Consider the following 144,179-nt stretch of genomic DNA (forward strand, 5'->3'; position numbering starts at 1 on the left):
AGTAAGGTGTTTGGCAGTGGACTAGATGTTATGACCTTAGTTGAGGAAGTCTGCTGTGTTGAAATTGCCTTCATAGTCTGACTCTTGCTGCCAAGGTACCCCTTATCATGGTTGTTTACCTTCCTCTCAGCCCTGATGCACTTTGATTGTCATCACATGTTTATATTTGACAGTGTCAGTATTTCTGTTTTAATCTGTGCACTTTGCTTGGATCCTTAACCTCAGCCTGATATATGTGGAGGATTTTTTTTGTTAATTAATCACTTATACTATTCCCCCTTGTTCCTTCACTTTGACTTGTTTTTCAAGTAAGATACACAGCACACCTGTTCACACATTTGTTGTTGTTTTTCCACTCATGACTAACTTTGTTTTATTTATTGATACCCCTTGGCTCTACGTTGTTGCTCTTATTCATGCTATTTCCCACTTCTTTTTTATTCCACAAACCTCAGCCTGATATATGTGGAGAGGATTTGTTTTATTAAACACTCAGCATCTCAAACACTAACCCCCAAAACTCCTGGCTCCAGCTTTACATGCTGCATCCTCCTTTGCAGCGTGCGGATGTTAGGCAGTAGAATCTGCATTTGCTGAAGGGTTTTATAACCAGTGGTGCCAGCGGTAAATCTTATTTGGTATTGTTTTTTTTTTAATTGTCTCCTTTCTCCACTGTATTCCTTTTTTCTGTACTTGTTCTTGTTGTGTCACTCATTGTTTAATAAAAAACAGACATATCAGAACGAATGCGTTTGGACAGGCTAATACAAAATGTAAATAAACTAAACAAGCCCTGTGACACGAAGGACAAAACAAGACAGTAGCCTAGTGCTACTCATGCTAACACGGACGTGAAGCTTTCCCTCCAAAACTTAAAAACGTATCTATACATAGCTTTCAGTTGTCACCCTACCACTCCAAATATAAAACTGGCATTTACAAATATGCAATAACAATCAAACAAGTACATGGGTATGTGTTTTTATTTATATTTACCATTAAATATAGCAATCGCTGCTGTCAGTCCCATAGTAGAACATGACAGCGCTGCGTGTGTTTGGAACTATACAGGCTTACATGAACCACGTGACCACCCCGCTAGCGAGATCAACGAGTGTCGCAACTCTTACTATCTCTATGGCTCTGGGTGCTACCGACAAGGGGATCTCCCATGATGCCTTTGTTTATGTTTTCAACCAATGGGAAGGCAGGTCCGTCACACATTACGCCTTATATGGGCATCCAAGCGAGAACAAATATATATAGTATAAAGTGGGAAAGATAGATCCCTCCAGGTCAGAGATCGTCTGTTACTGTTCTAAACCGTTCTACAGAGAAGAATGGCGTCACTGTTTTGAGATTGTTTGTCCTTTATATGAATTATAATGCTCATTATGTTTATTTTTGCACTGGATGACTCCAAATATGTAGGAGAACTGTTTTAGACAACACACATGCTTGTGTAGCATTGCTGTGGGTGTAATATCAATAAATATGACATTATTATTTTGATTATTGGCAAAAGCGTCTGGACTTTTTTTGAAACAATGTATGTATTTTGTCATCTGTATAAGTTATAAATACTATCGGTCGATTAATCGGTTATTGGCAAATACGGCCCAACCTAGCTATCGGTATCGGTAAAATCCACTATCGGTCAACCTCTACTTTAAAGTAAGAGTTACAAGTAATTTTTTATTACGGTAAATATCTTGTTTACACCAGTGTAAACATCGCAAACAACATCGAACAGTTATATCATCGTGCACTGAAGGTGATAGTGGAGTAAATGCACAGATAGCCAAAGGTCTGTTTATCTTTATCATTGTCTTTTTTAATATAGGTCATCTGAAATGCTGAGCAAAGAAGAAATTGCAGGCCTTCTACAAGCTCACAGTGAGAGAGTTATTACATTGGGAACAAGACCGATCTATATCAGTCGAGCCAATGTTTGGACCACAGCCTTACGTGTGTTTAAGAGACCCAGTTTTGCAGAAAGCTGTGACACGCTCTATGTCACATTTGCAAGCGATGAACATGATGCTGTGGAAGATGCTGCTGACCTTGGGGGTCCCAGACGAGAGTTTTTCCACTTACTGGTGAAGGCTATCTTCCAGGACAGTGGAGCTTATGAAGGTTTTTTATGAATATATATATATATATATATATATATATATATATATATATATTTTGTGGCTACCTTATCATAAATATTGGTTTGTAAATGCCAGAGAAAATAATACAGAATGTGCTGCTTAATTTATTTAATCTTTCAGGCACACCAAATGGATGCACACCAAGACTGAACATGCTCCACTTGCAAAATGGAGTGTATCGAACCATTGGCAGGATGATGTCTACAATAATAGTGCAAGGGGGTGAACCACCTGCATTCCTATCCCCGAGTGTAGTGGACTACATTGTGTCTGGGAACATCCTTCAAGCTCATGTGACACCTGATGATATAGGTGACCCTGATTTAAGGGAGAACCTCAATAAGGTAATGCACAATGTTCTGATCTGAAGACTATTGTAGTAAGCCTTTGCTTTTTTTGAATATTCCACAGCAGTACAGTTACTTTTATTTTGGTGGAATGCATTATCAAAATAATTTTGGTTTCATATTACCAAATAAATAACTAAAAATTCAAACTTTTCTTGTCATAGGTAAGTAACTATTAAGTGAAATGCACAGTCTACATAGTACTTCTGTAAATGTTGGTTAAATGCAGTAATTTGAGAAAATAACATTTGATCTGTAATATTTAGGTTTAACGTGCAACCTTGCAGGATGATTTGGAGAAAGCAGTCAGCTGCTGGGACACATGGCGATATCAAGTAAAGGGGCTTCCACTCGTAGTCACCATGGCCAACAGAGATGTGTTTGTAAAAAATTCAGTTCTATACCATACTGTTGTGCAACGGCAGAGCTGTCTTGATCAACTCATTGATGGCTTGTCCCACTATGGAGTAAGATTTACCTCACAGTTCTGTATCACCTTTGACTATCTTTATGGCCTTTCATTTATGGTGTTGAATTTCCCTCCAGGTTTTATCACTCCTGAGAGAGAACCCCAGCTTGCGTGTACTGCTTGACATACCTGGAGAGGACAAAGGTCAAGAAGCTGATTTTGTAGCTGGTATTTTCAAGCCAAGCTACTCCGTACTGGGGAGCAACAGAAGAGCTAAGGAGGAGTTGATGGTGGTCAAATTTAGGGAGTTTCTCCAATGTGTTGAAAGTAAGTGTGTATTTGTAATTCAGTATATTATACAATAAGGCAATCCAGGAAATTTACAGATTCATTTTATTCTTTACAACTCATGAAGCTGTGCCTATCTAATGTTTATGTACCACAAACAAGAATACAGTTGTTATCTGATTGCTTTTCAGAATAAAATTGCTTTTTCACCAAAATACCTATACACTAATCCATTAGTCACTCAATTATTCATTGATTCAGGCTTTCTTAAACCTGAGTATTTTCCAGTCTCCAAGTCAACACTGGTTTCCCTTTGCTTTTAGATAAAGACAGCATCTTTTGAACTTCATGCTGTCACCATAACCCATCCGGTACAACTAGTCATCATTGTTATCTACCGCCCACCAGGTCCCCTGGGAGAGTTTTTGGAGGAGCTGGATGTCCTTCAAACATCCCTGAAACTGGCCCTCCGCTGGTACTTCTGGGCGACTTCAACATCCAGACAGAGAAGTCAGCTGCCTTTTCTCACCTTCTCTTCTTTTGCCCTCTCACTCTCTCCTTCACCACCCACTCACAAAGCTGGCAACCACTTAGATCTCATATTCACCAGAAACTGCTCTACAGCCAACCTCACTGTTACTCCACTCCATACCTCAAACCATTTCTTCATCTCTTACTCTCTCCCGCTCTCCCAAGCTCACAACCATATCTCAAAAGACACCATACCTGTCCGCCGTAATATTCGTTCACTCTCTCCTTCTTCTCTGGCGGCATGTACTTTATCAACCCTACCTCCATCTGACTCTTTCTTACTCATGCCTCCCAACGCTGCCACAGACACTCTCCTCTCTACTCTATCCTCCTCTCTCGACTCTCTCTGCCCTCTTACTTCACGACAGGCTCGCAAATCCTCCCCAGCGCCGTGGTTATCTGACTCAGTACGTGCTGAAAGATCAACTATACGGGCAGCGGAAAGGAAATGGCAGAAATCTAAACACCCAGATGATCTGCTTACCTATCAGTCTCTTCTTTCCTCCTTCGCTGCCTCTATTTCTGCAGCCAAAAGCTCTTTTTATCAAACCAAAATTGAATCCTCTTTCTCGAACCCCAAAAAACTTTTTTCCATTTTCTCTAACCTCCTAGATTCCCCCAGTCCACCTCCTCCCTCCTACCAACCCACTTTGTCAACTACTTTGTAAAAAAGATAGATGACATACGCTCTTCATTCTCAGCCACACCTTCTAAAATCACCTTACCACCCATCACATCCAGTACTCTTTCCTCTTTCACCCCTTTATCTCCAAACCAAATTCTTACTTTGATTACCTCTGCCCGCCCAACCACCTGCCCCCTGGATCCTATCCCTTCTCACCTTCTCCAGTCCATTGCTCCGGACCTCCTTCCTTTCCTCACCCATCTCATTAACATCTCCTTGTCAACTGGCTGTTTCCCCGATGCTCTCAAAGAGGCAAGAGTGACCCCACTGCTCAAAAAACCAACACTCGACTCCTCTGATGTAAATAACTATAGACCCGTCTCCCTTCTTCCATTCCTATCTAAAACTCTTGAGCGTGCCATCTATAATCAACTCTCTACCTATCTCCACCAGAACAATCTTCTTGATCCCCACCAGTCTGGCTTCAAGGCTGGCCAGTCAACAGAAACTGCCCTCCTTGCTGTCACTGAGCAGCTTCACATCGCTAGAACAACCTCTCTCTCTTCCATTATCATCCTTCTGGATCTTTCTGCTGCCTTTGACACAGTGAACCACCAGATCCTCATTTCGACATTCCTCAGGCTCTGCGCTCTCATTGCTCACATCTTACCTGACAGACCTCAGAACCTTGCCCACTTAAAACTGGCGTTCCTCAGGGATCAGTCCTGGGTCCCCTCCTCTTCTCTCTGTACACCAACTCTCTCGGGTCTGTCATTCAGTCGCACTGCTTTTCTTATCACAGCTACGCAGATGACACCCAACTAATTCTCTCCTTTCCTGAGTCTGAAACTCAGGTAGCAGCACGTATCTCGGCCTGTCTGACTGACATCTCTTCTTGGATGTCTACACACCATCTGAAACTCAACCTCGACAAGACTGAGCTCCTTTTCCTTCCAGGGAAGGGCTCTCCTACCCAAGACCTGACTATAACAATTGACAACTCTATAGTAGTCCCCACCAAGACTGGTAGAAACCTGGGTGTAACACTTGATGACCAACTCTCCTTCACTGCTAACATCGCTGCAACTACCCGATCGTGTAGATACATGCTGCATAACATCAGAAGGATACGTCCCCTTCTAACGCAGAAGGCGGCTCAGGTTCTGGTTCAGGCTCTAGTCATCTCACGTCTAGACTACTGCAACTCCCTCCTGATTGGCCTGCCTGCATGTGCCATCCGACCCCTGCAGCTCATTCAGAATGCAGCGGCTCGACTTGTCTTCAACCTCCCCAAGTTCTCTCACACTACACCGCTCCTCCGCTCTCTTCACTGGTTACCAATTGCGGCCCGCATCCGCTTCAAGACACTAGTACTTACGTACAGGGCCACGAACAGATCAGCACCCGCTTACATCCAGGACATGGTCAAAGAATATACTCCAACCCGCCCACTTCGTTCTGCATCAGCCAAACTGCTGGTTGCCCCGTCACAGCGAGGGAGAACTAATTACTCAACGAAATCCCGACTGTTTACTGTCCTGGCTCCCAAATGGTGGAACGAGCTCCCCATCGATATCAGGATGGCCGAAAGCCTACACATCTTCCGCCGAAGGCTAAAAACACATATCTTCCGACTACACCTCGGATAAAAAAAAAAATTCTTGAACATGCAATTTCGAACCTGCACTTTCATATGTCTCTTTGTAGCTTTGCCTATTTAAAGCTACTGTATTTGCACTTACTACTTGTGGTCTGGAGTTTGAACCTTCACAGTTGAAAGCACTTAATTGTAAGTCGCTTTGGATAAAAGCGTCAGCTAAATGACATGTAATGTAATGTAATGTAAAGCTGAGAGAGACATATGGGGACAGGACTCTAACCAACGATGAGGAGGCATTCCTCAAGACTTTGAGCCCTGGTCACCTCCTGGCATTTGTTACAGGGAGCAGCAAAGTCCCAGCCATTGGTTTTCATCCAACTCCTAAATTAATATTTATTCATGATGACAAAAAACATCTTCCCATTGCGCACACTTGTGCAAATGAGCTTCACCTTTTTGTGAACGCAACAACAATGGCTGATGATGAATTTAACTACTGCTTCCTAGTAGCACTAATGAATGGATCTTTATTCAGCACCATTTAAACAACGAGATGTTTAACAGCTACCATTAAAAGTACAAGGCTTATTTTTTGCAAGCACAACCGGAGCATAAGTGTACTGTCCTAGTTTTGATTTTTACTGTAAATCTACTACTAATTTACTGAAATCAGTTAATTTGTAAAAGAACCCCTGCAGTGTAATACACCACTGTTTAGTGCAGGGCTCCCCATGTTTGTCAAACCAGGCTGCTGTGGTGTTCTGTGTACCCTTTGCCCCCCTCATGGTAACAACCCTAAAACTTTACACTATAGCCCAGTGGTTGATTGTGTCCATGTGTAAGTGTATTTCATAGAGGACATAGTTTGTCCATATTATAAAGCAGTGGTTTCAATTGCAGTACATAAGAAAGCTGAAAAATAAATACTTTAGCTTGTGTTTTCCCATCTTGCTCCACATTCTTTGCCCTGTTTTTTTTTTAATCTTGTCGTCAAATTTTCTGTTAAGAGCTTTGCAATACAAATGCAACATTGTGATGTACACATTATGTGAACACATCTATCACTTCCTGATTTCTGTAAATCACCAGCCAGCCATATGCAATCAGTATAGCCTAATGAAAAATTATTAAAAAAAAATAAAAAAAAAATTCAGTAGCTGTACTTGAACAAGAGTGTGCAACCGTAGCCCCTTTGAGTTCATTATAGTTTAAGGACTTAAGGTTGGCTGTACGTATTAGTATAAAAGGATCGATAGAGCTATCGGCTCTGGTTTCCATGTGGTTTTTGATTGTTAAAAACTCTATTCCTGTTTGTGGATGTTAATTATAAAAAGTGTTACCTCTGTGACTACTGTATCTGACGCTTCTTTATACTGTAAGATGTTGTACTGTATGATTGGAAGGATATGGAACCAGTCATCGGAGTAATAAATCACTAATGTAGTTACTTTAACCTTGTGATATGTGTTTTTTAACAATGATTGTTGATGAATTTAACTAAGTTTTTTTTACTGAAACAGTAGTGAAGGAATAAACTATGTACATTTACTCAAGTAAGGTACTTCCGTAGAAATTTGAAGTACTTTTCAGATTACAATTTTTAATTCCCCTCCTCACCATTGAAAGCCAGTATATTCAGATTTATTGATGTTAAATGTTTTGTGATAACTGAAAAATGTATTTGTTCATGTGTTGAAAAAATTCCTTCTCCTATTCCTACTCCTCAAGCACTTTACAAAACCTTTTGGATTAGTTGCAAAATGCATCATCACAAAGCTGAAAACAGTTTTTGTCTTACCTTATGAACAGCCATCTTCTCAGAGATACATAATAAAGATACAATAGTTATGTATGTAATGTATAAGATATAAAACACTGACAGGTATCATTTTACTTCACTGAGTAGTTTTACTTTGCATATTTAGGTACTTTAAAAATCAGGAACAATGTACTGCAATGTAGTGGAAGACAGTTATGTATCAATACATCTGTAGAGCCCTGAAAAGTATTTCACTGTTCTTTCACATAACAGGAGTCATCTTGTATTTATCCACAGTACCGTTGCTTTTGACTTGACAGAAAACAGATGCAAAAGTGCGTCTGTAGCCTTTTTAACACTGACATCAAGTATGTGCCATTATGTAATTTTCAAACATCTATATGCTGGCAAGAGGCTTTAAATCTTGCAGTTCAAGAAGCACAACAAAACATCAATATTTGTTTCACAGTGTACTTTTGAAAGTACAATAAGGCTAATGTTACCCAGTTGTCCATGTTATACTGAGATCACACATTTACAAGTTTATCAAAAATAAACTGTTGTGTTCTCTGAAACAATGTTTTGCCATTGTTGTTGTCATTTTGAAGAGGGTTAATGGCATCATTCAGTTCTTGCAAATCCCTGTCATTCAATGGGGAAAATCCTCTTTGAGAGTTTGGTGAGGAACAAAAAACTACCCCTGCTGTTGAGAGTTCTGGGTTGTGAAGATGAGGCAAATCATTGTCCAGAGTAAAAAGCTGAACTGGTGTTCTATTTCCTTCAGATGACATAGAGTGATTGTTAAATCCAGCTTTGAATTCTTCCAAAGTGGGTTGATTCTGGGTAGAAAGACATAATGTAGACAAAATAGGTCTGTTGCATTGTCTATGTCTAGAATACCTAGGGATTCCAGTTCATAAAAAATGGGTGCATAAATATGGCTGCAGTTTTTGTTCAAGTCTTGGTTAAAACGCTCGATCCTCTGGTTGTGTACAGAACTTCCTGTTAAGACAGAGCCTTCCCCCCTGCTCGCATGCATGTCCTCCCAAATCTGAACGTTCTCTCCTTCGTGATCAGTCCTGATGTGCAGTGGTCTGCCAAACTGTCCAACAGCTGCAGTAAAGAGGTCTCTTACAGTTTCAGCACGATTATTGTTGGAGCAATGAAGAAACATCAACATCCTACTGTAGCCATCTATGGCACCATGAACGACCAATTTCCACCTAATCAACTTATGATTTCTGTCTACATGCCATATGAAATTTGGATGCGGGACAGAGTATACTCGCCGAGCTATTGCTGTTCTTCTCCTGGCTAGGACACCAATTGGGTCCATCCTTCGCAGTGAATCTCTTACACGTTGTCTTTGAACCACAATGTTTTTGGAGCGGAGATGCCCCATAAGCATCACTTCTCCAACATTTGGGTGTTCAGTTTTTATTTGTGACACTTCAAGATCCAACTGTTGATCACTGATGCTCTTAAATTTTGACGTTGGGATATTATAGTCTTGCAGTAACTTGTAGAAAGTTGGCCTTGAGATTGAAAGAATAGATGCCGCTTCTGTAAAGGTGGTTTTCAGTGAAAGAACATGTTCAAGCTCCTCTTTGGAAATCTGATGTCTTCATTCTTCGTTCATTCTAGAACACAGCAAAGAATATTACATTTGGCATGTTTCTATAACAAACAAGGGTTATTCAAGAGAGAATTATAGACACTATAACAGATGAGCATTCACATCCACTCATCTTTCTGACTGAAGAGAATTATAGATTGTACTGTACATTTATTTAAGTAATGTTTAAATAAAATGGACAATCAAAAGATGAGAGGTTACTGAGAGGTAAATGAGAAATAAACAAATATGAACACGAATATTAATGAGTACTTACTGACAGACAGGTCACTGGAGTGAAGTTTGTTGCTGGTAAAGATATGGTAGCGCTGGTGCTGGAGCCCTGAGGAGCTTTAAAATATAAACAAAATACCAAAGACGTTGTTATCTTGTCACATGTTTGTGTTGTGTAAAATATGCCACCATGATTGGAACTAATGCTGAAACATTACACCACACAAATTAAAAAACCAACAAACAGCCAGCTAGGTTACATGAGTATGAAAGTATACCGAGCGGTATGATGTCCCAGTGGAGGTGGTGGGTGTGGCTGGCCCCGGTGTGTTATTGTAGGTGGTGGGAGCCTGAAGAGACATTAGCAAAATATTAGCAACATTATATTTCATGTGTGTTTAATGTTTATAGGCCCAGCAGTCAAAAACCAGGGTTGAGATTGGCAAAGGAAACAAAGAGAGATACATTTTATGCTTTTTTACAGTATGCACTCTGACTCTGGTACCTTATTCACATTAAATTAAATGTCTTTATCATTGTGACTGCCTCTGTCCTCCATCAGCATTACTCTCTCTCTAGCCAAGCAGAGAATGGTTTTATCTTGTGAGTAAAGGCCAGCAGGTAAGCCAAGGTGAGATGTCTGACTGAGGACAGAGGCAGATTTCCATTTGACCAACAATTTACAGTGTCATTTGTGGGCCTGAGGGGTGACAAGTAGCCTCCGTTAGCTGTAACGCTAAATTATATAATTCATGCTTTGCTGCTCAGAACATCTTCACATAATCTTGAACTCACATTTACTCATGAGTTTATCCCACTGCGTCACGGTTTATAGAAACAAATGTGCTACACATAAAGTGCATTGGTGCTAGTAGCAAATCTCTACTGGCTACCGTTAGCTAGTTTAGTTAAGTTAGCCTTGACAAGAATCCAATGCTACGTGATTTGGAAAACATACTTACCGAGGTGGCCTGTGGCTGTGGTGGCCCTGAGGCGGTTGCTGTCGCTGTTGAAAAATTTTGTATAGCCGCCAGGACGGCTCTGCCGATGTTCTCGGCTAAGGCCGATTCGTTGGACATTTTCGCAGAGCAACCATGACCGACAGTACCGTACCTGGTCAGGGGCGGGCGGGGAAAGGCTCTTGCTGGCCTTCATGCAAGCGAACATGACAGATCAGTCAAAGTGAGCCCCCTCGTGGCTGGCTATTATGGCTACACGTCATAAGTCCCGCACTCTTCATAAAAGTGACACTAAAAACTCAAAGTAGCCTACTCTTCAAATACAGTTTCTCCAAACGTGTTTATTATTTTAGGTAGTTATTATCACGATAATCCATGTCCAAGAGTCCATTTCCCCGGATGAGATGGTTTTTATTCGTTATTTGACACTATAAACACACTGACCTCCTCGAGCTTTTATTTTGGCACTTCCGGTTACCGGCATTTTGAATTTGCATATTAGTTAAATATTTAGTTTCACCCGAAACATTTAGATTCAACATTTAGATTTAGATTTAGATTTAACATTTAGATTCAACATTTAGATTTAGATTTAGATTTAACATTTAGATTCAGATTTAGATTTAATATTTAGATTTAACATTTAGATTTAGATTTAATATTTAGATTTAACATTTAGATTTAGATTTAGATTTATCATTTAGATTTAACATTTAGATTTAGATTTATCATTTAGATTTAACATTTAGATTTAACAATTAGATTTAGATTTAGCATTTAGATTTAACATTTAGATTTAACAATTAGATTTAGATTTAGCATTTAGATTTAGATTTAGATTTAATATTTAGATTTAACATTTAGATTTAACATTTAGATTTAGCATTTAGATTTAACGTTTAACATTTAGGTGTAACATTTAATATTTAGATTTAACAATTAGATTTAGATTTAGCATTTAGATTTAGATTTAGATTTAACATTTAGATTTAGATTTAATATTTAGATTTAACATTTAGATTTAGATTTAGATTTAACATTTAGATTTAGATTTAATATTTAGATTTAACATTTAGATTTAGATTTAGCATTTAGATTTAACATTTAACATTTAAGTGTAACATTTAATATTTAGATTTAACTATTTAAAATATCTCTAAGTTGACAAATATTGTTGTAAATGTGCTAAAAAGTGACCGTCAAAAATTCATCCCAGTTTTTTAAACATTGTTTGAAGCTAAATGTGACAAAATGTTGCTGTTATTTTCAGCGTGAGCCGCTTTACAAACGGCACCCCACCAAGTGGAATCAGGTATGCAGAGTCATTGTAAACAGGCACGCTATATCATACTGTTTAGCAAAAATGGTTATTGATTGCCTGATGTTATTCCAGATCTGCACTTTACAAGGCCTAGGTGAGCTTGGTGGGGTCAGGGTACTAATCCGTTTTTCGTTTTAAATCAAAAATGAAAAAACGAAAAAACGGGTTGATGTTTCGTTTTTTGTTTCAACCCAAAAACGGAAAAACCAAACTATGAGCTCCGTTTTCTCGTTTTTCCAATGTCTATACAAATTAAAAATGAACTGGAAAACTGCTCGTTTTTCAACTGTTGTTTTTTTGTTATTCATGTTTCTGTTTTAACCCAAGAGCGAGAATACGGGCTCATTTTTATAATGTGCATAATCATTGAAAATCTGATGGAACACAGGTCTCGTTTATAATGTTATTTTGGTCTTACGTGTTAAGTCAAAAGTTGCTCTGGACAGGAAGTAACATTAACGTGTCAAAATAAAAGTATGAGAGCTGTAATAACTGCCAGAAGAACGAGGCACTTTATGAAAACATTGTTTGCCTGTAGCTTGTCAGATTAGGCTAAAGTTAGCTATTTAGGGTTATATAAAGTATTTAATTATTTAATAATAATTTTAAAATCACATAAAATCTACATTCATCTATTATTAGCCTATGTGTGGCAGTTATTGACTAGTTACTCTAATCCAGGGGTGGCCAACCAGTTAGGTATAAAGAGTCACAAAAAAAAACGCACCATAGCAAAAAGTCACACAACACATGCACGTCCACACTACAACAGCAACAGTGTCTTCCAGATCTGATGACAGTCATAATACATAGCAGTTTTCATAGTTTTTTTTCTCACTTAGATTGACTCAGTGGGAAACCTGACAGACTTTGTTATCCACAATCCTTTTCAGGTCTTACTTGAACTCGGTTGTGGCCACTCGAAGCAACTCTCTCACTCATTTGTCACTAAAGGGGCTTTCAAACAATCGGATTCAGCAGTGAAAGGGTTAACGAGGAAGGTGATCTGTGGCCGCTGTTTTTCCTCAGGTTGCAGAATCTGTCCTCAACTCTGCTGCATTATTTTCCATTTTAAAATAACTGGCAAATGTATTGGCAGTATTGGCAGATGCATTCAAATGTGTTTTTTTTTTTTTTTTTACTTATCTGAAATATTGTATGTTTCAGAAAAGTTAAAAACAACAATCAACCAATGACACAGCCCCCAGCCACACAGTAGGAGCCTCACAGGAGCAGGCAAAGAGCCGCATGCGGCTCAAGAGCCACAGGTTCGCCACCCCTGCTCTAATCTTACACCAGCCAGTAAAAAGGCATCTAACACTTGTGTTGTCTTCGGGTTAAATGTGTCGTGTTTTCAAAGTTTCTTATAAGAAATATGTGTTTCTTTCTTTTTTAAGATTTTTTTAGGGGCATTTTAGGCCTTTATTTGTATAGGACAGCTTAGATTTGAAAGGGGAGAGAGAGACGGGGGAATGACATGCAGCAAAGGGCCACAAGTCGGAGTCGAACCCGCGGCCGCTGCGTCAACGAGTAAACCTCTATACATGGGCGCCCGCTCTACCAGTTGAGTTAACCAGGCGCCCAAAATATGGGTTTCTTTCAACCAAATTAACCAAAAATAACATGCATTGTTCCCTTCCATGCTCTTCGCAAGTAAATTAATATTCACAACTTTCATAAAATTTTGGGTGTTTTATTCAATTTTATAGCAGTTATGGTCTTTCTGGGCGAATTTTGACCTGGTAGTGCAATAGGGCACTATTGAGCTTTACAGAAGATGAACACACAGGATACACGTGCATATTTACAAGTATGTGCATACACACACACACACACACACACACACACCTACCAAGAGCCTGGGTCTGTCCAAGGTTTCTTCCTAAAAAAGGAGTTTTTCCTCACCACTGTCGCATTTACACATTTATGCTTGCTCTTGGGGGGAATCACTGGAATTGTTGGGTCTTTGTAAATTATAGAGTGTGGTCTAGACCTACTCTATCTGTAAAGTGTCCTGAGATAACTCTTGTTATGATTTGATACTATAAATAAAATTTAATTGAATATACCAGTCTGTTATAATCCAAAACAACTAATCGTATATCCTCATTTTACTTAGAAATTAGGTATAATTCATGTAAATGAGGTCTGTTGACCATGAATGCAAAAAATAAGTGTAAAACTAATGAGTGGAATGAAGTTGGATAAAAGGGGTAACCCAGAATTGAGTGATTAATTACTTCATGCTTTATGAAATGGTCAATTTTGTTATGCCAATAACATTTATAATGACCCAATTTATAAGACAACACAAGGGCTAAACCGCTTGACCACTTAAATGAAAAGGCTTCTTTTTATTGCAACTCTGCAGAATATTCATGTGACATGGTTGACCAACTTAACTGCCATTAGTTTTGAGTGTGATGAAGAACTCTTGCAGATACAACTGGGCCATATTGCAAACCTCTCATCATATTAGTGAGGAAGCTGCCATGTTGCTTCTCTCATCCTGGTCTCTTCAGGCTCTGCAGACTGGACCACACTTGTGGTTTACTGCTAGAATATTACAGTAGGTCACTTTTCTGATTCAGATTTGCCACTTGAGTCCACAGCACCATACAATACATGATAAACATGCACCAGCCTTTGTGGAAGTGTATGTTCTGAGAGAGAGAGAGAGAGAGAGAGAGAGAGAGAGAGAGAGAGAGAGAGAGAGAGAGAGAGAGAGAGATATCTCGGTTGTAACATTAAACGTTTGCATGATTCTGCGCCATCTGCTGCTGCTCCAACAATACAATGGCAGTACATATTTATATTGCTTACCAGGGTTCCAACCCAGTACCTTCTTGCTGTGAGGCCACAGTGCTTACCATTGACCATTCCTTATTGTAATTCAACCACACAATACCTATCATGTATTATATTTTATTATCCAATATTGGCCAACTACTGTTTCAAGGCCTTAGTATGAGCAGTGAACATCTAATGAGCTGGGTGATCCAGGCACAGGCCCAGCAGTGAGGAGGTCTACCATGCTCACCATGAACTCTGGTCCAGTCTGCCGGGCCTGAGGAGACCAGACCAGAATGAGAGACTCTCCAGTACACATTAACTTGTTAATTTATGTTCTTCATCACATTGACATGTTCATTGGCAGCTAATGTGGTCAACCATGTCACATACAATATTCTGCACAGCAATTTAAAAAAGCCCTTATATTTTTTGCCTTTTTTTACTGGCTGGTGTAAGATTAGAGTAAAAGTAGTCAATAACGCCACACATAATGCTACGGGAATACAGATTTTATTTAAAATGTAATTTAAAACTTATTATAATCCTATTTCTATTTTAAAACAATATCCATTCTTACTCCCTTTGTGGCTATTAATGAATGTTGCTCAATTAAATACTTTATATAACCCTAAATAATTAACTGTAGCTTAATCTGACAAGCTACAGGCAAAAGCTAAAGTACATTGTTCTTCTGGCAGTTATTACAGCTCTCATACTTTTATTTTAACACGTTATCAGCATCCACCACCTACAGCTGATGGTGTTATCACCCATAAGGATGCACCCCATGGATGTATTAAGAGAACGATGCACCCCCATTCCTAAAAGTGCCACCATAGGGTTACAAGTTAAAGCCAACAGATTGTCCATATGTGCCAACAAACCAGAACAGCTGCATCTCAACTGACTGTCTGTGCCTTTGTCACAGTCACACCTCATTGAAGAAGCAACAATATGCCAAAGTGCAGCACCTGAGTGGCATTCACTGAGGAAGGAGAGGGTGACTGCTTCCAATTTTAGGGAGGCTAGCCACGTTAGAGAGCCAAATGCTTCAGAAAACCTAACTGAGAGGATCATCAGAGGGACATGACAAACAGCACACATGAAGAGGGGACTGGATATGGAGGCAGGTGCAAAAGACTATGCAACTCTGAAAAACCTAAACTTAAGAAAATGTGAACTGGTGATTCATCCAGATGCACTTTGGCTGGGTGCGTCACCTGATGGACTATATATATGTGAGTATATGATCCACTTGACAGACCTTCATTTTGCTTGGTTAAAATAAAGGGGCAGTTGCTTATCACAGGTATGCAATGGTGTAACTTTGTTGTCTGTGCCCATGATGACATGTTTGTGCAGGGCATTTACAGAGACACTTCTGTGTTAAGCTCCCTGAAACAGAGGTGTGATTTGTTTTTCTTTTTTACATATCTGCCAAAATACCTCTCTGCACAACTGAAGAGGCACAGTGCTAAGGAAATGAATGTATGCATGATTTTAAAAACATGTAATTTTATTTTGTCAGGTCATATGATTAAATGATTGTTTTGGTGACTAGGAAGGACTGTATGTTTTGGCTGGTTTGTAAAAGGTTGTGGACACCAGGGGGCATCAGTTAAAATGCAAGATGTTCAGACAAGATGTTCATTTTGGGTATTAATTGAAATGAAGGTGTGTGTGGGGTTTTGGAACAGAGATACATGCAAATAATGAGTACAAGCTATACAGTATACATATTTCAACATATTGTTACATCCCTTACAGGTATACAGTGGAACAAATATATACTTAAGAGGCCAAATCAGTTCTGCTACACAAAACTTCAACGTAGTGTTATAAAAATGCTTAATACAATTCAAATACAAAACCAGAAATGAAATAACTAAAGCTATATTTCTCTAATCTCTGTTTAAATGTTGATTTGCTACACATAAATGCAACAATAAACATTGTGCTAAATCAGCTGAACATATAGTATTTGAGCTGCAGAAGTCTTCCTTAAAATCCTAGTGGAAGGCCCTAGGATTAGGCAATGGTTATGGTTAGGGTTAGGTTTGGGTTAAAACGCAACGCCCAGGATGGGCGCTGCGAGGGGCACGGGCACAAGAGGACCACTGGTGTGAATAAAACACTTAAAAATCTCCTTAAAAAAGCCGGGTTCAGTTATATATGCCTTGAAGTCGACGTTGGGGGCTTATGCACCATCAAGCATCCTTTCCCAAACTCCGGTCCCTGGGGCTGGAAGAGTGAATTTGTTCCAATGAAACAGCTCCATTCTTCAGACGTTTGTGTCCGGCCTACATTTTGTAATAACAACAAGCAAATTGAGGCACTTTGTTAAAATGCAGCGTTGTACACTGGTTAAACAATTAAACATGCTCTGCCATTATACAACAAACGAGCAGCAAAATGGTTTATCGGTGTTTTAAGCCCCCAACGTCTCTCCAGGCAGCGCTGCCTGGAAGGCACTAGGATTAGGCAATGGTTATGGTTAGGGTTAGGGTTAAGGTTAGGGTTAGGTGCCTTGAAGTCAACGGTCGCAGCGCTGCCTGGAAGGAGACGTTGGGGGCTTAAAACACCATCGAGCAGCAAAATGCCCAACAATATTACAGTGCAATAAACACAATGTAAACGTTATAAAGTACAACTAACAACAAATATTGGTATGACTTAGTCAGGTCGACCCTCGTCACAAGTATGTTTCAAAATTCTACATTTGACAATTTCATCTCAAATTATGTCTGACAGTGAATGATGTGAAGGGCTCATTCTAAGGTTAAAACGAAAATGATTGGTTTAAGGTGATTATAAGGTAATGAAAAATATGTATATAGATATTTCATTCCATTTGTCCCTGTCTAATTCTGTTTTAACAGCTTTAGTAATTGCTTTCCCAGACTTTACCTAAGGGCCCGTTTTGGTAGTTGACAAAGAGACAGGCTACAGTGTAAAGTTGATTGATGCTGCCTGTGAGTGAAAGAGGGATTACTGTACTGAATATCTTGTGCTCCTTCACCCTTTGAATGAGTCTTTCAACATGGACTCTCAGTCTTGCAATAGACTGTGTTTTCCTGACCTCTGGCTCAGACAGTTGTGCCCTCTTTGACAGGAAGGTAGGTATGTGGACTTTGCAGGGCACACAGTCTTCCACAAGAAAACCCTTATCATTATAGCCATTGTTGGTTTTAGAAGAGACACAATACCAGGCTGCTTTAGAATCTCTCTGTCACTGATGGCGCCTTCATAGAGAGATGACACAAAGGTTACAGCACCGTGAGGAGCCATCCCAATCAACCCTTTGAAAGTGCAGTGAGATGTGTAGGTAGAGAACACCTCGCTCTGGAGAAGAAGAGAGTTTGGTGTCTGGCAACGTAGTTTAGTACAGTCCAAAATTACTTGTGTATCAGAGTAATACTGAAAAAACATCTGGCACGTGAGCTTTGACAGTCTCTTCATCCAGCTAAATGCCCACAGCTCCAAGTACAGTATAGAGAAAGTTAGCCCATGTGTTGATGATGTGGCTTGGTTTGGTGAATTCTGAATCTGTGAGCCAGATCCTTCTGCATCAGACCCAATGACAGATATGTCATAAACAGAAAAAACTCGTCAATGGGTTGAAGAGACTGTGAAAATAAGAACATCTATTTCATTTATTACTATAACACAAACACCAAAACTGGCACAGTAAAATAAGGAAGGCACTAGGATTAGGCAGTGTTTAGGATTAAGGTTAGGGTCATGGCGTTAGGGTTAGGTGCCTTGAAGTAGACGGTCGCAGCGCTGCCTTGAAGTCGACGTTGGGGGCTTAAAGCACCATCAAGCACCCTTTCCCAAACTCCGGTCCCTGGGGCTGGAAGAGTGAATTTGTTCTTCAGACGTCTGTGTCCGGCTAGAGTTTGAGGTCTGTATTTTGGAAATGTCAGCTACACACTCTTGTCTGGTTTGTAACCGTAAAATAGTCTTGTCTTATATTAACTACCCACGTCTTCTGTATTTCCTTATCTTTGGGAAACGTGTGGAAACTAAGAAAAGTGTTAAAGGTGCCCTATAAGTTCCTGCATGGTCACTTCTGTTGACGTTCCAAGTAAATTCCAAACAAAACAGAGCAAGCTCGCCCCTCCCCCCATGTTTCCGTAACTGTCATGACTAATGCCGTTTTTCCATTACATGGTACCTGCTCCACTCGCCTCGACTCTACTCGCCTTTTTTGGTTTTCCATTACAAAAAAAAAGTCCCTGGTACCTGCTAATAGGTACTTTTTTTTTTAGTATGACCTCCGTCGAGGTTCCAAGCGAGCTGAGGCGATAACAAAAGGTGACGTGAAAACCTGCAGACTACTGATTGGTCGGAGAGAATCGTCCCTAATCACTGCGTCATCATTGCTAGCAACAGACGGGGGTGTCCTGAACAAACCCGCCATTTTTAAATAGTTTAGCCAGCGGTGTTTTTTTTGTGCTGCCTCCAGCTTCTTTTGAAACATTTTTTTTCTTGCAGAGAGTAAAAAACAACACACCTTCGACGTTCTGTGTGTGTGTCGCATTAGGTCACGGCAGTTTCCTGCGGCATCGCTGTGACGACCAGCCACGCTCGCCTCAGGCATGAGGCGGTACTAAATCTGCAATGGAAAATGGAGGACGGGACACCGCGGCCGAGTCAAGTCAAGCCGAGTAGAGTAGAGCTGGTACTAGCAGTGGGTAAGCGCCATAACTGAATAACTGTCACTAACCCCCACCCCCTCCCGCAACCATCTGGTCGGTGATTGACTGGAGTGGTTTGTTGTATTTTGGTGCACAGCCTGTCTCTGTAGTGTTTGTTTGACGTTGATTTCACCGGAAATGCATCATGCACCGCCGTGCATAGAGCCAAGAATGTAATATTATGACTGAATATTTGTAAATTGAATTCTAAATTTAAAAAAAAGAAACAAGAATGTAATATTATATTGTGAAAACAAAAACCAGACAGTACAGCGGATTGTCCTAAGAGAATTTGAACCTTTCAGAATTTAATTCAGGAAATATTGAGTATCTAAATGATAAATACTAAGAAAAGTGTTCATATGGTTGATATGCTTACAGGATTTTTTAGATCAATGTTTTAATGAATGCAATTTTCCCTCAAAATCGCCCTCAAAATTTAATTTGAAATACATAAAAGGTTAACAAAAAAAAAAACAGTTAAAATGCTAGATAAAATGTGAGTAATTGACACAAACGTTGTGGTTGTTGGGTATGTCCTGCAGGCGTCAGTGTGGAGAGGCTGTACATAGCTTTATCCAGTAGTCAAATGTTTGTTTACCATTGTTGTCCTAGTATGTCTATTTCTGTGTGCATTGAGAGCAAAACAATCCAGAGTAAAGTAGGCTACATAAAATAAATTATTTCCAGTATGTATTGTCAATAGAAACAGAACTTTGTACTGCATTATACTGTGAACAAAAAGTATAGGCTAATATTACCAAAGGCTTCTTAAAAAGTATTCAGATCACAACAGCAATTTAGCAGTGGTGAAAAGTAAGTTGGCCTACATTATTACAGTATTTCCATTTTCTGCTATACTCCACTACAATTTAGAGGCGAATAATGTACTTTTAAATAAATAAAACTGTAAGATATTTAAAAGAATGAGTTAATAAGGTAAATTCAGGACTTCTGGATTCACAGTAAAAATGAATCCCTCATTATGCAGAGGATGCTGTAAAAAGATTTAGCCCCGTTAACTAAAATCATTTAAGTGGAGCGTTCACTGCTTTTTGGTGCCAGCATCAATGTTATTGAATATAATGGACACATTTTAATTGAAAACTGAAGATAGTTAAGCTAACCAGTTAAAAAGGATGGAACATCATACTACTTATCTTAGGATACACGACATAAAAGACATCCACACCCCAAACTCTGGTGACATTTAAGAAAAGTGATATTTTATTAATTTCAAATTCAAAATAAAAGTATTCACACAAACACATATTGAGTAAATAGGCAAGAAAAAATCTTCACCCTTCAAAAAAAAGAAAAGAAAAAAAAAACTGTTGCATTGCCCGACGTGGTTACCAGGAAACATCCCATTCATCAAACTAATTGAATCATTTATAGAAAAAAGGAGGAATAAGCACACATTAATAGAACAGACTGAAAAACGACTCACAGTACTAATGGTGCTCCTAGAAGCAGTACTTGTTGGAGTACTAAGTAGTAGTTATCTGTTGAGCTGGAGGTTCCCTGGTGATGCTCAAATAAACTAAACAGCAGAAGTGTTACGAACCTGTAACACAGAGAGAGACAGAGAGACGGAGAACGACACCCCAGAGTCCAAAATAAACCTCCCAGTCACCTACCAGGGTGATAAATATCTGCTGAGAGTATTTAGATAATGATATAATTACACCACAATACTCGTTCTCAATACAATCGCACATGTGTCATGAGATCCTAACTACTCTTAAGTAGGCTACTATACTGGCATATTGTAGCTCATTTCAGACTTTGGTGACCACTCTCACGCCCTCTTTGCGTACCCACTAAATTGTAACTTGAACTGGGTTAAATGCATAAAACTGAAGGTAGAGGTAGATTTTCCTGACAAGTTGAAAGAGACAAGCGCCTTGTTTCAATTCTGAAGTAAACTTAAAGCCACATGAAGCCCACACACGCATCATACAGTATGCTTTCCTAAAATAATCACATTATTATTATCATCATTATCGCTGTATTAATAAATCTGCTTTAAATGCAATCTGTGTGTGCCAGGGTTGCTAAAGCATATCCAGAAAACAAAGCAAAGAAAAAGCAAAAACAATATGAACATGATATAATTCATAGCCCTAAAAAGACATATTTCAGAAATATTCTATTTAATGAATCTTAGTAATACATGTTAATTCATACAACAATTGTCACAGCAGAAGGCATCTTGTTATTTTCCTTGTCCATATCCCCCCTTGATGGAGGTAAAATCAGTGGTGAAGTTCAGTCAAAAGCCCCTAAACCCCACAGGCACCTTAACCCGTAAATGTTCCAGCAGAATTCCATGTTGGCAACATGTGGGAGCAGGAGTCATTGTCAATTTTCCATGCAAGACACTCTGGATCTAGTAATGTTTCAAGAGGTTATTTAGCTACGGCTCTGGTGGGAGTGAAAGCAGCAACATTTCAGTGTAAAACACCTAAAAGTTATGACATAGAGCGAGCAAGCCAACCACAAGAGACTCGGAGAGTTTGTGCTGATTGGGAGTCAGCCCCTGAAAAGCACTACATTTACTACCCATATTGTCGCGAAATCAAACTCAAAGACAAACAAAATGCATTCAGAACGTGATGAAAAAGTGTTTCCCCGGCAGCATGTGAACGCACCAAACAAGTTTGAAATCAACCCACACTTTTAAACTGCATTACCACACAACAATAATATAACTTTGACAAGAACTGCAGACACAACGTCTTGCGCGAGCATCGTCTAATCTAATGATGAAAACAAAGCAGCTACAGACATAAAAAGCAGCTGGTCGCATTCAGAAAGAAATCTGAAACAATCTGAACCAAAACCTGCTATAAACTCTTTTCAAAACTAAGAACAACTTCTGGTTTCATACTGAGTTAAGACTGATACAGTTTTCACTGCTACATTGCTCCAATGTTCTTTAAAATATTGAGGAACCTGCCTCACGGAGAGAAACAGACGGGGCAGAGACAGGATGATTGATTATTGATTGCTTACTGTTTTTAGTAACTAAATGAATTATGTAAGTGAATGCTTTTAACAGAGTTTGTTTTCAGTGGAGCCTTTTAAACATTTTTTTTTTTTTTTTTTTATCAGTGGAGCCTTTTAGTGTCCCATTATAATGATCTAAAGAGGCTTTGTCACCTTAACAAGACAAAAATACTGGAAACACTGGTAGGAAATGAAGACATGAACACTGAAAATATGTAATCTGTTAGCAGTAAATGTTCAGACTGAAGGACAGTGAATCTTTGCAGCCTTAGCTCAGACCTTTTTGTGTTTCCATTTGGGAAATCTGAAGTGATTCTGTGTCATGACAAAAACTTCCCACTGAGGGGAGCTCTTGGTAAAGATGAAGCTTGAACTGAACCCTCAACTATACTGACATCTCTGGTTCCCCTCGCAATAACCAAATAACTGAAATCAATAAGTGATATCTGATTGTCTGTGGTAATTACAATCTCTTTCATAGTCAATGTCTTCATGAACCAGCATTAACAACATTTTGATGTCTGTTGTGGCTGAAGCAAAACATTTTTTTTGCCAAAGCTTTATTAGTTCTTGGTAGAAACGGGGCTTGATTGTGGTTGAAGAGATGTCAGAGTGTTTGGAGGTATACTGTGTTGTCATAACATCGTCTGATTGTCGCTACCACGCAATTAAAACCAATCCCTGAAGATGCTGCCGTGCACATACTAAAAGAGAGCGAGAGCGAGAAAACAGTACCTCCACTGCTTAAATGCAAATATCTCACAGAGCCGGTCAATAGATATATACGGTAAACATGGATCCATTGAAGAGGGCAGGTGCTTGAATGTTTAGCTCAGGGGCCAAAAGGTCATAGGGTCAAATCTAAAAAAGCAATGCTGATCCTTTAGATCAGTATTGATTGAATTTTGATTGCAGCAGCCCTCCCCCACAAACTAATGCTTTCAGCCATGCATTTCTCTTGTTGATTGTCAGCCATTATCAGCAACTGTGACATCTGCTACTCAGAGAGAGAGAGAGAGAGAGAGAGAGAGAGAGAGAGAGAGAGAGAGAGAGAGAGAGAGAGAGAGAGAGAGAGAGAGAGAGAGAGAGAGAGAGAGAGAGAGAGACACACACACACATGGTGGGCTTTCTGAGTGCCACCGAACAGACTGAGTAAAAACCTCCTTTAACATTGTAGTTCATGAAATTTACAGCTGGTTGCACAGAGGAATCGAGCAGAAAGACAACCCTAAATGTAAAATGAATTTCTTTTTTTTACCCTAGGACTTTTTGTCATAGTTATGGCCTATATGGATTGGCATAGCACCATTACTGTAGAGACTATTCTGCCCTACAAAGGCAAAATATATAACTACATATTTGGTCAGAACTGAGTTAACCCCAGAATCAGACTTTTGGACATCATACTTTACCATAGAAATCGTTATACCATCAAATGTATATTTTTGGAGGGAAAAAAACATGGAAAATTCATAAAAACTGCTGAGATAGCCTCAGCTAAAGCTAGTTTAGCCACTTTTTTTCCTGTTTCCTGGAATTGAAAAATCTATTTTGATGCTCCAAAATCTAAGCAAGTTGTTATACCATATAAAAAGACAATAGCTATATCTTAAATATTAACGGAGAAGGAAAAGGAACACCAGATAAAACTAGTGCTGCTAAATGCTAACTAGCCTAGCTAGCAGAGCAGCAGTAACTGCCTTCTCTGCAGCATCCAACTCTTGTGGAATTTCAAATACTTTTATGTGGTTAGGCTACCTTTAAATCACATATTCAAAATGTATTTAATTAAAGAGGAATTTATTGAACTACCGTTCAAATGGACAAGATAGCCGAGGAAACAACATTTTGTTTGAGAATACTGAGTTTTCCCTTGCGATTGTTCAAACAGAGAGCGTAACATTCGTATTGTTGTATGTAAGGTCTATGAAAATGATTAATAATCAACATGATCAGCATTGTTTGAGTGAGTCAAAGATTGTTATGCCAAAACTACAACAATAAGACCCAGATTGCAATAAAAATATCAAAATTTCACTGAAATTTCAAATGGCCATTGTTCAATACTGTAAATGTAGCTATACTTCATAAAGCTTTGGTTAAAAGATGTCTATCATTATTGTGCATCTGTAAATGACTCTCAACACGACTCAACTGTCCACAGTGAGGACGCAGCCAGATTTATCTACATTCTTCACTGTAGAAATACACATTTCCTTCCTTTGTAACAAATCTACACCAAGAGCCTAATCAATAACCAAAAAGGGTAGGACACTTGTGCCACCTGCAGCCAACAACTGCAAGTTTGCAGCTGCAAAGTTCTGTATTTTGTGTTGAGTAACTATAAACTTGGAACCTATTGAAATTATTAATACTTATAGCTGAGTTTTGGTTTGTGTATTTAACAACCACTGAAGGTTAGTGAGACGCAATGATTTTCCATCATTATTTATGTACATAGTGTGATGGCCCCATCATCCTTTGCCTCGGTCCCGTGTAGTGTGTGTGCGTGTTTGTGTGTGTTGCAGGGTCGTGGTTGGGTGGAGCTAAGGTGCCATTGCGGACATCTGACCAGTTTTCCTAACAGTAGTTATTTTAGCCAACAGGTGGTACAAGTGTAAAAATGTAAAACCTCAAACACCCACAAAGAAAACAGCAACTATGAGCCATAAAGAGCCCCCTTGTGGAGAGTCAGCTGCCTGTTAAAATATTTGACAATAATTCCTCTTTCCTCACTATGGAAACACTGTGGTTTTCAGCTTCATTGAGATTTAACTCAACCAATGACATCCTGTCTCTGCTTTCAGTTCTGCCCATAGACTGTAGGCCTGTATAAAGATGGACGACGTCTCTCCACTTCCTCCCACTGTACAAAGTTAAAGCCAAAATATCCCAGAAATGGGCACTGCCATCTTGTAATTTTGGAGCCAGAGTCTGCGCACTAGTGATTGGGCAGTGGAGCTGCGGTATCGAAGTCCCGCCAATACACCCGCCCGACCAATCGTGAGTCAATCACAGCTGTCAATCATGACGTTTCACCCCGTTTTTATAGCATCAAATAACAAATAAAAACCAAACGTATCAGAAAAATGAACACTTGAACATACATTGAGTGATAAGAACTACCTTAAATGACAGAAACCATCTTAGGGAAAATGTGTTTGACGTGTGATTTTTTAGTTTGGCACATGTCCCAGCCACTAACATGGAGGGAGTGGGATTTATGACCTGTACTGCAGCCAGCCACCAGGGGCAGTCTAAATGTTTGGCTTCACCTTTACAGTCTATGCATCAACCCCCTGCCTGGTTCTGCCTCTGACAAACTAACTTAAAATCCAACTAAAGCTTCACTTTTCTTTTTGTAGGATGTATTAAAACAAGTGAGGCTGGACAGTTCACTTCTCACTATTTTATCAAACCTTTAAGAAGAGCATTTGATTATTGTGTGTGTCTTTGAATGAGAGATGGTAAAGTACCCTACTTTACAAAACTGAACAGTGTTTGTGTAGCAGCTGGTGGTGATTTCCCACCGAGAAGCGAGTCCAGAATCAAAGCCGCAGCGGCCATCTGGTGATATTTGACTGGAACAGTAAAAACTGATTAGACGGAGGTACTGCTGGCTCTCTGGTCATCTCATGCTGTGTTAAGGCCTCAAAACAGAACCCCACATACAAAGCCTGATTTACTTCCTAACGTCAGTAGGAATGAGGCTGCTTTGCGTCGGGGTGGGGTTGGGTGGGTAGAGTAGCAATTTTTAACAGTCCAGAGAGGTAACACAGGTTAAATTTCAAAAAGCTGATAAATTGATTGACTTCAAAATGCAGAAACACAACTACACATGAATGATATGGTATCGCCACTGTGGCCAATTTCACTTTTTATAAATCTAACTGCAGTGAGTGTTTGTACAAACAATAAGACGCAAGCAAGCGCTCAGCCGCAGCTATTACCTCTGAGATCACATTGTCAAAGTCCCCAATTAAGCAACATCTAAAAAAAATAGTCAGAGGATCGCAAGACATTCTCTGTTATATCCTTGACAGCCAGCCTCAAGGAGACCCGGTCCTTGTCACAACACAGGATAAGAAGCACTTGGATCAGAAGAAGCACTAAGTCATGTAAAACACAAAGCTGAAACAAAAAATAAAAGCATCTGTAATCTATAATACAAAACAACAACAACAAAACGTCCGATACAAGCTGAAATAACTGTCAAGTTTCTCAGAAGCTCAGATAGCGTCTCCTGACACCTGATTGTCCATGTGACTGTCTCCATAATGACAAGGATTTAGTGGATACACGACTCCTATGAATTTAAGACAGGAAATCACAGTTTTCCTGCCTCACTCCTGATCCCTGAAGGGCTTTATCTACAAATACAGACATGCATCTGACCTTAAGACAATCACTCCACTAGAAGGCCAAGTTAGAAAACAAATTAAAATTAAAAATTGATCTTTCCGCAGAGAAAGATGTTAAATACATTGCTCTGTCAAGAGATTGTACAAAGCGATGAGCTGACGGACACCTGAGAACAATCAGAAACGTGTATTATTCACATACGATCTGAAACCCAAACAGCAACAGTTGGTGTGGATGCCACAAGTCCAGCGTATTGAGATGCATCGAGCAGGAAAAAAAAAACCTCAAGAAAGGCTTTAATTCATTTTCCCCACCTGACCTTACTTAGAAAACAGCGATTTTGAACACTAACTTGACAAACTACCTGCAAGATTGGCACAGATATACATTAAACTGGCCTTATGTCAACAAGCAGGTAAGGATTTTAGATCAAAATGAGCCAACTGTCTCAGGAAGAAGACTGCTTGAATTCATCAGCTACATAGCACTCTAGCTAACTCGCTACTGACGAGACTCTGGTAGCAATAGATAATAGATAAAATGTGTGAAGAAGTGAACCAATATTCTTTTTTCCATTTGTGTTTCACTGGAGAATCTGTGGCATGCCGCAGACAGGCATCAGACTCTTCCAAATAGGGATCCAAAATGGCTGCCATGTGAATAAGGTTTTACACAAAATGAGGTCACAACGGTAAATTGTTATATGCTCTAACGAAACAACATATACCTTTAAAGCTTTTCTGATTTAAAATAGAGGCTATTCATATTTTCTTTTTATAGACTTCTAAATATATATATTTTTTTCCTGCAGTGAGGGGATTGGTAAAGATTTAAAAGATAAAACACAGTAAAGAGAATAACAATAAGGACAATGAAAAGGTAAAATAAAATAAACAAAATCTCTCCCCTAGAGGATAAAACATTGCTGTCAATCAGTAGCTGTGTTTGTGTGTGTAAACAGTGCATTAACCTTCCTAGTTATTACCTTCTCTTTTGTTCTCCAACAATCTGTACATTTAGCCAGAAATAAATAATTTACAGGTTGTGCATACATATTTGTTTAGCATATACTGGCTCTCAGTTGAGATATTCTTTTTTTTCCGAAATCATTTTGGCTATGAAGAACAAAAGAGGCGAGTTGGTGAGTGAAAACCTGAGATAGTGTACTTCAAGTGATCGGAGTTTCAGTTTGTGTCTTTCTGTACAGTTGATGGTTCTTCTCTTTTTGGCATAGATTATGTAGAAAATGAGGTTGATTTTTGGCTTTACTTAGCGTGGTAATTAAAAAAAAAGAAGGGGAAAGGCCAGTTAAGACAACAGGTTGCTGGAGGTTGAGGTTGAGGTTGAGGTTGAGGTAGGTGTGTTCTGCTGCTGCTGTGGAGCGATACGACTGCTGACCGTCTTGTTGGAGACGGACGATCCTGCTGCTGCCTGAGCAAAAAGAACGCCTGGATAGGAAAAAGATACAACAAATGCAAAAAAGGTTAGAGGTATTCTAAACTTAGAATAGAAAGTTTGCCTGTTTAATTTTGTTTAATTTTAAAATAAAGCTTAAAAGGACTAGTTAAAATTAGCTTTCTTTCCAAGATTGGTCAACACTTTGGGAAATGATTTACTTTCTTTCTGTGAGTTAGATGAAAAAAAAAGTTCTCTGTCCTCTGTGCACACGGTAATCACTGAAGGCGTTTTATGAACTCCTCGCTTGTCCTGTCGGACCCTAGTGTCTGGATAGTAAGAGGACAATGTTAAGAGGGATTTTCTTACGAAAATCAATATGAAACTAGAAAAGTGAGTGGGATACAAATTTTAAAAAGTGATCCCCAGTGGAAATTACCAAACCCGGTAGTCATACTGTGACAAAAAGGGATTTTTTTTTTTACAATATAGGTACTTTAAAGTACATATTTACTAAGAAGAAAGCTGGACTTCCTGTGCCACCTGACAGCGATACTCACCAGTGTACACCACTCCATTGAGCTCCACTGACATGCTGATGCTGCTTGTGCCGTTTGTGGTAAGGTTCAGGGCCGAGTCCTGCCTGCTGTCTATAAGAAAAACAAACCACAAAGTAGAGCCGTGTTAAATAAAACTGTAGTTTTATTCAGTTTAAAGACTACAAGATGTCTTTGTAACACCAGTCCAGAGTTGACTTCTCCCTTAACTATCTACGAACCAAAAGAGCAACTCAAGAACACAGTACTCGCTGACAGCATAACAATTGTGTGAATTTTCAAAAACATCCAATTCTACATTTCTCTGAAGTCACCTGTATTATCAATACTGAGAAACAGTTTGCGTGTTCAATCAGATAGACATCAACCAACACAGACTCTGCTATAAGATCTAAGTGTCTGATAGCAGAAGGGAATCCCAGCTCAGACAAACACACATGTACTGTATATATGTATGCATGCTGCTTCTATAAGCTAAACAGGTCAACACATAGGCCTGCTGTGGGTTACTTCCTCACTGTTGGGTACTGTGGTTTGTGGTAAAATGACAAGAGTGTATTGAGATACTAACTGCCAGGAAGAGGGAGAGTGTGTGAAATCCAGGGCATGCAAATTCTGGGGTAAAACAATGAAATGTAAAACCCAGAGCAGATGTGATGTGGTAATAATCAATTGTTTTGTTTTTTATTGCAGATTCTTATAACATTTTCTTCAGAGGTAGATCTCTCTGGAAGATCATACTTTGTGCTGACTGATTATTGTAATTCTTAAATGAATATTGATGTCTGTTGAACCAAATGACCCTGTTTCTATCTACTGCCTGGCACTCTGCTGGAAATAGATGGCCAAGTATGAACTTTCTTAAATTCAACAGCGATAAAAAAACTTTTATATTATCTTGTCAGACCAAAGTGATATCTACTTTAATCAGAACAAAAGTCATCGATCATAGATTTGGACATTACTGTTGAAGTTAACATCAGTGTGTTCTTCTGTCTGAAAAAGAACCTCTAAAGTTCAACCTTTTGAGCTCAGCAGATGTAAGAAAGCTTGTTCACACTTTTATCTTATGTTGATTTGATAGTGAAAGAATTTCCACAGGGGAGCACAGCACTTCTTCATCTGATGTGAAGAATCATGTCTGACTGGTTGTTTTGTTCTACTCATGTTAGCTGAATATATCAGAAACTGACGGTGTGTTCAGTACCTTGGTTATTGATGCGGATGTTCATGGGTATCTGAGCGGTCATGGCCAGCAGGTTGTGTTGCAGAGCTCTCTGCAGCAGTCGGTGGTGTTCCTCGGCCGACAGCGCCATCTTTTTCTCTGGTGGCTCGCCGGCCTCCAGTTTGTCCCTCAGCTGCTCCAGAGCTGCCATCTGAGCTGCCTGAGCTGCCGCTACCTGCACAGCAGCCACCGTGTGGCCCGCAAGGCCCGCTGGCAGACGAGCCACACCGAGCCCCGGCAGCGGCTGGCCTCCTTCCTCTTCTGGCCGGACACCACAGAGAGGAAGAGAGGGGGCAACTTCAACTCAAATATAACTGAATATGATGTGTTATCCAGGCAAAATATTAAATATGTTACTCCCAGACAACACTGACAGGAAAACAGCTAGTCTGAGATACTACTGTATGTTACTGTGAATTAAGACCTCTTAAAGCAGAGAGGACAGCAAATTAATTTCTATTAAATGGGAAAGATGAAGATTTGAGCTTCCTACTCAAAAATGTTCACCACATCTGCTTCCTAGCAGTAAATAAATTATATTGCTTTGAAACTCAAGGTTTGGTAACATCTGAATTTCACAGAGGAACTATCTCCAGTGATATTAAGGATTGATATTTTCATTTAAAAATGATACAGACAAGTTGGAATCATTTTTAACACATTTCTTATCACAATTTTGAGCAATGTAAAAAAAAGATTACAAAACCAAAATCAACAGTCAATCTCTCAAAATGAACTCTTTCCTGCTTTCCAGTCTTCAAACATCGACTCCAACAGTTAACCCATGTAATGTGTTGTGAGTGTATTCTCACCTTTCTTGATCTTCTGGATGTGGGTAAGCGAGGCCCCGTTGGTGCCAACCGTCAGACCCACACTGGCTGAGGGGAGCTTCGGTGAGGAGAGCATGGTGGGCGTCCCATTGGGCGAATAGGTAAAGAGGGAGCTGCCAAAGCTCTGTCGGCGGCCCTCCCGCCGATTACTGTCGATGGCTGCCTGGAGCTCATTGGGGTTGCTCAGACTCCTCTTATCACATTCGTATGGGTACAGGTACTTCATGTATCTGAAAGGAACACAGTGTATTTATGTTTCACTAAAGGCCTGTTAGCATAGGGATGTCCTGAGCTTTAACCTACTGGTGAAAATGTCAACTAGTTCCTAAAACTTGAATACACACAAAGCTTTAATTTAAAACTCTTGGGATGGTTGGGATGAACCTTTAGTCAACTTAAAGGGATATTTCGCTAATTTTACACATCAAGCTCAGTTTTCTATGCTACTCAGCACGTAGATACAGTTGTATTATGTCTTCTAAAAAATAACCCCTAATGATGTCTACACCACTTCTCCGCATCCTGCACTGGCGTCTCGAATCCAATTCAAGACACTGCTACTTGCCTACTGTGCTGTGAATGGCTCTGTCTATCCTACATCCAGGACATGGTCAAACCATACGCACCAGCCCGTCCATGTAAGGTTATGATTATTGTGAACGCTAGCAATAGCTGAGTGAACGTTAGCTGTGCTAAGTTTGGCAATAACGACACAGAAGCAAAGCAATGTAACGTAACTACTATGGACGACACGTTAGGCAGGGGTAACGTTAGACCAGCAACTCCCGTGTTCTGTGAGGTGAAATTAATGTTTTTGTCAATGGAGTCTGGTGGATTTTAAGAGAGCAATAACTGCTTCAGTTCCCCGTCAGAAAGGGCTGTCTGACGGCAAGGTAAAGCGGTGAAAATATTTGAAATATAGCATAAGCTTAAACTTATTTTGATGTTTTTAGGTGGTCTTTTTTTTAGATGGCTAAAATATGTTTTGCTAGTAACCCACTCCACAGTAGTACATATCGCTCTATTAAAAAAAACACCACACTTCTTTGACACCTTGCAGAACACCGGAGATGCTATCGCTGCCTTGATCAGTTAGCTAGTTAATTAGTGTTATTGTGTGACTTTGGTTTGTGTTATTGTGACTTTCCGATCCGACCTATCGTGGCGTCCAAAGCAGTATGGCATCCAAAGCATTGCTTAGCTTCCTGTCTGCTTCTCCAACAGTGTTGGGTGTAAGTTACAGTAACGTAACTACTTTTTCAGTTAAAAAGTAGTGTAACACACTACTACTGAAAATTTGGTAACAAAATGTAGTTCCTTTTTCAATTCGGCGCAACATTACTTTTCCCAGGGACAGATTTGATAGCGACACTGCCTTCTCAGCTGCGCGCTCACAAGCTCCACACGGGACGTGACAGAGGCTGGTAGCAGAGTAATCATGGCAAGCGAGAAGCAGCCAAAGCTAACTTTTGAGAGCGTTTTAAGCTTCGTGGCTTTTTGCTGCTCTGAGCCAGGCAGACACAAAGCTGACAATCTCACAGATGGATGCGGTGTAGATGGCCTCATACATACACGCAGCGGACCGCTGTGGACTTGTGTCGGTTGCACGGACACGCAAGGATTTCCAGAAAAGAGGCTACATGTGTCTATGACAATGCACGGACCATCGTGGCTGCGCGACCGGTACAAGTCGATACAGACATTACATAGTATACATTAACACCGTGTAACGCCGATGACCTGCTGATGTGCATTCAACCCGCACTGGACTCGTTCATAATGAATCAGCCGTCACTCTGTGAGTAGAGAATCCAGTCTGCAGTGTAGTTCAGACACTTCACTGATAAACCAGAGATTGGCTTTATTTGTATCATTAAGTTTAGTCTCTGCCAGAGATGCCTGCTTTTAAAAGTAACGTAAAAGTAGTGAGTAAAGTAAAAAGTTACTTTCCATAGGAGGTAACTAAGTAAAGTAATGGATTACTTTTTTAAGAAGTAACGAGTAACGAGCAAACACTACTTTTTAAAAGTAACTTCCCCAACACTGTTCTCCAAACATGGAGCTGTGCACAATAAAAAAGCAACTCTACTGGAAAGCCACACACAAAAATTCACTCGCCCTTTAATCATACAAGATATCTTTTTTTTTTTTTTTTATCTATTTTGAGTATCTACCGATACCGAGTCCCGATCCGATACTTCTATAATATATAAAAAAAGAATAAAGGAGAGCGAAAAAACAGATCCAGAATGTTCCTTATTTTTTATTTAATTCACCTTATTTTAACATTCATCAACTCTGTTAACAAACAGAGCACTTCTGTTACATATCTCACAGTTTGCTATGGCAATGTTGTTGTCATCAACTTTATAATACCTCCAGACCGCAGACATACTCGCGCTCTCCACTACAAGCTGCTTCCGTGTTCTACTTTGCCGGCATTTAACCAATAGCGTCTCTGCAACAAAGTGATGTCATGCCGCACGTGTTGCTGTTTCTGTGTGGAGTCAAAAGGGTCTAACTCTGTGCCACCGCATAACTATAGATTAAAGTGTTAAAAAATAATGAGAATATATATACATATATATCCGAGTCCTGATTGGGAGGTAAAGTCCGATTCCGATCGAGTCTGAAACCACGTGATCGGGCCCGATTTCCGATCACGTGATCGGATCTGGACATCCCTAGTTATTGATCTCTGAGCAAAGCAACCAAAACTGTCAAATAAAATAGCTACTTGTAACTTTTGTTTACAGACCCTTGTGGCTCGTAACTGAATCCAAACAAACCAAACACACCAATGTAACTGAGTAACATTTCAGCTACAGTACAAAGTGTGTGTGTGTGTGTGTGTGTGTGTGTGTGTGTGTGTGTGTGTGAACTGACTGTGTGCGGAGGGTGAAGGCTGCACTGGTGATTGAGGTAGGCAGGTTGAGTCCCTTGGTGATCTCCCTCCACAGTTTCTTGTTGATGACCTCCACCAGGCCGCCCTTCTCTGTCACCAGCATGTAGAGCATGTACAGATCCAGAACCTGCTTGGCCATGATGGGAATACGATTCACTGGGGTTCCTGTAATAACACAGACACAGAGTGGAAAGGTCATCCAGAAATAATAAAAAAAACACTGTCATGGCAGGAGACTTCTTTTCATGTTGACAGAAAAATGCTTCTTGCTGGGAATCTTTGGAGTTTGACACGTTTGAAAAGACCTTTCACCATTTTACCAGCCAGTTAGGACTGATGGTGAATTATGGTGCTGAGGTATAATAATTGTTTACTTACCACCCTGCATGCTTGACATTTATTTACCTAGGCCATGAATTGTTGTCCTTTAACGGACAAGTAGGCTGGAGGATCTTTTGATTTTCTTTTCTAACTTTGACAACACACACACTCACAGCAAGGAGCAGACCAGCGAGACCCTTCATTGTCTCCTGACCCATGTCAGATCAGACTTTAATGTGCTTCTGATGACTTGGGCACGTCCCTTCCTACCTGTCTAATCTCCTTAAACCTTATACTCGAATCAGGAGTCTCCGCTATCCGAATACATTGCTCCTGTCTATCCCCAGAGTTAAAAAAAAAAAAAATGTCAGCAGACTGCAGGGCCTTTAACTATCGGGCCCCCTTTCTCTAGGAATAACCTCCCTATGGACATCAGACCGTCTGTTTCTGTTGAGGCCTTTAAATCCAAACTCAAAACTCATTCTTTTTTTTTTCTTTCAATTAGTTGCTCATTCTTTCATTATTCAGCTTTATGCAACGCGAGAGTCGAAAAGGACAGAGGGTGTCGTATGCTGTACAGATTGTAAAGCCCCCTGAGGCAAATTTATGATTTGTGATATATATAAATAAAATTGACTTGACATGAGCTTCAGTCTATTACATTTAGTTTAATTTTAACTAATTCAATTTAGAATTTGTCTTGTTAATGTTACTCAACCTGACAAAGTTTTCTTGTCTTCAAACTAGAGATGACATGCTTGTTAGTTAATGAAAAAACAAGTATGAGACAAAATGCCTTGGGGCAAGATCTAATCAGTACATTCAATTGTGTATTAAGCTGTGACAAATGTCCTTTTTCAAAGGCAAATCAAAGGCTTTATCAATCTTTTAATAAAGTTATATCCATTTAAACACCAAGTGATCCCAAATCCAATCTTCAGTCCCACCTTTGACATGAAATATGATCAATCCTAGATTTGCATATTAGGGCAGATGCCTCAGTTATCGGTACAACCTGCAGATGGAGCTCTCAGATTCTCAGAGCGGACTTGGCAGATCCACCCTTTGCCGGTGGCTGACACTCGAACATTTAGTACTGTTTTTGTCAGTTGTGAGCACATGTCTGACGTCTCATGTCACGGCCTGCTGATCTGATTAATTCAGCCATAAATCAACTTGTCGAATTAACAAGGCTGTTCTGTATTTATGAGAGAAGGAAGATCTGTGTGTTTCCTACAATATTGTAGTTTCCTAAGTATGACAATGAGTTGTCCGGGTGAAGACAAAAACATTTTTTGGTGCAGTTTGCAGTTGCAGTTTTGATGTTGTGTGTGTCACCAATGTGAAAAGCCTGCATGGTGGCGCGCGTGTGTATGTGTGTTTGTGCAGGGCCGTGTGGACAAGCACCAGGATGGGAAGGTAAACCAATCCATTCCTATGCATTAATATGATGCGTCTCTTCTAGTTATAGCCTAGGAACGACATGAGGTTGCACAACCATTAAGCAATCGTCTCCGAAATGAATAACGACCCCACCCATATGAGTGAAAAATGAGTAGATGGTGCTGTGTCATATGTCAGAGAGAGAGAGGGGGGGGGGGAGGAGGTGGGGGTGGGTCATCCTTCTATATATCCAACTATTAAGAGTCTCTGTAAGACACTGGGTGGATATAAAGCGAGGAGATATAATATGGTAACATAAGAAACTGCATAAATGTAGGTGTACTTCAATGAGTAAGAGCCAATGTGGTGTACTGATGTACTGTGTTTATTTCACACACACACACACACACACACACACACACACACACACACTAACATACCTCTTTTTTGCATGAAGCTGAAGAGGTCATCCAGGAACTCTTTCCTCTTTGGGTCTCTATCCAGTTCATACAGCTGAGGAGAGGAAGAGGAGAAAGCAGATGAAGCAATAACTTATGGTTCTGTATCAAATGCAACAAATGTTTGAGATCTGACAGAAGAATACCAAAGAAGAAGAAGACCGGGGTATTCTGCAGTCACAAAAGCAAAATGTAATGACGCATCAGATAGCTGACATAAAATGTCCTCAATGCTCCCGCTGTAACTATGACAATATGTCACTTTTAAATGACGACATGGAGATTCATCTTTAAAGATCTGTCATGAGAAACCAATCAGTTGCCCTCTGATCATTAGAGGAGATGACAGAAAGAGAAATGCTGTGGGCCAGTTTGGCTTGATTAGAACCTGATGTGGGTCCAGCTGCTAGCGGGGCCCCGTGCTCTGGAAAAGTTTGGTGAAAGTTAGCAGTAAAAGTGGGGCGCCAACTCTGGGGAGTACAGTGAGGCCATTGAAGCCTGTGGTTGTTTTTCCAGCCTATAGTTTGCCAGTGTGATATATCTTGTTGGAGGTCTTTCTATTTATGTGTCACACACTTGATGCTAACAGTTACTCTCTTAATAGGTGAGTAAGCAGTGGTACAGCTTCAGTATTGCACTTGAGGCGTTCGCAGTTATATCTACAACTACATATCACACAGTATCTATGTGAGGTCATTGAGTTTCATAATCTGTTATTGAAAATAGCAGGTTGTGAAACACAGGCAGTGTATTGTTACTACACAGTCACAACAGTGAGCAGGCAAAGCCACACCTAACCCTGATGATGTACTGTACTCCAGTGAATTCCATATCACATCACTGGAAAGCATTAACGTCACAGTACATAACTTACAGAAGTTACCATTACATACTAGAGCTGAAGAAATGAATTGTTGGACAGAAAACTAATTGGCAACTGTTTCCATAACTGATTTAGACAAAATATTTTCTAGTCTGAGCCTCTCAATATTGTGAGGATTTACTGCTATATTTTGTCTAGCAATAATTTAATATCTTAGGGTTTTTGACTGTTGGTAGGACAGAACAAGCAACTTAAAGATGTGGGCTTTAGGAAATTGAGATGGCCGTTTTCCACTTTTTTCTGATATTTTATATAACAAATGTTCGTCCTATGTATAAATGACCAACACTAAAAAAACTGTTAAAATGTGCAGCTCAGCAGTCTGGCGTGCCCAGTTTGAATTTTCTTTTTCAGGGCTGCAACAGAAAGTCCGCTTATTTCCTTCATCCGCCAAGGAGGTTATGTTTTTGCTTGGTTTGTCTGTTTGTTTGTTTGTTTGTTTGTTTGTTTGCAGGATCACGGAAAAACTAACTAAAACTAACTAACTGCCCGATTTTCATTAAATTTGTTGGAAGGATGTAGCATGGGCCAAGCATGAACCCATTTAAATTTGGAGCGAATCTGAATCCCGGGGCAGATACACAAATTATTTTTCACGTTTGCTTATTCTTCATTCATGTGGTGTCGGAATAATCTGAAAAATAGTTCCTGACTGGGACAATTCACACTTCTCAGAGCCCAAGATCTTTAAATCTTGGGCTTGTCTTGTCCGACCAACAGTCCAAAACCCAAAGATGTTCAGTTTACAATCAGTAAGATAGATAGAAGAGTAGATAATAAAATAATAAAATAACAAAATATTTGCCTGTTAATTAGCTAATGTATTGATCAGCTTATTGTTGCAGCTCTATTAGTACTTTCCAATATTATCCTGTTACATGTATTGGCTGCATCACTGATAAAAATTGAATGAGCCTGTATGCGCTAAAACTCAAGGAGTCTAATAGAAGAAATGGAATGCTCATTTGACATTTGACTGAGATTTGCATACTGATATTGATTCTGACTTACTTGCTAACCACTAGCAGCTACTCTACCAGGTGAACGTGAATAAAACTAATTGCAATCAGTTACTGAAAGATTTCTGTGTTTGCTTTAAAACACTAAGCCAGAGAAAATGAAAGGCCTGTCAAGCTGAAGACTGGTATGATTGGTGACCGTAGTGGCCTCTTACCACTAACAGACTGCCCCTCGTTGTGGCGTTCAGCCCTCATTAGTGACACCAAGCTTCCATAAGATCTTATATTCTAGTGGGTAGGGGGGTGGGGACTGAAGAGGGTTGATGTGGGGGGATGCCGGCTAATATACAGGCCTGCAGGAGGCGAGGGGGAGTTTTAAGTACAGGATGCATGCATTTCGTGAAGTGCCGCACCATAAATCTTGTAATTTACCCCCCCCCCCAAACTCCCATCCCCCAAAGTAGCTTTATTTGCTCTCTACCACCCCCCCCCCCCTCTCTTTGTCCTGATCACACAAACAAATATTAGTGGTGTGGTAGGAGTGCTGTCCCGTAGAATCAAGGTGGCTAATGCTCAGATCGCAGTCACTCAAGATTTGGTAACATGGCATGAAAAAGGTTTCTGAAATAACAAAATGCCGTTCAACCACTTTTCTAAAATGACACCTGCATTACACAACTCTAAATTAACTATTAAAGCTGGAGATTTTCATGTAATGTTTGTTTAAAGATGTGTCTCTGCAGCATTACAGTGTTAACAAACAGAGCAGTGTGTTGATTAGTTTCACTGTTTCCCTGCCAACTGAAGGGGTTGTCAGTCGACAGTGAAGTTAACACATTCATAGTATTCCTCTTACTAATACATATCCAGTTTCAAGTCTCACTCGGCATTCGCTGTTAACACGGACATGGACACGGTATCCTGCTTTGTATTTATGAACATGTGACTAAAATCAAAATTCAAGGACTTTTCAAGGATTTTCCAGGCCCAATTCCCTCAAACTCAAGGACCCAACATGGCAGTTTAAGACACGGATCAAGGTTAATTACTGTTACAACACTGAGCATTGTTATATGAGAACTAGCAGGCTTTACAGAAGCTCACAAACAACAATTAAACAAAGAGAGACTTGAATGAGTGAACACTTCTCACAGCGCAGCAAAACAATTTATAGCCTATTTACTAACGTTGGGAACAAAAATATCGAAAGAAAACTTCTATTTCTATTCTTGCACAAAATATATAAATTCAAGCACTTTCATAAATGACAGTATTCGGGATACAGAGATGCCATTGCCTTGTGATGCGTCTGTCACATCAGCATATGGAAGCATTTTTTCGGCCAGGTTTCTGTAAGCAATGTGAAATTTTATCTACACAGCCTGTTACTAGATTAATTTACATAATGTTTACATGAACTGCAATATTCTTTAGTTATTTCAATAAATACTCCAAATAGGAAAGGCCTTTGAAGTTTACTTTTCTAATTACCTTACCTTATTTAAGTCCTGTTTACACCTCTATCAAATCCTGACTGTATCGCAATTTTCACACATACAGCAATCAACCTGCTAAATGATGCATGCTCTACCATTTAAATCTGCTAACACAAAGTATAGAATCAGAATCAGAAAGGGCTTTATTGCCAAGTAGTTTTTTGCACATACAAGGAATTTGTCGTGGTGTAGTTGGTGCATGTCACACATTCTCTAAATATAAGAAGAATAAAAAGAATATAAACAATATAAGCATAAACATATACACACAAAAGGAACGCTACAGCAGAGTAGGTACAGTGGCATGTAGAGCCAGAGGTGTAGTCTGGAGAGAGTTTAGCTAGAGTATAGCTGTAACAAGAACAGCTTGAAGCAAAGTATGTCTGACAACATTGGATAGAAGGTAAACCATGTTAGCACCATGACAGACAGGTTGGGTGTGGAGTTAAAAACTGGAAATAAACTGATGTTGTAACATGCTTTAGATGCTCAGCCATGCTCTGTAGTAGAACCAGTTTCATCCAAATATTGTCTAATTAAGAATTATGTCAGTAGTTGGATTAATGTGGTTCATGTAAATATAGTCACTGATAAAAGACTGACATCTTGATCAAACCCTATGATGTAAAAGAACAGGTGGAACATAACAGGAGTTGTGCTTTAAAAGAAGGAAAATCAAAAGAAAAATCACTAAACAGTGTAGTGGCTGCAAATGTACACATCATTCTTCATACAATACACTCACTTTAAATATGTCAACCTGCAGCTAGGACAGAAGCTGGTAATGGACCAGCTGCATTATGGAAAGCAATAGCTGTTATTGGTAAGGGGTTGGAGTCTGCAAATGTGACATCATCAGAGTACCTGGTTGACTGAAAGCAGCCAATCAGGATCCTGTCCAACCGGCATGACCATGTCACCACTTACTATATCTCTCCCGTCCGTCTATCTTTTTCTCTCTCTTCTCTGTTTTTACTTTGTCTTTTACAGTTTTCTATCTTTCTCTCTCAGTCTTCCCTATTATTCTGTTTGTCTGATCCGTCCGTCATCTCTACATGTATAACCCTTATGTCCCCTTTCACCACCCACTACACACATACATCCACGCACACAGGCACGCAGGACTATGGTTAACTGCTCATCAGATCTAAATCGAAATCTGTAAATCGAGACAGCTAGCTAGACGATCTGTCGAATCTGAGTTGTCTGTTGCACGACTAAAACAACCTTTGAACGTACACATGTTCCACCAAAACAAGTTCCTTCCTGAGGCTATTTTTCAGAGGCATTGTCGGACGCATAGACGATTGTGATTGGTTTAAAGAAATGTCAATAAACCAGAGCACGTTTTTTTCCCATCCCGGAATGCTGTGTGGACAAGCCAGATCCTCCTCCGCAGGGCTGTGGACAAATCTTCATTAGCGACACCAGCATTCACACCCAACTAGATAAACAACTAAAAACTAGGCCAACAGGTAATGCTTGGAGCCAGTTAACGCTCCTTTACCAAATCCCCTGCAACAAAAAAAAAGAGCTGACTAGAAGACTTCCAATTTCTAGATCATAGGCTACAGAGTTTGTAAAACTTTACAAAAACTCTGCATCTTCTTCCACACTTAAAACTAATAATAGGCCACAATTAGATTACACAGATCTTGTGTTATATCACTTAGAATTAGCATCAAATGCAAAAATTTGTTCTGGTGACAAATGGTGATAGTAGAAAGAGAACCAAATGCTGTATCGTGGTTAGCTGCTAAAATGACGAGACCTCAGACTTCGCAGCCACATTTGAACAGGTGTTTGTTTAGTGTTTGACTATTGTAGTTTCCCACCCTGGCTGTCTGCAGATAAATTAATAAAATAATAAAATAGGCCAGAAAACAAAGTGGTTTTATACTGCAAATAATCGGTAACCAAATAGCAGCCTGTTGCAGTTACCATCAAAGTGGTGGTGGTAGGTGATACTGTAAAGGGGGGCAGGGGGGAATGTATGTGTGAGGGGGAGGGGTTCCCCTCACTGTTAATGCAAATGGCAGTTAGGGAGCCAGCGGCACACAAGTGTCACATAGCACACAATACAGGCTTTGCAACCGAAAACCAAAACTGAGAGGAGACCAGGGTATCGTCTACATGCTCCTTCACACCTGCCAATCACCTTGAGGTCAGGCTGACACACACACACAAACATGTACACACAAACACACTCTGGGTCAAAAAAGTTTGAAAAGAAAAAGGTTATGACTAAAACTCAGCTTTTACTTTTTGTGCAATAGTCACCCTTACAATTCTAGGTTTGGGTGACTTCTCATTAGTTTATTCATTGCAATGTTTGGCCAAAATCCTGTTGCTTTGAAAGTCATTTTTCAGGTTGAACTGGCTTCTCAGAGGAAGCGTGATGCCTGCACGGCACACTGATGCACAAACATGTAGTCACTACATGCCAACGGCTGTGAAAGAAGTCTTTTGGCATGCAGATTGGAACATTTCAAAACTCTCTTGCGCACTTATTGCTATTGTGCCCTTGGTTGAGCTACCGCGTGCCAATGGTGGCACACGTGCCTAAGGATGCTGACCCCTGATGTAGTGGGTTACAAGTTCCTCTTTATACAGACTAATAGAGTGAAAATTAAATATTACAATCACCTAAATATGTTTACCGTAAAACCTCCAAATAAAAAGTGTGAATTCTCACAGAACCACACAGCACCATCACAGAGCAAACCATAAAAATGCAAACTATACTGTTTATACCGGCTAAGCCTCATTCTTTTAATCGCATCAGACTTAAAAACTCTTTCATACATCAATCTATCCTATTGTTAAACCAGCTACATTAAATCCAGTGCAATACTTATTTCAGGGATATACGTCTCTAAGACATTGTCTGTGTGTACGTTTATGTCATTTTCTGTTGTTATACATGTTATCTTTGTTTTTCCTATTTGGAAGTTTATGTCACTTGAGGTAATGTTTCATGTATGTCTGTTGTTGTTGTTGATCTCGTGTATGTTTGTATGTAAATGTATGTCCTCCTTTTTCTATGCAAGCCACCCAGGGATGCACAAAGAATTTCAGTCTTGGCTGACAATAAAGTTGTATCGTATCGTCGTATCGTATTAAGCAAGGTGCAGCAATAATATATCAGCCCGATATCATGAGCTTCAGCTTTTTATTTATTTCTTCGAATTAATTCCAATACAGTGGTTGCCTGTGCAGAAGTCAGAGATTATGCGAGGGTTCAACTACTTATTTAGGCTATTTATAGTTGATAATGCCTTTTGTTAAGTTTTTAATACTGAAATGAGTGGATCTGTTTGGTTGTGTTATTAGAGGTACCTACAGAACATACACGAGTTGAGCCCTTGAATGTGCTTATAACACTTTTAAGGACTGTCTTTCAGAGATGCAGAGTGATAACTTTAAGGGTGCATAATGTGTTTTATTTAATGGAGGTGTATTTGTCCTGTGGTTGTTACACAGAGCAGAAACCAGATTTACACTGAGTCTAAATCCCCTTTAACCCAATTATGGAGGACCAGTTTCACAACTTCATATTAATCCTTGAGTGTTTCTTCTCATGAAAGAGCTTAGTATGATTAGTACTTGTTTTCTACATGTCCTCTTGCCTAAATTTAAATGGAAAAATGCTGCTGACTCTTTTATGCAAGGTTGCAGCTTGTTACACTTTAAAAAAAAAGCTGTACTCAAAATACTGAAAACAAATTGCCTCCACACGGCTCTTACAGACAGTTCCCCCAATACGTGAGATAAACTATGTTTCTTTCCCAGCCACATTCACTAACATGAAGGCATGGCTGGACAGGCTATCAAAACAAAGAACAGAGAAGTCACAGACAGAGTGTGACTTCATTCTCTGCTCAGGACGCCTTTACTCTAATATATTTTTACATAGCAAATACGTGTTTGCTGCTATATTAATGTTCTGACTATCAAGTACAGCGCCTTTAAGTACAACTATATCAAATTAACAAAAAAAAGACAATGATGAATAGTGGACTCTCACAGAGCAGACTCACACACACACACACACACACACACACACACACACACACAATGTGTGACAGTGGGGGAAGGTATGTATAGGGAAAGTGGAGGGGGGGGTCTTGATACAGTTCATGAACACATGATCAGCCATTTCAAACACAGCATTGTTCCCTTTTATGAGTATCAGTACTCCCACAAAGAAAATAAAGTGTCATAGCTTGTACTTTAATCCCACTGCCATCCTGAGGGAATAGATAAACACAATTATCTTGAAGGACACTTAAAATCTCTATTTATTGTCTAGAAGGAAGAAATTGTAGGTAAAAGAGCTAATATATAGCAGAGATCTCCACTGTTTGTGAAAGTGGTTCATCAGCTTTTGGGTTCAGTTTGGCTTCAGTAAAAACAGTTTCTTCTGTGACAGAAGGAATTTCGGTGAGTGGGGTCAGCCCATAATTCAATTTTACTGCAAAGAAGGCAATACTCTGACTATTGAAGCTCTTATCTGATTACCTTCATCACAGTAAGGTCATAAACAGAGCAGGCAGTTAACACAGCCAAGGATTCTGCTGAAAAACTATTTTAGGCACAAAACACTGCAGTCACATTTTTTTTTCCCCCATCAAAAGATCCCAGTCAAAGTCACGAAGACACAGTAACACCCAATTTACAAAACACACGACATGTACTGCAGTGCAGGAGACAAGCGGAGAGCTGCCATATTTGTTCTTTTTTGGATCATTATATTGATAAAATTGGACTTTTATTTTATTGAAAATAGCCAACTTAAGCCGTTTTTACATATATACTCCGGACTATGTCCGAGGAATTAGGTCCCTATTAGATATTCATAGTTTTGGTCATAAACAACGGAGTCTCTTGCCGTTCCTTGAATTTTTTTGATGATTCCGGCGTCATCAACACGGCCACTCGCTTGCTGTGAATTTTCACACATTCGGCGCAATTGGAGTTTACACAGATTTTGTACTAGGGAGCTGGCAGGGTAAACACCGCTTGACGTCCAATTCGACGGATTTGGACATTTGCATTGTCACATACAGCTCAACCGGGTAATGGCTAGATGATTTCAGGTTTGCAGTGCATGTGTGAAAGCGGCTTTACAGGTTTTGCTGAGCATGATAAGCTAAGCATGACCGAGTCAGCCTCTAACTTGATAACTTGATACTGGCTGAAAAAACATTAAAATAACACAACTGACTTCTTAATCTGTCCGTTCTGCTTGACAACTTAATAAAAATGGATCAGATTCCTACAGTGACAAGCCCATGTTCTTGTTTTGCTGCTGTTTGCAGAGATCACGTTAATCAAACAATGTGAGCAGAGCTGTGACGTCTCCTTTCTTCCTTTGTGCTTTTTCTTTCTTTATCAAGTCATGTTGGCTATCACTGCTCATCACTAGACAATGAGTGGTAATGCCTAAAACGTAAAAAGCATTAGCACCTCAGAATCAAACAGTGGGGTTGCACTAAAGTAACCAGGTTATTCAGAGAAACCAGGTTATGGAGGTATTTGAAGAGAAAGGGATTATTTCTAGGAATGACATTTAGCACTCCATCGGTCATACAGGGAGACATCTAATGTAGAATATACAGAAAGATAGATACCCACATAATAGACAACTGACATGAATGTAATGCATCCACAAGACAAGTAAGCAAACAAACTCCTGCTGTTATACACATATCCTTCTTTGATCAAAACCAACAAATTTTCAGTTTTTTTCTCTAGAAGCTGCCAAAAGCCAATCTAGGAAAGCTAGAAAAACAACAACTCCTGGAACCTGTTCTGCTTGGCCGACTGCTGAGATCTAACATAAAAAGGGAAAAAAGAGATTGTAATGTAACACTTGTATTTCTATTTTCTTCATGTCTGCTGAACAGTTGAAATACAAATAGCCACCACTCTTTACTTTTCAGTACGTAAATTAAATTGCTTTCTTGGGCTTCTAATGTTCATCTGGAAAATAACTTAATCCAGTCAGTCGACAGAGCTGACAGCAATGTGACAACATGTCTCCGTAAACTGAGATCTACAATGAATACATCTTTGTTTCTTTTGCTCCCCATCCTGCTGTTCCCATCCCCCCCACATGCACACAATTAACAGCAACAATAGACCTGCCCGATTGCAGAGGCATTGAACAGTGTTTTATTGACAGGCAGGATCAAACACATCATAATCCTGACTGACCGGATGACCTTGTAAAATCAACTCTATTGACTGAGGATGAGGAGCTAACAGCCTGCTGAGACAAACAACACCACTGAATGACTGTATTGGACTTCACCTTATCTGCTACAGTCACATTTCCCCTAAAAATGAAAAAAGTGATAAGCAAGAACAAAAAGACACTGAGAACGACACACTCACACTAAAAAACTGCTGAATGAAACCACATATCTTAACGTGCCAACTGTAGCAAAAACAAAAAACAAACAGTATGTCCATGATCTGCAAGATCAACTCTATCCTGGTTTGTTAATGAAGTTTCTCAGTTTGGTTTTCACCCTAGTTGGACTATAAAACAACTAATGTGTACCTTTTCCTTTTATTTCCACACAATACAATATTCCTGTCACCAGAATACACCTCTGAGAATTCAATGATCTTTGAGGACATGGTTTCATTATGGTGTGAGAAGTTGTAAGTGAGGCTTTTGAGTATGCAGGGCTTTAGCAAATGTTTTTTATACTTGGCATATACAGTAGTCCCTGCTGACACGAGAAAAAGGTGAAAACCAGTTGATGAAGACATGAGATAAAACCAGAATGCACGCAATCCCCCGCTAACATGCTGCACTCTATTGCTGCCTGCTACCGTCAGCTGCCATGGCTTATAGTTTGGATAAGAATCAAAAATAGCAGGCAGCGTTCCCAGGGCCCTCAAGAGTATGATGTATGTAGCTGTGAACAATCTACTCTGACCGCAATGCTTATGAGTAGTATCACGATGATGGATGCCCAAACTGGGCAGGGCAAAGCTGAACCGACCGAAGGGGAAGTGGGTGTAACAGCAATTAAAGGTTATAAACCAGCATGTTGAAATAGAGCAACCAAATAACTGATACCACACTTAGCATCAGTTATTTGGTGCTCCTGGTACAATGTTATTTCCCTCACAAATATCTCTACATAAGATGTATATCTGTAAACAAGCCTTCCCCTCAGAATGGCAGAAAATCATAACCTAGATAATCATCTAATGAGAGTTAAAGCTGAAGGTATTTATTCAGCGCCAGTGCAGATGTAGTGATAACGTTTGCGTCTGGAAGCAGAAAGATGAAAACAGAGATGGAAGGGTAGCTGCAGTTTCAGAGGAAGGTCTGTCACAGTGCTTGTAAACAGGATGAAGACATGTAAGAGATATTTAATCTGGCTCGAGAAGGCTAAAAAAAGAGTATGGATGGAGCACCTTGCTGTACAGGGGGGTGGGCAGGACAGTCTAAGGGCCCTGACACACCAACCAGACGGGCCGACCGTCGGCAGAAAAGCCAGTCGGACTGATCAGTCGGGTTCCGAGGTCCAAAAAATGCCTCAGAACACACTGAGGCGACGCCGACTTGAGCGTACGATTGTGCTAACGATTGTGTCATAACCACGCGACTTACTGTCGCATAGTAGAGGAATTACCGTATAGTACAGGAGAAGCGTGCAGGCAGTTTCGTCTCACATTAGCTGTTTAAGTGTAATTACTAATGTTAACTAGCATTTTAGTTAGCAATAATTAGCCTGTGCCTATGTTATCTCCTTACATATACCTGCGCTCTCCGTCTCTGCTAGATTGAGAATGATTGAGATTTCTCTTGGCACAGCTACCAGAAGGCTTACAACTTTCAGACAGGTTGCTCACGTCACATTTACGTCGTCTCTTTCAGTTGGAGGCTGCGCAGTAACGCTCAGCGCTCACCGGAAAAGTGCTTCTAACGGCCTTCACTGGTCTCCGTCCAGAGCAACGGGATCTGTTGGAGGTCAGTTTAAAAGATTTTCGTCAGATTTTGAGCGGCTCATCCGCTCCCCATTTCCGGGTGAGTCCCGACTGCCCTGTCCCCGACTGAACATGTCGGGTCGGCCCAAATGAATGCCGACGGCTCCTCGGACGGCCGACGGCACAGGACACACGGAACAGACTCGAGTCACGGACCTCACCAGACGGCCCGACACCCGATTATCGGGCTGGTGTGTCTTCTCTCGAATGGTTGACAGTGGTGGCCTAAAAACATATGTGGCACACCCAGCTCCTTGGAGGGCAGATATCTGTCCACGTGGCTCATCAGGGACTGAGATGTCGTGGCCATGTTGCAAAGCCCACACAAATCAATAGGTGGAATGGCTGCAGTTTGATCAAGCTGGGTGTTCTCTACATGGAGCCTTTCATTTCTGCTCTGGGACACTTGGCAGCACAAACCCCCCAAACAAGCTATTTAAATGCAACTAAAATGTGCCCTGTGGAGTTTTTCTGTAAACAAAGTGAGATTCAGTGAGACTCACTGTTTCTCAGCAAAATGCATTGTGTGTATTCTTAGACCTACAGAAATAAATGTTTTCTCAGAAAACATTTGCAGAGTTAAATACATAGTTTACGTAAAGAGTGTACTGTAGATGCTTGTATACATCCTGTTGGTATACAAGCAGGGAAAAAAATCCATCTCCTTTCTCTGAACCGTTAGCTGGTTTTCCATCTCGATCGTTTTCTACAGTACAAATCTTGATCACCACCAACTGTCAATCAGTGAAATAGTGAAACAATCGGCAGAACTGTGTATCATATCATGTGCGAGAGATACAGGCCCCGTTCCGAGCTGGTTTTAAAATCCGATCTGAGTGATCGGATCTCAAGTGGACAGCTCTTGGTATGGGTCTTCCCACCTGTCTGTAGAATGTGTCTCCAAATGCATCCTTGAGTGACCACTTGTGATCGGATCTCACTTCCCTGCTCTATATGCAAATAAACACGTACATCATTTCCATTTGCATAGGCTGGTTTTGTGTGAGCGTGTGTTTATAAATGTCAGTTGTTACTCTCACATAAATCATGCATTAAAAATGTGTGATGACTTGAAAAAGGCTGCCCACAGTCTGTCTGTGTGCCAACATAATGACGGGCGGCGTGACCTGTGCAGGAGAGAAAAAGGTTTTTAAAAGTCTCTGGTGTCTCACACCTCTCAGTACGTTTGTAGCTTCTAACTGAATCCAATTCCAATGAACAGCGCTGCAGAGAGCTCCCAAGAACAGGCAGCACAGTAACAAAAACACCAACACATCACTAACAGTATGATAATAACATCCAAAAACACATGCATCACAAATTTTGTGGACGGATCCCAATGTGTCCTCAATGCGTCCTGATATTGTTTCCACCTGTACTGAGCTGTCCACTTGTGATCCGATCACTCAGATTGGATCTTAATACCAGGTGGAAACAGGGTGAAAGTATTAACACAAATGGGGACTCGCTAAATCAGGCCTAACTAGAGGACAAAAACTCCTAGTGATACATTTTAATCTGAAATATATCAGTTTTAAAATGTCAAATTAGTTGTAGAATTAGTAAATTAGTAAAAGAATAAAATTGTCTTGACACATTTTGTTAGTGTTTACTCCACTTGACTCAAACTGTATCTGTGTCTTTTTAAGATAATAGACCTTTGTCATATTACACATTTGAATCGTTACAGCGGGTAAAGCACATACACAATCAATAACATTAAGTATTGTCAATGAGTGAGCCCTGGAATTGGTATACATCTAAATGGTATGCAGTCATTAACAATGTTATTAGTTAAACATATGACTTTCTTGCTATGACATGTCAAAATATCTGCAGTGGAAAAGGTCTATTATTGGTTCATATTGATGTGAAATGGAGGTTAAGAATGACTTGTGACTATGTGAACAGAGCCATGCCCCCAATAACAGCTAGTATCATACAGACAAGACAGGGCAGCTAGACTGTTGTCTCAAGGGTCAAATGTGATGATGGATGGATGGTTAGGGTCTTTTATGATACAATGCCAGTAAAGTGTGCCCTGCTCTGCATAATGTCTAAGCTATTGACCGCATAGTCTAGATCGACGACAGTTAAATTATAGGATGATCGCCGGATGTTCCGCCGGATGTCCCTCGCCTTGCAAAACTTGGTTCATTTTGGGAAACCACAACAAACTTCGAGCTAGCAAGCTTTGCAACTTTTAAAGAAAATTTGGATTGTGGAACAAGGCAGACCTGCTTGGTTCTTTAGGTAAATGATTATAAAGATTTACAAAGAATTTATGGCATTTACTATCTAACTGGGACGTTTTGGGACCGATTGGCGGGGACAAAATACACACGGCCATACACTGGTAAGAGCAAATGCCGTTTATTTAAATAGCTCACGTTACTGTATTGTGTGAACAGTTAACCTCATTTAATAATGTACGTGGCGTATTCTTCTTGCGGGATGCAAATGTTCCACCCAAACTAGTTTCTTCCCGAGAACATTTTGCAGATCCACCGTCGCTGCGTCTGGAGCCCAAGACGATTGTGATTAGTTTAAAAATAATGCAAACAACCCAGAGCGTTTTTTTCTCCTATCCAGGAATGTATGTGTGGAGGGGCCAGACCTTACTTCACAGCGCTGTGGAGTAAGATCTGGCATTGCGAGACTATTGACTGCACAGCTGGGATTCAGACCTTGAGATTTTTTTGAGAATGAAAGCTTTCAACACATGCTACCTTTTCAAAAGCATTCTAAAAGGCAACAGCACACATGCACTGCTTTTGTTCAAATGAATGCCTTCTACTGTGTCACTTAAGCTGTATGCCACTTAAGAGTTTTGTTTGTTTACAACTCCAACCATTCAGTGCAGTTGATTCCTGAGCTTATATTATGACACAAGACTACAGCAGAGTTCATTGTGCAGGAACAAAAAGTGGAAAGAATGAGATGCACCAGCACTCACATATGTCCTTTATAAAAGAAGAAAAATAGAAGAGAGGAATTAAAAATAAGATTCACACACACAATAGTGGCAAAGACAAAACATTTGTGCGAGTGTCCCCTGCTCAAAATAATCCAGGAGCGTGACAAAATAAAATCTATACTATACAACATAACACAACACAACGGCCAAAGAAAAAGACAGGGCGAAGGAGCTAGCTTCAGCCTTTATGCAATCTTTGTTTACATTCCTGCTCTAACCTCCCTTTCCTCCTCCATATTGAACGCCTGCCAATTTCCAGAATCCCTATGGCTGTACAGTTTCTGACATCAGCTCTGTGCTGCATGCTGCATGTTGGGACATGATTATAATGCTCTGTAGAAGCAGTCAAAACCACGCTCGACTTGGCAGCGGTTCAAAGCCCAATGCAACTGACTGTTTTTTTTCATGCTCTCTCAGTCACACCTTTTCCCATCCTGTGCTGTTCCTACTTCACTCAACAGGAAGACTTTCAGGGGTCTTCCAATGCTGCCTCGACCTTTGTTTTTGGCCTTTTATTCTCATGACATGAACAGGGCCCATTAACCTCTTGTGGTTGAACACAGAGGCTTCTGCAGGCACAACATAATAAATTAAATCAAAACTCCCCTGTGCTGATTAATTCAACCCCTGCAGACTCCAGTTCAGGAAAACAGCTCCAGATGACCAAATAGTGTGATGGTCTGGAGTTAATGTACTCTGAAATAATGAGTTAAATCAAAGCAAATTGACTGGAGAAAACATAAGAGTAATGTGTGAAACGTTGCTTGAGTAAGTACCAAGCAGTGCAAAGACAGCTTTACAATTTAAACATTGTTTGACATTAGTTATTCATTAACAGCAACAAGGCCAGCCAGTGGATTTGAGGATGGAGGACAACAAGCTGTCAATTAAATGGAAAAAAATTAATTCATTGCATGATTTTGTCAACCTGTCAACACGAGTTTGTAGAGAAATTGTTACGAGAGACATTTAGAAAGTTCATATATTTTAATTCTATAATTCAAAGCAGCTCTCAGCAGATTTCAGTTAGGCCTTTCCAGTGATTTTTGACTAAACAAATCTACAGCTGTGAAAATGCACAAGTTCATATAAAATGCAAAAACATCATGGTCTGTCCTATTCATACAACCCTAAGGTAGCTCAAAATGCCTGGACAGAACTATAGAGGAATATAAACCCAACGAGCACTTATCAGACAGCTGTATCAGCAGAAACCTGACGGGTAATCCCAATAAGTGTCGCTCCCAATTGGCTCTCATTCGAGCTACACTTCCTGTAGTCACTAACAGCCCCCTCCCCCCACTCCCAATGAGTGTGTGTGTGTGTGTGTGTGTGTGTGTGTGTGTGTGTGTGTGTGTGTGTGAGAGAGCAATTTAATGTTTAATGCCAACTCCCCTCCATTCGCCCTGATCATGGTGAGTGCCATGAATTTTTAAAGACATCCCTACTTTACTGTCCATCTGGGCTCCATCTGCCCAGCTGCTGGTGTTTAAAGCAGACAGAGACACAGGAGAGGAGACTTCAAAGGCTCTGCACAGCCTTTGGAAGAATTCTGGCCTGAAGAGGATATTGTTTATAAAACAGGGGGCAAGGGAGTTGGGCAGTTATATAAATGTATACCATAGCATTGATTACACATTAATAAAAGCCGATGTAATTGTACATTCACAAATATTTTGTGGCGCCAAAGAACAAAGAAATGGGGGAAGTGAACAGAAACATAATTTGTCAGGACTTTTCTCATTCCTTCATCTCTCACATTTATATTGAGTCCAGCAGCTAGCCAACTAGTTTATCTAGACATATTTTAGTTAACTGTTAACAGGACAAGTTTAACAAAGGTTAGGCTGACTAGCAAACATTGCTAACATAGCTAACGTAGCTCATGTAGCGGAGCGTATCTATGTTCCCAGGGTCCTATGTTCCCCCGCTCTCCTCTTAATATGACACATTCAGGAGACCTTTCAAGGGGTTTCATGTTCTCAGCAATGCTTTTTCCCCTAGGTCAAATGTTCAATGTATGTTTCCCTGGGTCAGTTATGTTGAAATCACCCACCTATAACTTTTAGCCTACTGATGTTATACTCATTGAAACCTACACCCTCAAATTTGCCAGCAAGACAGTTTTCTTGACTTTAGACATTGATATGTCCACAGTGACTGAATGGATTTTTACCATACAAACTGCATTTGAAAGTCCAGCTTCCTTTGTTCTTTTGCTGTTTGAACTGCAGAGATAGCCCTTACCAATCTCTTACAACGATGACCCTGGGTACATAGGGATGACCCCTCATGTAGCTAACTTACGTAACATAGTTAAGGTAAAATGTCTGGATTTTTAGTTCTTATTAAAATGAAGACAATACAAATTGTAGTTCTTCTTAAGACTATGAACTATGAATTACTTTGTGTATTTAAAGCCTGTGTTGCCCTGTGCGAACTTAACGTGCAAAGCCCAGCTCATTACACCGTGATGCACGCGCAAGAATCACTGTCAACCTGCACGGGGACTGCCGTTATTCAGACAGCTATATAGTCATATTCGTGTGTGTGTGTGTGTGTGTGTGTGTGTGTGTGTTCTCGTGTGACTTGTTGTGTGTGCATGTGTTAAATGTGGACGTACGTCCTCTGTCCATGTTGCTGAAATACATGCCAAAATAGATAGGATGAAAGGCATTGCCACAGAGATAGTTGTATTTGTATTTTGGTGTTAAGAGAGATAACGGACTATTTAGCTGTCAGAAAAATAGGCTGTCTGACCTACGGCATGGCAGCTCAGCTGTATGTCACTTTATATTCTTTATATAGCTTTATATAGCGACTTATCATACTGCATGCTGGATAAAATGAAAGTCACTTTCCTTGCCTTCTTGCCCACAAACTCAGCAATAAAGTCTTTGTAAGTCCAGCGTTTGCGAAATTGGTCGCGCCCTTGTGTATCTGACATTGTTTCTCCCGTCTCCTTCCTCGCTCGCACTCTCGCAGGATACACTAATGTAACCATGGTAACGGCGTAACATCATAAATGTAAAAATTATTTTTTGATTTTATGACAAACTGGAATTTCATTTGAGATCACATCTAGTCGAGAACAGGCATAGAAATATATTGAATGTAAAAAAATGAAAAGAAAAAAGAGAGAGAAAAAACTGCAGGATTTTAAACCAGGCAGGCGCGAGGCCAGTGCGAGGCCAGCGCGAGGCCCTGTGCGGTCACACAGTTGGCACAACCCATGTGACGGATCGCATTCAAGACTATATTATATTTTCCTATATTTTATTGTGTTTTAGTAATTCATACCTCGCTTGTCATTATTTCTGTATCAATTCTACTTTTATTTATTATTTATCTGGTAATTTCCTTCTGCAAGCATTTTGTAACTTGTTTTTGAAAGGTGCTATAAATAAAGTTAATATTAGCATTGGCTGTAGGATAGCACATGTACCATTAACTTTAAAAGGAGTGCAAACATTTTCCTGGAAATTAAAATGCATTGCAAAGAGTGATATTTATATGGATATTGATAGTGGCAGATGTATTGGGGTGTGTGTGCAGTGGTATCACTGAAATAACTCTGCTGAATTTGCGCTCCACCAGCAATGCAAATCAGTTTCAATTACAAAATAATCCAACAATGCTGGCATAATTTGATATCTGCATACATCGTTGTCCTTTATTTAATATTACTGCACCCTGCCACAGTCAGATATGACACCGCTCGCAAAGTGCCTTGAATATTTTGATGAATTCACTTAAAAACCACAGCGTAATCAAACATCCAAACAGACAGCACCTCCTGGCTTGATTTAGTCTGACCTTTCAGCTGAGAGTGGGGAGAGAGGAAGGTGGCCGGCTGATCCACCAGGAATGCAGGTTGGGTCTTGGCGGATATATCTTAGCCACACAGTTTTTGGGGCAAACTTAACTTAAAAGTGGGGTTTGTGTGCATGTTTCCTCGCCTACAGTAAATGGCACTTTAGATCTAGGTGTGAAGAACTGATATCCAAATACTTTCACTGAACCTATTTTATTGTGACACACTAATTTCACTGATCTACTTAAAGTGGGTTCACTACATTAGTACAGGACCTGTTAAACGCCTGTTAGATTACAATCCAGTTGCTTTATTTTGCATTTCTCCTAAATGTTACAACTTTCTGTTCACTTTTCTAATTGACATTGTTCCCACCCACAGTATTATTGAATCATCAATAATGTGAGGCCGGAGGGTCTCTCTTTTGAATTTTCTCTCCTAATGTTTTTCAAATTCTTCCTACGCTAAATTTTTTATAGGGAGGTTTACCTTGGACTGGGTCATGAACCATCACTGTAATGCCCTAGAGACACTGTATTGTGATATTGGGACTTAACAAACGTGACTTAACAGAGAAAAGGACAGTTCTCCGGTTGGAAGAGCTCCAACTGCTGCTGACTGATAGAGGCACGCACGGTTTCTGCTGAGGATCTGGGGTTCCCAGTGGCCACATTATCACCCTCCCTCAGGCACATTCCGGCAGCCTCCACCCACCTGCCTAAAATAAACTGTACAGCTTTAACCCCTTCCTCCCCACCCAGTGTGATTGAATCTTCACACAATTTAACACCAGAACACATGAAAGTAAGTAAGTGTAAGTTATAATAAGTGTAAGTTATAGGGTTTTACAATGCTGGTCAAAATGAGAATCACATTTGGTTTTTTTTTCACTCAGACTTGAGATCACGACTTTCTCCCATGGTTCTTAAAAACATAATCTTCTGAAGTGAAAAAAATAGTATAATAAATGATCTGTCATTACATTTGATCTTACATCCTTTTGTCATTTTATCTTATTTTGGTCATTTTATTTGATCTTTTATGGCTAGTGCTCTTATTGTAGCGAGTCACAACCAGTGCTTTTATTGCTGAGCTGACCCCTGATCTCTTGTCATATACATTCCATTGTAACGTTGACTCTGTGTTAACCTACATATGACGAATAAAATTGTAAAGTTGAATTCATATGCAACTGCATGGAATGCTAAATTAATGAATAAACAACTACATATCTTGTCTGTTCTTTAAAATACCTTTGAACTAATGTTTTAGAGAAAGATACAAAATGATGACTGAAATGCACACCTCACCTATAGCCAGATGTATCCCATGCCCCAAACACTGAGGCTTATTCTGTGATTAAGGGGTGCTGCTTTTACAATGTTTGATTTGAATTCAGTCTTTAGTCACAGACTTTCATGATAAAAATGGACTGCCATGAAGAGCCATGTCTTTGGCTAACTTAAGTCAAGTATGTTGAGAACCTATGAGAACTTGTTGGGTATCACAATGAACTGTATAAAGCTTCAATTATGAGTATTTGTGTGGTCGGGTGAGGGGGTTTAAGGGTGAAGTTTTCCTAGCCTTGATAGTTGCATCATATAGATTTTTTGGTGATGTTTTAGGTGGCTGCACATTTGCTTGCGTGCAGTCCAAGTACGTTTTGACATTTTGCTTTGGGCTTTTATGACTCACCACACTACCACATATATCACAATATAATTTCAACATTCTGCATTTCTTAACCTTCTTATCAAGTTTGCACTGAAAATGCATTCAAAAACTGTTGTCTGTAGATTTAACTTGTGTCCTTTTCACGTGTCAAGAAGAAACCACAAATGGTGGTTTCAGATGAAAAAGAAGAAGCAGAAGAGAAATGGCACCCACTAAATATAAATTAAGGCTGAAATCACTGAGTTTGATTTGCATTGGGTTAGAATTATCAGGGGACAGACTGTCTTTGTCATAACAGGTTGGCCATTTTTGCTTTACACAGCACATTTACAGAGCATTGTAATAACAGGCTAAAGCTGCAATTATTACTAATCACCGTAATCATCCAGGGGCCAAATGGGTGCTGTGTGAATAACATGCAAGACTAAAATCCTGGATTCACAATATTATAAACTATCAGCAGTAAGGAGGGTAAGAGCCACGATTCCCTGCAAACAGATGTGACCGTTGTTGCTTTATTCCTTATATCATGTTAAAATGCAGGTTTTAAATGACAGCATGCAGTTTGGTCTTCCCCTCTGCTCTGTCCCCCTATAGTAGTAGGAGTACGACATTTTGTAGGCTTGTCGTTTTAATCAACAATGGATTGCGTAACACTATCTTAACAGCCAATATACTGGCTGTTTTGATTATATAACCACCAGTGACACTGACATGTCATGATAAAAATGTTCTGTGTTTCCTACCTGACGTATGAAAAACACCATATGAGGCTCTACTGAGGGAGGGGTGGACTATTCAGAGAAGCAGAGTGTAGGTTTTAGAGGAGCTATATTCCATACGCTGTAATTACAAGAAATAGGCCTTAAATTACAGAATATATGGTTAGGTTTAAAAATGAAGTACATGTTTGGGTTGAAGCTTGTTTACCTCAAACATACTGAAGGCATCAATATGAAAATCTTCTCCTAAACAATTCCCAAACCAGTTTTCTCTTTTAAAAGAGGTTAGTAAAGTCTGCTTAGATAAAAAAAAAGGCTGCTGCTTACTACATACTGTCAAATATGTTTTACGGCTTGAGATATTGCTACTGATGAGTGTGAGTGTGTTTGAATTTCAATAGTGGCTTTTGTAAGGTCATATAACTGCCTTTCCATAAAATGGTGGCTTAGTAATATACCACACTTTATTTCCCAGTAAAGTAGCCTTAGTTTTTCCAGCAAGTTTAAAAGGTTTCAACGTTGTCAGAAAAGGTCATTCTTTTTCTCAAAGGCTTGTATCCCACTTGTTAGATGAAAAGTTTACTGTAATGATCCAATTTCCCCAAAATGGAGCATTGTCATCACATTTCATTCTGTACTAATGCTGAGTGGCAATCTAATTTTTTAGAATTGTCCATGCACACTATGGGATGGCGTTACTTTGTGGGGCAAATATGGCAGAAAATGCAAAGAAATTAAGGAATAAATAAACAAGTAATTTGCTATTATCAGTGAGTGGATTTTACATCGTTCCATCGTCTCTCAGTCTTTTTTTTTATCAGCAGCAGCCCTCCAACTAAACTTAGCTGTTGACAGACTTAAATCTCTTCATGTAAACAGCCTGTCTTATTCCACAGGGGCCTCCCTCATAATATCCAGCCCACTAGCATGTTTACAGTAAACGCCAGCATGGTAAAGCTGTTAAAATGCACTAAACTCCCCCCGTACCCTCTCTCTGCCCTCAGTTTCTTTGCCTCAGCAAAGCAGTCCTATTCAATTCACTCTTAGGCTGCAGGCATTGACTCAGATTACTTCAGCTGGGAAAGTGACATGATATGAGGGATGTGAAGGCCAGATGTGGCTCACTGGTCAACAACTAACAGTTTAGCTTTATGTAGATGCTCAGAGTGCTACAGCAGCTGACTTCAAGATATTTTAGGAATGTAGCTGATATGGTTCTCCACACTGACAACATGACTGCAAGAGTCAAAGCTGCAGACTTTGACATGCCTGAATCTCCAGTAGCAATGTTTATTTGCATGTAATTGTACATTAAAATGAGTGCAACAGAAGAACACACCAAGCAGAGGAGCAGGAGGTATACGAAGAAATACAAAGACATCCTACCTGTCTGAACTGCTCCTCGTAGGTCCACTCTCCGTGGTCCTGCCCGCCCAGATGGCTGTGCGTGGCGTGGGGAGGCAGGATGGCTACGCGGGTCTCCTGGTCGACACTGGGACGGGCCTTCAGCAGCTGGGAGTGGGGGTGGAGTTGACGGTGGGGCAGCAGGAAGATGCCCTTCCCGGGAGCCACCGTGTCATGGCCGGTTGGCAGACCCTCCTCCGCCAGGTCATCGTCAAAGTCTTCTTCCATCTCGCCTTCAAAGTCTTCCTCGTCCCATTTCTGTTTGCTGTGTGTATTTAAAAACAGAATATTGTTAAAAAGACATGCACCAATGAAGGGAACCACTGAAACAGATTGCATGTTTCAGAGCAACTTGACCAGACATTCACTACTCACATCTGCTCCTCCTCATCTGACCCCATCATGTCCTTGTAATGCTCCTCCCCGTCTTCATTGTCATCCTCATCACCTTCGTCCTCGCCGCCACTGCTGCGATCTGACATGGGGCTGTCCGTCACCCTCTGCAGCCCGGCCGCTGCGGCACGCATGGCAGCCAGTGCTGCCATCTGGGCCTGCTCTGCCTCAGGGGTCGGGCTCCCCATCGGCTCATCCCCTCCACCAACAATTGTGCGGACCTGATTGTGTTGGGCGGCGGCCTGCTGCTGTAGCTGCTGCTCCATAAGCAGCTTGGCCCTCTGCTGCCTGTGCAGGTTCTCCATGACAGCCTGCAGCTTCATCTCCGGGGAAAGCTGCACGGCGTTCAGCTGCCTTCCTTCCCCTCCCTCCCCCACTGAAGGCGCACCAGTCCGCGACCGGTCGGGGGACGATGGTTGATCCTTCTGCCCAGGAATAGCGATTGCCAACCGTGTCTGTGGCAAAGCAGCTAGCAACTGGCTGGAGGTTTGCAGGTTATGGTTATGGAGTGGAAAGAAGGAGGAGGCGGGGGGTCAGTCAAAGTTCTGAGAAAGGTTGGCTGCAGTTCTGGAGACAGAGGCCTCTCTCTTGTCTCAGTGGTTTTTCCTGCAGTCGGGGGGAAACCAAAGCCGGCAGCAGAGCTGAGTTGTACAGCATTCAGTGAGGCACAAGTAGCGGAAGCGAAGGTAGGAAGACAAGAGTATGTTGACAGACTACAAAGACCTGAGGGAGAGAAAGAATAACAGAGTGTCAGACTTCTACTTCCCCACTGTCTGTTAACATCAGTACCTTCAGTTGAAGCTTTTTGTTGTGGCAGCGCAAAAACTGTTTAGCAACGTTCCCCAAAGCATCTGATGTCTCTGTTTTTAAAACTTTCCATTTGTTGGCCTTTCACTAAAGTGGACATTATCTCTCGCTCCTCTGATTTGATTCCGTTCGGATAAAACTAAAACTACAGTCTACTACTTATTTTGTGTATCTATAATTGAATGTGTTGATATTGCATTTGGCTTTGTTTCCCTGTTTTGCAAACTCCTATTAAATAAAGGAAAAAGTCCAACATATTATTTGAGAAACTTGATCAATTACTTTTAGATTTAAGTTTGTTCTTTTTAGTTGCAATTTTAGTTGCAGAATAGTGAGAAAAGTACTGCGAAGACCACAGAGCCGCCCTGTCAACTCAAATCATGACTTAAGTCAAATTTGATAGAGAAGAAAATACCCAATTTCACACACAAAAATGCTCATTTCAGTCTGAAGTCCATGTGTAGCATAAATACGCAGTCCCTAATTGTCAGTTGTGCAGCATGTGCAGGATTACTCACACAAACAGATTAGACAAGCCGCTCACACAGTAGGACAGTGTTTTAGCCTCAACAATAAGAGGAAGTGAAATCATAGAAAGAACTGTCACGTTCTTCACCTGGTTGGCTCAAAGCTAAGAATAAATTCAGCCCACCACTCAACGCTGTCTCACCTACACACAATTAATATTCAGTGGTATGCCTTGGCTCAGGTACGACTGGTGGGTTTTTCCCCTCATTAAAAAGTTGTATTGGAAGTGTAGAGACACAGTGGGGAGGTTTTTTTTTGCAACTTCTGTAGGTGGTAATGCTTCTCCTACATACCTGTTCCCAAAAGTGCTTAGATATGCAAAGCAGTGTCTGTTAAAAGCAAAGAGCTTCAACATTCTGGTATCAATAATGTCTGTTCCCTTTAGTCAATTGTTATAACACAACAGTGATCCCACCTATAGCCCAGAGTGATACTGAAGGGAGAGTAATTGTGTGTCCTGCCCACTCTCTGTTTACTCAGAAAGTGTTCACAATGTTAAGAAGTCTGGGTTTGTGGCTCAGACCAGCCACGCAGAGATAAGAGCTGAACAGCAAGTCAACAGCATGTGGGGAAATTAATTTCAAGTGCAGGTGCTGGATATGCTGAAGTGCCAGTCATGACAGGAGGCGGCAGTGACTGTACGCCACCACTCATCTCAGCTACGCTGACTAATACATGACCAGACAGACCTGCCACCACCTGCCCTGATCATGTACTTTCAGAAACTGTTGATTTTGCATTGCACTTTTATATTGAGTACACTCTGGATGAAAACTTGAATGAGTTACAGTTACATTTGAATTGTTAAAGAAAACTCAGGAGCAGCACAACTCATTTCACATAACGTGAAGAAGGTTCGGGAGACCTTGATGAATCCCACAGAAGCATTTAATGAACACTCAATTGAGGAGACAATCAAGCAGGCAGTACAGTACAACCACGATATGTTATTGTGCAGTGTAGTCCCAACTCTCTGAGGTCCTGTGCATTTTCCTGATGCTTATATCCCTAGCCCCAACTATCAAGTACATGATATCTCAAGATATCGATGGCGTCAAAGAAAAGATGGTCACCTTGAGCATAGTTCTGGGATGCATGAGAACCTATGTCTGGCCCTGTTACACTGCTCCCACTGACCTCCAAAAGGAGATAGTCCTGAAACAAAACATTCCCTTATCATGCAACTGTCTACATAGGCTCCCTGATTGAGACAGGGAGGCAAGGACAGAACAGGAAGGAACAAGAAAGCGGAAGGAAACGGAAAATACGTGCATCCGGCAGAATTTCCTGCGGCACCGGAGCAATCCTGGAAGTGTAACGTCTGATAGTTTGGTATTAGGTTGCTCAAAGACAAAACACTGCACAGATATTCAGTACCACTTAAATAGTGATATACTGTTAAAGTATAATGTGACAAGACTCCACCAAAAAGGTTCTTTCTTCCCTTGTTCCCTCTATCACACGTCTTTCATATGTCATTTTGTCACTGTTTTGTCTTTTTTTTTTTTGCACTGATAGCTCATATTTGTCATTATTATAACGAAGCATCATAAAGACATTAAAAATTAAAAGGCATTTAGTGTTTCCACCACATTTTTATTAATGTCAGAGTGCAAAAAGCCTCTGAAACAGCATTATCAGACTTATGCAACCCTATAAAACATCCCTCCAGTAGAACAAGGTTTCACAAATTATTTTTGAGTCAGCAGCTCCTTGAGGCAAAATGGAGACCACACCATATGGGGAAACTCTGGGACACCAGTTACTTCTATATAAATTCCGGCGTGCTAACCTGGTCTAAAAAGTAGCCACCGCAGCAATCCTTGGCCACATGACACCTCATCATCACACTGCAATGATGATATAACCAGAAGGGATACTTTTGTCTTGGGAGGCTATAGGGAAAGAGGGTTGTTTTTTTTCCTGCATGTAGATCACTGGAATTATACAGAAAGTCATACCAGCATTTCATGGGTATGGTAGTGCAATTACCATGTAGGCACATTCTCAACCCCCGAGAAGGATAAACAGTAGATTTGCATGTAAAGTCCAAGGTCTCTCCATAAGCGGAGTGAAATTAAGTCCTGTTTCTATTTACAGGAAAATGGATTTGGATTTCCATATCTTATATTTACATAGTCAGGAATACAGGATGAGAAGAGAGACAACACCCACAATCATCCTGTTTATCACTACAGTTACTCTGTAAGCAGATGTTTCAGCCGAGACATTGTTACAATAAGAAATCCACAGGTCTGACTCGAGATCAGCCAATATTTGCACAATATTAGTAATCTCACAAGGAGTGCGTCAAATGCGTTAATGCACCTTTCCCGATAGAAGAAAGCAATTACATTACAAATATATTGTCATTCAGCTGTTGTCTGCACACTTTAAAACAATAAATTATTTTGCAGGAAGCCTTAAAGAAAAGCTGAGAAACCTCTTAGAATGTGTAACAATGACCACACTTTGTGTGTCTCAGGAAGAATCAAACATAAGCATAAATGGAGATGTCATGAACTGGCTGAACAGCAATAGCAAGTTTGAAAAAAAAAAAACAAGAACATTTCAAATGCCCTCAGTCCCATATAAACACTCAACCAGCAGCAATCAGCATACAGTTGACACCCTGCAGCTCTTCAATTTTAGCTCAACTGGTCAGATGCCTGAGCCACAACATGTACTTCAAGAGTTCTGCCACTACAGCAAAAGTCTTAAATGGTCTTCAATAAAATGCAACACATCAACAAAATCTTACGTCAACAGTTGATACAGAACCACTGCATGCACATAAAGAAATATTTCAGTCACCCTGTACTATATGTTAGAGAAATGTTGCGCAAGGAAACAAGAGCTGTGTAACTTGTGTTTCTTCAGAGGGTGAAGGAAATGACAACTGACGGAGCAGATGCAGCGAGGCAGCCAACAGATATTCAATATTGATTCATTACATTCTTTAAGGGCGATAGAGGCACAACCAAACTCCTGCAGTTGTCAGATGGAGAATAGGACCAGTGTAAGCAGGATTTAAACATCTTACCTAACTGGACCTGGTTTAACGGAGACAACTTGTCTCTGTTCTACTTACTGACACATGACAAAGGGCTCAGAGTCTCTCTTTCTCTCTCTCTCTCTTTCTTTCTCATAGGTAATTTTAAAGACAGAAGTGATTACAACAAAGCTGTTCTGTTGACTCTTCCTGTGCAGGGGGAAGCAGGAGTGGTCGCTTTGTTTCATGCTACTGTTCATCACAGGCATCACAATTTCCTACATGCTAGATAGTGCACATTATATTGCACCACAACACATGCCCCCCCCAAAAAAAAACACACTTCCCCAAATGAGAAGGCAGGTTTGATGCTTATAAAACCTTTTATATATGACAGCAATAATCAACAAGAATAGATGAAAACACAGAGCAAGATGAACTGTAAAGAAGACTATGAGCCAAAGACAGAAGTCAAATGTTTTCTACATGTGTGCAAAGATACTGATTTACACACAAAAAAACAATGCTTTAGGAAGAAGGAAGAGCTACGATAACCCTTACTGGGTGCAACTCTGCTGTGCAACATGTGTGGTGGTTTCCCTTGGTATCTCATTGTCACACATGAATAACCAGACTTTGGCTAGAGTGATAAGGCATTTAATAAAACAGCTCAGCACAAAAACTAAGCAGTCTCAGTGGTCCAGGGATGAATCCCCTTCAAAAACCCTGCTGGGGGCGCCCAGATAGCCCAGTTGGTAGAGCGGGCGCTATAGAGGTTTACTCCTCGACGAAGCAGGCCCGGGTTCGACTCCGACCTGCGGCCCTTTGCTTATGTCATTCCCCCCTCTCTCCCCTTTCATGTCTTCAGCTGTCCTGTCAAAATAAAGGCCGAAAATGCCCCAAAAAAATAATCTTTAAAAAAAACCTGCTGGGTCTCTTTTAGGCTATACTCTATCCAGGGTGGGAAATCAACACTGCACTTAGGGTAATTTTTTTTACCTTATCAACGCCTTGGAACAGTGACCTGCTATTATATGAAAATCCCGATTTGTTGGAAAGCATAATGAATTATGAGTAAGTTGCTAATCAAAATACTTTGGAAACTTAATCATAGCAACCAACTTGCTTCATGGTTTTTGATCCATCACTCTAACATTTGCCATATCTGAGTAGCTGTGGTCAAAGGCCATTTGCCAGTTAAGGAAATATTTAGACTAATAGAGGATTTCCTCCACAACGTTATTGCCAGATCTTTTTGAAGGACTTCTAAATGCAATAGTCTGCCTCCAAATCAATACGACTACTTGGCATCTTGTGTTAACCAAAGACCAAAGGCCAAATGTATATCCTGCTGTGATGGCTGATATATGGGGATTCTTTTTTCATGTCTCTCTCTCACTTCCCTTCATTTACATTTTAAGGCTTGTATTTGCATTTTACGACAGCCTTTGCAGGGGCAGTAGGGTAGAAAGGTGAACTTGAACTGGGAGAATCAGATTCAAGCATCCACCCTGCTTGCACCACTGTCTTTGAGGAATAACCTAAAGCCCAACCAGCATTCAGGACTCCTGCTCTGTACACAACAGTGACCTCTGACCTCTTGGAGAGGGCATGTGGGGCAAGAGGACAGGCCATTCAACCTCAGGAGATATTGATTGGCTAAAGGGAGACTGGTAGAGGGCACCCCATGTGGGGGAAGGGTGGACAGACACGGGACATAAACTTTAACAGTTGGCTGAATGAAGGATAAGTAGAAACGATGACAGCTAATGGGTTAATCCTCTTCTTTTTTTTCTCCAAAACCCTCATTCGAGAGGTAGAAGATTGCAAGGTCTGAGCAAACAGTACAGAGTGATAAGAGCGAGAGCTAAGGGTCTAATTCCAATGAGATAAAGAGACCTACACCACCTTACATGCACATGTATAGGCACATATTTACATACAAGATTGGCTGCTGGCATAGACACATAGCCTGTCCAATGTACTCTAAAAAGAGCACCAAAGTCTTCTAATACTACAATCCTTTGTACAGTGAATGTGCAGGAATTCATCTTTGTGTCTTTTTAATTCATGGTCATGGCCGTAGCCAGCTATGAGGTCACAGAGGTCCGGATCTTGGTAATTATTTCCTAAAAAAAACACTATCTCTGCAGTCTGAATGACGTAAAACTGCATGAAAAATGACAACTATCTGTGTGGGAGAGACTGACCGGGCCACACCGCCTGAGCCGTGTGTGCATCGCAGAACTTTTTGTTTTTCATTTCGGCGCCCATGTTAGAGCAGCCAAACAAAACACACACACACACACACACACACACACACACACACACACACACACAGTGACAGTAAATTGTGGTGGAAGAAGTACTCGGTTCTTTTAGCCTACTTAAGTAAAAGCAGCCTACTAATACGTTTATGTAAAAATACTTCATTACAAGTTAAAGTCCTGAATTCAGAATGTTACTAAAGTAAAAGTACAGAGTAAATTGTGCAGCTTTAATAAAAGCATTTTTGCCAACAGGTCCCTCTAAACGTATTTAAATATAGATTAGGAGTTTGTGTGTATTGTATAGCTTGGGTTTTGTTTGTAGGTGTCATGGTGGTATGGATTCTGCTTGTCCAGAAACGCAGTAATTGGGCTCCAATAAAAGAAGAAATTCTGGACCTCAATAATTTCCTAACCCTGGCTACAGCCCTGCACATGGTGCTTGCAACATATGTGCTACAAACTAGTTTTAAAGTTCTCATAGAGCAACACAGACATTAATGCCAGGGTTTTTTCTTCAGTAGGTAGTTTTGTTTTCATGTGCCAGTGCAGATGCATATCTTGCATTTCAACATTTGAAATAAAAGTTAATTTCCTTTTATGTACTGAAAGAAAAAAACATTGTCTGTTAAAGCAGTGAGGTTATTCTGAGATTAACTGGTTGTGAGACTTAAAACTGGCTATTAAAATGAACATCTCTCTGTTCTGCTTGACTAGAAATTCAGAGTGACTGTGATTCTTCAAGTGGTAATCCACATTGTTGTTTTGTCTCTATCTCTGGTGCTATAAGCGCTCTTCACTTCCTAAAGATCACATGTCATTTAATGTATGTGGGTGGTAATATACAGTATGTCCTTGGAATTTCTGTTGATGTACTTGTTGGCAGGTTTTATCAGCACTCAGCACTTGCATGTAGCATTTGTCAGTGTGTACTATACCGCTAGAGAAACAGGCTTTGTACTGATGTTATCAACACATAAACTCCTGGACAAATATGATACTTCTCTGTTGGTTTCTGAGCAACATGGCTCCAGAAAGCCTGTTGTCTTCCAATCCTGAAACCTGACTATATCAGTGTAATACATCACAATGCAGTTTGCAGCAGAACACACTACTTAACTGTAAAAAGATTAGGGGTGGGACAAATACCAGCACAGCAATATATCGTTGTCCTTCTTCGTGCAATACGATAATTGATACACTGGCGCCAAATATTGATATATTAATTAATAAAATATGGCGCTCTAAATAGATTTCCCTGCTCCCAGTCTCGCTACTTCAAGGCTCCTCGAGGTGGCATTCAACACATGAATGAGGGAAATTTGAACATAAGTTAACTAGCCGAAGAGGAAGAGGTTTTCAACAGGATGGCGGACAGCACTTTGAGGAAAAGAAACTGATGCCCCAGCCATGTTTAAGTCCAAAGTCTGGACCCTTAGATGCTCTATAGTTCTGTAATTTTAATTTACAGACTGAAAAACTTGTGCTGCAGAATTGTGCAAGTTTGGACTTGCAGTGAATAAAGAGAGCACCTAACCTTTTCACAGGCATTTTGTATCCATAGTTGTATTCATAGGCCGACATCATGATGTATCAGTATAGGATTGTAAATTGATTATCGCATAATTGCTGTATTGTGATATTATCTGTATCGTGAGGTGCCCTGTGATTCCCACCGCTAAGAATGATCATACCTACAAAGTTAGTTGAAAAACTTCAAATAAAATTTAAATTTGCCACAATGCACTTCAGAGGGTTTTTATCTTTTTTTTTAAAGATTATTTTTTTGGGGCTTTTCCCTTTATTATAGTGACAGTGGATAGACACAAAAGGGGGAGAGAGATGGGGGATGACATGCAGCAAAGGGCAGCAGGTCGGACTCGAACCCGCGCCGCTGCAGGGCCCAGCCAAGATGGGGCGAACGCTCCCACTGGGTGAGCCAGAGGCCGCCCCAGTTTTTATCTTTTAAGATTGTCTTCTTTGTTTTGTTCATAACTCCCTACATGTTGTGTGACAGTAGAATAAAAAGATACTGAAGACCTTAGTGGAAAAAGATGCAACCACACCTCTCTTACTTTAAAGGCTTTATGTGTTTAAGTTCTGTTTACACTGTTTACATATGTACCTTTTTAAATAACAGGGAAATAAAAGTTATCTTAACATGCAAATTGCTCAGCTCTGATCTTTAACAGCCGGGCAGAAAGTCCACACGTACCAAAACGATCTTTTTTCCCCCGTCTTCCCTGGCATCGTTTCAAGAATAGTTGCGTCCAAACGGATCCATTTGTGAATGACTCAACACGCTACTTCATATTCCAGGCCTATAGGTGGTGCCGTTTCTGCTACAGAAATTCACCAATAACGGAGAAGAAGAGGCGGAGCATGCACATAAAGCTTGCACGCTGTATACAAACAGACAGTAGAAGAAGAAAACAAACACAAGAAGACGACGACGAAAATGGCTAGTGCAAGGAAACCACAATCGTTTGTGTGGACCGATAGTGAATTGTTGTTGTTGTTGTTATAAGAGGTCGAAGGCTAGAGGTCGCGGGTTGTGGCAATGACATCATCGATACGCATTCGAAAACGCCGCCCCAGCGTTTTCAAATTTTTTCACCCTGGGACCAGGTTTAAAAAAAGTGCGTCTTCAGGCAGTGCGTTTACAGGATTCGTTTGGACGATCGGCCAAAACAATGCTAAACATGTGCGTTTATACCAAAAAGCGTTTCCGTGTGGCTGGCCCCTGAATTGTTTGCTTTATACAAGTAAATTATTTGCTTCAATTAGCAGGTTTGAGCTTTTTTTCCAAGAAGAGGCTACTAATGAATCTAAAGGGACACGAGGAGTAAATGGTATAAAATAAATGAGTGCCATGTGTCTAATGCTATGTTGTGCACCTGGCAAAAACATTCAATCGACATACAGTCAAGATCTCACTGAGAGGCCTGGCCAATGATTGACAGGGAAAGACCTCTATCTAAAAACTAAATGCTTCTTAAATTGAAACAGTGGTGAATATAGTTGAATTAAGCCTTCACAGTCTGGGGAAACAAATCAATATAAAAATAATTATAGTTGCAACATACAAGTAGTAACACACACATATATACAGTATATAAAACATTTACTGCATAAATTGTGTGCTATATATTATTTAATTCCCATGCAACACTATTTTATATCAAACTCTATCTTATTTTGATACTTAATGTTGATAGATTACTTTTATATAAAGTGTTTTTAAATAGTGTTTTAATAAGCATTTTAAAATAGATTTTGTTAATAGCATTAACTCTTCTTATACAGTAAACACTGGTTAGCATTGAATATAACAGGGAGCCAAACAGTAACTATTCATGATCCTTTCTACATAAAAAAGGGGGAAAAAAGCATAAAAACAAGAAGTCGGTCAGTGGTGCTGGTCTTGATTATGTGTCCCTCTCTCACATTCCTTGCAGTATTACCTTGCAAGGCAATAACACAGGCTCCATTGAGCCCCACTGCACCAACAACAAGATCATTGAGGAAGTGTCGCGCAGGCTCGTCACGCACTTTCCACTGACCTCTTTCAGCGAGTCGAGGCAACACAGCCAGCCAAATCTGATTAGCCCCCGCTATGCCATAAATAAAGTGGGAATATAGCAAAAATAATCCAGTGATCCACTTCTCAGTGGTGAACTGTGTGGCTATCTATCAAGCAACAGGATTCAGCTGTGCAAGCAAGTGAGGCTGAGAGTGATTTGTAGCAACTGATGTTACAGCATGTATGAAGAATAAATGTAAAAAGTCTGGATTCAAGTGTTTTCCTACTTGGAAATGAGGAAAGAGGAAATTATAGAAAGAGGCCTCTCTCTGTGCCGGTGCATATGGTACATAACCTTGCAGGGAAATCCACATGTCATGTATTTATTTGTCTGATGCTCTTCTCCATAACACTTTACACCGAGTGCAACATTAGAAAAAGCTCCATTTCTTCTACTAATGAAATTACTAGCAAGTAACATGCATATGGTGTGTAATGTATTGTCGTAAATTGTATTGTCGCATGATAGATTGTAGGACCCCAGGAAGAATAGCTTTTAGCTTATGCTGAAGCTAATGGGGATCCAAATAAAACAAACAAACAAACAAACATAAATGATCAATGTCTTAGAGGCTTTTCCACTCTGAAAATACAAAGTGGCACAACGGAAGAAACACCTACGGTATTAAAAACTAAAATTAACTGTTGGATATTGGCACTTACTTTATACTTAAAGACAGGACAGCCCACAGGTAAAATGTACAAAACATTTGAACTCTGCTACATGGAAGGACTTCCTCTAACCGCAGAAAAAGTCCTCAGACGAATAGTTAAAATGAAAAACAAAAGTTTCTGCTGACTCAGCTGAAATGTCTGCTGGCATTTATGTCATTGTCTGCCTGCCGCCTCACTGGTGGATATTGACCTCGCTATGTAACAACTTCACGTGGAGACTGTGGTATTATGAGAGCAAACATGAATCTCATGTGATGACAGCTCTGGTGGAGAAACACAGGCCCTTCTAAAGGGAAACAGTGTATCTTTACATCGGTTTGTCTTGTGTCGGACTCTGTTCTGGTTGAAATGTTAAATAATATTCCATTTGTTCCTTCTTGCACTTCAATCAACACTTTTCTGACACAATTTGAAAAAAAACAAAGTTTGTTAACGATAGAGTTGTGTGCAGGGCTATTGTACTGGCTTGCATTAGTTTTGTACATCTGTCACTGTATATTCTATCCTTTATTACTCAATCTTATAGCTTCCTGTAATTAGTCAGTTTTACCAGAATACCATGTGATGATTGTAAAGGGAAACTACTAAACACTGCTTTAATGCAACTCTTTATACCTCTACAACTTTATATAAATGACTTGTTTAAAAAATGTCTCTGGCTTTCTATGAGCTGCAGAAACAAACACACCAAGTCAAATTCCTCATGTGAGCAGACTTACTTTGCCATAAAAGCTGGGATTCAGGAGAGAGAGTGCATGTCGCTGCTTGCAGAGTTCAATGCACAATGCTATTGTAACTCTAGACTGACTTTATGATGATAGTTCCTCTAGTGCGGGGGAGGTGGGTTGGGGGTTTGCATTTTCATTGAATGGCATGAGCGTCCCAAACTGGATTAACATGTTGGTTTATATGGTGACTGTGCAGTCACGTCACTGCATTGTGATCTTTAACAATCAAGTCTTTTGTCTGCACAGAGGCAATGGATGAGTGTAAATCTTAGATAAAGAGCTCTGTTCACTGTACATGGAGACATCCAGAACAGAAACTGTCACTTCTGTGCTAAATGTGGATTAGTTTAATGTGCCTGCAATCTATCCAATACAAACTCATGAGGGATGTGTATCATTTGGCATGGATCTGATTAAATTACGTTTTGATTGCCTGGGCAGGCTGCCAGCGCTAGCTGATGCAAATATGAAATATAAACGCTTCTGGTTTGATGGACATGTCAGCATGTTGCAGCTGCGTGCTGGTATCCAGGCAGAGAAGTACCAGGATAGATTGCGGTCAGCCGGTGAATTAAAACACAAAGCCTACAACTGTACTAGCAGCTCGGTTCAGGAACTGCAGGGCATCCCAAAAGCTCAGACCCTTCCTTATAGTATGCTCCCTGGCTGCGTCACCGTCAGCCCTGCTGGGATTCCCTCATGGCTCCGGCCCAGGCAGTTAAGTAACTACTGATTTTCTTCCTGCATTTTTTTGGCAGGATAACCAAGTTAAAGCCCCACGTGCCGCACAGGCCTTTTAGAAATGTAGCTTTTGGCAACGGAACAGCTGAAAGCCAGCCAAGCCAAGTTGCTTCCCACTTCTTTAATGGCAGGGAAACTTGTGGTGTGCAGACAGCAGACATTCACTGTGATACAAGCAATGCTGATATTTACAAGTGGGTTATTACTGAAACATTCAGGTGACACAACGTGGGCCTTAAAGGCCCACACCCTTAAACCTTGTAGGGCGATTTGAATGCAGTAACAACATAAAAGCCGTCTTACCACCCTGTAAAGCACAAGTGTCAAACTCAAGGCCCGCGGGCCAAATCCGGCCCCTCCCAAGTTTTGATCCGGCCCGCATATCAATTTAGGTTCACAATAGATTTTGGCCTGCCTAGTTGTGTGCAGAAACCAAAAAGACGGGAAACTCTTTTTAAACTGTAATTATGTGACACTCAAAGCAGAATTAGGCAGATATGCCGACTTTGAGTCTCAGGAATTCCCACAGAAGCAGAGAGTTATCATATTTAGGCTGTGAAACAGGTTGATGTAAAAAATGTAATCATTGTTTTGCTTCATTTACAAAACTCTGTGATGGCTAAGGAACTTTTTTTTTAGGGCTTTATGTCGACATAACTGTAAGTGAGAACAGTCTCACGGCAGTTCGTGTAAATGTCATGTTATTTTTAATATATTGATTCGTGTCCACAGGGACGTTTTCCTCGTTTTTTACGTGTAAATGTCACGTTATTTTCTCGGGGAAAGGACGCCGCGCTGGGGACGCGCCACAATAACGGGATGGCGGAGGTTGGGTTTAGGAGAAACCCGACGGGGAAAGGGTGCCTTACACGCCGGGAGACGGCCGCGGGGGACGCGCCACAATAACACACGGGACAAAACGCTACGCGATCCCCGGGAAACAAAGCGCCGCGCGGGACGCGATCCCCGCTCGCCCGGGTGAAAGTCCTGTGTTGTTTGACCCATCCACCACCCCGACCAACCTCCCTACGAGTATTTTCGGCTTTTTATACTACTCCCTACCATTTTCGTGCTGTGACCACGAAATACGCTTCCCATTGAAATACATTATTTCACATGTTGGCCACCACGTAAAAAACAAGAAAAACGTCCCTGTGAACACGAATCAATAGATTAAAATAACGTCACATTTACACGAACTGCCATGAGACCGGGCTGGTGAGAAAGCTATATGAGACATGCAATAAACAGTCAAATATGTTTGACTTTGATTAAATAAAAGCATGTCAATAAATACATGTCTCGCCCCTGATGTGATTCTTACTTCCAAGTGTGGTCCTTAGTGAAGTTGAGTTTGACACACCTGCTGTAAAGGATTATAGTTTGATAATAAGACAACAAACAAGCGTCAAACCTGTTTGTCTGGTCTGTGCATGTTTGTCTGTCATTGATTTACAGCCACTAACCAGTTTAGTGGCCAACAGCCAGTGACTGCCACTCACTCAGCCATGATGTTCAGAGGCTAACTGAGCAGGCTATTTGTATAGTACACTTGCTGCTTCCAAATGTTCTTCAAATACCCTCGAGCTGAGATCAGGCTTGTGTGCTGACAGGAAGCTGAGTGGATTTCTGCTTGTAAACATTTTAATAATGTTTATAATAATAACGGCGCTGCCAGCTTTGCATTTTGATATGTACACTTAACACACTGAGGTGTGAATCTACAAACATCATCACAACTCTGGATCAAGATGGGATGGTAATGACTAATACACAGACCTTTATGTGAAACTGAGCTTAGTTTCAACATAGATCACATCAAACACTTGATTAGAGGAGAGGTCACAAGTACCAGTTTACATGTCAAGAGAAGGAACACTACGGAAACCAAAAACATCAAAACAACAGGATTAGAAGTACAAATACCGGTACCAACTATGAGAAGCTATGAGAAGACAGACATGCTCAATGGCCAAGCAGCAATGCGTGTTAGCTATGGCAGGACTGACATCAAGCTGATATTGGGCAATGAAAGTGCACCACTGACATGATGGTCATTTCTCACTAACTGGAAACACATTCTAGAAAGCAACAAATGAAAATCAAATCAGGGCTGCAACTAGTGCTGAACGATTTGGGCAAAAAAAATCGAATTGCGATTTTTCTGTCAAATATTGCGATTACGATTCGATTTGCAATTTAAAAAAAAAAAAAAAAAGTTTAACTAAAGTTCAATATTCACTGGGTAACAGCTAAAACATGTCATGGAGCATTATAACATGAGACACCATCAAAACTGCTTTATATTCTTATGCAAGGATGAGAACATATGTAGATATGAATTACCAGCAATAAGTGATTTTATTTTCATATGCATGGAACATTAATCAGTCAAACACAGAACATGTATCACAAAAGCTAAAGTTATAATAATAAAAAATAATTCCAATAAAAAAAAAATGGCCTGTCCTGTAAACTGAAATTTCTGATATGCATCAGTTCAATAGCAGCATCTACATATTGCACCTTCTACGATCATGTTAAATAAAGTAATAAAAAATAAATGAAAAATCCATTGAGAATAACACATCTCTGTAAACAATCTGTGATATGTAACGTTATTCCAGCATTTATCTTATGAAAAAACAGTAATAATAATAATGAAAAGAGGAATAAAAAAATGGTAAACCAAATGTTACACCAAATTCAACTAAATATTGCACATTCGATTGTGGTCTTCACGATTAGCTAATCGCATTCTTTCAAATCGCGATTTCGATTTGAAAACAATAAATCGTTCAGCCCTAGCTGCAACTACTAATTATTTCCATTATTTATTTATCTTTCAATTCTTCTCTTTTTTTTTTTAAAGTGCTCATATTATGCTTTTTGGCTTTTTCCCTTTCCTTTCCTTTTAAAAATAAAAAAAATAATTTTATTAAAGCACCTTATTGTTTAGTTTCTTTCTAGTAATGTGTCAACTGTTACAGAGGCCTTTCCTTCATGACAAGAACATTTTCTTGAGGCAATACTTTAGATATTGAGACAGTTAAAAGAGTCTAACACAATCAATATTGACAATCTAAAATGTTTGCAAGATGACAAAGTGGTAAACGTTCATTTCCATGCGCTGTAAAATACTAATAACTTTACAAGCATGGAAAGACACAATAGTCAAGCTATAACGTCATAGTTTAATAAGCAAAATCCTACAATATGTTAAACCACAATATCAATACTATATTTATATAAGAGCAACTACTTGCGTCTTTATGTAAACCTGGTTTCATAACAATAAGTGTTATTAGGGCTTATTAGGGCCAGAATGTATTATGCAAAAGGGGAGGCCTTTTTAAGACCTGAACTTGATCACTGGCCATACGTTTCTAATCCACAACGTAATTTTAATTACAACATTAACACCCTCCTCCACCAGCTCGCTGCAGCAGTACTTCTCTCCATTGGAAACACTGGTGCACTGTGCAGTTGGCCAGTGTCGGCCACAGAATACCATATGCCAGATTGGACCAAAGAGATTAGTGCAGCAATTTCTGGACAAGCCTCTATGGTGATTGGAGGATGGTGGGGTGCAGGGTGTGATAAGGGCCTGAAAATCTCTCTTAAGAATTTCAGTGCTTAATAGTCACATTGGGAAGATGCAGGTGTCACAATTTACCATCTCTTGTTTGTCAAGGACAACTTGAAGAAGTCACATGGAGGACATTTAGCATAGGAGAGCGACTTGCCTGCTGAAATACATTTTTAGAGTCAAATTTTAATGAAATCACACAAGCTAATGATGGGTCCCTGCCAGAGTGGCCAGTAAGATAAGCAACAAGGTGCAGTAAAACCTGACCAGCTTTTGAGCAATGGCTGGTGTTTCTCTATTAAAATCTAAAAGTAAACTTCCTCTTCATCCTGCTCCTGTCGTCCTGATTTCTGGTTCAGGTTTTAAGGTTTCAAAATGCCATCTACCCATCAATTTGTGATGTCACAGTTAACAGAAAACATGTCAGAGAATTTTGACTTTCATTACGCCAAGGTAGGGAATGAGTCCGGGTAGGGAATGAGTCCTTACCCCAAGTGAAGGAGTTCAAGTACCTTGGGGTCTTGTTCGCGAGTGAGGGGACAATGGGGCGGGAGATTGGTCGGAGAATCGGCGCAGTGGGGGCGGTATTACATTCAATTTATCGCACCGTTGTGACAAAAAGGGAGCTGAGCCAGAAGGCAAAGCTCTCGATCTACCGGTCAGTATTCGTTCCCACCCTCACCTATGGTCATGAAGGCTGGGTCATGACCGAAAGAACGAGATCCAGGGTACAAGCGCCCGAAATGGGTTTCCTCAGGAGGGTGGCTGGTATCTCCCTTAGAGATAGGGTGAGAAGCACAGTCACCCGTGAGGAGCTCGGAGTAGAACCGCTGCTCCTTTGCGTCGAAAGGAGCCAGTTGAGGTGGTTCGGGCATCTGGTAAGGATGCCCCCTGGGCGCCTCCCTAGGGAGGTGTTCCAGGCACGTCCAGCTGGGAGGAGGCCTCGGGGAAGACCCAGGACTAGGTGGAGGGATTATATCTCCACCCTGGCCTGGGAACGCCTCGGGATCCCCCAGTCAGAGCTGGCTAATGTGGCTCGGGAAAGGGAAGCTTGGGGTCCCCTGCTGAAGCTGCTGCCCCCGAGACCCAACCCCGGATAAGCGGACGAAGATGGATGGATCATGCCAAGGACATTTCATAACCGTGTTTCTGTCAAGTCAGTTTCACAGCAGAATGAAACATATGGGACAATTTAGGGCTGCACAATTAATTGAATTTTAATCACGATCACGATTTTGTCTTCCCACGATCAAATTCACGTGATCGAGCGATATTTAAAATGATTCATTCCGTTCATAGAACGCTCCGTATCAAAGTTTTTTTTTTTCCAAAGCTCCGTAAACCACAGTCTGATCACGTGCCTCCATGAGCCAATCAGAGTTGTTCCCTGCAACGTGCAGCTTAGTTTCTAGATGTTGACAGTCACAGAGGACAGAGTAACGTGAGGAAAATTCCACAACAGATAGCAGTCGGTCATAAGTCGTCACAAGGTTTACCAGTTTACCAGTAAACGCAACATTTTGTCCCATCTGTGTTGTTTTTCAGACAACGGCGGTGACCAGTGCTAGTTTGTGTCTTTTAGCTCATAGCTTTAGCGCAGACTGTTGTACGTCCCGCTGTTGGAATCCTCTACGGTGAAATACAGTCACACCACCGTCTAGCTGTCAGCGTTTTAGCCGTGTTTAATCCAGTTACTACTGTAGCTAATGGTAGGCTAACGTTAGCTGCTGTGTAACATGTTATTAGTGTTAACTAGCGTGACATGCAGCCGATGTTTCTGTTGCCTCTAACGTCTGTTTTGGAGCATTCAGAGCGCAACGCAGACATTCAAGGGCCCTGACACACCAACCAGACGGGCCGACCGTCGGCAGAAAAGCCAGTCGGACTGATCAGTCGGGTCCCGAGGTCCAAAAAATGCCTCAGAACACACTGAAGCGACGCCGACTTGAGCGTACACTCTGCGCGTGCGCGAAACGTAATACGTCTCCATAGCAGCAGACGGCGCTGCTCTGTATTGTTTCCATTAACAGTCTGATTATTTCCCAGAAAATGAAAACCGACAGCTGATTGGACGAACACGTCACGTGGTTCTTTTTTCTCCGGAAATACACAGCCAGACTGTCATGACGGCTCGTTCAGAATACGATCTCATATTGTACTAAAATAGCTCACCGAAACGTGTTTCTGAAAACATTTTAAGCGAGAAATAGGCCGTGCAGTTGCTAAATCTGTCTTCATTTCAGATTGACAGTTTAAAAGATTTTCGTCAGATTTTGAGCGGCTCATCCGCTCCCCATTTCCGGGTGAGTCCCGACTGCCCTGTCTCCGACTGAACATGTCGGGTCGGCCCAAATGAAGGCCAATGGCTCCTCGGACAGCCGATGGCACGGGACACACCGAACAGATTCGAGTCACGGACCAGGCCAGACGGCCCGACGCCCGATTATCGGGCTGGTGTGTTTTCTCTCTAAGTGGCACCGTAATCCGCGTTGCTATTTCGTCCGGTAGATACCGGTTAACATCCTGTATCTTTTCACGGCAAACGCACATGTGGTGGAAAGCGGTCGCACAACAGCTGAAATGGCATACTCCTTCATAGTATCCTTCAACAAAGGAGGAATGTAGCACAATATGGATGTGAAAGCAGTTATAATTAGCCAGTGACAATAAAATTTGTTTTGGTTAAAATCAACAAATAATCGTGATAATCATGATCTCAATATTGATCAAAACAATCGTGATTATCATTTTGGCCATAATTGTGCAGCCCTAGGGCAATTTATTGTATTCTTTCAATAAAACTGCTGAGTTGTTTTTACACTACAATATGTGTTTAAGTTCTCATCCTGACAAGGTGAAAAAGCCTCTAAAACCACATTTAGATCAGACCAGAACAGTAATGAAATGATCCACTGAAACCAGACTTTCTAACTGTTTTCAGAATATATATATGTTTATGGTCATCTAGACAAAGTACTATAGTAGCCTTTAAAACCAAACCAGCTTCCTGTGCATGCACTCCCCCACACCAACTTAAGAAAGAAACTATAACACCAACCACAAAAAAGTCAGTTTGGGTTGTGGCTGAGGTTCTTCAGCTTGGCATAACCAACCAGACTCTCCTGAAAAATACAGTAAGGCAAGGCAAGGCAGCTTTATTTGTATAGCACATTTCAGCAACAGGGCAATTCAAAGTGCTTTACATAAAACATTAAAGAACAGTTAAAAACGATATTAAAAAAATTAAGAACAGATAAAAGATGAGAATAAAATGTTGCAAGTCAGGTTCCAAACCTGGCCTTCCAGAGGACTTAACCAGTTCCAAACTGGGCCTTATAAAGGACTTAAAGGAAAATTCCGGCCAATTTTTTTTGTCGGCTGCGGGAGGAGGACGAAGGCTGCTTGCCCGGCTAAGGGAACTACCACACAGATCGACACTGACAAGCCTCCTACTCACCAACATCAGATCAATCACACACAAAATGGATGAGCTACAAATACACACGGAACTGCTGCGTGATGATCTTTTACAAAAGCCTGGCTGAACACATTTATCACGGACGGCAGATAGCAGCTAACAGCTAGCAGCTAACAGGCCAAGCTACCCACCGGCAGGATCAAGACAGGGTAGGTGAATTTAAACAATGTCTGAGTTGAAAATGCATCTTGTTGACACGTAAGGGCCCTGTTCATGTGGCACAGACATTTTAATTGCATTTTATGTGTGTTAAGAGGCACAAAGGCACTCTAAAACCTGCCCCGACAACTGCCGTTTTAGCTCAGGGGACGCTTGTACATGTAGCTGCAGCTACTCCGTGTTGCTTGCACTGATTCGGGTCGGGTTTTTTTCTATCGAAAGTACTCGCATAGCTATAGCGATCAAGATTAACGTAAAAATTGGCTGGAATTCTCCTCTCTCTTTAACAAGTTAACCAAGTCCAATTCGGGCCTCACAGAGGACTTATACTTTAACTCATTTTCATTTTCTGTTTCAGTAACTGAGCTCTTTTTGAATCCACTTCAGATGACAAGTTTACTGCCCCCTTCTCATATCCACTGACGTCATACAGAGGGATACAGTGAATTTTCCCACCGCCCTGCTGTAGTACTGAAGGCAGCTCATTGTGTCCATATCACTCCCCTGACATGTTGGACTTGTCTTGATCTCAGCCACTAACAGATGCTGACAGACTCTTTTATCAACCTACTCCACCTTTGTTATATTATGTACTTCCACAGAAATTTCAACAATTTAAGGGGTTTTACCCTAGAGAGACACAGCCTGAAGACTTTTGTGAAATTATATCAGTTGGATATTAAAATGAGACAGATCTGCAGGGCGGCCAATATCATTTTGTTTTTGCATTTGATAAAATACAACCATTTAATAAGAATAACAAAGAGACACAACATTGCTGAACTTAAATGAACATTTTTTTAACCCTGTTTTTGTCTGCATTATCTCTGTTTAGTCAGTGTGTAGCACTAGGTTATAACTTGCAGCACAGTTTTGAAAACGCAAAGGAAAAACAACTTCTTCAAAACGTTCCGTTATCGTGTGGACGGCCCGTAAAAGGATTCACAGTTACACTTGCTTACTGTACCAACACCATCCCAAATGACAAATCTGATAAATGTTTTACTGGATAGGAGTGATAGTGGGGGCTGGGGGACGCTGTAGTTTTTCGACCCCTGTAAGCTGGTTTAGCTGGTTGAAGGCTTGTTACTGTGACGCTGACGTCTGTCCGTAGAATGGAAATTGAAATTGATACAAGGGGGAACGCTAACTTCATTCTACAGAAGACACACTGAGGCTACATCTACACTACTACGTTTTCATTTTTAAGGCATTGTTTTGAGACAAAAACTATTTCCATTCACAAAAGAGTTTAAGCTCCAGTATCAGAACTAATCTACGTTCATATTAACAAGTCTGACAAAGTATATCACATGACCATTCACACTGGGCATGCGCATGCCGTTGTCAACAGAAAGCATATTGTCTGACGTTACTCTGCCGTTGAAATGTATTCATGGAAGAATAAATTGAAAATACAGAAAATACTTTGGAGAAAGAACAACAATGGCAAAAAGTAAGACTAAGGATTTACTTGCTTGGACTGATGACGAGGTGGAACTGTTACTAAAGGGTATGTAAGCCTATACCAAAAAGACTGACTGACAGTGCAGCCAACAGTGTATAATTACTCTGTTATAAGTAAACATCATGCATTCAAAATTTAAGTAGAGAATTAGCATTAAAATATACCAAATGGGGCTACATTTTAACAAATGTATATAAAGCTGGGTTGCCTAATCTATAATACAGTATAGCCTAACTTGTTTGTTAATTATATTTTGTGTTACTAATCTGAATCTGAAACTAGAAACAAATACATAGTGGAGTAAAACGTACAATAATTCCTCCAGAATTGTAGTAGAAGTAGCTAAAGTACAAGTTCAAAATTGTACTCAAGTAACGTTATAGTTGCCTACTTTACACCACTGCTCTGCCACTCTGTTTTTGGTATGAGTAGCAAAACGACCTAGAAAGCAGCTTCAGATCCATTCATTAAGGCACCGTAAGCTCTGAATCACCCTATTGACCCCCAACATGACATATCAGACCAAACCTTCTTTAAAGGGTCATGTAGACCCTGTCACATGCACTGGCTTTTATATTCAACTGGGCAGTATGATGTACTGACGTTAGTGTATGTTTTGTGGCGTTGTGAAACAAAAAAATGGTGGGTTCAAATTGTACAGGACGTGCCGCCATCATTTTAATTAGCAGTTTTGCCCACAAATCTTTAGCAGCAAACATATGAACAGTTGTGGGTAATCCGTTATTGGCGTCTAGCTAAAGCACCGGATAATATTGGCAATAATCAGCTATAGAAATATTAACTGAAATAGCGAGCAATATTGTGCTTTTACATTTGTGATAGTATTTTGGTGACATAACATAAAAATAGTAATATAAAATCAAGCTAACAGTCGAAATCTGAACGTTAGCCGATAGTAATGGTACAGTTTAACACTTGTAACTGACAGTAACGTTAAATACGACCCCTGTTAGCTTATAACATGTACACTTTTATTATTTTACTCTCTATATTCGGTAAAACTCGGTGTTACCGCCGAAAAACCTTGTATTAAAATAAAACACCTCTTCCGTTAGCTTTTTTTTTCAAGAAATGGTGCCATTAACGTTACTCAACGTAGGTTGAATTACGTTCGTTGGCTGACATATGGCAGGTGAGTCCATCCGCTAACGCTAGCTACCTAAGCAATAACGTAGCTACACTATTGATCAGGCGATTTGATAACCTCGCATCGGTTAAAAAACAAACAAACGCTGCGTCCTGTAAGTGACGACTAAAAACAGAAGCAGCAAAAAAACAAGGAAGCCACACAAACGTAAATTATGTATAAGACTTTGTAGGCATAAAAAGGCAAACGAAAATTAAAGAGAAATATTAACTTACCACATCGGCTTCCGTTCGGGTTTCACACTCTTTGGTACCGGAAGAAACATTCCTGTTTTCCCCGTCTCTGAATCCAGTCTTTCACTTCGATTACACACAGAGAAAAACACACTAAAAAGAGGAAGATGAGAAGTGGTTGATGTGTTTATCAGCTAGAAATAAAGTGGTTGCATGTGACTGCATGATATCCACGCATTCGGCTTTTGCGTGTAATTGTGTTTTCAGACTTTGAGTGTCGGATTCAGAAGCCGCAACGTTCAGTCAGACAGCAAGAGAGAGAGGCGTGGAGAGACTCTCCGGCCTGCACAGTCAGATCATTGGTTGACAAACAGTAATCAGATGCAAATTCCTAACCTCTGAATCAGCAGGGGCCAGCCCCCAACATACACCCACACCCCCACCCCCCGGTGCAGGGGATGTCGGTAAATGCATGGGTGTGAATTATAAAGTGGGCTGGGAGTGGAGCAAAAAAGGTGGAGAGATATGTACTATGAGAGGCTCCACAACAGAACCCTTAACCTGGTTCCCAACAACGGTGTCACAGTAGGCTATACATCTTGGTGGTCTCAAGATTATTAAGGCAATAAGAAAGAAAAATGACTTTCACAATTTATTAGAGCTGAAACGATTAATATATAATTGATATAATAGTCAAAAAATAACCTGCCACCTATTTATCATTTAAGTCATTTTTCAAGCAAATATGCCTAGTGTTTCCAGTTTCTCAATTGTGAGGGTTTGGTCAGACAAAAATGGGCAGGCATTTTTCACTATTTTATGACATAGACTAAAGCATTAATCAATTAATCAAGAAAATTATCAACGCATTAATCGATAACAGAACTAGTCGTTAGTTTCAGCCCTGCACATTCTGTTTATATTCTGACTTTTCTCTAGTTTATTTTTTTGCACTATTTCTTCAAATTTGTTAACATTTATTTACACTACTTGTATTTATGTTTCCATTATAGGTACTTTTTTTAGTATCACCTCCGTCGAGGTTCCAAGCGAGCTGAGCCGATACCAAAAGGAGACATGAAAACCTGCAGACTACTGATTGGTCGGAGAGAATCGTCACTAATCACTGCGTCATCATTGCTAGCGACAGACAGGGGAGTCCTGAACAAAACGGCCATTTTTAAATAGTTTAGCCAGCTGTGGTTTTTTTTGCTTCCTCCAGCTTCTTTTGAAACAAAATTTGTCTTCTGGCTGTGGCAACAGCCACATGCCGAGAATCAAAAACAACACACCTTCAACGTTCTGTGTGTGTTGCGTTAGGTCACGGCAGTTTCCTGCGGCATCGCTATGACGACCAGCCACGCTCGCCTCAGGAATGAGGCGGTACTAAATCTGCAATGGAAAATGGAGGACGGGGGACCGCAGCCGAGTTGAGTCGAGCCGAGTAAAGTAGAGTCGAGCAGGTACCATAGAAAAACGCCATTATTGCATTATATGGTCTTGGATCCTGTTCTGTACCTGTTTTGTATCTGGTTGTTTGCACCTTATGTTCATTTGTTCATTCTTTTGTTTTGCACCGGGACCAGGGAAACAATTTTGTTATTCTATGTACTGTACACTGCACTGTATGTAGATGGATGACAATAAAGTCGCTTTTATCTTAAGAAATACATAATACTTTAATCTCTTTAAGCTTCTTTAAATCCTAAGTCTTACATATATTTATAAGTCTGAAATAGTGTTTTGAATAAATGTGTACAATGTAAATTGAAATGTTTGTCATGAAACTTGTGGTAAATTGAGTGTTGTGTTTACATTTTTTCTCAGTGTAGATTTTTGGTGACAGTCCCTTGGTGGAGAGCCCCTGTTCAGCAGGGAGGCTGATGGGAGACCTAGTTTTATATACAGTCTATGTGGTAGACTAAATATACTGTGTTTGGTGTGAAAACTGCATAAAATAAGCTTTAAAAGTGAAGCACAACTCAGTTTATTTCATTAAACCAGCCTTTATTATTACTGACGATAGTGTTATGCTTAGCTTTGTCTAGATAATTGATAGATTGTCATTTCATTATATATGTAATAGTTGTCACCTAAACTGACTTTAACCAACTTTTACTTTTAGAACACATGGTAAATGGACTGCAGTGCTTTTCTACTTTTTTTTTTCTTAGGTTTCAGAGACTTAGACTTATTATACACTGGGCAATTTTTTTAGGACAATCATATACCCTACAGCAAGAAATATATGTTCAGAATGCCTATAATCCAACATAACTCAAAACTATGCAATTTAATATGCCCTTTACTGTCTTAATCAAGGTCAACATGTGTTTAGGTGTCACATATATGCGAAACACAAGGAATAATTATATATTTTATAGTGGAAAAATGATAAAAACCCAATGTTAACAATGGAATGGTCCATTCACATAGACCAAACCATGTGGTAAAAACTGCACATTTAGAAAAGAAAACTGTTTAGCCACAGTTAAATAACTGGGGTGGTGGCGGCGGCGCAGTGGATATGACACGTACCATTGGTGTGGGAGACCTGGGTTTGAACCCCACTGCGATACATCAACCAATGTGTCCCTGAGCAAGACACTTAACCCCTAGTTGCTCCAGAGGCGTGCGACCTCTGACATATAGCAATTGTAAGTCGCTTTGGATAAAAGTGTCATTCTAAATGACATGTAAAAACCTCACTGCTGGAAATGGTCTTTCTGTTGTCATCCCACAGTTGTTGACAGCTTCCTAAAGTCACCAGCCATGTCATCTATTTCCAAATCTGATTTTACAGTTGGAGTGCTGACTGGTCGGTAGCTGGTTGCAGCTGCTTTCTAAAATAAAAGGCTTGAGATATTTATAAGAGAAAAATGATCCTCCCAATGCCTTATCAGATGTAATGGAAACCAGGAGAGAAGTGTTTGTTGCCCTGACACAGAGAGTAATGGAAATTAAAACGGGCCTTAGGCTCTCTGTGATGATGACAACTATGATTTCACACTTGATTGAATATTTGAACACTGATAATTAAACACTGACTGATGCGTTTCCATAAACAGAAAACTCACACATCAATGCATTTTGAGGTTTCCTGTTTTCATGTAAATAGTGTTTGACTTTGGGTGACTTTGTGTTTGATAGCAAATGTAAAAATAGATTGGGCTGAATATTAGAGTATCCCGTCTCAACGGTTTTCTCATCGCATACATGCGTTCACGATAAACTGAGTCATTTATTATACTAAGAAAGAAATACAATGTTTCAGTGTATGTTCCAACATGGAGCCAAATTGTTTGAACATAAAACTTAAAAAAAAAACTCTTAAGAGTGGAGACCAAATGAACACATCACAAGAAAGACGTTTAAAATGAAGTAAATCAAATGCTTTAAGCGATGCTGTAAAGGTGGGTTAAATGTTAATAAGCAGTATCTGTCAGCCATACATACCATTTGGCCATTTTATCCACGTTGGTTAGTTTCAGTTTCTTACTGCTACTCCACCTCTGTCAACACAGTTTGTGGTTTCATATGACATGATTTTTGACATGAAATTGTGCAGTTTTATGACCACTGATTAACTATTGAGCTTTGTTAGCTGCCTTTTGTTTTGAAAAACAATATCAAAGTGTAGATTTCCACACTTCATTAATAGCTGACAGATGCTGCTAAATGTCATTCATCCAAACAGTTGTATCAATCAGTTTCATCCTTATTCATTATCTCATCCACCGCCTAGAGTGCACCATTTTGTGGTGGAACTAAATCAAATTGTACATAACTATTATTTTTTTTTTTTATCATTTTGAGGTTTGGACTGTTGGTTGGGCAAAACAAACATTTTGAAGGTGTCATATTAGTCTCTGGGTAATTGTGACGCCATTTCTCACTATTTTCCGAACCTTTACAAACCAAACAATCAATCGATTAATGGAGAAAATAATCAGCAGATTAATCCATAATGAAAATAATCATTATTTGCAGTTTGATACAAAATAGTTTAAAATGAGCTCTACAACTACAACAGTAAAAGTCAGATTTTATATTAACGCATTAGTAATAATAATCCAATGATATACCGTAATATGTGATAGTATAACAGTCACAGGGGACATTTTTCTGCATTGAGTACTTTTACTTTTAATACTTTAAGTTCATTTTCCTGATTATACTTATACTTTTACTGACATACAATTTTTAATGCAGGACTTTTACTTGTAATTAAGTACTTTTACTTAAGTAAAGAATCTGAATATTTTCCCTTTTATTGGCCTGTTTCTTGGTACTAGTTCGCCATCTAGTGGAAAGAGTCAGAGAAAACCCCACCGGGAATACCTATCATTCTACTGTACCACTGTAGGCCTACTATGTCAGTGGTTCTCAAAGTGGGGTCCGGGGACCCCTAGGGGTCCTTGAAGGGGTTCCCCAACAAAAAGGGGAATCATTTATTTTCACTATAATTTCATCCATAAGTAACACAATGACAAATTGTATGACTATTTTGCTCATGGGTTACATTCACTTTCTGTAATAAAACATCTAAATGCAAAAATTCTATCAGCTAGGGGACCCTGGGACAGTCTTATCAGATGGGGGTCCGTGGTCTAATTTGTGTCAGTTTAGGGGTCCTTGATGTGAAAAAGTTTGAGAAGCACCGACTGACTTTTAAACTTTACAAAATATCTACTTGAAATAGTTCATTTTAGATAATTTATGTCAATATTCACTCAACAATATCTTAATTAATTCATCCTCAACAAATTTGTACGTTTTAGAATCTAGGCTAATATCGCACTTTAGCCTCATTGCCGACTCAGGGTAAATGGTCATAAAACAGAGACGTTCTGCAGTCGACCCAATTGCCTCTTTAAAATAATATTGTAGGGTTTTCATCAAAGCATCTTGTTGCAGATCCAGATGAATTCTGACAGCACTTTTTTAGTTCTTTTTTTTTCAGACTTGCATGCACACCTTCAGTCTGCAGAAGACCATAATTCACATAACAAATATACTGATAAAAGATGTGCTCAAGTGCCTAACATGCATGTGCAACCCATACACCGTACTAAAATTAATAATACTAGGAAAAGGAAATGCAGTCACACAGCAACCTCAGTAATTTAAGATGTGGAAGTGATGGAAAAGTACATTTACTACATGTCAATACAATCATATTAATTCAGTAGTAAATTAAATGATATAACAATCTGAAAGGGGCTATTCTGTATACAACTTTGACATAAGTAAAATTATAAATGCAGGACTTGTACTCGTAATTAAGTATTTTTTCATACATGAATATGAAGTTAAGTCAGAAAACTAAAGACTGAACTCATCACAAAGGTAAAAAAAAAGAACTATTAGCAAGTAAACAGTACACAATGAAATGAGAAGAAATATCTTAAATCTTTTAATAGATGCAGTGATAATTATAAATAGGTACTGTTAGCACACACATATTAAACACACACAGATGTTTTAGTCTAGTGTATAAAGCTTTCAGGCTATTTTAGGCTTTTTCAAACCAAATGTTGGCACAAGGCAACCATCTGAGTTCATTTTAATTTTTTTTAACAGCAATTACTTCTACATGTAGTTAAAAAATTGGCAGCGCCCCACGGTGCTGGGCTTAACGTGATCAAAACAAGTTCATCTTGAAGAAAGTATACAGTACACAGAAAAGGACACCATGTGAGATAAACTATGTAACATTCAGAGGACTTGAGAGCCTGAGAAACTGGATTTCCACACAAACAAAACACAAACTTTGGTTGTTGCACCAGGTCAAGTTTTACACTGCTGACGACAGTATAAAAAAAAAATACGATGGATACGATTTTTTGTTTAGTTTCCAAAGTCCAGTCAAGTACAAATGTTGAAATATATGTACAGAAAAAACGAACAGAGAATCTTGTATTCATCAGGCAGACGTGCTTTTCCAGGGTTGTAAAGATTAATATTGAGATGAAACATAACTGGGAGTCAACACTCGGCAGGTTTTTACCATCAAAACACCTTAAAGGTGGTTATTTTTCTGCCAATGTAACACACTTACTGCACATACAGTATACCTTTAAACCATACTGTGTGTGTAAAAAAAAAAAAGAGACTTTAAACGTTGAAATTGTGTGTTAAGTGTAAACTGAGTGAGCACTGTAGCAAGAAACCATGAATACATCTCAAAGTACAGGGATATTTGCAAGTTTTTAACTATATTGTAGTTCCTTATCTTGTCTTTGACCAATGGTAGAAAGAACATTTGCACTTGTCTACACCAGTGTGCAGTGAAAGCAGCACATCAGCAATCTGATACTCAGTTTGGTTGTTTAAAATCTAAGTGTATCCTTCAGATGATGCCGGTGTAGACAAGGTGATAAGATTGGACAAAGCCAGCAGAGACAGATACACAGAAAAAATCCCAAAGATTGTACCTTAAGAGGGAGTTTTCTTCTCACACATAATGCAGAGATATACCAGAAGCTGTTTTTTCCCACCCTTGAAAGCCATTTCCTTCTTTACCTATGAGTGATGTGTCTGTGCATATAATGTAGAGAGATTAATATTCATGCTTCACACTTCACTGCCTTACACAAATCGTACAGGCTAATCCTTCAGGCAGTGATGTATTTCCTGATGCATTCCTCTTAGCACCTTTGCAAAATGTCATTCCTCATTAGCAACACAGAGTTCTCACAGAGATGCAAACAGAGCTGCACATCCAAGACTTTAAACAAACAGGTTTCAAGCAAATTTTCCATTTCTAGGTTAATATTGTCATTATTTACCGTTGTGAATTTGTGCTTTATTGGAATTAATTAATATTAAATATGGTTTCATTATCTAGTTCTCACCAAATAATGCGGGGGGGAGGGAAGGTTGCCGTTACGATGGAAACACTCCAAAGCCATGTGTGGTTGTGAGTCAGATCATAACGAAGCAATGTTCAGGAGGAATAAAACTAACAATTAGCGATACAATTACATCAGATAGTGGCATCGTCACCTGTGTGAGAAGATTGAAAAGTCATATATCATGTTGTCTTAATTTAATAAAGTTGTGAAATTCTATCATTTGCACTGAGAAAAGGGACAGAATAGACCAACTGTTCATTAACCTGCTTTAATTTACAACTCATAAATCTTATTTTGACATAATACTATTATAATGCAAATGACAATCTTTTTTTTTTTTTTTTAGAATTGTATGAAATGTAATTTCCTTGTGTCATGTATTTGTTATTTTGAAGTCCAATCCCAAATCAGGTTGTGAGATTATTACATTCTTAAAGTTAAGAATCAATAATGCCCATAATTTTAATATATTAATGAGTATATTTAAAACTTGGGAAAGGGACTTCCTTTAATTCCCAGTGCAGTATGGAAACAGTAGTTCATTAGAGCCATGCAGCTCCATGATGCTGTATTTAACTTATTATACACTAGAAAACAAAACTGTTGGAAGGATTAAAAAACATTTGCTATTGTTAGATTCTTATCTTTACCAGTGGGGCAGAAGGTGAAAGTTGGCCTGGTCAAAAAGAGTTATTCTCAAGGCAAGTTGTAATTTGTCAATTAATTTACTCTGGTTTAGCTGTGCTTTGAGCTGAATGCTAACCGCAGCATTCGAACATGCCCACAGTTAGCATTCTTACATGCTAATGTTTAACATAACATTTGCCATGTGTACCCCTGTTTACATACAGGGGGGTCGAAGAACTCTGACGAGTTTACAGATACAATTAATGGAGAATTTCCTAGAGACCAAACAGAGAAAAAGTAAGCAGCTCTGTTTTCTGAGCTTGGCAGACATTACACAGACAACTTACACAGCCTTATCTACACCTCTCAGAGCCCCTGCCTGCAGCAGAGCTGCGCCGAAGAAACGGGAAACATGTCTTGGTCATGACCTCAGCTCATCTTCTCCAAGTAGACGGACAGCAGAAGTCTAGGAGGCAGAAACTCCTCTTGTTTGTTCACCACTTCAGTCTGACGTGACCCGTTGTAGTCGGTGCCTGAAGGTCCAACCAAAAAACAGACTTTGATCTCTCTCATGTGACTGGAAAACATTAAGCTGGCTATGTACGTCCAGCCAGGCTTTGTCAATAGGATTATGTAAACAGAGAAGTATCTACAATTTCTATGAAAACGTCTTGTTCAAAAGCTTTAATACGATGGATTGTGTGCTATAATCCTGTCTATAAGCTTTTGATGGTCGATACAACTTAGCCAACTCCAGTTTCCTACCAATATTGTTTCCCCAGATTTCACCTTTTATATGCCAAAATGTACAGTATGTGTTCATTCAGTATTTTGTTATCATCAGTGTGAAGAAAATTGTTTAAAATAACCCAACACAGATATTCAATGGTAGGGAAACATTACTACCTTAAAATAAAGAATTAATTGACCAAATATGTCATTGAACAAAAAATGTATTTAAGAGCAGTGGCTGGGTTGGAACAGTGGGTAGAGCAGGCGCACATATACTGAGAGGTTTATGCCTCAATGCAGAGGTTCAGGGTTTGAATCCGACCTGTGACGATTTCCTGCATGTCTTCCCCCTCTCTCTCCCCTTTCTCACCTAGCTGTCCTATCAAAAATAAAGTCTGAGAAGGCGAAAAAATAATCTTTAAAAAACATATATATATTTAAGAGCATTATCTGCAACGCAGGCTGCACACAAACTTCGACAAATGGTTGCCCATACTTATGGTGGAAAAGTGCTGACTAATCTGATATACATATACATATATGTGTGTGTGTGTGTGTGTGTGTGTGTGTGTGTGTGTGTGTGTCCAGTATGTCGTGTGTAATACGTGTTCCCACTCACTTGCAGAGACGAGGTCCATATACTGGCAGACGGCATGAAGCAGCAGTCTCTCAAAGCTGATTCCCAAACACAAACAACAGAGAAATGACTTTCCACTCCTCACTGTTCTCTAACCACTTACAGAAACAATCAACCACTTTCCCGGCATAGATCAATAAAGTTAGTCTACGCGTGTGTCTAATGCCAAATATTTGCAACTTTTTCACATCCTGTTTTTGTTTGTTGTGTTGTAAATCCTGCTGCTGCAATGACGCCACATCTTTGTGTTGATCATAGATGTTTCATGTGATCTAATAAAAACTTTGAACTAATATAAACTGGTTTTCCAGGTGGGAAAACATAATCAGGATCCATCAGCCAGAGCTTTCAGCCTGTATGTTTGTCAGGTGGTAAGGACGTGAAAGTGTGTTAAAATAACACCAGTGGGGTCGCGTTGGTTTGAGTAACGCATCCATGACTCTGACGGTTTATTAAACGCCAAAACACAGCACGGCGGTTTATAATACCATGAGACAGGATTTGATCTAATCTTCCATTATGTCCTGGTGGATTCAGATATTTAGGGCTACTTAACAAAAAAAGAAAATCTACTGTGTGTTGATTGGAGATATCAGAGTGTAAACAATTAACTTTTCAGTTTTCAAAAATTAAGTGTATAACAGAACTTCAAATACATTTGTCAAAAACATGTATTTTTGGAGAAATTAATTGTTTCTATATACTGAAAGCCTATAAATATACAGAGTTTCTGCAGCGTTCACTAAGTTAAATTTAAGACTTTTGAAGAGACCTTTGTCATATAATTTAATATAAACACAACATATTCAAGACTTCTGTATGAGTTACAAGACTTGTTAATACTTTCTATTACTTTTTGAGACTTTAAGACCTGCAGATAATCTGAACACAGAAAAAGGATTTCTACCTGCTGCCGAGGTTGGTTGTGTAAACTGAGTGAGGTTGAGTGTTGAAGAAGCTCACAAGGTTTTCCTCAAGTACTTCCAGAATTCCCTGTGAGGAAAAAAAAAAAAAAAAAAACATAGTGGGTGGCAGCCAAGAGGTTTTATCTCCATAACAACCGCGTGTCCTCAAGCATGATTTGTGCTTGAGCCAAATACTCAAGAGATGGGAGATGTTTGTGGTTAAACCTGTTTGTCATTTGCATGTCAGAACAGCACCCAAGCTGCTTTCTAAACAGCCAAAAATAGCCAATGACGTACAGCAGAAGGAAACAAGACTAGGTCAAAACCTAGTATATGGCTGTACCATGTAAAGTCAATGTGCTTAACTGTGGCCAAATTGTTACATGGATAGTCAGCGGTGATGTCTATAATGTTAATATAAATATTAAATGTTCATCTGTAGCGGTCACAGTAATAGTTGTTTGTTGTGTACTGAAGTAGCATATCACATGACATGGTAAAGATACATTTGTACATTTGAGACAAATAACAGAGCACTGCTTTTCAATGTAATCATGCCATTTTATTTGCTGCCGGCCTCCTCTTTTTGGCGTGTTGTCTATTTTTTCCGCAAGCAAATCTTGCAAGAAAACACACAGATAATCTATTATAAACGATAATGAAGACATATTATATGTGATATAAATTATGGTATTCTGATAAATGATAAAATATGCATCCCTTGCTTGCCAACCCACTGACACACATGGTGGTGTTAGGGGTGGGAATCTCTTGGCACCTCACGATTCGATTCCGATTCAGAGGCCAACGATTCGATTCTAAACCGATTATCGATGCAACAATTTTTTAATGTACATTTCCATGCGTGATTTTTAAAAATATACATATAAATCTGAGTTTGCTACTCAGAGTTTGCTAATCACTTCCTAGACAAAGCAGCTAGACAAAGCTTAGATTTTGACATATACAGTATTTGTCACACACAAGTTTTAATGAAATGTTTGTCTACTGAGGTTTTTGTTTGGTAGTCATTCCATGCTTAAGCCTTAAACATGCTGGTGAAAGTCACCTTCTCTCCCAGTAATCTTCCATGTCAGAGGCTCAGTCATGTTTAAAGGTGGATAATTGGCTTCTTAGAACATGAAACATGAGGTGGTCAGATGTAATGTGATGAAGTAGATGAACAGCCTATATGTGTTTTGCCTAATTATTTTATGTATGTCTTATTAGATCATGTGTATATATAAGTTTTTTTTTCCAGCACTCTTGCCTAAACTCCAAGTTGTTGTCCATTATCCCATCCTCTTTCAGTCACTCTGTTTTCTGATTTGTACTTGTCTGGAGACAGTAACTTTTAAATAAAAATCAACACATTTAAAACAAAAAAATAATCTTAGTATTATTTTTTTTTTTTTTAAATCGATTATTAACTTATCAGAATCAAATCGTTCTAGAGAGAATCGCGATGCATCTAAGAATCAATTATTTTTCCCACCCCTTGGTGGTGTGCCGTTCATCTGCTTGTAGCCTACTCTGCCCGTGCTGCTAAGCCTGTGCATTACAATGGTTGAAATGGGTGGCAGCAGCAACAACATCCCCGTGTATTTAGGGAAGTTAATCAGCTCATTGATGGGCAATAGCGGAGGAAAAAGCCTGTGTCCCGCCAATACATTTTGAAAGAGCAATGGCCTATGGGAAAACACCAACACTGACGTCATCACACTCACTCCGACCAATGGTGGAACTTCATCTCTCAGTGACAGGACTTTTGAGTTTTGAGGTTGTAGGGCTGGTCATACAGTCCTACAGTCCTACGATCCAGCCAAAAAAGACTTGACTACGAGACAACAAGCTGGTGAAGCCTCTGGGTTTGATACAAGGCAGAGATGCAGGAGAGACAAGTCAAAATGTGGCAAAATCTACTGCGGTTAACATGTCTTCCACCAGTTATCATATCATGATACGGACAGAGGATTGATGAAGTAGTTGAGGCTTGGCGCTCAAACTTGAACTTAAGCTCAAAGCTACTGTGGGTACATAGACTCCTACCATGTATGTAGAAAAGATGACACTCACCATGGGGATTTGTTTCCGCTTGAGAGTCGCTCGCAGCCTGCGATCGATTCTCTGGAAGCAGTCCTGAGCAATGAAGGCAGGATTTACTGTGAAGGGATGAGTAACGGTCAGACAAACAGCTGCACTTAAAACAACCAGCCTACAAACAAGCACAGACTGAGACGCTCACCATTCCTCTCGTCTTTGTTTTTCTTCTTGGCCTCCTCCTGCTCCAGCAGTGACAGCAGCCTCTCCTGCTCCTCACCGGAGCAATTCATGAAGTCATTCCATGGCTAAAAGAACAAGAGGATGAAGAGTCAATTTTAAAACTAATACTTGTTTCATTGGGTGCTTTTAGATGTGATCATGCTTGGATCCACCAAAACTCAACTGTCTTAAAACTTAGACAGTGTTTAGTACTGGGAAGAAATACAGAAAAGCCAAAACCAAGACAGACCTCACACGACTCCTGCAGCATTAATAAGCAGCAAAGTTTAAGCCCAGCTGAAGACAACGTACCTCTATGTAGTTTCCATTGGTGCAGGCTTCAGTAAAGATGGATGGGATCGCTGGGTTACTGTAAACTTCCAGATCATCTTTGGAGCACTCATCCCTCTCAAGAAGATTAGCAAGAAAGCGTGCTGATTTTCAGAGAAGAGGGAGATGTACAGTGGTGATATAAGCTAAACTTCAATGACAGATTTATGGATTTAAGGTGTTTATTCTTGAGATTAAAAAAAAACATACTGTTGTAGTATTGGCATTATTGTAGCAATAACGACTCAATGTAAATGCTCTTTTCCATTGTTGAAGGCACACACAGAGGCTTGTCCGGCATTGTTCAGCCTGCAGTGGATGACCACATCTAATATATCATCAATAAGAGCTTACTGTTCTCCTGTCGGCGCAGGCTCTTCTTGCCTTTGGCTCGGGGAGTGAGGTCAGAGTTACGGATGGCTTGGTTGATAAAGAACTGCTTCTTTTTGGTGGGAGAAACTCTCCTGGCTGGAGAGTTGGGCAGAGAGGTGCATTTACGCTCCTCTATCAGGCTGGAAAAACAGAGGACAGGATGTCAATTTAGTCAATTTACACAAACCCCAAAGCGGAAGTAACAGCTCCTCAGATCGTATGCGTTTGAGTTATTTTATGTTGAAGGGATGTAGTTAACTTGTAACTTTTTTAGTGTAGCCCTTTTCTCAAATGTCTTTCTCCACAACAAGTGAGAGCAAAGGCATACACAGACACTGCAATCATTCAGCTGTGAGTTACATGTATTGGAAGCCAGGTTGATGGGGACAGGCACAGTACATGAGAGCACGCTTTTTTCAGTACACAGGATATGGAAATAGACATTTGTGTGATCTAATTTTCATCCATTTCAATGGACGTGCACTGTTCTCAATTTCCAGTCTGAGAATGCTCTTTGAATTTAACATTTTCTTTAGCATGCAGCATTTTAAAGTCAGTGAGTGTTTTAGGTTTGAGGTGGACATTGAGTCCAGCTCTGAATGCCATGCAGTATATCATAACAACATAATCTTATTTGGCATATTATCCAAGGAAAGAAGAAGAATACATCAAACAGCTAAAGTGACTGTGAAAGGGGAAGATAATCACCAACCTGCTAAAAAACTACAACTACAACAAACTAAAACAGTGATTAGGGCTTGAGGGTTTATAGTGCCCCTTTACTTTTCTGTACTGCTTCTGTTTAATCTCTGCAGTATTTTTAAATAGATCAGAGAAGGAAGGGCATCCTGCAGGAGCAGCAGATGTAGGTCAGTGGGTGTATTGTGAGGACCGACTCTGCTGGGTTTTCTGCCATTTTTAGCCTGAGCCCTGCAGGTTGTTAGCAACACTATAGCAACATGATATGATGTAACATCTCCCTGGGTTAGCTAGGTTTGTCCACAAAGAGATGTCATATAATGTCAATGTTATCTTAGCGTCTCTGGGATAATGTAGTCCTGACTTGACAGGTCTACGTGTGAAAAAAAATCTGTGAAATCTCCCTTTATTGCATTTTCACAAATAGAATAAAGCTTTCACAGATCTCAAAGTGGGTTCCAGGCAGCATTAATGCTTTACCTAAAATATCTAACAGGCTTTCACAACAGTAAGAGGTGCAAAAACGGAGAATGTTTCCCTTAACTTTAACTGCCAAATCGGAACCTTACTTCTATCGTCGTCAGGTACAGATCATTTTATTTTTTATTTTAACGTCATCCAAATGAGCATAATTAGCAAGAGAGCTGGCACAACTTCTAATACAAAACCGTTTACAACTGCAGGCGTGATAAGCTAGCTATTTTAATGGAGTTGTAATTCGGGCTAACGCTAACTAGCTTGCTAACGTAACGTTAACATACTCATAATTTTGAACTCACATATAATCCTGTTGTTCTTCATTGTTATTTGTCAAAACGACCATCTTACTCAATCAAACCAGGATGTGGATATTTACAGCTCGTGTAGAATAACAAAGTTACAGTGAGTAGGCCTATGTTTGGCAGCGTATGTTGCGAGCAGCTAGCTAGCTCCTCGGCTGACAGTGAACAAAAATAGCTGTTGTCCACCACTACAAACAAAGAGGAGAAAAAGTAAGACCTCTCACTCTGTCTCTATGTAGTTTCATTTTGTAAGGCTTTTAAACATATATTCACTTCAATATGTCACTTTTACTTAACGTTACTTCTATGAACACATTTAAGAGCATCTGTGTTTTTTAATCACGTTTTCCACCTTAAATCTTAGAATCTAAACATATTTGAAGTGTTTAATTATTTTAACTATACCATTAGAAAACATATTCTGGACCAAACCGATCAAAAAAATAACTGTAAACAAGCATGACATTTATATTTGTAGTCATGGGTAGTAAATAACACTGCACCTGTGTCTGCACCTATTTTATACAGTCTATGGTCTGCAATATGGGCAACACTGATGTTGCCCATTTTGTGTATATACTATGGAGAAATACTGTAATACAGCATTCTTTTTGACAAATACTGCAAATATATAAATATTGCAATGGTTTCATCAATGGGTCTTAGGCTCAATCACTACTGAGTTACCTCCTTCAGCAATAGACAGTAACTTTACAGACATTTATTTAAATGAAAATCTTCAAGATTACAGCTTTAAAGCTGCTTTAATTATTTGTTGATCCTCTGGGGGAGGAAATACAAGCTGAAATATATTCATAGTCACATAGTCAAAAGCATTAGTAATACCCCTTCCCTCCCCCCTCCCTTTGCACGCGTGTAGTAGAACCTACGGTGGCCTTCAGGTAATGTAAACATAAAAACCCTAGTTGATAAAGGGCTCATTCTAAGCATAACGGAAACACAATGATTCTTAGTTTGAGGTGATTATACACTAATGAAAACATAATTATGAATAATATATTCCATTTCTGCCCAGTAGGTCCCCTAAATCCTGCACACTGGTTCTTTAATTGCCAATATAAAAATTCTGATTTGTGCAGCTTTGAAATTAATTACAAACTGCAGAAGAGTGGTCCAAGGTTTTTTTTTGTTTTAACTCCTGAGTGATTCATCTCGTCAATAGACAATCTTTGGGACACTTCATAAAACAAGTTCCTGCATGTCATAATTTGCAAAATTCTGCCACACCTCCAGCATATTTATAATCCAGCATTTTTGAGTGGTTTCAATTCAAACATAATCCATCCGGATATAATCTGAAATAACAATGACTTTGTTTCCACTCATTAAGAGTGACTGGAGTTTGTGTCTATGTTACCATAACAGCCAGTTTAATAGGCCTGCCACAAAGTCATGCAATTGTTCTTAGCCTTTCCTTTCACTGCTGCTGGAGAGAAAAAGGAGCTGTTCAGTTTGATACGCATGAGAGTCAGTTTTTAGCAGAACACACAACTGTATATTTTTTTAGGTGAAAGCTTTTTTGAGAGATGTTTGGACAATATCAGAGAAGATTATCAAAGGTGTTTTAACACATTTTGGAATGAGTAAAGAGAAGAAGACAAGGATGGTAAAACTAGAGAAACATGATCCAGACACTTGTCCCATGATTGTGGGTAAAGTGAAGAAATCAATTCCTAAAATGAGAACTATAAAGTCAAAGGAGAAGATAAAAGTTGCAACATCAAAAACTAACTCCACCTCAGCCAATGTTACTACGTGTGAGACATCAGGGAATATAATGAAGCTTTGTGTCAACCTAATGCCTTTTCTGGCTGCAGCCAAGGAGCCTGTGGAGGAAGAGGAGGGAAACGAAGAGAACAACAGCTGCACCAATAAAAAGGAACCAGAAACCAGCAGCAAAAATGATGACCCATCTGTCACTAAATCTATGGAACAAACACTTCATTCTTTCATAGGATTAACTTTGGACACTGACACCAAACAACCAGTAAGTCCTCAGTTTGTGCTGCCACCTATAACTCATTCTAAACCAGCTCCTGAGTGTTGTGACCATCAGAAGAGCCTCGCTCCTCAACCTCCCATCAGTTCATCTGAGCAAACAAGGACCATCTCCTCAAACTTCAGTATAAAAGGCTGCGGAGGCGGTGGGCTAGTTACAGGACAAGTAGCAGACAGAAGGCCCTGGATAGACAATCCCCTGTTCTCTAAAAGTGTGAGTAAACTGCAAAATCAGTTGACTAATAATGTTCTGTGCCATTTTTCTGATTTGTCTGACTACTATCTTAAAACCATGAGATTGAAACAAAGTGTAAAAGTAGTTTGTTTTCAGTTAAAAGAACATTAAGGAAACCAGAAGGACTTGCATCGTCATGAACTGGTCTGGCAGCTTACAGTGGCCTGTGATTGAAAGGGAAGTGATTAAGTTACAATGTTACACAAGGGGAAAAACACATTAGCCAAGTAGAGTAGAAATCAACAAGGTTTTGGGCAATAAAGAGTTTTAGAAGTCAGAACTACAGTGGGGAGAACAAGTATTTGATACACTGCCGATTTTGCAGGTTTTCCTACTTACAAAGCATGTAGAGGTCTGTAATTTTTATCATAAGTACTCTTCAACTGTGAGATGGAATCTAAAACAAAATTGTATGATATTTATACATTGTATGATTTTTAAATAATTAATTTGCATTTTATTGCATGACGTAAGTATTCGATCACCTACCAACCAGTAAGAATTCCGGCTCTCACAGACCTTCTTTAAGAAGCCCTCCTGTTCTCCACTCATTACCTGTATTAACTGCACCTGTTTGAACTCGTTACCTGTATAAAAGACACCTGTCCACACACTCAATCAAACAGACTCCAACCTCTCCACAATGGCCAAGACCAGAGAGCTGTGTAAGGACATCAGGGATAAAATTGTAGACCTGCACAAGGCTGGGATGGGCTACAGGACAATTACAGGCAAGCAGCTTGGTGAGAAGGCAACAACTGTTGGCGCAATTATTAGAAAATGGAAGAGTTCAAGATGACGGTCAATCTCCCTCGGTCTGGGGCTCCATGCAAGATCTTACCTCGTGGGGCATCATTGATCATGAGGAAGGTGAGGGATCAGCCCAGAACTACATGGCAGGACCTGGTCAATGACCTGAAGAGCACCATCCCAACTGTGAAGCACGGAGATGGAAACATCATTCTTTGGGGATGCTCTTCTGCAAAGGGGACAGGACGACTGCACCGTATTGAGGGGAGGATGGATGGGCCATGTATCGCAAGATCTTGGCCAACAACCTCCTTCCCTCAGTAAGAGCATTGAATATGGGTCGTGGCTGGGTCTTCCAGCATGACAACGACCCGAAACACACAGCCAGGGCAACTAAGGAGTGGCTCCATAAGAAGCATCTCAAGGTCCTGGAGTGGTCTAGCCAGTCTCCAGACCTGAACCCAATAGAAAATCTTTGGAGGAAGCTGAAAGTCCGTATTGCCCAGCAACAGCCCCAAAACCTGAAGGATCTGGAGAAGGTCTGTATTGAGGAGTGGGCCAAAATCCCTGCTGCAGTGTGTGCAAACCTGGTCAAGAACTACAGGAAACGTATGATCTCTGTAATTGCAAACAAAGGTTTCTGTACCAAATATTACGTTCTGCTTTTCTGATGTATCAAATACTTATGTCATGCAATAAAATACAAATGAAATACTTAAAAATCATACAATGTGATTTTCTGGATTTTTGTTTTAGATTCCGTCACTCAGTTGAAGAGTACCTATGATAAAAATTATAGACTTCTACATGCTTTGTAAGTGGGAAAACCTGCAAAATCGGCAGTGTATCAAATACTTCTCCCCACTGTATATAAAAATCAACACATGGAGTACAAATCTTGGTTACACTTTACTTGAAGGTAGCTACATAACAGTGACATGACACTGTCATGAACATGTCATAAATATTATAAACAAGTCATAAACGTTTATGACATAACGCTTCTTTTAGTAAGTGTCATTCGGTTTTTGTCATGACAGGTTATGGTTAGAGTTAGAGTTAGAGTTCATGTGTTCATGACACTGTCATGTCACTCTTATGTAGATACCTTCAAGTAAAGTGTTACCCAAATCTTCTTTATTGCCCCTTTGATTTGGTCAGCATGTTAAAAGAGGATCTAAGAGACATCAAAGTAATTTTTTACTCTTCAATTGTTAAAGGATGCAAATGATTTGATGGTTCATTATTTGCAAATTACTGCAAAGTCCTTAAACCTAGGATTAAAATTAAATGTTTGAACCGTAAATACTTCGACAACCATACAAAAGGAAGCATAACTTCAAAACAACAGTTCAAAAATTAATTTTGTTTTTCAAAATACACTAGTGGTAGAAAGTACATGGACTTGTACTTTGAGTACCCTCAGTTGTGAGCCACTGAATTAAACTACCTGTACTGTAAATAGTAGTAGTTGAAACTAGCTCCCCCTGGACCCTCTACGACAGTAAAATGCTGCTTACACAATGATGCATCAGTATTAACAGTCTACTAATGTCACACATAATAATATGAGTCACAGGGAACATTTGTCTTTAGAGCTAGTACTTTTTGTACTTTAACTACATTTTACTGTTAATACTTAAGTTGCAATGGGGTAATTCTAGACCTTACAGTCTACAAAAACACCAACAAACTAAAACAGGAAAGGGGAAAAAAAAGATATTTTCTCCTCCTTCTGAACAAAACTGTCATCTACGACAGATCTGATTGACTCTCCTTTCTCTCTTGTTCTCTGTGCAGAGATCTCCTGAGTTTCGTCTGCCTGACATCTCCTTGTCCAGTCTGGACGCTCTGCTGCAGACGGTCACACAAAAAATGGGGAGGAAGAGGAGAGGCTTTGATGAAGGGCCGTGGGGACGTATCCAGTCTGATCCTCTCCTCATGGCTGTTAGTGAACAACGTTTGAGAGAGAGAAGCATCACAGAGAACAGAAACCTGGTCAACATGTGTGTTTGGTGGTTTTGAGTACAATTTAGCAGAACGTTGTTATTTACTGTACAATAGTTATAGTATGAAAGGGGAATATAGAAAATACATTATCAGGGTTACATTAAGGTTACAGCATTTTAAAATTAAATGTCCGATACGAATACAGCATAATCCCCTCAGGACGGGGGTTCCTGTCTGACCAGCTATTGAGGAACAGACTATAAAATCTGACAGAATTTTCTTTGCACATTTTATTATTTATTAGTTCAATTAAATATAATGAAATGTCTTCTTCATAAATCATTGTAGCTGTTTTTGAACCGATACAAATGTTTCCTCTTCAAAATCTTGTCTCCGAGGAAACGGATGCCGCCTTGTGCGTGTGCACTGCGGGCCATTTTAATCCAGTGCGGGAATGGCGGACCCCACCACTGACCATAAAAACTATTATATAAAGAGCTAACTAGTGATTGTAAACACATGTAATGGCTATAACAGAAGCTATAAATAGTGTAAAAAAATTGGGTGTATAATGAAAATCTTAAGGATTATTACTTTAGATTATTTTTTAAAGACTTCATTTAAGTGTCCTAAAGAGCAACCAACACTAATTTTAGTGTCCCACGATGGTCTAAATACAGTTTCTACCCTGGCAAAACAAAGTACAAATACTGAAATCTTGGCAATAAAAATGGTAAAATTGTAATATATTTAATGTTTAAAAAAACACCAGTCGTTATTGAACCCTTACTAGTGCATACCTTAGTAGAAAAGATTTTGATCTCTAGTCTACACGTTATTTAAGTAGGTTTACTATATGTAAACCTACTTAAATAACTCTTTCCTATATGTTAAAGTGGCAATCTGTAAGATTTCAGTCCATTACCGTTACACACATCACACAAATAAATGTTAACAATCTTGACATTTATATTTGTAGTCATGGCTAGTAAACAACACTTACTTAGTGTCTGCACCTATTTATACTATCTATGGTCTGCAACAACAATGTAATGTAAGTACATTACATTGTTGTTGCCTGTGGCCCAGAATTCCAACATTTTTATTTATGATTTTAAAGTGGCAAAGATTTAGAATTTCTATTTGAGTGAAAACAGTGGAATGGTTCTGAGAGTTTAGCAGTTTGGAGCATAGAAATATAATGATATCGCTCTATTTCAATGGTCTGGAGTCTTGTTGTTGATACACGAGCTTCCAGTTTTCAGAATTGTTTGCATAGTTCCATTTTTTTGTGTGTATACAATGGAGAAAAACTGTAATACAGCATTTTTTCTGGGAAATGTCACACCAGACACCTAGTTCGTAATACTGAAAATATATAAATATTGCAATACTTTCATCAGTGGGCCATAGGCTCAATCCCCATTGTCTTAACGCCTTCAGCGATAGCAACTTAACATGACATGACATTTATTTAAATTAAACTTTTAAGATTACAGCTTTAAGCTTTTTTTGCAGGTGGTTGTAACCATGTGTAAATTAAGATGTGTATTTATCTGAACATTAGAGAAGTGACTTCGGTGTAAAGAAAACCTTCCAGTAAATTTGGTTTCTGTCTTTTTTCTTTGAACAGTAAAACAGTAACAGAAACATCAGTGGGTGGAAGCAGTGTAACCAGAGAGAGGAGCCTGCCTCCACTTTTATCTGCACCGAAACCAATGCTCATCCTCAATATGACGAAGATAAACATCCCGACTTCCAACACGCTGCAGTGATTCATCATAAACAACAAACTGAACTTACAACATACAGCACAGTATTTTTTTTAAATGATACAGGAAACCATATAGTTTTATTTTCCTTCAGGACAATACATTCACAACAGACATATACCCGTTTTTCTTTTTCTATGCTAGCATATCTTCAGTATATAATGTACATCTTATAGTAGATGCACAGATAAATTAATGTTCAAGTATAACTTTTCAAGCATAATTCCTCAAAAGTACATTAAGTTCTGCATATTTCAGCTTTTTCAATACATTTAACCTTTTTAAACATTTTATATTGTAACAGTTTGTATTTTGGAATAAAATCCTTCCAAAACTTGTTGGTCTCATGCCGATAGTTATGATTGTAACAATCTTTTGAATATGTAACAGTGCATTACAGTAACAACCTGCTTTGGACATTCAGTCAGCTGTGTCATTTTTTGATAGAAAAAAAGAAAAGAAATACAGAGTTTATCAAAAGAAACTTAAATGCATGAAAAAAACAACCGTTGACCAAAGGCGTTGTTGTGTCTGGTGTTTGCAGCTCAGACTGAACGTACTATTAATTCTTTGATCTATTATAATTACTTTAATTTAATTTGGAGTACTGTAGTTTGGCATTATGTAGAATAATGTGTATCTCTGACACTCTGCAGTTGCACCTCTGTGTCTGGACTTTTTTTAATAGTTTTATATTTTGAAAATATTTAAAACCAAAATGAGTAAATACCAGGCAGAAAGTAAAGACGCCCCCCCCCCCCATATGTAATAAGCCTCTGTTTGGACAGTGACACTGTTACCCAATAACACAAAATAAAAAAAAAATAGAATATTTAAAACAAATTCTTGATTTCTTGACTTACACAAGAAAACAATAACACTTGTAAAGTTCTTGCAAAGAGGTATTTCACAACGAACTTGCAATAACTATTCTCTTCACATAGGACATTCTGTATATCGTTCTGAAAACCACCCCTTAAAATGCTTTCTGATACCTAGAAATCATCTTTATAATTACATATAACACATGTATTTCAGTTACTGTTTGAATGTTTGCAGCATTTTCTTTTTTTAAAGTGCTTTCTGCAAAATAAAGATGAGATTGTGAGAGTTCTAATGATTGAGCCCTGAGGAACGCCACCCCTTGTTTTTACATTGAGCCTTGCATAATGTTCTTTCAGGATAAATAACTTTGGACTGATGATGTCAATACAGAACGAGAAGACACAGTGTAAGATGTATAAACCCAAATAAAGGCTAAGAAGCTGCAGATATGTTAACGGGTGAACAAGGCACCAAAGCCATATTAGGAAGTACTAACTTTCTTTCTTCAGAGGAGGCCAAGGGGATAAATTTACCTCTAAGTAAATTTCAAAGTCCATCTTTTCCATTTTTAACTCTGATGAGCTGTGCCATTCCATGTTGCATATTATGGTCGCTGTCAGCATTGAAAAACATTCAAATGACAAACAGTGAGTAATAAAAAGCTTTTGACTGTAGTTGGTCCATTGAACCTGCATCTTCTGCTCGTCTTGCACCAGTCTACTTTACAGTGTGCTGTCCTGTGTGTTGCCGTCGACTATAAAGAGTGCAGAAGGATTTTTACTGGAGCTCTCTTCTCTGTGTTTGGACTTACTGGATTTACTGGATTCTCCCTGAACTCCATCGTTACTGCTGTCTGATCCACTGCTGCCCCTCCGGCTTGTTCTCTGAGCCTTCTCCTCTCTCTGAGGTATTCTGGTCATTGCCGTACTGCTGCTTTTCTCTCCGTTAGCTTTGCCGTCTTTAGATTTGTCCTTGCCAACTTTTGGCTTCTTTGATTTACGCTCTTTTGGTTTGCTGTCAGATGATTTCCCATGCTGCTGTGGAGTCTGGCTTGAATGAGGGGGAGTGATTGGCGGCTGTGGTTGGATGGTGGGAGTGTTAATCCTAGTGTGCAGTGTAGTGAGGTTGCTGATGACCACATCTGTGAGGAAGTCGTCATCTGTCTGCTCTTTGGCAAAGTTGACAAACACCTACAAAAATGAACCCACTTTAGTGTTTCATTCATTCTTTAATTGGTTTGTATTAGCCGGGTTAGCTATCAAGCTAATGATAGTCAGCTATCCATCACATTATTGTTGTTGTTAACACCTCTTAGCATGTATGCTAACTAATGTATCTAGTAGAAGCATGAAGATACTGTAGGTCAATTCAATTCAATTCAAATAACTTAACACACAATGCCAATACCATAATAAATATACTGCAAAGTGCAATAGAGAAAAAGCAGCAACACATGTCCAGTTTCATTGATAGAAATGATTGATTGGCTGTCACACAACAGTGTGAGTGTTAAGAAAGAAGGAAACAAGAGAGCGAGAGTTAGGGAGGAGGGATAGAGAAGGGAGGCAAAAGTCTGTCCATGTTCATAAATGTGAGAGCAGATTGTTCAAGAGTTGAGACTAGATTTCTTTCATATTCTCTCATTAATAACAACACTAACAATTCTTACATATTGGAAGAAAACGGCTGCCCCAACCATTAAAATGTGGATAGATGATTTAATTTACACCCTACCTATCTTTTTCAATTTGATAGAATTTGGCAACCTCTCATTAAGTACCTTGAAATCAAAAGACAATCTACATTTTACACCTTTGTAATATTGCACAGAGCAACTGACGCATTGCCTAAATAAAGAATATTTGAGATGCTATTTAATTCTATTCATAGAAGATCCTGGATCAGGACCATTACACCATCCTTTTGCAGAAATATGAGAGGTTTGAATGGCTCTCATTCCATTCATTCATTCTCACCTGGTCCAGGGTAGTCTGTGAAACCGAGAAGTCGATGACGCCCATCTCCTCATAGTTGTTGGCCAGCACTTCGAAGACACGAGCCAGGCAGCAGGCGTGTGAGGGCAGCTGGTACTGCAGCACGCTCTGGTGGCGCTCCTTCAGCTCGATGCTGGGAAAAGAGCTCTTCATATAGGTGCTGATGGGGCACGAGTCCGGGTTGGATTTAGCGTCCACCAAACGAAGGATGATGGTGTAGCCATTACCAAACCTGTAAGATGGAGGACAATACAATAGTCAAGATTTTATGTGTACATCAATACAGTTTATTCATTTACAGTTTATTGTAAACTCACCACAAATACAAGCACACAAATCTCCAACATTCATTCATTGACTGATACATTGTGTTTGGAGTTTAACTTGTATTGTTGAGGTAAGACAGCAGTGCTTACCTGTTTTTCAGGTGTTGTACAGATCCGAGACACTGGAATCTGCCGTTCACCATGATTGCCATTCTGGTGCAGAGAGCCTCACATTCCTCCATACTGACCGTACAGACACATGATTAAACCATTAACATATATTATACACCATATATACATATATATATATATATATATATATATATATATATATATGTATATATGTTTTTCAGAGCTCCAAAGAAGGAACAGGAAGTTGTGGGTCAGCCTGCTAGATTATGCGTTATTATGGAACCCACACAACTTTTTAGCAAGACCTGCCCTTCAATAGCATTCACACGCTACTATCGGCCAGGCGTCCATGCTTACGCAAGGTGACGGAAACCGATTTGTTCAGGTCCTATCACCTGACCAGTCGGCTATCCTAACCCCAACCAATCGGGCTGCTTCGTAGGGCGGGACTTGTCTAGAAGTTGCATGGGATCCATAATAACGCCTAGATTACAGCCATGTATTCACTTTTAATGAATACATAAAGAATCATTTAATGTACATCTCCTCCTACCTGTGGGAGGTGAGAACTACAGCTCTTCCCTCTTTAGTGACGCTGAGGATGCAGTTCCACAGAAACCTTTTGGCTTTTGGGTCCATGCCAGTGGTGGGCTCATCCTAACAAGAGTCAACAAATCTATCAAAATCAAAAAGCATCAAGGAAACAACAGGCAACATGTAAGTGAAAATACTTATACATTATAGTAACGTTAGTGAACGCATTTTAAGAAAGAATCAAAACCGATAATACTGTAGTGGCACCAAAACTTAAGTTACTGACTAATCACATCATATAGGAACTTTTTTTTAATAGGAGTCTATTTAGAAATCTTCAGCATCACCCATTCTCTAAATAGCAATATGCAATATCTTTGTTGTGCATGTATGTTTTTGTAGAGGTATGTATGTGTTTTAATGTTTAAAACGTTAATTATTCAAATCTAAATGTAAATTCAGAGAAATGTTTCCCATTTTAATCCAACTCATATAGAAATTAACAGGTGATATTAAGTTTCATCCTCGGTGTTGATCTTAGCGGTTGCTCTCCAGCTGTTTGGTGAATAAGTTTGTTTCTCACCAGGAATATAACAGGTGGAGCCCCGATGAGGGAGATGGCAGTGGAGAGTTTTCTCTTGTTGCCTCCGCTGTAGCCTCCAGCCTCCCGCTCAGCGTACTGGGTCAGTCCCAGCTTCTTCACGCCCCACTGCGCCACCTACAGGACAGCAGAGAAGGTGCATTACTATATAATCTGCACAGCTAAATATACCTGTCGCTCCACATGAATTTTATCACAGTGTCTGACAAATTCAGATATCACATTACTTGTTTTGACGTGGACTGCTCCTTTATGTTACCTTGGTGACAGACTCCTCTGGAACTCCCCGTAGGCGGGCGTACAGCTCCAGATGTTCCCGACCTGTCAGCAGGTCGCTGATGGCGTCAAACTGTGGACAGTAACCCATCAGCTGGTGGACTCGCTCCATCTCTGTCAGCACACTGAGAACCAAAGAAACACACAGTTTCACAGTGCGACCAATACTAATACTGCTGCTGTTAGTAGTACTACTGACACAACTGCTAATACTTTAGTTATTGTACTGGGACTACTACTATTGCTAACCCTTTTTTCTACTGCTGATGGTACTATGTTTCTTAATGGTACTACCCACTTTAGTATTAATAGTACAGTACAATGTAAATGGTATACCTGCAATAGTGGGCTATTACTAGTACTTCAATAACTACTATCACTACTAGGTCCTCTAAATATTCTACTACTATGACCACCATAACGCATCATACAAGTTAATTCAGCTTCACATCCATATTCCTGTCCTTATATATCCAGGAAAGGTCTCATTTCAAAGTGTCATGTTTGATGTCATTCACTTAGTAGAACAAGGCTAGCAAGTTAACACGCTTGGTGGTGCAGAGGGTTTGTACCTGTGGTGATTAAGTAAAGCCTCTCCATAGGTGATGGCCGTGTCTCCGGTCAGCATGCGAAAGGTAGAGGTCTTCCCTGCTCCGTTCACCCCCAGCAGGCCAAAACACTGGACGACACAAACACAACATCAAGTTACAAATATACTGTATGTACACATACAGCAGCTGTAGTGAGCAGCTGGGACCATTCCCTTGAGACTATGTGAAGTTATTTAGTCAAAACCTAATCTAAAATACAACAGACGTTTCACTCTACAGTAACTGCACCAGAAACTACATGTACTGTACGGTAGTAAAAGCAGTAATAGTTGTGGTTGTAGCTGCAGAAGCAGCTGTAGCGGAAGTGTATTTAGCAGCAGTATTTTTTTAGAAGCAGCAGCACCAGTTGTGGAAGTATTGTTCGTGGTAACAGTAATAGGAGCCGCAGCAGGATCAGCAACAGCTGTAGTGGCAATACTAACACTAGTAGCAGTAGTTTCAGTAGCAGCAGTGATAAAATATTTGCTGGGATATTATCCAAAATCACCTCTTTTGGGAGATATTGACACAGCAGATATACATGGCTGACAAACACAGTGCTGATTAGAACAAAAGTCAGACAATGTGTGTGTGTTTTCAATGTACTATGATGTAATGAGTGCTGCTTTCTGTGTGTACCGGTACATATCTCACCTCGCCACGAGGGATTCCGAGGCAGAGACGATCCACTGCCGGCTTCCTGCCTGATTTATAAACCTGCAAAAAAAAGTCCTTTGTTTTACCATCAACCACAAATCCCCAACGATGCAGTCACAAAAACAAGTCTGTCAGTGTAGGACGAACAAATGACGCACGATTGCAGACTGCAAATCTAACAAAAATACACAAATGTAGCTCTTACGAACAGGATTCGAATAAGTAGTGTGAATGTTTTGTATGGGTTATTTTTTTTTTTATCAAAGCTTGATGTCAACTGAGTGCAGAGATTTGTGTTAATGAGTTAAGTTAATGGTAGTACCTTGCTCAGGTCGATCATGGTGAGGATGTCTGACTGGGCTTTGCCACTTATGACCCTCTCTCTCTCCCTGGCAACGTCCTCGTCCTCTGGACCAAGAGGAGGCATCTCAGGCTTGGCCCACCACGGCCTGAACGGAGAGATACAAGATCACCCTGTATCATTTAGTTTTACTACTGTGGAGCACTATAACTATGCTATCTGTCTCATGTTTCTACACAGAAGACATTAATCGGTTTCCACGCATCTTATCTGCTTTTAGAAATGTGCTGGTTTCCTATCATTTTGGCACAAATGCCGCAGCTCGGTTCCAACCTTAAGCTCTGTCTGCATTTTTATTAAAATATTGAGAGACACCTTTTTGAACATACCTGAAGCGAATGAAGAACTTGTACTGCAGCAGTATGGTGAAGATGAAGAATATAACACCTTCAGCTGCCATCGCAAATAGGTTCTTCCCTACGAAGTCCCACTGAAGAGGGTCCAGGGTCTGCTTTGTGCCTATAGGAGGAAGAAAAACACACACAATCTTTACCTCCATATATCTTCATATATCTTAAGTCCTGTGTGTTTGCTGCAGTCAAACAACCCCCCCCCCTTGTACACAAAAGGGTCTAACAACACAATATATAATGTACTGTATATAATATAAACTGCAGTGCACAATCACCACAACAATGAGCAGGAAGCATCAAAAGCGGAGACGTTTAGGGTTCCTTAGGGTAAAACAATTTTAATTTTAAATACTGAACAGATATTTGGATGTCATATTATCTATTTAGAGGAGGATATATAGCTACCCAGTCTCTGGAAGGCGTCTGCCATGGCCTGGTTTTTGGCCATGTCGATGAGTCCTCGTCCCAGGCAGAAATGAGGGAAGATGAGAAACACCTTCTTCAGGATCCTGTTCACCTCGTTCAGATGCTGGAAAGAAAAAAATCACCCAGAAATTGTGGATTAATTAAAGGAGAACAAAATAAAAAAATTGCACATTGCACATAATAACAAAAGGATTACTGCTCGCTATATCAGGACTTTCCTTCCTAACGTTATAAAATTCCCAAACCTTTCAAGTTAAGAGCTCGATGTGATTGAATTTAAGCTCCTACTGATGAAGGTTGTGTTGCTGTTATGTATGATTTCATAGCTGTAGTATATATGTAATGCTTATGCATAGTCTTAGTCATTTTTACTTATTATTATTGTGTAGCCAATAAATAAGGACTTCTTTCTCTGTTTGTACCTCGTCAACAAACAGCTCCAGGACGAAGGTGGCGATGCTGCCGTTGATTCCGATGAAGAGGTTGATGGAGGTCAGAACCACATAGGCTGTGCTGGGGACGGTGAACACAAAGGATGCTGGGTACATCAGAGGGGTAATGGACCACCTAAATAGGATGATTAGGTTATTCAATTAGTAAAGACAGATACATTTGTAACACTTTTGTTACAGACCATAATCCAACAGGGACAATAGAGACTTGGTTTACTGAGAAGCACAAGAAAGGTGTGTATCATAACAGTCAATTAGAGTAATATGGAAGCAATTTAATCTTTTATTTTTGGCTCTGGGGTTTATCCAATTCCATAATATCATCCTGTGTCTAATGAGATAATTTAGAGTTTACTGCTCTGAACATATTTGCCTTTGTGATTATGTAATTATGTATGTATGGAGCAAAAAGATGAATGAAAGGTCAGAAATCAAGATTCAAGCTCATGATGTCTCAAATATACAGGATGTTCTCAATCCCAACCAAGTGCAACATGCTGATAAGAATGATCATTGGTGAATGATTGTGAGACAATTGAATTCAAACGAAATCCTCAAGCAGTGTAACAGCGAGGACATAAGTCAGTGGAGTCTGAACCTGGACGTACCCGTAGAGGAGGAGGAGCAGGACGAGAGCAGGCAGGTTGGTCTCTGAGACGTACGACTGCTGCTGGAAACAGATGAAGATCAGCACCACCATGGTGGCTGGGACCGTGTAGTTCAACTGACAAGATGACAACACAACACATTAGAAAAAGATGAAGTCTTTCTTTTATCCAGTGAATATTATTTTCCATTGAGAATCATCAAATGCAGATTATTGACTGGAGAACTAAGGTGAGCTCTTACAGTGCTCCACTTGAGGACAAACATAGAAAAGCAGTTTTTTTTTTAGCAGTTTAGGTTGAGATGTTAAGCCCCAATGCAACGTGCTGCATTGGTGGGGGCAATATGATGTTGCATTGTGTTGCAGTAAAAGTAGAGCCAGGTTTAACTTTTAACACAGCCTTCTGTGTTGGCATTTCTGCTGCAGCAGTACAGTGGCATCATTGAAATGAACTTTACTTACTGAAAAGCCTTAGCTTTTGTACAAAGTCGACAAGGTATAAGGCAGAATTTAAATTTCATGATCTCAAAGTTCATACACAAAATTAGATTACATGTCCAGATTTACATAAAATCTATTTTAGAAAGTAAAAAGATATGATCTGAATATAATGTAGGTAAAAAGGTCATGTTATGTTGAAGAAGCAACTCTGCAGCTTTTGTCAGCCTCAACTGACAAACTGTAGGAATTACAACCTCATTGACAGAATTAGGGCTGCAACTAACGATTATTTTTTTATTGTTGATTAATCTGTTGATTATTTTCTCAATTAATCAATTATTGTTTGGTCTTTAAAATGTCAGAAAATAATAAAAAAAAATGTTGATCAGTGTATCCAAAGCCAAGTTTTCCAAATCATCAAATGTCTTGTTTTGTCCACAACTCAAAGATATTCAGTCATAGAGGAGTGAAAAAACTATTAGAAAAGAGAATTTTTAGTTTTGTCTCTTCTACTTTCTCTTGAGTACTGACCATGTCCCAGGTGAAGTTGGCCAGCCAGTAGAGGATTGGTTTGACCCCGCTGACAAACTGAAGGTGTTTGGCTTTGCTGACTCGCTCCTCAATCAGAAAAAGGACGAAGCTTGCCGGTACAAAGGACATGGCAAAGATCACACAGATAGAAACCAGAACATCCACTGATGTGGTCATCCTGACAGAGGAAGCAGGAAAAAAACACGTCAGGTACAAAAACAATCAACATACACAGTACATACATTGTGGACTTAACTCTCACTTTGTCTTCCTGTTTTACTTCTGACATTCAATAAATAAATAAATACAGTTGTCTGTGTAACAGAAAGGTTTAAGGTGGTTTCTGTAAAATGTGCTAATCAACATTTTGTTTTGATTTATTTTTGAACATTTTAGTCCATATCATTTAAGCTTTACATTACTGTTGACTAATTTTCAAAGCATATCATTATGTTATACAGTACTGTATGGATTATTGGCGATATTCTACCTTACAGACAGCAATTTGTTTCCACCCATTTTTGGTATAAAAGTCGGCTTTTTATTGCAGCCTTTAAACGTCAAAATCCAAGCAGAGACTTTAAACGTCCTTCCGATAGTAATACATCAGACTTAAAGTGCCCTGACCAAGCTGAATTTACTTCTTGAGACAAATGCGGGTAATATGACAAGCACAAAAAAAACACATCCATCAACATCAACCTCAAAACTCCACATCAGTGAACTTACATGGCCATTTCCGTGAGTTGTTCCTTGGTGAGGTTGAGCGGGTGGTTGTAGGCAGTGATGCCGTACTTTTTCCTCTCTGGACCTGGTGGCAGACTGGCTCTCAGCAGGCCGTTGTTCATCACGTTGACAAATGACACCATGGCATGCCATCCTTTGTTATTGTACCACACCTGAGTACAGCAAAGAGAGAAGCATCTTAAAGTGTTTTATGTCAGGTTCTTCCTTTAAAGACAGATGAAGAGAGAAGACATATAAACAGACACACATTTACCTTGACATTGTTTCGACTGTTCAGTCCTCGTAGAACATCTGGCAGTCTGTTTAGCAGATGATCCACTGAACTGTTCTGTGATGAATTTAAGAACATCAGAACACATTAAGAACATTCAGGAAAAACAGCAGTTACAGTTAAACATGCCTGAAACCTTATTCATACCTGCGGAACTCGATAACGAGTCCTGATCGCTATGATCGAGTCTTGGACAAGGTGGACCTGAGATAAAGTCTGAGTGGCGCTGCCCCCGAGGGAGAAACCTCCATATCTGCCGCACAGAATAGTAAAAGAGTTTCTTTCTTGTCAATCCTTCAGAATAATTAAGTTTAAACCAGTCTACAAGCCTTAAACTGCAGATGCTATTGCTATAAGTACTGCAGATATTTTTCCTCCCAAATTGTTTTATACCAGCAGCTTACCTGAATTCATTCACCCACTTCTTGGTTTTTAGGCTGTTAGTGACACAGAGGGAAAACAGTGAATGTGTGAAGAATATTTTTAAAGGAAACACAAACAGCGAATAATAATATTTATTATTTATATACATATAAATAATAAATACATTTAACCAAATAAAATTGTCTCTTGATCACTGACATCAAAAATGGATGCTGCAATATTTTTAAATCTTAATTTCCGAACACCACGAGAAAGGAAAAGCAATGGTAACACAAAACGTTACACAATGAAATGGAATACCAACTAGTAATGCATGTTATTATATTTAATGAAGTACCTTTTCTTGAGGATCTGAGAGTAGGTTTTCACCAGGTAATCAGAGATGTTATAACTTGTCAGATTTTGTAGGATGTCTCCAGTCAGCCTCTTAATCTAAAAGATAATAAATAAAAACATCTTAAGAGCCAGAAGGCATTCTACCAATAAGTCAGTCCTGACCTGACGCCACACTGACCTGTGGAGGCGGAATTCCACCGGCACCCTGCGGGCAGTCGGGGAGCATCCGGCGGACATCCTCTGTGCTACACTGACAGTCAGGAGACGGTGCGTCTTTGCTCCAGTTGCCTCTGCTGAACATTTGCCAGGTGGAGTAGGAGACCTGTGGTCGCATGAATAGGCCGCCCCGCACGCCTTCACACTGAGGACTCCTACAGGGAGAACAGGGAGTGAACCTGGAGTAAAGATTTGTGGTCTAAGCATCAAATGTTGCCTACATGTCATGTTTGTCTTACGTGCTGTTGCCTTCTTCCTCTTTCTCCATGCACTTGGTACCAAAACCTGGCTGGTCCAGCAGAGCCTCCAGCAGGTTCTCAATGGCTGGGTTCCCAGGTGCGTCGTTGCTGTAAATATTAAACCAGGAGGAGAGGACGCTCGTCAAAATAACAATAACAAGGCATCAGGTGAAAAAAACGACCAGATATTTCACATAAGTAGAATAGACCAAACTAATTCACAGCAAAAGAAACAGAATACAAATCTTTTCTGTGCTGACTAAGTTAATAGTGATTGTTTGGGTGGAGGCCTACCTGTAGAAGGTGTATTGTTCTCCGTACATCCAGGGCTGCAGCTGCAGAGCTGGATACTTCCCAAACGGAGGAACAATGAGGCTGAAGAGCAGAGCGACCAGCACGAACACAGCAGGCAGGACAATCTGAAATACAAATCAACCTTAAATTCTACAGAGAGAAGAATGTCTCACTCTCAATAATGACTAACATCCAAAGAAACACCATCAAATATGTAGGTGACTATGTATTTAGTTAACAAAGCCTCTAGCAATAGATTAGTCAACTAACTGATGGAGAAGGGACAGCATTTGTTTTTATTATTTAAACCATAGACTATGAAGATGGATTGCATTTCTAGATCTCTAACAGCCGCTGCCGGTATTTGTCATCACCTGAGCGAAGAAGCCCCTGCGGCTCCTTCGAGCATAAAGCAAGCGTTTGATGAAGAGAGCTCTCAGCTGCTGCCAGGTCAGCCACCAGCCGGTCAGGGGGATCCCACCTCGGCCTTCTCCACTCAGCAGGTCTGTCTCCTGAGGTTCTGCAAGCAGGAAATACACAGAGCGAGAGCTCGTACTGATCTATAGTATTGGGCTGATTAATGCAAAGACTCCTGTCGGGGACTCTTGTAAGATCAGAGCCACATAAAACTACAGTAGAAACATGACACAACAACAACGAATTTGGATTTGGATTTTACAAAATGTTGGTGTTTGGTTACCTCTCATGAACCCATAATCAGTCAACACACTTTTCATTTGTCAACCTTAACAGTTAAAGGTTGAGTGTGAAGTGAAATGTTGTGTATTTTATCTGGAGGAAAAATCACTTTTTTTTTCTATCTACTGATGAATTTCAGTACAGGATGAGCTGATGGTACCTTGCTTACGGAGCCTTTTCCTTCCTGGCAGCATTATGGAAACAAACAGTCACAGTTGGAGACAAAACAGCAGACTGACTGACTGTGCATGGAAATGGTATGTACACAAATCTATGTGTCTGCAAGTGTTTATGCATACCTGTCTCTGGTTCTTCAGCATTTTGACTCTCAGCCCTCTGTGCAGCTGATGGCTGCTGCCTGTGGGGAGATTCAGCCTGCAGCTCTGGTTCAGCATCCACGCCGGTTTCTTCTGCCACTCGCAAAAAGATCTGGAAATTAACAGAATGGTCATGACATAACATTAAACTCTTGTTTAGAAACACAACAAGGTGCTCTATCCACCTATTTTTGTTGTGACAACAGGGTAAATCTAAACCTCCCTTGAAAAACTGCCCTGAAAATGATCTTTAGGCCCTGACAGTTGAGGCTGTAGACAGCAGGTGGCAGCAAAAAAGCATCCAGCAGCTTTACGCAGAGGTCAGAGGAGTAAATTTATCAGGCTCCGCTATCAGTGCTAATCTGGTGTTAAACCCATTAAGACCATGGCTGCTCCACAAATATCCAGCCCCCCGATTACACCTGGTTGAGCTTCTTTATGCACACGCACACTTAACACACATACAATCAGCTAAGGTTAGTAGGAAGTAGGAACGTGTTTCAGGGCCACGCAAGCTGCATTGTTGTGTGCTGGGATGTTGAAGTTGGACACAAGACCTTCCAACTGCCACCAGCAGTTGGTTTCAGTTGAGCATTCTGTTTCCAGTAGCAACCACTGCTGAGTCAATCACAATGTTTGTTTACAATAATTTCAGGGTAAAAAAAAATCCCTGCGTCCCGTACATACAATTTAACGGCGCTGAGCAAACGGGGAAGAGGATCAACTTGATATACTCTGCTCTCATTCATGTAAAATCCATGTTTAACACATTCATATTTCAACACTTTCACTAAGAAAGTAAGAACTAATTTCCCTGTTGAGCCACAGACTAAAGAAAACTAAAACTAGCAGTCAGTTCGACCGGCAGTGAGATGTTGTTTGTAAAGCTAGATGTGGAACACAGTACATAGAATAAGCACAGCAGAAACCTCAGATAGGTCAGTCCTCTGTGTTTAACTATATCTGCATCTGTAATGTACTCCACAAATGCTCTTGTAGGAGCATTATCTGTATGTACTCCATTTATTATAGCTGTTTAATGATAGTTTATTTGTAAATCTATGCATTTTCCTGTTATTTCTGACAATTTGATAAACATAAATATATATTATGCTTGCGTAAATAAAACCCCAATTAAAAAGAAAATGGTTAAAAAATGCATATTAATATTTAAACAGTACCGTTAAAATCACTTGGAGAGTCTGGTGCAGCCTGACTGCCTGATTAGCTCTCATATTCAAGTTTTCTGCCTGTTCAACAGGTTGTTTGATGAATTGCTTTTAACCACATTCGGAGAGGATTTTAATTGTTATTTTAATTCTCAATTCTTATCATTTTGGTGCTGTTGATTTTCTTTTGGTGCTGGCTAAAACCTCTTTTGGGGGGCGCCAAAAATTCCTCTATGCAGTAAAAACCCCAATCAAGTTAGCCACTATTACTAGCAAGAGACAATGTAATTAGATTAACATTGAGTCTATTATTGTGTGAATCTAGCTTACTTGTTACTCTACTAATACCTTTTGTCTGACTCTTGTTTGTGGTTTCTCATGTTTTTATTGATTTGCAATAACTATCATTGTATTTGTTATGGGGTTTTTTGTAACAGTTTCAAAATTGCTTCTAGTAAAAACTTTAAAAGCCAACTGCTTTCTTTTCATTTATTGATTGTAGATTATAAGTGTGTTTCGCTGGCTGCAGAGCTTGGACCTACATGCATGGTGAGTTCAGAAGAACCCTTGAGACCTTTTTGATGCCAGAGGCAGTTATCTAAAGTAGCTATGACTGAGTTTCATACTGTTCATGCTAAGGGATTGGAAGGTTTATGGCAAGTGGTTCAAGTAGCTTATTTATTTCTCACCTCCTCCAGTGTGCTGTCTGACAGGCCATAGCTGCTGATGCCCATCTCGGTCAGTCTCTGATCCAGTTCAAACAGGAAGACGGCCAGGCTGCTGTCCTTGGCAGCCGCCTGCGGCAGGTTGACCACCGCCTCGCGCCCTGAGTCCTCCACCAGCCTCGCACCCGGGATGTGGTGCTGTGCCAGGGAAAGCAACGCCGCCAGGTCTGCCGTGAAGTCAATCAAAAGGAGAGAGATCATGCAGTGAGTACAACCTAATGCACCAAGCTTTACTTTACTAACATAAACACCTTAGCAGTTAAACACTCACATGAACTGCTCTCCTCACTTCCCAGGCCGGTGTCCTCACTCATGGATGACTCACTGTCCTGAAACACAAAGAATGACTTTTACTTTACTTTTAAAAACTCGTCTTTGTTTCATTCCTACACCGTTGTTATCCCCCCATCTAAGTTACCGAACTTGATTTAGATCAACACTCAGACTATTGTTTTCCCATCATTATGTGTCCTTTTTAGAAAGTGAGTGTATGTATAAGTGTGACTATAAAGCAAAGCTGAAAAATAACAAGCATGCACACGTGACTCTTCCAGGGTAATTAAAGTTAAGAGGGAAAAAAAACAGACCTTGAGAGGAGGCAGCTTGTTGGTGCTGATGCTGGTACTGGTGCAGATACTGGTACTGCTGGGAGTGCTGGTGTCCAGTCCCTCCCTCTTCACCACAGTGAGGTAGTAGCCAGATCCAAGGCGGGATTTGAGGAAGAGCGGTGAGCCACAGCAGCACAGCTTCCCCTGTGAGATGATAGCGATCCGGTCACCGAGCAGCTCTGCCTCGTCCATGTAGTGGGTGGACAGGATGATGGTCCGGTCTGAAGGAGAAAGACAGAACAGACACATATTAACTGTTACTTTCACTTGTCATTTGTATAACAGCTAGCATCTCCTAAAAGAAAAGCACCCTCGGGTTTTACAGCAACGTTACAATAGAAAGATATTTTTTTAGCATTATCTTAACCCCACTCTCGCCCCACACACACAAACTCAGAAAAAACAGTGAGATCAACAGCTCCTATCCCGTGTCACCTTTGCGGTATTTAAGCAGTAGATCCCAGATCCCTCTGCGGGAGTAAGGATCAACGCCGGCTGTGGGTTCATCCAGAACAACCACTTTAGAGCCTCCAACAAACGCGATCGCCACAGACAGCTTCCTCCGCATGCCACCTGACAGAGAAACAGAGGGAGGGTTTAAACCGTGGAACAAAAAATGATTTGTTTTTCAGGACAAAATTGACACACCCGTCCACAAAATATACTGATTCTACAACCTGATGAAAGTGAGATGAAAGTCAGCTCTTGTTTTTATACAGAAGTTACACATTTTAAAGTATACCAGAGAGGTTTTTGGTCTGTTCATGTCGTTTGTGCAGCAGGCCGACATCTTCCAGCAGAGTGTCCAGCTCAGCTTTTACTTCTGCTTCAGATAAACCCTTCAGACACCCATAAAACCACACATGCTCCTCCACTGTTAGTCTGAGAGAGAGAGAGACACACACACACACACACACACACACACACACACACACACACAGGAAATATAAACATCTATTTGAAACCAATCTACACCTTAAATAACATCTGGGTGTTTTCTGGTGAAATCCAGGCCTACCAGATAATCCGGTGTTTTTCAGACCCATCATTTATTTCATAGTACTATAATGTGACTAATTTCATGAAATCGTCCATTACTAATAATAAAAAACATACATAAAAGACTCTCAAAGGAAGCTTGAGGCATGACATATACAAGTGGAATTTCAGTAGTCCATCAAACCTAATCAGGTGAAGTCAAAAACAAGCCTTACATGTCAAACAGGACATTGTGTTGTGGACAAACTCCCAGTGTCTTCCGGATAATTTCCATGTCATAGCGGATGTCCATCCCCTTGATGTACACAGTGCCCGAGGTGGGTGGGAACAGGCCAGTCAGGACAGATCTGACAAACATCAGACACATTAGAATATAATAAGTTTATGAACCCATGCTAAAGTTGACTAAAAAGAGGAATAAAAAAATCATCTTTTGGAAATTGATCTTAATGCCTCAATTAAAAAATGAGGAAAAATTTTCTTTGTGAATGAATAATGTATCGTGAATAAATAAATGTTCTTCCTTAAAATACAGGGAGCATAAGTAAATACACCCCTATGTTAAATTCCCATAGAGGCAGGCAGATTTTTATTTTTAAAGGCCAGTTATTTCATGGATCCAGGATACTATGCATCCTGATAAAGTTCCCTTGGCCTTTGGAATTAAAATAGCCCCACATCATCACATACCCTTCACCATACCAAGAGATTGGCATGGTTTTATTTCAGTTAGCCTAATAGCTAGTTTGATTTGCATTGAGAGATGATTTTATGGAAAGTACCCCCTGCGGCGCTGCGGAGGAGGGTCTGGCTAGACCACACAGCATTCCGGGATAGGAGAAAAACGTGCTCTGGTTTATTGGCATTTCTTTAAACCAACCACAATCGTCTTGGGCGGTGCCAAGCACCGGGAAAAGCTGCAGTGCCTCTGCAAAATAGAAACTTAATAGGACTCCTAATAGGAACTTGTTTTGGTGGAACATGTGTACGTTCAAAAGTAGTTTTAGTCGTGCAACAGAAAACTCAGATTGGACAGATAGTCTAGCTAGCTGTCTGGATTTACCCTGCAGAGATCTGAGAAAAGGTTAACCATAATCCTCATAAATCGACCGGAGTTGAAAATCCCAACGCATGGAGCAATCCCAGAAGTGGATATAGACTACCATAAATTAAGTGACAAAATGTAAACATCAAAACATCACATCCCCTAAAATTTTACTAATTCTGCATCAAATCCTTAAATTAAGGTCTAAAACGCTCAAATACACATAAAGACAGAACACATCAGTGCTGATAGTGATCAACTTTCACTCTGTGTCAGGTCTGTTCATTACATGGTGGTGGTTTTGCCGGCTCCGTTATGGCCGAGGAAAGAGGTGATCTGCCCCTCGTAGAACTTCAGGTTGAGGTGATTGACGGCCAGTTTGGCTCCCTTCTTGTAGATTTTCACCAAGTTTCTGATGTTCACACCCAGGACCAGGTTAACAGGTTCTGGTTCAATGTTATCTGATGACAGAAATGCATTGTACATATTTAGAAGGGACAATATACCATTTAATCTACGTACATGTTGGGGAGTTACAATGGCTAATTACCTAGTGCTAATTGTGGTCTCACAGTGATTTATAATTTATACTAAAAGTGTAGTATGTGAGCAGAAGTCATCAGCCAAATGGTCTTCAGTCTCCTTGTGATCTCAAACCTTGTAGTTAATGGGCTTATTGTCTCAGCATTTTATTTGTAGTTGATTGGCTTAAACACACAAAACTACCAGTATGGACTTTTAACTGGTATTAAGACCAGAGTAAAGGACTGCAGGCGGCCGCCAAAATGACAGCCTGTCCAATAAACAGTGATGTGACTTCTTTTTACAAATGGATGGTTGCTTGTAAATAAACTTGTTTCCAGTTAAAAAAGAAAGCCAACTGTAGCTGTGATTGATTGATATGATATGGAACTCTAGATGACTTTGACAATTTAGGGAAAGAGAAACAGCTGCTGATGTTTAATGGCTTCGAGATTTTTGTACCTTCATCCTGTTCTGTGGGTGCGGGGGGGATCGGTAAGCCCACCTCGAGGGGAACTCCACCCCAGTAGTTCATCTGGAAGATGAAGTACCAGGGCCTGGGGATCCCATATTCACCTGGTGTAAAACACAAACACACACACACACACACACACACACACACACACACACACACACACACACACACACACACACACACACACACACACACACAACATTCCAGTTTTACTAAAATGGTGAGTACAATGTTATACTAACCTACAAATATATTGGCCAATAACATAACAAAATATTTCTTTACAAGGGTTATTATTTAAAGATAATGACTTTTAATTTAACATTTTAAACAAGATAAAGAACTGTTGACCACATGAAATCAGCTTCAAGTTGCAGCTTTCACATTTTAAGTAGCTTTTCTTTCTAAATTCAACATTTATCTTCAAAGTTGGATCTCTAGTCTGTCTGGTTTAAACTAAAACCAATGTCTGACACAATTTTGTGTGTAAGTGATCCTCGAACTAAAAGTTTGTAGTTTGCTCATTTGTCAGGAAACAGGAGACTGTGGTCATCTTGCATTCACAGGAGCTGTTAACTCTAATCCCCTAATTGTAACCCAGCAGAAAATAAATGACCCACTATACTTCCAATTGTTAGAGCTCGGATAAAGTTTTAATCGTCCTACCAGGAAACACTGCCTCAATGTACCAGGCTGCGGTGGCGTAGATGAAGGCGTCCACATAAAGCATGACTATAGAGGTAGTGAAGCGGTATGAGTCTCCTTCCACGGGGCTGGAGTGGAGGTTGTACCACTGGATGCCCACGCCTTGCTCTTCATACTGAGAGAAATACTCACAGCCGAAGCCAAAGGCCACGGGGGACAGGAAACTCTGAGGAAAGAAGAACAAGCTACGTTTTAATCTTGGCACAAGGAAACTGAACCAAATGCCGCCGTAGAGGCCAGCAAGAAGGAACATTTGGGTATTGAAGCCCAGAAGATTTACATCTAATGAATTCCATACATTGAATTTAATGCTTAATTTTCTGATTTAAACTGTACATTTATTCTTGCTACTATTGCTGAAAAAATATATTTAATCATATATTTTGTACAACTAGAATGCACAGTGTATACAAAATCTTTCTGATTGTACCCATACTTAAATTACTCACAGCAAGGACTCTGTAGGTGGTGTTGAGGCGGTCTCTCCAGGCTACACACAGTACGTATGGCAGGTAAAGCCCGAAGTAGATCAGCCCTCCACATGCAGCAGCCAAGTTGGCTTTAGAGAAGAAGGTACTGATGAGGAAACACTGCATGATGGTGGCGTTGGCAAACGCCGTCAGGAAGAAAAACACAACAGTTGGGTCGCTGTATGGCAGGATGTCCCCCCACTGGAAAGAAGAAAAGAAAAAGTAAGGAGGATTAATAGTGACTACAGGAGACAAATGTTACAGAAAAAGGAAAGCTATTAAAACTTCCACTTTAATATCATTCCTCTCATTGCATTTAGAAATCTGACTACAGACCATTAATATCTTTTATTTACAGGTCTACATTTTCCTGATCATGTCCAGCCGACTGTACTTTATAACTGTATTTTAGTGTGTATTTTCCTTTAATATATTCTGTGCAGAGTGAGTGGCATCTTGCCTTGAGCAGAGCAATAAGGAGCCCTGCAGAGATCAGGAAAGGGACGATGCTGCTGATGAACCAGCTGAACCACAGCGTTCCCGTTCCCAGACCCATAATCCTCATGGTTTCCTTCAGCCTCGCCTCCTTCTCGTACACCACGCCTTTGATGATCATGGCCACCGAGTAGATCCAGGCCAGTGTCATGAAGAGTGGCAGAGAGCGGTTCAGCACTCGAAGGAAACTGTTACAAAGGTAGGTAACCAAAATTAAAATTCATTTGCTAAAGCAAAGTAATAATGTTGTTGTAGTCTAAAGGAGAAGGTTCTTAAAAGGTTGTTCAAAATCTGGAAAAATGTTTTAAACAATCAAAATACTTATTCTGACACGTTTTCCCGTTCTTTTGAAGTTTTAGTGAACTCATATCATTCATGGGGACTCCTTGTTTCCTGTTATGAAAATGTGGGAATGGGGGCTGACAAAGAGTGACTCTCTCCCTTTATCAGCTACCATTAAGGTGAGCAAAGCGCTGAACCACCTGTTGCTCCAGACAAGCTGCTCAGTGGCTGCCAGTAGCAGATTATGGCTGTACTGGTTGGTCTGTTTGATTTATCTTGTTTGACTGTGATTTAGATGTGGTAAAGACTGGGGGTAGGACCTGGTAAGCCTAGGGCTTATACCTATACCTTTTCAAACGGGTTGAGTGTTATGTTGAAATTTTGTTTTGTTTTTTGTTATACTTATTATTTGTTTGTTAGTTGTTTATACATTTTGTATATATATATTTCTTTTAATCGTTCGAAATAAAGATTTAAATCATCCATTCATACTGGTCTGTTACAACAGCATACGACTCACACATCATCCACGTAGCAGGGGTAGGGCATCTGCTGGATGTAGATGCCGGTTGTTTGTTGAACTCCAGTCAGGATGCGGCTCACAGCTCGCTCCACTAGGTCCTGGACGTACACGAAGCCGCCCCAAATGTAGCGCATGTCATTAAATGGGTCGGCTGCTGGACCAGGATCCCAAAACCTGAAGACAAAACACCATAAAAGAGTTTTTAAATCCAACTGCTGGAGAAAGTCAACACGAACAAAAGCATTGCTAGGTGAGAACTAAAAACTTGTTTTGGCTTATTATAATTGACTTAAAGGACTTCATGAAATTTCATAACCCTCATTTCAAAGCTGAAACTTTTGTCGTTCTTTGAGTTTGGAATTTGTCAAATAGGAAACAGATGAGGTTGTATCTCAATCTGGTTTGTCCAGTTATTCCAGTGGTCTTGATTTTTCAGATAAGAGTAAAGGATTAGAAAGTACATATTCATCCATCCATTATGTGTAACCGCTTATCCTAAATAGAGTCCCTCGCATTCATACCTACGGGCAATTAAAGTCAACTATGGTTCAAGGTATATTCACATGAAACCAAAAGCTGTTTTTCTTGCAATTCATATGAAAACGCTTCTACATCCTAATATAAAAGGAGAAAAGCAAGAGATTTTGGTGCTTCCTCAGTACCTGTCCTTGATCTTGTTGGTCCGGGTCACATCATCAATGTCCATTCGGATTTTGTAGGTTACGTGGGGCGGCAGGTTAGGGGACGAGGAGTTGGGCAGCAGGAAAACCACACCTGCCCAAAACTGCCTGTCTTCCAGTAGCTCCAAAGCCCTGTCAATCATCTGACCCTCAGTCTCCAACCCCTCCAGCTTGTTCAGAGAGAAACACTGCAGGGGGATAACAGGAAACACAAAATATATGAATAATAAACAACAGGAAAGACAAGCTGGAGTTAAACTTTACTTTTCCCTTACACCGTTTACAGGATTCACAGTTGACTATTTTTCCATTTAATCAATTTTCAAGAATACAGAGTCTAAAAATGATGGCTGTTTTAAAAAAAAAAAAAAAAAAAAACGAAAAGAGAAGAGACATTCACTATAGACACCCTTTTAGCCGTTTTGTTCAGACAATATTAGCTCACTAGTCAGCATACTATGGTTAATTAGAAAGTGTAAGTGCAGTTGAATGAGTGTATTTTGAAGTTTCATTTCATACTCCAAATTCCATCAAACATGATTCATAAATGCTTGCTCTTGGGGGAATTACTAGAATTGTTGGGGCTTTGTAAACTATAGTGTGTGGTCTAGACCTACTCTATCTGTAAAGTGTCTCGAGATAACTCTGAATTGAACTGAATTTTGTTCTTTTATCTCTTCCGCTTTTATTCCCAGTAGGAGGCTTCTGACATGTTTGCATGAAGAGAAAACAAGAAGGCCAAAGGAAGAGAACCTCAGTGACTTGTGCGAGCGTGGTGATGGTGTGGCTGAGGTCGTTGTAGACGTCCAGCCAGGTAGGCGCTGCTCCGGGCTTCCTTGGGGTGTCTGGCGAGGGTGTTGACAGGAAACGTGCGATCCGCGAGGCTGTCCAGGACGTGTTCTCCAGACGCAGGTTGACCAGAACAGCGACCTCTGGCCGCCTCAACAAATCCTGTAACACACAAATAAATTTTATGAAAAATTTTTTTAGCACCAAATGTGTCATAATATACTCATCCCTCCTGTAAAGAGATAGCAGCTGGTGAGTCAGACCTGCAGCAGCTGAATCTCCACACTGCTCTCCATGTAACTCTTGATTTGTGGTCCCACCTCCAGCCAGGCTTCATTCAGCTCCTGGAGGACCTGCAGGTCCTCGAAGGTCTTGTTCACCTTCAGAAGACACAACTTGTAGTTAGCTTAGATGGATGTATTTGATTCACAATGCCTTTAGTTGTCTTACAACAAATCCAACTGCAGAATATACTTTCTTTTCTTTTTTTGATTATTTTTGGGGCATTTTTAGGCCTTTATTGACAGGACAGCTGAAGAAATCAAAGGGAAGAGAGAGAGGGAATGACATGCAGCAAAGGGCCGCAGGTCAGAGTCGAACCCGCGGCCGCTGCGTCGAGGAGTAAACCTCTATATATGGGCGCCCGCCCTACCAACTGAGCTATCCGGGCGCCCAGAATATACTTTCAATCCAAGAATTATTTTAAGTTTTTAAAACAACTGGTTGTTGGTCTAAGGACATTGCAATTATAAGGTGTCTGATTTCTCCGGCTGAATTACCAAGATCTCCCAGAACAAGGACATTTTAAATTTTGGAAAGTTTGTCAAGCTCCTCTGTTACAGTTTAAGGGCCCCTTCAGACAAAAATAAAAAATGATCTGGCGATTCGCGGCAGGGTTGTGCGTCGGTGGGGGTGTCACTTAAATGGCCCATTTGCATGACATCCTGTTGCGTTATTTACCCCCCCCCCCCCAATGTAGCACAAGTAGACTTTATATTTCACAATTATTGTATTCCGTCAGATCGTTTATAGATCTAAATATTTCCGACCGCACTTAAAGGCAGCTTCATTTCACAGTGAAAGAGAGAAAGAAAAAAGACGGAGGGACGGTGCTTTGCTGTTGCAGGAAACAGTCAGCTGTTACGCAAACTCCTGGGCAGTTCAGTGCTTGTATTTAATTTTTTACCCTCATAGTGTTTTAAAACTTTTTTTGTGGCAGCGATAGAGGCAGTGATGTTTCCCGTTTACTGTACGGAACTCTCACACCGCCTCAAAACGGACTGACAAGACTGATCACCGGTTACATGATCGGCCACCGCAGGGTGACATCGGGTTGCGTGTCTCCAAAAGTTGAATCGTTCTCAACTTTTCGCCACAGGTCACTGCAGTTTTTTTCAGATCCCCCCTGCAGCCCCGACAGCCGCATCCTAACCACACTACCCCCATTTAAAATGTATGGTAAGCTGTGAACGCAGCTTAAATAGTGGGTGATTATTCTTGATGACAACTTGTCCCTAGCGGACAAAACGATAGTCAGGTGACAATCCTTGGATGCACTCTCTGAGGTTTGATTCTCTGTACCTCTTTCATGACTTGTTGTACTGCAGGAGTGTCTGGTGTGTACAGCAGTTTTCCAATAAACAGAGGTTTTATTCCTCGCCACACAATGCGAGACAGAGGGTTGGACTCCAGACCTCGGATCAAACTTTTACAGAATGGAGCTGCACGGAGGAAAGAACAGACCAAACGGGACAATGTTAGACAAAAACATCTGGTTAAACACTCATATCACAGCAAGAACTTGATGCTCAGTGGTGTTATGTTGATTTTTGTGGTCGCTATTGATCCTAAAGAACACAAAAGAATCAGATTTTTCATGAGAAAACCGATTTTCTATTTATCTATGATAAATTGCATTTGCAAATCAACATAAAGAGGAGCACGTGCTTGGTTTCAGAGTTATAAAGCAGATAATCAACTTGAACTTTTGCACAGGAAGCCAATCACTCATCTTTAAATGATCAGTTTCCAATCATATCAAAGCCTCTTACTGGTGTTGTTGTCATGGTCCATGTCTGTGTCTTCCATGCCGTTTTTCCCTAAGAAGGACTTGATGTCATTGTCCTCATACCAGTTGAGCGATGGGATACGCTCACCGCCAATCTCAGGGTGACCGCACATGATCCTTGAAAAAGCGCGAAAACTTTCCCTGGGCAACGCTGAGCGATTCTCTGGAGACAGAAGACGAAGAGCTGCGCTCATGTCCGCAAAGCTGGAGAGGGAGGACAACTGAAAGAAGACAGAGAAGTAAGGGCGAAGGTTTTTTTTTTAGAAGCAAGAATATAAAGAAGAGGGAAAAAATGCAGGGAAGAAAACAGATTAAAAAAAGATGACATTTCTTTTACTCCTGGGAGAAAATTTTTTCCATTTTATTTGGTCAGAAAATAAGAAAAACATAATGTAAAAACAGACGGAGAATACTACAAAAACAACAAAACAAATAAACAAAAACAAACGAAGTATACAAAAATAACAAAAGCTTAAAGTTCCACTAGCAGCCAATAGACTGCAAGGTTGATTACGCACACACACACAAAAAAAGTCTTAAAAAAAATATATATATATATTTATTTTATTTTTTTAAGACTTTTTTTGGGGCATTTTTAGGCGTGCAGCATAGGGCCGCAGGTCGGAGTCTCTGTATATGGGCGCATGCTCTACCAGGTGAGCTACCCAGGCACCCAACACCCCACATTATTAAAGAGTCACAATAGAACTACAAAATAACAATACATTCATGATGCTCTGATTTGTTTATGGTGACTTATTCATAATAAATACAAAATTGCAGCACCTCCCAACAACTCTGTCCAATCCGTTGTCACTACCTGATGTGAGTCAAGTGCAGATGTGAGTGACAATGACGTGGCGACATCTACACGCTTGGAGCAGATGTTGGAGCTTCGCAAAGGACAACTTGTGAGGCTTGTTCAAGTTAAACAGATATAACGTTTGCCAGGTTATTCTTCGTGAGAAAACTACTACTATGTTTGTTTGTGATCCTCGTTTCTTTCCCCAGATACGAATTAAAAAAAGTCATGGTCAATTTGACGTGTCAAGCAAATGGCAATGTTATTGGGTACTGTTACGATGTGTACTTGCTACAGTGTATTTTCTCCCCAGTAACAAGCTAATCGTGATGGTAATTGGGTCTTTTAATGATGTTGTCAACAACTCAAGATAACTTTCTGGCGTTATGCCGTAAACTGTAAATCTGAGCATGCGCAACTCACATCTGCACTCGACTCATATCGGGTAGTGACACCATCAAACAAAATACAGACACATGAAAAATCATGTGTGTCTTACATCATTAATGAGGACAGCCAGATCCTGGGAAACGGAGGTGACAGCCTCACTGATGATCCTGAAGTCTCCAGCATTTGCCATCAGACGGTCTCTCTGACAGGAAGGAGAGACAGACAGGTTTACTGATAGTACTGTGGCTCATCAGATATACTAGCAACTCAGTGTCACAGGAAACAGACAGGGAACTGTATTTGAAGCCATTGATTTTTGCAAAAGGCAGCGGTTTCCTACTGTGAAGAACTTGGTAAAGTCGAGCTGAGAAAGGAAAAGGCGTTCAGCTTCCCGCAGGACGTCAGCTGGCAGGTTACACAGCTGAGTCTGGAGATCATTCATGGCGTCTTCTCCTCCATCCACTGTCAGAAACTGTCCTAACATGCTCGCATTACACACCAAGTCCTTCAGCTGCATCTGAGCTCCAGCCACCGAAACCTGGATGAGACAAAATTGATGCTCCACATTTTCATTTAACAGTTAGGCTATGAGACAAATAATACATAAAACTGGTTCTTACCTGTAATTATCATTTGGGTTGCACATGCCAGGACAGATTAACCAATTTAACAAAAGCCACATCAGAGGGTCCTATTTCTATAGGTTACATGTTTGTTATCCGAGGATTTACAGCCGATACCGCACCTGAAAATTGAGATGAGCCTTCAGCAGCTGGTCCACAGTCACAGGCGACAGGCTGCCATTGGTCAGGAGGAAGGTGGAGAACGTCTCATTGGCTCTCAGGTATTCTTCTACTGGGAGATCTACAGCAGAAACACAAACATTAGGTGCTGCCCTGTGTAAAACACACTGTATTACAAAAAACGTCCACTCTAAAATAACCACTTATATTGTGAATAGATCATTCAAAAAACAAAAGCTGTTTGCAGGTTAATTCATGCTCTGTGAGATTATAGCATATTTGTTGGTTTTCAGGTAATACTTGGCACCCAATACTTATATTCTTACTCATTCTGCTTATTTCATATTTCACACTTCTGCCTGAAAACTAAAACACAATTTTTGACTGTGGCTGTCTGACTTTAGTCTGCTTTAATAAGTAGGATTACATTGGATTTATTTATCTTACTTATTATGTCTGAACCTGTGTTGTCGGCAGATGTTTGTTTGCTTAAGTGTTTATGTGTATTTGTAATATTTTTCCTTTGTCTTTTATCGCAATGATCAGGAGTAGCGCTCCTAATTTCATTGTATTCTGTACAATGACAATAAAAGGCTTTCTATTTCTATTTATCAGGCATTAGGCAGGTACCAAAACATCATTTGTAAAAACCTTCCAGTGCCATTATGTGCTATAATTCAACATTTAAATTGCACTCAGCTTTGGAGACAAAAATATTGAGGTTGAGTTATTTGACATCTGCATTTTTCCTCACTCATGACTGTGACTTTCATCCGGAAGGCTAGCTCAATCGTTCACCTAAAGTGCTGGCTTGTATGGCTGGATTGATCTTGGAAGGTCAACCAGGCAAGTGACACTTCTTCACTGTGAGGTTCAACTTTGCCATTTAAAATATTTCTGTCCCCTAAAGCTGTAACCCAGAGAAATCTTTACATAAAGAGAATAGCAATTTGAGGTTAAAAAAAGCTGCTTTGGGGCGACCTCTAGCTCACCCAGTAAGAGCATGCGCCCCATGTAGGCTGAGTCCTCTGCAGCGGCCCGGGTTCGAGTCCAACCTGCGGCCCTTTGCTGTGTGTCATCCCCCATCTCTCTCCCACCTTTCCTGTCTATCTACTGTCACTTTCAAATAAAGGGAAAAGCCCCAAACAAATAATCTTTAAAAAAAGCTGCTTTATAATATGTTTTTTCTTCTTTTTTTTTTACAGTATCAGTGGGCGAGGATTGTGGGAGTCAACAGATGTTTAGTAAGCCAGTAATGTGGGAGTCGTTGCAGAAAAAACCCCACCGAAGAACCTGCTTTCATTCATCCAATTGTTTGTCTGGGGTAGTCATGTAATTTAATCTACCCACAGCAAAGAGAAGCAAAACAGCCACTCTGTGCTGCTTCACAACAGCAGTAAATGGCCACATTCATACAGTCACTCGACACCTCTTTCAAGCCATTCATACAGATCAGCTACTCGCTGCTGCTCTCAGTCTTGCCCAGATAAGTCTGGGAACAGAGCTGGCTCAGAAAAAAATCAGAATAAATTCAATGCTTTTATTGTATTTGATGGCTCACAGGGACTTAATCCTGCTATAAATTACATTTCTTTCTCTAAATGCCTGTTTGTTTTTTTGTTTAATAAAGTAAGGAAGTTGTATAAGTTATTCAAAAATCAACATTTGCATAGCAATCTTTTTCATGAGTGCACCGACATAATTTGAAGGAAAGACTTTCTTCTGTTGTATTTACTGATTTAAACATTGTGGTTGTCTTGTTTTCCTGGACTTTACCACACAAAGACCTTGTTTAAACCACACTACAACTTCACTGACAGAAGCCAAAGCTCTATTGGGTCTCTCCATATACATAATTCATTCTGATTCTTAAAAAGCAACCTTAAAGATACCTTGACATTATATACTTGTGTCCACTTTGTGTGTGTTTTGCCTGCCAAATGACTCAACTCACTCATTACTGGTAGTATTATGAAATCTAATTACCTTCCTGGCTAGTAGTGCCCACCTAGAGTTTGTAATGAGAAATAATAATAAAGAAAGTATCACAGTGTCAGAATGTCAAGGTATCCCTTCAGGTCGGCGGTAGAGGAGATTCAAATAAGCTGTGGTGTACTTGGCCAGGCTCCAGGTCTCTCTCCCAGCCTTCGGACACTCTCCATCAGGTCCTGAAAGCCCGAGAATCTCTGGTTTCCACTGTAGGACAGAACAGTCTCCACGTCCACGAAGAGACGAGACAGTCTTGAGGAGAAAGACAACAAAAGAAGTCTTTACTGGGACAAACACGTGCAGTTAGGTAGGCAGTTAGTACATTTAACTACGGCATAACGGACTTGTTAGTTTACCACTAAACACCAACTTCACATCTGCAAACATTACTAACTGTGTTCAATGAAGTGCACAGCTGACCCAAGAAGAAATGTAGTCATTTCTTGGATAAAATGTAGTCATTTCTTGGATAAAACCAACTCTTTTGATTGTTTTGTGCAGATTAAACAGAGATATAACGTGTTTGTTAGTGAACTTTAGAGGTGTTGGTAGGCAGATTTAGTTTCCCCTCGTTTCCAGTCTTTGTGCTAAGCTGCAGCTTCATATTTAGCGTACAGACATGAGAGTGGTATGGATCCTCTGATCTAATTCTCTATAAGAAAATGAATATCAGTATGTATATTTCTCAACATGTCAAACTACTGAGGTGCAAATGCAAAGTCATGCAAAGTACACAAACTGTTGCTAATAAGCTAAAACATGCTAGAACACAGGTATGGTCTTTCCAGTTAGTGACTTCCTACATTAAAAAAATTATCATCTTGCTCAAAGACAATGTATTACTTCATCTCAACTGTTAGTTAGTAGGCAATACTGGAGTTTAAGAACACTGGAGTGGGTCTTTAATAGCGGCTGCACCCTAGTCTACAGTAACATTTATGAAGCAGCATTGCAGTCTGGTTTACAACTTTCTAGATCTTTTATAAACAGAATTTGAAGTCAATTACAACATATAAAAAAAACTACAAAAAAAACTTTTAATTCATAACATAAATTTGGACTGACTGCAGTTTGTCTGTTTATCTTTTCGGCTACTTTATCCTACAATGATCCCCTGGTAAACTCCACCACTCCAGACAGCTGTCCATGTTTTTACCTCCACTTTACCTACATGGAGTTGTCAAAGTTGCCAAATTGGCCCACTGTCTCCCCTGGTGTTGGGCTGTGGAAGCAGGGGTTGTTGATGTTGCAGATAATGCCCTGAATCCAGGGCAAGGTGCCTGCTGATGGCAAGGCTTTGTTTGGAAAGTGACCTACAAGCAAAGGAAAAGAAAAAGACAAACAGTTCAGCATCAGGAGATTAGCCCATGATTTGAAACAATGAAAATAGTGTGGTAGTGACCTGAAACACAATCTACAGGCAGCGGACTGAATAATAATCCCAACATAATCCAAAATGCTGTTATGTGAACAAATAGTGTTTTTTTTGTGCAACTGATAACAAACTAGGGCTGGGCGATATGGAAAAAATCAAATATCACGATATTTTTGTGCTTTCACAAAATATCTTCCACATTTAGATTTTAGATAAATAACCATCATAATGTGGATATAATGACTAAGTGGTTAAAGGCAAATAATAGAGCAGCTAGAACAGTCTGGTAAGTTCAGAAAATGACATCACTTTACTGTAATGCAGCCTTTGAAACCAGGAAAAGACAACACTTACCATGTAACGATATTACAATTCTTCAAAATCTAAGACGATATCTAGTCTCATATCACGATATCGATATAATATTGAAATATTGCCCAGCCCTATATCAAACTATAATGTTATTATCTTCAACCTGATGTGAGGTTGAAGATATGCAAGACTGATCTTAAGAAAAGGGAAGAAGAAGCGTTTTCTCGCTTCCTCTTTATGTAAATGTCTAGGAAAATACAAATGAACAGAGAACATGCACAGGTTACACATTTTTGATGCTCCCAAGCAAAATTTACTGTATGTTGCACCAGGTAGTGCAAAACTGTTCTGAATGCTTAGTGCCCACTCCTTTACTTGGAATACATTTAATCCACGAAGTACTTCCATCTGGAAAATTACAACATTTAATGAACATACAGGAAATTCAAACCCCTCGTATCAGCACTGAAAAATTTAAATTGGTAATCTGCAAGGTTCTGTTAAGTGTTTTTCTTTTAATTTGTTACAGGAAATTTTACTTTTTCTACAAAAATTAATTTACCCAGATGTAGCTTTTAAGGGTAATTCATAATGCAAGGCATAAACCGACTGGCCTGTATTGTGTCATGTAGTGAAGCGTTACCATGCCACGTTAAATCACCTTATGCTAATGGCGGACTTCTCAGGGAAGGTCAAGAACACAACAGGTTAGGAAAACAAATGTGTGTGCGTGGTACCAGCACCACTCTCAGTGAGTTAATCCTCTTTAGCTGGTTGGCATTAAGCCATTTTCAGATCTGTAAGTGTGTAGTTTATAAGTTTATTTGATTAGGACAATGCACATTAATCAACATTTCTGTAAATGCGCCAGTGTTAGCCAGTCGGCTCATTTTCTACTGTGGTGTCTGAAAAGACATACAATACCAAATATCACTCACATTGGCTCTGTTTGTAAGGAGGGTGTGAATGACGAACAGAGATGAGGATGACGAAGAGGAAGAGCGGCCAGAGGAGCTCGATAATCAGCTGGATCTAAGAGGAAAACATTGGGAGCTGTTATAAATAATCAATGAGCTTTACTGATCTCCATCAGAGGCCAGCAGGACTATCCCCCAACCCCGTCACCTAGTGCGGCCTACACTGTAACTGACACAGATAGTAGGTATTTTTTTTAAATAAAACTTCAGAAGTTGTTATAGTTAATTGTTAAGTTGTTATAGCTATGCAGTTGTATAAACTATTTATTTAATATCCAAGCTGTGTTTCATATAATATTTATCTTTACAGAATAAACAAACTAAATAACAAAAATATTCTATTCCTTTCTGTGAAGTGAAAATGTGGCCACCTTGTTCCTCCTGCGGTATGTGATGTTCTTCCAGAGCAGGAGGCCAAACTGTCGGAAAACCCCCATCACTCTCAACAGCTACCTGACCATGATGCAAAGCTGGAAAACACAAGATGTGGTGAGAAAAAAGACAGTTTCAGCAGGGCGCCGTAGTTGTCAAGTTGTTGGGGACACATGAAATGTGGCTGCTGTGTCCTCTCTTTAATTACAGCTGGGGACATTTATCGCATTTCATTGTCCTCTGTGTCTAGCTGTTTCCTGTCTTGTCCTGTGTCTCTCTAATGCCACCTATACAACAGAGGCAAAGCAATCATAAAAGAAAGGTTCAGCAATGGATCAGTGTCTAATACACAAATACATACAGGCTCTACAGGTCTCTTTGGACAAAAATGTCTGCCAAATGAATGAATTGTACTGGCAACTTTGCTCATGGGCAGCTCCCATGGTAGCAAGAGGAAAATATTTGCAACATACATACAGAGAATGGTACACTGAATCAAGAAATCATTCATTTCAGGCTGAATGACAGACAGTAACTGACTAGAGCGTAAAGAGGATAAAATATCCCAATTTGACTTTTAGTCCATTTTCTGTAGGGTTCTGTTTGTTTTTTTCCTTTTCTTCCAAATTGTTTGTGTAATTATTTACAGACCAATATACATGTATCTGGAGTCCTTCAAATTGCTATCCTTTAGGCACTTTTTTACTAGTAAGGGATTAAAGTGTTTATAAAATACCTACTGACTCCTTGTGTGCTGTTCTTTAAAATGTGGTAATTTGATTTCTGATGTTGACTGTGAATAAGCTCATAGTTATGAGGACTGTAGCGACAAACTGTAGCTGACCTTCTGCCTGCAGAGGCAACGCCTAATCATCAGCAAAAAAAAAAAGCAACTTTTATTTAAACTTTTATATTTCACTCTCTCACCTAAGACACAAACATGGGTAACAAAGTTAAAACATCCTGTAAGTGATGGATCCAACAGGCTGTTTTTATATTTATTGTGGGTGAAGGTTGTCTTATGTGCCTGCTGTGATCTGCTCAAGATGGACAATCCCCTGCTTTATCTCAAAATCCTCCTGATCCTAACAGCTTACCTGTTTCACTCCGATACTTTAACATTTACTTTTGCTCTGTGAATGCCTCCAGATTATGGTCTCTTCCTCGTGTTTGTGCTGTATAAATTACCTGAAGATCTGGCTGATGACGTGTGCCAGGTTAGAAAGCAATAGCCAGCCTCACTTCTTTTGCATTTACAAAAGACATTGTGTAACTTCAAAGTCAAACAAGTTTTTTTTTTAATTCATCTGTTTAACATGTCAAGGCTTAAAATATAGGATACCTGTAACGTTATTGTAACCACTGGCATTCTAAACATTTTCTTCTCTATTTTGACCATGCCATGAAAGTATTTCTCTTTTCAAAGCTTTATGGAGGCCTACAGCAGGAAACATAGGTTATGTAATATATTTGCCACTTAATGTAGCAAGCTATTGTAATGATCGTTACACCTTAAAAAACCTCAGGTCATAATATGAAATGAATTTAACTACTGTGATACGTTATAAACTATTTCATTTGGGATGATATTTATTCAAACAAAAAGTAAAGTAAAAACAGAATTTAAATTCTATTATAAGCTACTACAATTACCAGTTTACTCGTCCATAACTAGTAGATATATAACATACCGGTAATTAACCTAGCTAACAGTAAGCTGAAAAGGAAGAATGGAAACTCTTAGCTAACGTTACATTCGGATATAGCTTCCTAGCATGTTACGTTACACAGTGATTGTTAAAAATGACCTTTTCGAAAACAATAAATATAACGTAATGAGCTCCCAAGACTCGTTAAACTGTTGATGATTACCTTTCTGTAAAATAGGTGATACAATCTCCTTTCGGACAACAGCAGCGGCGGGTAGCTTGTCATTGACTCTCCATTTCCCTACTGTTTGTAACAGCAGGTGTTAGCTGAAGAAAGTCCCGCCCAAAGGCGACGCTGATTGGCCAAATTACGTCCCAAGGGTGGGGCCACAAATGCCGGTAATGAATCTGATTGGCTTTTGTCTATATTTTGGTAAATGAAGACGGCTGATTGGCCAGGCATTGACAGAGCTGTTATTATGTACATGCTCACAGAGCCTTGGATAATAATCTTTGAATAACATTTACATAATTAAAAACTACTTTATTAGCACAAGCATATAAGAACACTGTATACTTGCAACTAATTACAACAGCAGTAGGGATATGAATTAATGGCATGACATTTGTAATTATTACATAGACATATAAGAACTGTGCTATTATCAATTTGACATATTTCTCAATTAGATAAGCTGCAAAGACAACAAATTTTAAGAGCTTTTAAAATTGAAATATACGTAGATCTAACTCGGATGTACTTAGGCATGTCATTTGTTTTAAAATGAAAAAAGCAACTTTGCATCGGAAACTTATTCAGCGACCACTGACGCTCAATAAATAACATCAAGAAGATATCTTACAGATCATTTTAATGAACATCCAAAACAGCAAATTCTTAAAAATATAAGCATCTCTATGAAATAAGGCAGTTACCTTTTATTGTGCATGATATCTGCTTCCTGTCAGGCACAGTCAAGGAAGCATTGTATGAATGAACTAGAGCGCTCTGAAGCGTTTGACAGACACTTGATGATATGCACGTGCATGTGAGGGACTGGAAGTACATTACATTGAAATACACAGACTATTTGTCCTGATCCAATAAGGTTTCCCCTGCAAGCACGTTCAGCTCAGGCACACATGGCAACCAGGCTGGAAGACCAAAAACTCTAGAGTACAGTAAACTCAACACCATTCACCACAATGTAAGTTAGTGAAGTCAAAATATATTCCGTATATGAATTATTGAATCTCAGCTACTGCCTGCATTGTTAAATATCTGATAAATATAAGTGGAGAGCTACCATATATCCCTGTCACTTTAGAATAATGCTTTCACACAATATTACAATGTACTTTACATCTTAAAAATAAATGGCTAGACTATTTTGTTGTATTCAGTGTTTTGACAACAGCGTATGATAGGCTGTATGATCAATTGCATAATATTTTCTTAGTTTGGCAAAAGTTCATGTTACTTTAACACTGTGCAGTTTTTTGTCCTTGATGCAGCAGGAAGTGCTCAAAGAAACACTGGCTGCTCTTGTCCTGTTAAGAGTCGATATGTTGAGGCTGGCATGGTCTTCAAGTGAATCTGCCCAGAGGGAGAAAAATCAAACTTTTAACTGCCAGAATATGTCATAATAAACAGCTAACTTTGAGTGGAATACCTATGATTGTATTTATGATGAAATAAAAACATATTGTGAATTCATCCCTTCTCACCTCTCCGACAGCATTGGTCAGGATCTGGATGATCTTGTCGTGCGGTGTGGCGACGACACTCTGCCCATTGATTTCAATGATGCGGTGCCCAACACGAATGCCTCCTCTCTCTGCTATACCGCCCCGCATCAGACTGCAGATCTGCAACAGAAAGAAAGAGGAAACTTTTACTTAAGATTATTTTGTCAAAGAACAGAGGAAAATAGAACAACTAACTGCGAGGGTGAGACAAACCTGAGTTCAAACCGGATTTAAGTTTAATAGTGATAGAAAATATGTATATTGACTTACAATGCCGTCCTCCACACTGAAGCCCAGTTGAAACTTGGGATCTGGCCTCCTGATAATCGCCATAGTGACTGGCGGACAGTGGACAATGCTAAGTTTCACGTACTTTTGGCTTTTTAAGTCCTGAGATAGAAACAAAATGTGAATTAGAGCACTTATGTTACTGCAGCATTTTTATAATGTGTTGTCAGTGTTCAGTGGCTTTGACTCTTGTTTTTTCTCATTGATCTGTCTGACCACAGCTAAACAAAACAACTTTAATAAAACTGGAGTTAATTGTTTTTGCAAACTTCTTTATACATTATGTGTTTTCTGTTAGTTACAGTAAGTCTTTATCCCAGTGATGAGTGCTGCATTACTACCTCAAAGGTCTGCAAACACTTGTCTTCTCTTTAGTATTTTAACAGTTCCTTACATTTTTTAAACATTGTTCTGATGTTTTTTGGTGTGATGGCAAACGCTGACTGTTGTTTGGTTGCCATCTGAATCACTATTAAATCAACAATAGCATATTCACACTCACACTGCATGGACACACAGTGCCATCTAGTGCATCCTAAGGACAGTACATCTGCTGTGAAGAAGGCACTTGAATGTACAGTGCTTACATTTTATCTGAAAGCCCATCAATGCTGCCATTCCAGGATAATAACAATAACACTTTTTTTAGTGTTGATATAGTTATTGTTATTAAAATCACTATGTTCATAAGTTTAAGTTTGCTCTTCTTACCCGGATGATGTTCTGGCAGGTGGTGATGGGCAGACCCACCAGGCTGGTGCTGTTGACGGACATGATGCGGTCCCCGATGCTGAGCTCGCCGCAGCGCTCAGCAGGGCCTCCGTGGAGGAGGTTGGCCACCACCACAGTGGGCAGGATGGAGCCCCAGCCTGACTCCACCACCGCCAGACCTAAGATCTCTCCAGCGGCCTTGGTGATGGCGACCTAAACCACAGAAACACAGCAATGTAAATGTTTTCATTTGGTTAACCAATCATTACCTGTATATTAGTGCTGTCAAACGATTAAAATATTTAATCGCGATTAATCGCATTAATGTCATAGTTAACTCGCAATTAATCGCACCTTTTATCTATTCTAAATGTCTGGAAATGACATGGAAAAGTGGATCGGCTTGCTTTGTGCTTTTGTTGCCTGGCTTTGACGAGGGGGCGGAGAATTGGCATCAGCTGTGTGCTTGGCCATCAAGTGGTATTCCAGACTGGACGTGCTGCGATGATAGCTCAGTTCACAACGACAAAACACACAGATCACTTTGGTCTTGTCAATGGAACCATTTGGCAACTTTTTAAAAGTAAACTTTCCATTCAGAATCTTATTGGCATCCATTTCGGCGTCTCGCGCTCGCCATCCACTCAAAACGTAACGTTGGCCTACTACTCTTTGGCCGGCTCGCAAGCCCAAACAAGTGTGTGCGGCGTGCCTGTTGTTTTGTTCCCGGTCTAGGTAGATCCGGTGTGGTGTTGTAGTTTTTCTAACGTTACTAGTTGTTGCAACAGCATGTGAAAAAAACTACAAAGTTTGCTAGGCCAAAAAGAACGTTAATCTTGCGATAAACAAATTGACGCCGTTAAAATTGGTTTGCGTTAACGCCGTTAATAATGCGTTTAACTGACAGCACTAATATATATATATATATATATATATATATATATATATTTATTTGAAAGTTGTCAGGGTCACTACTGAAATACATTAAAATACATAAATCCAAGTTGACCACAGCAGCTGCAGAGATTTTTTTGTTGTTGTATTTTAGGCATTTTTGATAACATCACATTACATCTTGATGAAATCTATTAATGGGCCATTGTTTGTGTTAAGACATGTAGCCACAATCATTCTGCTTACGTCTCGGATGTTCTGAGAGTCAGAGAAGTGGGCCAGGTCTCCGTTGTAGAGCTCCTGACTTTCCAGATAGTCACTGTACTCGCCAGGCCTCAGATCGCTGGCCTTGATGCCGCTGGCCTGAAGAAACTGCTGGTACGCCACTCCGAACGCCTGACCGATAGCCTGGGCTATGACCTGAGCCTGGATGGAGAGACAGGGTGGAGGAGAGAGAACTGACTCAGGTTTCTATTTGTAGAATAAATGTTCTTCCTTCACTGTTTTACCCTCCATATTCATATGAACAAATGAAAGCAAATTAATTCATTTGCAAAACACTAAACAGTGTACCCAACACTTATGTCACACACTGAAACTAAAATAAGAAAAAAAGAGCATAAAGTCTAAAAAGGTTCCCTACTTTCCTATAAAAGTAGTGAAGTAAACTTGTCTTTACTGTTTCATCAGTTATTTGTTACATGCACTCGTTCACTGGCCCCCCATCCATCGTAAATCTCATTTTAAAACTGTTCCTATAAAAAGAGTTAAGTTGGGAAAGCTAGCAGTAGACGCATTAGCCCCATGGCCTTTAGTATCCCACAGCTAATTAGTTTCTAAAAAGAAACCCTTCCTCCCCCTATTCAGTCTTGCCAACAGTGGGAAACTGGGACGACGGCCAGACCATTTTTAAATTCAGAAGAACTCCCTGGCTGTCTGGGGGAAGGAAACCAGGCCAAGCTGAAGCTGAAACTTTTGTCCGGTGGAAAACATCACATTTGATCTGAGACGCAACATTTAGGTGAGCAAAAGACATCTTAATAATGTCTTGACTTGTCAGCCCGTTTGTGAGTTTTCCAGCTAAAACAGATGAATTGAAACGTTGAAGTTGTGGCCAAAATGAAGATCATAATAGCAGAGCAGGAAACACTTATTTCATACTCCAAATAGGAGATCCAACAAGTCAAACAGGTTTCCTGTTTTATAAAAAAGAAAGTTCATGACCCTTTAATTAACTCACATCGTCAGAGGAGAAGACGTGGCAGATCATTAAGCACTTCTTCTGAGGCCCGGAGGAGGATGAAGAGGAAGAGTTAGAGGCTGGGTCCCCATCCTGCCCTTTACGTTTCCTTCGTGCCATCAGGACGACAATGTTGCCAATGTCTGCAATGTAAGAGATCATCTGCAGAGCGTGATCCATCATGGCTTCCTAAGTGGAAAAGAGACATGAGGGTGTTATTAATATTAGAAACAGAGAAAAGACAGGAAGGTCTGGTTTGCACTTGCAGACTTGAAACTTCCTCGAGAAAGGTAATTCATTACAAAGATCACTGCCCCACCTTTATTTATTTTTTTTATTTTTTGTCAGTTAGGTTTGTATTTCCTGGTACTCTACTTTAAAGCAAAGACCCCTTAAAAAAGTCTCATTGATGAGGAATTCAAGGACACTTTCATTTCCAAAGAAATCTAATCTAATAAATCTAAGAAGTTGAAGTGTTCTTTAATGCAACAACAAGGGAATTTCAAAAAATGTATATTAATGCTCACAAATCAAAATGTGGTTCAAATTGCCAAGAATGTTATTTGTAATTTTCAACTGAAACCACAATGTTAAAAAAAGAAAAATCACCAAAAAAACAAAACTGGGATTATTTTTATATCCATAAGCATGGTGCAATGAGGAGCAACCAGCCATGCAAACAGGGAGCTGACAGTGGATGACCCACTTTGACTCTCCACACTATTCAACTACATAGTGGAAGAAAATAGACTCTACTATAACTGAAACATCACTGCAGAACTCTCATGTTGAGTCACCATTCAATTAATTATTAAGGATTCTTGCTGCCAGAGCTCGGCTTGAAGGGGATACTTTAAAAGTGCAATGCTGCCTTGGATTTTAATTCCATTACTCTTCCAATCAAACGGTTTTTTTTCCGCACAACACTTTGTTGATGAACTAACCCCCATGTAGGGCTAGGCAATATATCGATATTATATCGATATCGTGATATGAGAGTAGATATCGTCTTAGATTTTGGATATCATAATATCGTGATATGATAAGTGTTGTCTTTTCCTGGTTTTGAAGGCTGCATTACAGTAAAGTGATGTCATTTTCCGAACTTACCAGACTGTTGTAACTGTTCTATTGTTTGCCTTTACCCACTTAGACATTATATCCACATTACTGATGATTATTTATCAAAACTCTCATTGTGTGAATATTTTGTGAAAGCACCAATAGTCAACACTACGATATCGTTGCGGTATTGATATCGAGGTATTTGGTCAAAAATATCGTGATATTTGATTTTCTCCATATCGCCCAGCCCTACCCCCATGTAACTTTAGATGAAATAAAATGAAGTTAACACTTGAAGATCTTGATTCCAAAGCTGTCCATGGCTAACTGTTCACACTATTATCATATTTTCTGAATTTAAATACATCCTACACCTGAAACCTATTGAGAGATACCACTAATATCCACCATCAGCATTTGTTGGCTCAAGAGCCTGAAGAACTACCAATTTAAAGTGGTAGCGGTGACACTACTAATAATACTGAAAACATGTATTAGTTGAGAGCAAAATTTCATGTGCTACAAGGAAATGATAGTGCAGAAATAAATATGGTCCAAAAACCCGGAACGAAAGAAAAAGAAATGAAAAACTATGGAGGTAAATTTTACACAACTTTCTCTAAGCAGTTTTAAAAAAAACGCACCTGTGTGTCAGCAGTGAGAACTTTGATTCGCTGGGTTGAGATAAACAGATCCACCTCTGTCATTGGCTGGGACTCTCCCTCTGGAGCCTGAAACAAACACAGTCACTGATATCACGTATATTCCTAACCTGATGACATAAAAAAACACAAAACAGCTAATGCCATGATAGAAGAATTTCCAAACTTGTGTTTTTAGTATGACAGAAATCCCTTACTAGGACAATACCACACAGCAACAACAACTGCTGTGTTCAGTGTCAACTGTGAGCATCTCTTATTTGAGTTCACCTTAATACGGTCCACAGCCTCCTGAGCTTGTGTCATACGGGCGTTTGTAGACGGGTTCTTCTCTGATTTGATCTGAGTGGAGCCCAGGTACTTGGCACCAAATATCACTCCATCCAACAGGTCTTCAGGGTCACACGGACCAGGCACTAAAAGAGTAAAAAACCTCATTTATTTTAGTAACATTTGACACAGAAAAAAAAAATCCAGCTTTTTTTTAGAAGACCAAAGAAGTGAGCTGAAGTGACTCACCGTCTTTATATGAAGGATGATCAGCACTCTGCAATGACAGCAACAAGAACAACAACAATACATTCAGTTCAAGAGAAATTAAAAAGAGAATAATTCTCATTATTGATCCTTTTAGTTTGTTCGCATACTTAAAAAGACCAAACATTTTGTGGATACAGCATCACAAACAGTTTGAAGCCTTCTCGCTTTTCTCTGTTTTACAGTATTATTAAAAAATACCTTGAGTTTAGTTTTGGCTGCTTATCGGACTGAGACAAAACTTTGGTTTCTAGTTAACTTGTGTTGGTCATCTGCCATCAATTATGATTCAATCATTTTCACATTTGTAGACTGATAAATCGATTGAACAAACAACTCATTGATTAATCAACTGAAAATATTTGTTAGTTTCAGTCATGACAAAAATTACAGATGACAATGAAATGTTGTTAGCTTAAACTTGATGATAAACAAATGCAATTACTCTACTTTGTTTTTACATTTTTGTGGAGTTAAGTTGACACAAATCTTTTTCACACAAATGTATAGCATCCATCACACCCCAGTGTGATATCCTCCTTTGTGCTGATAATAATAATAATAGTACCTCAACCTACCTGCTCACTCTCTGCAGCAGCCTCCTCTTCCTCTGGAGGCTCCTCGCCCAGCTTCATCCACACTGGCTCAGGATACTCATCATCAGGCAGGGAGGCGATGGAGTCCTCCCTGTGCCGCTGCTGTTGACCATTCCCATAATGCCCCCAGATCCTTTGAGCGTCCTCTTGGCTGTAGGAAACTGACACTACAGCGTCCACGTCTCCTCTGTGGGGAAGAGAGGTGGCACTGGGTGTAGCGCTGATCTCTGTGAACTGCAGCAGCCCCAGCAGGTCTCTCTGGTGGCTTTCAGAGAACAGCAGCCCAGTGGTTTCAGTGCTGTCGTCTGTTATTAGGGAGGGAGAACATGCGTCCAGCTCAGACATGCTGGAGTACTGGTGTTGGGCGAGGTGAGGTGGTGTCCGGTGGCTGGGATGAGGCTCTTCCCCCATCAGCTGGAGCTGGCTGAGCAGGGTGTGGATGCGGCTGTGGTCTTCATCACCTGATCTCCTGTTAGCAACCTCCTCTTCACTGACCCTATTCGCCACGTCACTTAAGGTGACCTCCTCCTGGTATGACCTAAGATCCTCCAAGTCCTCAACCCTCACCTCTTCCTCAACCGCTTCATCCTCTTCTTCCAATTCCACCTCAATATCCTGGACTGGTTCTACAATATTACCCACAAGCCCCTGCAGGATCACGTCGAGTGGAGCCACAGTGTCACTCACGCCCAAATGTGGTAATACTGTCTCACCCAGACTGGCCTTGTCCAGATTGTCAACAGAGAGAGGGAAGCTGGGCTCATCCAGCTCCTCTGCTGAGCCCGCCTCGCTGGAGGAGTCAGACCTCCAGTCTAATGGAGGAGGCTCGATCAGGTTGTAGGAGTCCACATCCTCCAACTCTGAACCCGGCAGAGCTGTCTGTCTCCTGACCTCAACTTCAGAGTCTTCATCAACAGGGACAGTGGCAGAACACAAAGAGTCCGACCGATCAGCGGGGCAGACGTCTGAGTCCATTTTGAAAGAAAGCCTGTCAGAGGAAGAGTTTAATGTAGTCATGAGTAATTGGGTTAATATGGTTTTCCAACTACATGAACAGTACTACAGTAATTGATGTAAATAAGAGCTGCAGCACTAATAACCGAACTGCCAGCATAACAAAAGGCTGTCTCACATACTGTTTTCAGTGTAGACACCATCAGTTAAAGCTAGCACTATCTGAAGTACACATCACCGTGACCATCAAGATTGATAAAAAAGCCTAAAGCTCAAAGTACAAGGACAACATGCACAATATGTGTAACCATAAAATAGACCCCCAGAGAACCACACCCCCTTTATCTATTAACGATTTTTTTTTAAATACAAGTAATTCAGCGTCCATTACATATATAGTAATGCACCCTAAAATAAATTGCCTGGAAAACAAGGCGGTTTGGTAATTCCATTCCAGCAAGAATAAGGGGCAGAGCCTACCGAGCGAGCATTGATTCAAAAATCTGCAATTTGTATAAAGTATTCTCAATCGCTAAATGTAAAGTTAGCTAGTAGTGTCAACATTCAATTTACAAATCAGAAAGGTATTCTGGTAAATTAGGCATATAATAGAGCCACAAGGCAACACAGTATTTAAAGAAAATCTCTGTTTTAATACTGGGTGACAGCGATAAAGTAACGTTAACATTATTTCAGAAAAATAATCCCGACAAACAGATATAAAGATATATTCTGCAGATTAGCACGCTACTTGTAATAATTTGGATGTTGCGTTAACACTGCACAGAGTCGTCCGTCATTCAGAAAAGGGTCGTACTCGTATATTAAATTATTACGTGCTTTGAAAATTTGAATAGACAAAATGTCAATGGAAATTGGCTCATAGATCCAAGACAGAATTAACTATATCTGATCTAAATAAACAACATAACCCTGAGTAGCGTTAACGTTACACTTTTTACATCGACAGTCAAATAACGTTACAGCTACATTTGGCTATTTCTTAAGTTAGCTAAATGCTAATTAGTTAGCTAATTACAAACCTAGCACCCCAAGAGGAGCTCATTTAGAAAATGAGTAATTTTTGTTAAAACAATGGGGTTTGAGCAGCAAAAAGAGCAGCTCTCACCTGATATTTTAGGTCTTTCTCGTAGTCTTCGTGCCCACACAGAGACTCCTCTGGGTGCCACGACAGATGAGTTGACGTGGTTTGAGATTTGAGTCTTTTACAAAACTTTGGCTTTGTTTTATTCGTCATACTAACAACCGCAGCACCATAAAATATAATAATTTCACATAATCCAAGATTAAAAGAAAAAGTCACGGTATAAAACAGAGTTTTCTACATTGCTGTTCTCGAGTCGA

General features: G+C 40.0%; 5 protein-coding genes across 10 annotated transcripts in view; 1 reads left to right on the plus strand and 4 right to left on the minus strand.

Annotated features, from left to right (window-relative positions):
- Positions 1–20,541: 20,541 nt before the first annotated feature.
- Positions 20,542–80,830, minus strand: arid3a (AT rich interactive domain 3A (BRIGHT-like)). Of its 2 annotated transcripts, none has more exons than XM_031307174.2 (9): positions 80,519–80,830; positions 58,103–58,843; positions 57,710–57,992; positions 35,768–35,840; positions 33,605–33,788; positions 30,701–30,948; positions 29,871–30,146; positions 28,667–28,756; positions 20,542–28,159 (listed from the first exon to the last, which is right to left on the minus strand). In XM_031307174.2, exons 2-9 carry the CDS (start codon positions 58,441–58,443, stop codon positions 28,020–28,022), a joined length of 1,635 nt encoding a protein of 544 aa, XP_031163034.1. In that variant the 5' UTR covers positions 58,444–58,843; positions 80,519–80,830; the 3' UTR covers positions 20,542–28,019. The 2 variants fall into 2 exon arrangements, with proteins under 2 accessions (XP_031163034.1, XP_031163033.1); XM_031307173.2 differs by having other exon boundaries at positions 29,871–30,149; positions 80,519–80,829.
- A 5,049-nt stretch (positions 80,831–85,879) lies between these two features.
- On the minus strand, positions 85,880–94,885 carry r3hdm4 (R3H domain containing 4). Its single transcript, XM_031307380.2, has 8 exons — positions 94,677–94,885; positions 93,181–93,338; positions 92,809–92,930; positions 92,480–92,582; positions 92,311–92,396; positions 90,237–90,322; positions 89,312–89,367; positions 85,880–88,493 (listed from the first exon to the last, which is right to left on the minus strand). Exons 1-8 carry the CDS (start codon positions 94,718–94,720, stop codon positions 88,390–88,392), a joined length of 759 nt encoding a protein of 252 aa, XP_031163240.1. The 5' UTR covers positions 94,721–94,885; the 3' UTR covers positions 85,880–88,389.
- Positions 94,886–95,860: 975 nt separating this feature from the next.
- LOC116055199 lies at positions 95,861–101,908 on the plus strand. The gene is made up of 3 exons (XM_031307006.2): positions 95,861–96,912; positions 99,484–99,689; positions 101,267–101,908. The coding sequence occupies exons 1-3, from the start codon at positions 96,280–96,282 to the stop codon at positions 101,406–101,408; spliced, it is 981 nt and encodes a 326-aa protein (XP_031162866.1). The 5' UTR covers positions 95,861–96,279; the 3' UTR covers positions 101,409–101,908.
- On the minus strand, positions 101,453–134,465 carry zgc:172302 (phospholipid-transporting ATPase ABCA1). Of its 5 annotated transcripts, XM_036006848.1 has the most exons (51): positions 134,342–134,454; positions 133,567–133,720; positions 132,469–132,567; positions 132,059–132,152; positions 130,605–130,746; positions 129,561–129,685; positions 127,447–127,565; positions 127,042–127,239; positions 126,811–126,903; positions 125,493–125,730; positions 125,023–125,162; positions 123,705–123,821; positions 123,406–123,603; positions 122,635–122,840; positions 121,970–122,146; positions 121,133–121,355; positions 120,652–120,873; positions 120,164–120,368; positions 119,485–119,598; positions 118,790–118,961; positions 117,671–117,802; positions 117,199–117,338; positions 116,892–117,029; positions 116,436–116,677; positions 116,120–116,177; positions 115,813–116,015; positions 113,937–114,066; positions 113,798–113,821; positions 113,313–113,458; positions 112,939–113,063; positions 112,645–112,752; positions 112,368–112,563; positions 112,191–112,285; positions 111,874–111,906; positions 111,617–111,722; positions 111,452–111,526; positions 111,181–111,350; positions 110,452–110,629; positions 109,481–109,596; positions 108,843–108,987; positions 108,400–108,523; positions 107,971–108,100; positions 107,603–107,729; positions 107,278–107,340; positions 106,606–106,712; positions 106,017–106,158; positions 105,740–105,874; positions 105,176–105,279; positions 104,641–104,733; positions 104,207–104,456; positions 101,453–103,420 (listed from the first exon to the last, which is right to left on the minus strand). In XM_036006848.1, exons 3-51 carry the CDS (start codon positions 132,532–132,534, stop codon positions 102,953–102,955), a joined length of 7,152 nt encoding a protein of 2,383 aa, XP_035862741.1. In that variant the 5' UTR covers positions 132,535–132,567; positions 133,567–133,720; positions 134,342–134,454; the 3' UTR covers positions 101,453–102,952. The 5 variants fall into 5 exon arrangements, with proteins under 5 accessions (XP_035862741.1, XP_035862740.1, XP_035862742.1 ...); XM_036006847.1 differs by lacking the exon at positions 133,567–133,720 and having other exon boundaries at positions 134,342–134,465; XM_031307003.2 differs by lacking the exon at positions 133,567–133,720 and having other exon boundaries at positions 102,953–103,420; positions 112,368–112,560; positions 134,342–134,465.
- Positions 134,466–134,973: 508 nt separating this feature from the next.
- si:ch73-40i7.5 (amyloid-beta A4 precursor protein-binding family A member 3) overlaps positions 134,974–144,179 on the minus strand; it is a 9,291-nt gene continuing 85 nt past the window's right edge. Inside the window, exons 1-11 of the mRNA XM_031307005.2 lie at positions 143,944–144,179; positions 141,843–142,848; positions 141,247–141,274; positions 140,998–141,143; positions 140,710–140,796; positions 139,001–139,189; positions 138,007–138,186; positions 136,867–137,079; positions 136,138–136,257; positions 135,847–135,987; positions 134,974–135,715 (exon numbers count right to left, since the gene is read on the minus strand). The exon at positions 143,944–144,179 is cut by the window's right edge and continues 85 nt beyond it. Coding sequence (XP_031162865.1) covers positions 135,644–135,715; positions 135,847–135,987; positions 136,138–136,257; positions 136,867–137,079; positions 138,007–138,186; positions 139,001–139,189; positions 140,710–140,796; positions 140,998–141,143; positions 141,247–141,274; positions 141,843–142,835 — 2,169 coding nt within the window. The 5' untranslated portion in view covers positions 142,836–142,848; positions 143,944–144,179 and the 3' untranslated portion in view covers positions 134,974–135,643. The remainder of the gene's footprint in view (positions 135,716–135,846; positions 135,988–136,137; positions 136,258–136,866; positions 137,080–138,006; positions 138,187–139,000; positions 139,190–140,709; positions 140,797–140,997; positions 141,144–141,246; positions 141,275–141,842; positions 142,849–143,943) is intronic.

This window comes from Sander lucioperca, chromosome 11 (assembly GCF_008315115.2).
Source record: "Sander lucioperca isolate FBNREF2018 chromosome 11, SLUC_FBN_1.2, whole genome shotgun sequence".
Classification (NCBI taxonomy): Eukaryota; Metazoa; Chordata; class Actinopteri; order Perciformes; family Percidae; genus Sander; species Sander lucioperca.

Coding starts and splice junctions, on each gene's coding strand:
- arid3a (XM_031307173.2), bottom strand. CDS start 58,443: ATGAAGCTGCAGGCTGTCATGGAGAACCTGCACAGGCAGCAGAGGGCC. Junction 33,789..35,767: donor CAGCTTCATGCAAAAAAGAG/GTATGTTAGTGT, acceptor GTGTTATTACAG/GAACCCCAGTGAATCGTATT. Junction 28,160..28,666: donor CAATGGAGTGGTGTACACTG/GTGAGTATCGCT, acceptor TTTCCTATCCAG/GCGTTCTTTTTGCTCAGGCA.
- r3hdm4 (XM_031307380.2), bottom strand. CDS start 94,720: ATGGTCGTTTTGACAAATAACAATGAAGAACAACAGGATTATAT. Junction 93,339..94,676: donor GAAGAACAACAGGATTATAT/GTGAGTTCAAAA, acceptor CTGTTTTTCCAG/CCTGATAGAGGAGCGTAAAT. Junction 90,323..92,310: donor AGCGGAAACAAATCCCCATG/GTGAGTGTCATC, acceptor TTTTCCTCACAG/GGAATTCTGGAAGTACTTGA.
- zgc:172302 (XM_036006847.1), bottom strand. CDS start 132,534: ATGGGGGTTTTCCGACAGTTTGGCCTCCTGCTCTGGAAGAACATCACA. Junction 111,351..111,451: donor ACAGTCGAAACAATGTCAAG/GTAAATGTGTGT, acceptor TGCTGTACTCAG/GTGTGGTACAATAACAAAGG. Junction 107,730..107,970: donor AAGTTCTTCATTCGCTTCAG/GTATGTTCAAAA, acceptor CTCTCCGTTCAG/GCCGTGGTGGGCCAAGCCTG.
- LOC116055199 (XM_031307006.2), top strand. CDS start 96,280: ATGAGTAAAGAGAAGAAGACAAGGATGGTAAAACTAGAGAAACATGAT. Junction 96,913..99,483: donor ATCCCCTGTTCTCTAAAAGT/GTGAGTAAACTG, acceptor TTCTCTGTGCAG/AGATCTCCTGAGTTTCGTCT. Junction 99,690..101,266: donor AACAGAAACCTGGTCAACAT/GTGTGTTTGGTG, acceptor TTCTTTGAACAG/TAAAACAGTAACAGAAACAT.